General features: G+C 46.2%; 2 protein-coding genes across 2 annotated transcripts; one reads left to right on the top strand and one right to left on the bottom strand.

Moving 5' to 3' along the window:
- Positions 1 to 12,364: 12,364 nt before the first annotated feature.
- Positions 12,365 to 58,068, bottom strand: zmp:0000000662 (RING finger protein 145). Its single transcript, XM_046367753.1, has 13 exons — positions 57,912 to 58,068; positions 57,093 to 57,397; positions 55,177 to 55,285; positions 54,346 to 54,437; positions 53,349 to 53,590; positions 52,953 to 53,128; positions 45,289 to 45,429; positions 35,981 to 36,163; positions 26,919 to 27,066; positions 26,694 to 26,793; positions 23,390 to 23,646; positions 20,102 to 21,090; positions 12,365 to 12,368 (listed from the first exon to the last, which is right to left on the bottom strand). The coding sequence occupies exons 2-13, from the start codon at positions 57,259 to 57,261 to the stop codon at positions 12,365 to 12,367; spliced, it is 2,610 nt and encodes an 869-aa protein (XP_046223709.1). The 5' UTR covers positions 57,262 to 57,397; positions 57,912 to 58,068.
- A 293-nt stretch (positions 58,069 to 58,361) lies between these two features.
- Positions 58,362 to 115,068, top strand: cpxm1a (carboxypeptidase X (M14 family), member 1a). Its single transcript, XM_046364664.1, has 13 exons — positions 58,362 to 58,697; positions 74,107 to 74,216; positions 74,395 to 74,534; positions 76,369 to 76,453; positions 78,601 to 78,754; positions 86,535 to 86,629; positions 86,877 to 87,000; positions 91,234 to 91,430; positions 92,293 to 92,472; positions 107,127 to 107,421; positions 107,834 to 107,973; positions 108,395 to 108,497; positions 114,593 to 115,068. Exons 1-13 carry the CDS (start codon positions 58,400 to 58,402, stop codon positions 114,931 to 114,933), a joined length of 2,262 nt encoding a protein of 753 aa, XP_046220620.1. The 5' UTR covers positions 58,362 to 58,399; the 3' UTR covers positions 114,934 to 115,068.
- Positions 115,069 to 123,682: the final 8,614 nt, after the last annotated feature.

Here is a 123,682-nt window from a genome sequence, read left to right as displayed (position 1 = left end):
TAGTCTGAAATAGACTCATCTAGTCTGAAATAGACTAATCTAATCTGAAATAGAATAATCTAGTCTGAAATAGACTAATCTAATCTGAAATAGACTCATCTAGTCTGAAATAGACTCATCTAGTCTGAAATAGAATCATCTAATCTGAAATAGACTCATCTAGTCTGAAATAGACTCATCTAGTCTGAAATAGAATCATCTAATCTGAAATAGACTAATCTAATCTGAAATAGACTCATCTAGTCTGAAATAGACTAATCTAATCTGAAATACAAATCTAAAATGTATCTACATTTACTTTATTATTGCAAATTCCTTATTTACATTGAATCTCACAAACAACATTGTTCATCCACATACCTGAGTAGGAGTGTTAAACTTCCAAGATAAAGTATATCGCAGTATTATTTTAGTTTAGGAATTTCGGGGTGTACTGGGTACTGTAGGATATCAGTATACATCTCTCAAAGAGGTGATAGAGATGGTTTAGCTGTTGGGTATTGGGTAGAGGATCAGTAAGTATGTCCGAAATGGCACCCAATCCCTATATAGTGCACACCTTTTGACCAGGGCCCATGGGTCTCCAACCAAGACCAACCAAGACCCGTGGGGCTCCAACCAAGACCTGTGGGGCTCCAACCAAGACCCGTGGGGCTCCAACCAAGACCCGTGGGGCTCCAACCAAGACCAACCAAGACCCGTGGGGCTCCAACCAAGACCTGTGGGGCTCCAACCAAGACCAACCAAGACCCGTGGGGCTCCAACCAAGACCCGTGGGGCTCCAACCAAGACCAACCAAGACCCGTGGGGCTCCAACCAAGACCTGTGGGGCTCCAACCAAGACCAACCAAGACCCGTGGGGCTCCAACCAAGACCCGTGGGGCTCCAACCAAGACCAACCAAGACCCGTGGGGCTCCAACCAAGACCCGTGGGGCTCCAACCAAGACCAACCAAGACCCGTGGGGCTCCAACCAAGACCCGTGGGGCTCCAACCAAGACCAACCAAGACCCGTGGGGCTCCAACCAAGACCAACAGAAACCTGTGGGGCTCCAACCAAGACCAACCAAGACCTGTGGGGCTCTGGTCAAAAGCAGAACACTATACAGGGTATAGACCACAGGGCACAGACAGGGTACAGACAGGGTACAGGATAGGGTCTCTCAGTGTCAGTATACATCTCTGAGGGTAGTCATGGTTACATCTCTGAGGGTAGTAATGGTTACATCTCTGAGGGTAGTAATGGTTACATCTCTGAGGGTAGTCATGGTTACATCTCTGAGGGTAGTAATGGTTACATCTCTGAGGGTAGTCATGGTTACATCTCTGAGGGTAGTCATGGTTACATCTCTGAGGGTAGTCATGGTTACATCTCTGAGGGTAGTCATGGTTACATCTCTGAGGGTAGTAATGGTTACATCTCTGAGGGTAGTCATGGTTACATCTCTGAGGGTAGTCATGGTTACATCTCTGAGGGTAGTCATGGTTACATCTCTGAGGGTAGTCATGGTTACATCTCTGAGGGTAGTCATGGTTACATCTCTGAGGGTAGTCATGGTTACATCTCTGAGGGTAGTCATGGTTACATCTCTGAGGGTAGTCATGGTTACATCTCTGAGGGTAGTCATGGTTACATCTCTGAGGGTAGTCATGGTTACATCTCTGAGGGTAGTGATGGTTACATCTCTGAGGGTAGTCATGGTTACATCTCTGAGGGTAGTAATGGTTACATCTCTGAGGGTAGTGATGGTTACATCTCTGAGGGTAGTCATGGTTACATCTCTGAGGGTAGTGATGGTTAAATCTCTGAGGGTAGTCATGGTTACATCTCTGAGGGTAGTAATGGTTACATCTCTGAGGGTAGTGATGGTTACATCTCTGAGGGTAGTGATGGTTACATGTCTGAGGGTAGTAACGGTTACATCTCTGAGGGTAGTCATGGTTACATCTCTGAGGGTAGTAATGGTTACATCTCTGAGGGTAGTGATGGTTACATCTCTGAGGGTAGTAATGGTTACATCTCTGAGGGTAGTAATGGTTACATCTCTGAGGGTAGTAATGGTTACATCTCTGAGGGTAGTCATGGTTACATCTCTGAGGGTAGTCATGGTTACATCTCTGAGGGTAGTAATGGTTACATCTCTGAGGGTAGTGATGGTTACATCTCTGAGGGTAGTAATGGTTACATCTCTGAGGGTAGTCATGGTTACATCTCTGAGGGTAGTCATGGTTACATCTCTGAGGGTAGTCATGGTTACATCTCTGAGGGTAGTCATGGTTACATCTCTGAGGGTAGTCATGGTTACATCTCTGAGGGTAGTAACGGTTACATCTCTGAGGGTAGTGATGGTTAAGGCCTGGGCTAGGTGCTGGGTCCTTGTGAGACCCTAGGTGTCAAAGGTCAAATCAAATCAGTGTTCTGCTCCTGGTGACCATGAGGAATACGCTGGTGCTGAATCGTCCTGTGTCGTCGCCCACATCCAGCCACAGGAAGGAAGATACACCAGAGAAATGGAGGGTCACGGTGTGTCCTGCCACCTCGTTCTGCTGCACCTTTGGCCTGAGAGCAGAGGACATTACGTCAGTCATATGCCCTGTCCAGAAACAACCCCGATATATTAATGATGCCTCGGGTCCTTTCCACTCGACAGTCGAAGCGTTTGTAGTACACTTTGTCTCCAGTCGCAGACTTCTCATCTATGGGGCAAAGTTGTTTACGCAGAGCTCTGAGAATTCTCTCTGAACATTCTGCTTCAGTGAACGCTTTTCTCATTGCGTGTAGTGCTGAACGGCTCTGTCCCCCCCCCAACACTGCATCCGGGAGAACCATGTTGTACTCGCACATTCTTTTGTGCCATTGAAAACCGAAAATGTCTCTCATAACTCTGTCAGAGTTTGAATACGCCTCGTAAATACGGGGTCTTTCTCCTCTTTAGGAAACACCAAATCCAGTGCTCCGGTCCAGTGGCGAACCGTCATTCCACCTGTTTGGGTTTGTTTTGTCACGCCTTGGTCATTGTATTTTGTGTTTTTGTTATATGTTTGGGTAGGCCAGGGTGTGACATGGGTTTATATGTTGTATTTCGTATTGGGGTTTGTATTAATTGGGAGTGTGTATTAGTAGGGGTGTGTCTAGTTAGGCTTGGCTGCCTGAGGCGATTCCTAATTGGAGTCAGCTGATTCTAGTTGTCTCGGATTGGGAACCGTATTTAGGTAGCCTGAGTGCGCGTTGTATTTCGTGGGTGATTGTACCTGTCTCTGTGTTAGTCACCAGATAGGCTGTAATTAGTTTCACTCCTTTGTTGTTTTCTTCTTCAGTTATTTCATGTACGGCGATTTATTTCATTAAAGTCATGAGTAACCTACACGCTGCATTTCGGTCCGACTCTCTTCATACAACAGACGAACGACGTTACATGTTTTACACGTAATATAATAATAATAATATAATAATAATAATAATATATGCCATTTAGCAGACGCTTTTATCCAAAGCGACTTACAGTCATGTGTGCATACATTCTACGTATGGGTGGTCCCGGGGATCGAACCCACTACCCTGGCGTTACAAGCGACAATCATACTTTCAAAATCTTAGCTAGCTAGCTAGAAGTCATTGTGAATTAAGTCGACAATCTACTGGCAAATCCTATTCAAACCTTGTCATATGAAGATAAATAATGAAGAGAAATTATAGATAAAACACATCGGTGCTCTTAGGCCATTGGACATAAACATTACACACGTTGGAAATGAGTGGTTTGGAAGGAATCCGTCTCTAACTGCAAGCATTGCAAAGCAATCACTAGCCTGCTATTCAGTGGAGTGAGTGTGTGGTCCAAGTCTGGGTTTAAGGGTCTCTTTTCAGAGTTTAAAAAGATAAACATTTAACATTGGCCCTGCTTTCAATCCAACATAACTTCTTCCGCACTCGAAACAACTGGAAAATCTCAGACTTCAGTGAATTCAAGACATCTGGGAACTCGGGGGGGGGGGGGGGGGGGGGGGGGACGAGCTCCGACTGGGATTATACGTTTTGAACAGTCATCCATCTGGGAATTGCAAGTCGGGAACTCTGGCCTCTTTCTAGAGCTCCGACCTGAAGATCACTGACATCGGCATGATTCCAAGTCGGGAACTCTGGACTCTTTCTAGAGCTCCGAGCTGAAGATCACTGAGGTCGTCATGATTCAACGTTGTTGTTTTTTTCCAGAATTTGATGACAAAAAATTTCCCACAACAAGGACCGCCGTGCCACATTCCTGTTCAAGTGAGAACAGCACAACAACGTGAGTCCCAAAATGTATTGTATGCTGCTGCATAAATGATGTAATATGCCAGGGAGATGTGTATATTGTAGCTAAGAAGGTAACAAACACTATGTTGTGTAGTAAACTGTTAGTAGCCCATGTGCCTCACCCTAATAATTTGGTCTATTTACCCCTCATAATTTAGCTTACTGTTCTGACTTGGTGGTGCACATGCAGCCTATAGCCTGTTTTAGAGAAACATATTCAAATATTGTAAGCGCTTTCATTGTCTGCTTATATATGCCCCCTTTATTTATCCTATGGTTCTGACTTGTACAGGGAGAATACTGTACGTAACTCTTCGTGTGGCAAAGCCACTACACCACACTAAACAATACATTATTTGCACTAAAATGGTGTGGGCCCACAAACTGTTAGGGCCTACATACAGCTGTCCCAACACCTTACCACTGCTACACCTGGCTATCAGCAGAGACTTGTCTGGCAGCGAAACAGTTAATTCAGCCTCATTTACTGCCTTTAAAAGAAACAGAGCTGATATGGCTGACTTGCTTGAACAAATATGGGTTCTCCTGACAATTGATATGTACAAACTATGGCATAAGACAGGCCTGAGCAAAGGTCGGCCCGGGGGCCATATGCGACCCCTGACCTGATTCAATACGTCCTGCGGAATCATGCTCAGAACACATAAGGAATTTGCGCTAGTAATGTTGTGAAAAACGTATTTGTTATTCAAATTAAAAACCCAATGAATACTCTTCTTTGTGAAATAATTTTAACTCCCACCAATTGTGGGACATTGATTTTGAAAGCACCTATAAATAACAACTGTGTAATGAATACTCAGGGAGAAAAAGGTGGAGATTCACGCGTAGAGCGCGGCAAGTGTTTATTTAGCCTTGGCAGAAGGCAGGAATCGTGGTCACAGGCAGGCAATGGTCATACGCAGGTGGACAAACAGGCAGATGAGTCACAACTAGGACTGAAGGCTATTACTGGTTCTCACAAATGAGTTAGGAAAAGGCTTAGTAGAGTCAAAACGAACAATACCTCACAAAGGCACAAACAGAATGAACTGAACTAAATAAGGAGCTGATGAGACCAGGTGAGTAACTAACACAGGTGAAATCAATGAACAAACATGAAAGACAGGGCTACGTTCCAGAACACAAAGAAACAGGGCAACGTTCCAGAACACAAAGAAACAGGGCTACGTTCCAGAACACAAAGAAACAGGGCAACATTCCAGAACACAAAGAAACAGGGCAACATTCCAGAACACAAAGAAACAGGGCAACATTCCAGAACACAAAGAAACAGGGCAACGTTCCAGAACACAAAGAAACAGGGCAACGTTCCAGAACACAAAGAAACAGGGCAACATTCCAGAACACAAAGAAACAGGGCTACGTTCCAGAACACAAAGAAACAGGGCAACATTCCAGAACACAAAGAAACAGGGCAACGTTCCAGAACACAAAGAAACAGGGCAACGTTCCAGAACACAAAGAAACAGGACTTACATTCCAGAACACAAAGAATCAGGGCAACGTTCCAGAACACAAAGAAACAGGGCAACGTTCCAGAACACAAAGAAACAGGGCAAAGTTCCAGAACACAAAGAAACAGAACACACGGTTGACTAAGACAATAAATACAGAATCTTACAAACTGCACACGGACAGACAGTGACTGACAGGTTGACACACACACACCACAGTTACAAATAGTTGCTTGCTACAAATTCTGTAAAAAACTGTTTTTCAGACATTTAAAAGAAAAGGAAAGTAGACAACGAATGTGTCATGTTTGTCATTTATTATCATGTCTTGTCCCTGTGCTCCCCATTCTATTCGTTTCCCTCTGCTGGTCTTATTAGGTTCTTTCCCTCTTTCTATCCCTCTCTCTCCCCCTCCCTCTCTCACTCTCTCGCTCTCTCTTCTCTCTATCGTTCCGTTCCTGCTCCCAGCTGTTCCTATTCCCCTAATCATCATTTAGTCTTCCCACACCTGTTCCCGATCCTTTCCCCTGATTGGAGTCCCTATTTATTCCTTTGTGTTCCGTTCCTGTCCTGTCGGTTCCTTGTTTAGTATTCACCGTGCTGTGATTGTGTATCGCCCTGTCCTGTCGTGTTTTTGCCTTCATCAGATGCTGCGTGTGAGCAGGTGTCTCTGTCTGCTACGGCCTGCGCCTACCCGAAGCGACCTGCAGTCTGTGGCCGCTTCTCCTGTTATTCCCCTCTACAGACTAGAGGATTTCTGTTATTCCCTGTTTGGACTTGAATAAACTCTGTTTCTGTTAAGTCGCTTTTGGGTCCTCTTTCACCTGCATGACAGAATGTAGGGTGTTCCAGCAAGAGTGGACATAGAAATATTTATTTATTTAGGTATCAGGGAAAGCTGTGTGCTTAGTGTCCAAAGAGAGCATCGCTGTCTTGAAAGACTACAACTTGTCCCGACACTTCCAGACAAAGCATGCAGAGAAATACAGGAATATGTCTTCTGAGCAGAGAGCAAGTGCATCGAAAGAGTAGCTTCCTCAGTTGCAAAGACAGCAATGACTTTTCACAAATATTCTTGCGAGGTCATAACCCCAAGACTTTGAAATGACAGAGGAGCTTGCTTCATTGCAGTCAATGAAGAGCACAACCACAGGGGAAGATTTAATGGGGGAGGTTAAGAAGTGTGTGGCAAAGCTGGGACTGAAGTTTTGAAATGTTATCCAGTGGGACCTCTGATGGGTGCCCAAACTAGACAGGAAAAAACATTGGCCTTTTCGAGAAGGATATGAGATCAAGTAGCTGAGCTGAAAACCAGATCAGAAAATAATTTTCCTGCATTGCATTGTTCATCGGGAGTTGCTCTGTCAATGTGTTCTGAAAATGAGCCATGTTGTGGATACAAGCACTAACGTGGTCAACGTCATAAAGAGCAAAATCTTAAAACCACAGGCAGTTTGTCTCACTGTTGGAAGAGAGAGTCGGGTCATGCAGATCTCCCCTTAGCACACAAACGTGAGATGGCTGAGTTTGGGGAAGGTGTTTAAAAGGGTGTGAGACCTGAAGTCAGAGGTTGCTGAGTTTTTGCAAATGAAAGGAAAACAGGTGGATTTCCCTCAACTGCAAGATGAAGAATGGTTGGCTGATTTTTCCGACACCGTGGACATCATGGCCCTCATGAATGAACTGAACTCCAAGGGAAGGGCCTTTTTGCACATCAGATGTACAGCCTTGTCAAAGCCTTCAAGGGAAAAATACTCCTCCTGACCCGGCAAGTAGAAGCCAACAATCTGACCCACCTTCCAACACTACTAGTCTGTTCCCTATCAGATGACACTACTAGTCTGTTCCCTATCAGATGACACTACTAGTCTGTACCCTATCAGATGACCTTCTGACACTACTAGTCTGTTCCCTATCAGATGACACTACTAGTCTGTTCCCTATCAGATGACACTACTAGTCTGTACCCTATCAGATGACCTTCTGACACTACTAGTCTGTTCCCTATCAGACGACACTACTAGTCTGTTCCCTATCAGACGACCTTCTGACACTACTAGTCTGTTCCCTATCAGATAACACTACTAGTCTGTTCCCTATCAGACGACACTACTAGTCTGTTCCCTATCAGATGACACTACTAGTCTGTTCCCTATCAGACGACACTACTAGTCTGTTCCCTATCAGATGACCTTCTGACACTACTAGTCTGTTCCCTATCAGATGACACTACTAGTCTGTTCCCTATCAGACGACACTACTAGTCTGTTCCCTATCAGATGACACTACTAGTCTGTTCCCTATCAGATGACACTACTAGTCTGTTCCCTATCAGATGACACTACTAGTCTGTTCCCTATCAGACGACACTACTAGTCTGTTCCCTATCAGACGACACTACTAGTCTGTTCCCTATCAGATGACCTTCTGACACTACTAGTCTGTTCCCTATCAGATGACACTACTAGTCTGTTCCCTATCAGATGACACTACTAGTCTGTTCCCTATCAGATGACCTTCTGACACTACTAGTCTGTTCCCTATCAGATGACTACTAGTCTGTTCCCTATCAGATGACACTACTAGTCTGTTCCCTATCAGATGACACTACTAGTCTGTTCCCTATCAGACGACACTACTAGTCTGTTCCCTATCAGACGACACTACTAGTCTGTTCCCTATCAGATGACCTTCTGACACTACTAGTCTGTTCCCTATCAGATAACACTACTAGTCTGTTCCCTATCAGATGACCTTCTGACACTACTAGTCTGTTCCCTATCAGATGACCTTCTGACACTACTAGTCTGTTCCCTATCAGATGACACTACTAGTCTGTTCCCTATCAGATGACCTTCTGACACTACTAGTCTGTTCCCTATCAGATGACACTACTAGTCTGTTCCCTATCAGATGACCTTCTGACACTACTAGTCTGTTCCCTATCAGATAACACTACTAGTCTGTTCCCTATCAGATGACACTACTAGTCTGTTCCCTATCAGACGACCTTCTGACACTACTAGTCTGTTCCCTATCAGATGACACTACTAGTCTGTTCCCTATCAGACGACCTTCTGACACTACTAGTCTGTTCCCTATCAGATGACACTACTAGTCTGTTCCCTATCAGATAACACTACTAGTCTGTTCCCTATCAGACGACACTACTAGTCTGTTCCCTATCAGACGACACTACTAGTCTGTTCCCTATCAGATGACACTACTAGTCTGTTCCCTATCAGATGACACTACTAGTCTGTTCCCTATCAGAAGACCAGCGGGAGAAGTATACATCTCTGCTGTGTGCTTTGAACGGTGAGATTTCTCGTCGTTTTGAGGATTTCAAAGTGTTGGAGAATGACATGCTGTTGGTTTCCTCTGCTTTCACCTTCAATGTGGATAATGTTCCCACTGACCTGCAACTTGAGCTTATCCATCTTCAGTCTGATGCAGTGATGCAGTCTGATGCAGTGATTCAGTCTGATGCAGTGATTCAGTCTGATGCAGTGATGCAGTCTGATGCAGTGATTCAGTCTGATGCAGTGATTCAGTCTGATGCAGTGATTCAGTCTGATGCAGTGATTCAGTCTGATGCAGTGATGCAGTCTGATGCAGTGATTCAGTCTGATGCAGTGATTCAGTCTGATGCAGTGATTCAGTCTGATGCAGTGATTCAGTCTGATGCAGTGATTCAGTCTGATGCAGTGATTCAGTCTGATGCAGTGATGCAGTCTGATGCAGTGATTCAGTCTGATGCAGTGATTCAGTCTGATGCAGTGATGCAGTCTGATGCAGTGATTCAGTCTGATGCAGTGATTCAGTCTGATGCAGTGATGCAGTCTGATGCAGTGATTCAGTCTGATGCAGTGATTCAGTCTGATGCAGTGATTCAGTCTGATGCAGTGATTGGAGAACTATTAAAAACAAGGCCACTGACGAGGTTCTATGCATTTCTCAATGAACAAAACTTTCCAGCGATTAGGAGTCGAGCTCAGAAGAGGTTTGTACTGTTTGGGTCAACCTATGTATGTGAACAGACATTTTCAGTGATGAAATATAACAAGTTCGATAGATACGCGAGATGATTCTCCATCATGTTTACCCCTCTCCATAACCCCAATGATGAAAACAGACAATTGGACCCACCAATATTTAGTAAGCGTAAATAACTGGTAAATTATCCATGCCTATAATGCACGTTAAAACTAACATTAATGCTAACGTTACTTCACAACAATGTTACCGTTATCAGGCCCGTTTCAGCAGGTTGTATAATAATTGTTCTCCGAGGAACTTGTTTTGGTCTCTCCACAGTAGGTATGCTGCCCATTTGATCAATTAAAACACCTCAAGTGGCAGTTTAGAATGAATCTCCAATCTAAGTGTATATATATATATATATATATATATATATAAAAAGATTGTATTAATTGAGCAACAGGCTTACGATAAATCTAGGTTTAAAGTGAAAACTACATTTAGATAAGAGGAATGATTTAATTTAACTAGGGTTAATTTAAAACTAGGTTTAAAATTTGGTGCAACAAGATTAATAGATCAACCTTGATTTGACCCGGTTTAAGAGTCAATCAATGTTGGTGCAACCCACCCTGTCTGTGTCTACAGGGAGTAGTAACAACATTGACTTTAGATCATAACAACACATTCACCAAAATACACCTGAATGGATTTCTGAAAATATGTAAAACACCACAGGAGTCCTCTTACATTTGGGAACTTTACGGCCCTATTGATCAAAACAACCATGAAAAGGTCGGCTATATTTCCCCATATGCACGCACATCAACAAGATCAACAACTAATGCTAGCCAGAGCTAGATGAGCTCAAATCTAACGAAGGAAACATTAAATAAACCTTCTTTAAACCTGTTCGGCTAAGTCGACCGTTAAAAAATTGCGCTGATAAACGATGGGAAATAGTAATTAGCCTGCTCGTCCTTCTGCAGCTTGCCTGCCAATACATTCTTGTGACCGAGCTGGTCTTGTGGTCTGGTCTTCCTTCTGGTCTTACGTTCTTGTGACCGAGCTGGTCTTGTGGTCTGGTCTTCCTTCTGGTCTTACGTTCTTGTGACCGAGCTGGTCAGGTGGTCTGGTCTTCCTTCTGGTCTTACACGAACTCAGGGCACGCCCACTACACGAACTCAGGGCACGCCCACTACACGAACTCAGGGCACGCCCACTACACGAACTCAGGGCACGCCCACTACACGAACTCAGGGCACGCCCACTACACGAACTCAGGGCACGCCCACTACACGAACTCAGGGCACGCCCACTACACGAACTCAGGGCACGCCCACTACACGAACCTCAGGGCACGCCCACTACACGAACTCAGGGCACGCCCACTACACGAACTCAGGGCACGCCCACTACACGAACTCAGGGCACGCCCACTACACGAACCTCAGGGCACGCCCACTACACGAACTCAGGGCACGCCCACTACACGAACTCAGGGCACGCCCACTACACGAACTCAGGGCACGCCCACTACACGAACCTCAGGGCACGCCCACTACACGAACCTCAGGGCACGCCCACTACACGAACTCAGGGCACACCCACTACACGAACTCAGGGCACGCCCACTACACGAACTCAGGGCATGCCCACTCCAGTAGCGCTCACTACACGAACTCAGGGCACGCCCACTACACGAACTCAGGGCACGCCCACTACACGAACTCAGGGCACGCCCACTAAACGAACTCAGGGCACGCCCACTATACGAACTCAGGGCACGCCCACTAAACGAACTCAGGGCACGCCCACTAAACGAACTCAGGGCACGCCCACTACACGAACTCAGGGCACGCCCACTAAACGAACTCAGGGCACGCCCACTAAACGAACTCAGGGCACGCCCACTAAACGAACTCAGGGCACGCCCACTACACGAACTCAGGGCACGCCCACTAAACGAACTCAGGGCACGCCCACTAAACGAACTCAGGGCACGCCCACTCCAGCATGCATCTGTAGTCTACTTGAGTGCTGCTAATAGCCCTTTGCTTTAGCTACTGTCATTTACTATGCTAAATATTTTCATAAAGAAGCTGATAAAACACACAGGTGGAAAATCAAGATGACTTACAAAGATGAGGACGACCAAACAGAGGGAGTGTGGTGGCATCGTGTCTACAATCATTGTGGTGTTTTTTTAAATTTTACTAGGCAAGCCAGTTAAGAACAAATTCTTATTTTCAATGAACAGTGGGTTAACTGCCTGTTCAGGGGCAGAACGACAGATTTGTACCTTGTCAACTCGGGGATTTGAACTTGCAACCTTCCGGTTACTAGTCCAACGCTCTAACCACTAGGCTACCCTGCCGCCCCGTGTACATACTAACAGAAAGTAATGAGGTGGGTAGCTAGCTAAACCTATCATTGTAGCAAAGTATATACAAAATAAAAAAATAAAAATCATAATCGCTTAACGTTTCTTCATTTTCATTCTATTATCTATACCATAGAAGACCCATCATTGCTTTAGGCCCAATGGGCATATTCTTTCAATGAGCTTTCTGTTTTGATAGGATTCTTTTACAGAAAATCCTTTAGGTCTACCTACAGAACAAAGAAAAATAAAAGAAAGGACACATCCTGCCCAGCTTGGCAAGAGTGTCCCTAAGGGTGTTTAGCATCGCTAGTGGCAAACTGTATCGGCAGGATACAACAGTGGCCTCTGGTAAGACAAAGAGTAGCGGGCTATGTGTATGTAACAGTATAGACCGTCCCCTCGCCCCTACCCGGGGCGCGAACCAGGGACCCTCTGCACACGTCAACAACAGTCACCCCACAAAGCATCGTTACCCATTGCTCCACAAAAGCAGAGTAGAGCAAGGGGAACTACTACTTCAAGTGACGCTATTTAGCACGAACCACCGCTAACTAAGCTAGCCATTTCACATCCGTTATGTATATTTGTAAACAACAGCTGGTGCACCATATCTCTAGAAGTCTCAGGGTTTTGCTCGCCTGAGGTAGAGTATCTCATGATAAGCTGTAGACCACACTATCTACCTCGAGAGTTTTCACCTGTATTTTTTTCGTAGCTGTCTACATACCATCACAGACCGATGCTGGCACTACCAAATCTCTATCAGACCGATGCTGGCACTAAGACCGCACTACCAAATCTCTATCAGACCGATGCTGGCACTAAGACCGCACTACCAAATCTCTATCAGACCGATGCTGGCACTAAGACCGCACTACCAAATCTCTATCAGACCGATGCTGGCACTAAGACCGCACTACCAAATCTCTATCAGACCGATGCTGGCACTAAGACCGCACTACCAAATCTCTATCAGACCGATGCTGGCACTAAGACCGCACTACCAAATCTCTACCAGACCGATGCTGGCACTAAGACCGCACTACCAAATCTCTACCAGCATGTTAAATGTGCAACCAGAGGGGGAAAAAAAAAACTCTAGACCACCTTCACTCCCACACCCAGAGACGCATACAAAGCTCTCCCTCCATTTGGCAAATCTGACCATAATTCTATCCTCATGATTCCTGCTTACAAGGATTTATCGAACTCCGTTTGGGTCTTTGCGTGTCAAAAAAGATAAACGTCAAATAAAGACGTGTAAACGTTATAAGAGTTACAATAATGACACTCAGCATAGTCCCATACTCACGCACCCCACGGTAGCTGTTGCAACCTGCTTTAGCAGAAAGCACCAGTGACTTGATCAATAAGAAAGTGGTCAGATGAAGCAGATGCTAAACTACAGGATAGTTTTGCTAGCACAGACTGGAATATGTTCTGGGATTCCTCCGATGGCATTGAGGAGTACACCACATCAGTCACTGGCTTCATCAATAAGAGCATCGAGGACGTCGTCCCCGCAGTGACCGTACGTACATACTAGGGACGAACCGAAAGGACATTTTTGTCCGATACCGATATCCAATATTTGTTGCCCCCCCCCAAAAAACAACGATAATTTAAAATTTTAGCTAAAAAAAAAAGCTAAAAGCTTTTAAGCATTCTAGTACAGTTGAATAGTTAACACACATGCACACACAGGCGCAGCGGTCTAAGGCACTGCATCTCAGTGCAAGAGGCGTCACTACAGTCCCTGGTTCGAATCCAGGCTCTATCACATCCAGCCATGACTGGGAGTCCCATAGGGCGGTGCACAATTGGCCCAGCGTCGTCCAGGTTTCGGCCGGTGTAGGCCGTCAATTGTAAAGAAGAATTTGTTCTTAACTGACTTGCCTAGTTAAATAAAAGCTTACACACACACCACAATGACCAAAAAGTTATTTTGTTGGCATTTACGCGTGTTCCCATTACCAGTAAAACATAATCAAAACCTATTCAAGGCAAGTAACACTGAAACATGCAGGCTCAGTCCCCTCCTGTACTCCCTGTTCACTCATGACTGCATGGTCAGGCACGACTCCAACACCATCATTAAGTTAGCTGATGACACAACAGTGGTCACCGACAACGATGAGACAGCCAATAGGGAGGAGGTCAGAGACCTGGCCGTGTGGTGCCAGGACAACAACCTATCTCTCAACGTGATCAAGACAAAGGAGATGATTGTGGACTACAGGAAAAAGGAGGACCGAGCACGCACCCATTCACATCGACGGGGCTGTAGTGGAGCAGGTTGAGAGTTTCAAGTTTCTTGGTGTCCACATCACCAACAAACTATCATGGTCCAAACACACCCGTGAAGAGGGCACGACAAAACCTATTCCCCCTCAGGAACCTAAAAAGATTTGGCATGGGTCCTTAGATCCTCAAAAGGTTCTTCAGATGCACCATCGAGAGCATGACTGGTTGCATCACTGTTTGGTATGGCAACTGCTCAGTCTCCAACTGAAAGGCATCCTGCCATCCAGGAGATAGAAGCAGAGCTGCCATATCGGTCATGTCTTAGGAGATAGAAGCAGAGCTTCCATATCTGTCATGTCTTAGGAGATAGAAGCAGAGCTTCCATATCGGTCATGTCTTAGGAGATAGTAGTAGAGGTTCCATGTCTGTCGGGGCTTAGGAGATAGTAGCAGAGCTGCTATATCGGTCATGTCTTAGGAGATAGTAGTAGAGGTTCCATATCGGTCATGTCTTAGGAGATAGAAGCAGAGCTTCCATAACTGTCATGTCTTAGGAGATAGTAGCAGAGCTTCCATATCGGTCATGTCTTAGGAGATAGAAGCAGAGCTTCCATATCGGTCATGTCTTAGGAGATAGAAGCAGAGCTTCCATATCGGTCATGTCTTAGGAGATAGTAGCAGAGCTGTCATATCTGTCATGTCTTAGGAGATAGTAGCAGAGCTTCCATATCGGTCATGTCTTAGGAGATAGTAGCAGAGCTTCCATGTCTGTCATGTCTTAGGAGATAGAAGCAGAGATTCCATATCGGTCATGTCTTAGGAGATAGAAGCAGAGATTCCATATCGGTCATGTCTTAGGAGATAGTAGCCCAGTCAAAACTGTTCGCTGCTCTGGCCCCCCAATGGTGGAACAAACTCCTACACGACGCCAGGACAGCGGAGTCAATCACCACCTTCCGGAGACACCTGAAACCCCACCTCTTTAAGGAATACCTAGGATAGGATAAGTAATCCTTCTCACCCCCCCCCTTTAAGATTTAGATGCACTATTGTAAAGTGACTGTTCCACTGGATGTCATAAGGTGAATGCACCAATTTGTAAGTCGCTCTGGATAAGAGCGTCTGCTAAATGACTTAAATATGTAATGTAATGTAGTAGCAGAGCTTCCATATCGGTCATGTCTTAGGAGATCGAAGCAGAGCTCCATATCGGTCATGTCTTAGGAGATAGAAGCAGAGATTCCATATCGGTCATGTCTTAGGAGATAGTAGCAGAGATTCCATATCGGTCATGTCTTAGGAGATAGAAGCAGAGATTCCATATCGGTCATGTCTTAGGAGATAGTAGCAGAGCTTCCATAACTGTCATGTCTTAGGAGATAGTAGCAGAGCTTCCATATCTTTCGGGGCCTAGGAGATAGTAGCAGAGCTTCCATATCAGTCATGTCTTAGGAGATAGTAGTAGAGGTTCCATATCGGTCATGTCTTAGGAGATAGTAGCAGAGCTTCCATATCTGTCGGGGCCTAGGAGATAGTAGCAGAGCTTCCATATCTGTCGGGGCTTAGGAGATAGTAGTAGAGGTTCCATGTCTGTAGGGGCTTAGGAGATAGTAGTAGAGGTTCCATATCGGTCATGTCTTAGGAGATAGAAGCAGAGCTTCCATATCGGTCATGTCTTAGGAGATAGAAGCAGAGATTCCATATCGGTCATGTCTTAGGAGATAGAAGCAGAGATTCCATATCGGTCATGTCTTAGGAGATAGTAGCCCAGTCAAAACTGTTCGCTGCTCTGACCCCCAATGGTGGAACAAACTCCCTCACGACGCCAGGACAGCGGAGTCAATCACCACCTTCCGGAGACACCTGAAACCCCACCTCTTTAAGGAATACCTAGGATAGGATAAGTAATCCTTCTCACCCCCCCCCTTTAAGATTTAGATGCACTATTGTAAAGTGACTGTTCCACTGGATGTCATAAGGTGAATGCACCAATTTGTAAGTCGCTCTGGATAAGAGCGTCTGCTAAATGACTTAAATATGTAATGTAATGTAGTAGCAGAGCTTCCATATCGGTCATGTCTTAGGAGATCGAAGCAGAGCTTCCATATCTGTCGGGGCCTAGGAGATAGTAGCAGAGCTTCCATATCGGTCATGTCTTAGGAGATAGTAGCAGAGCTTCCATATCGGTCATGTCTTAGGAGATAGTAGCAGAGCTTCCATATCTGTCGGGGCCTAGGAGATAGTAGCAGAGCTTCAATATCGGTCATGTCTTAGGAGATAGTAGTAGAGGTTCCATATCGGTCATGTCTTAGGAGATAGTAGCAGAGCTTCCATATCTGTCGGGGCCTAGGAGATAGTAGCAGAGCTTCCATATCTGTCGGGGCCTAGGAGATAGTAGCAGAGCTTCCATATCGGTCATGTCTTAGGAGATAGTAGTAGAGGTTCCATATCGGTCATGTCTTAGGAGATAGTAGTAGAGGTTCCATATCGGTCATGTCTTAGGAGATAGTAGCAGAGCTTCCATATCTGTCGGGGCCTAGGAGATAGTAGCAGAGCTTCCATATCTGTCGGGGCTTAGGAGATAGTAGTAGAGGTTCCATGTCTGTCGGGGCTTAGGAGATAGTAGTAGAGGTTCCATATCTGTCGGGGCTTAGGAGATAGTAGCAGAGCTGCTATATCGGTCATGTCTTAGGAGATAGTAGTAGAGGTTCCATGTCTGTCGGGGCTTAGGAGATAGTAGTAGAGGTTCCATGTCTGTCGGGGCTTAGGAGATAGTAGTAGAGGTTCCATGTCTGTCGGGGCTTAGGAGATAGTAGTAGAGGTTCCATATCTGTCGGGGCTTAGGAGATAGTAGCAGAGTTGCTATATCGGTCATGTCTTAGGAGATAGTAGTAGAGGTTCCATATCTGTCGGGGCTTAGGAGATAGTAGCAGAGCTTCCATGTCTGTCGGGGCTTAGGAGATAGTAGTAGAGGTTCCATGTCTTTCGGGGCTTAGGAGATAGTAGCAGAGCTTCCATGTCTGTCATGTCTTAGGAGATAGTAGCAGAGCTTCCATGTCTGTCAGGAGATAGTAGCAGAGCTTCCATATCGGTCATGTCTTAGGAGATAGTAGCAGAGCTTCCATGTCTGTCATGTCTTAGGAGATAGTAGCAGAGCTTCCATATCGGTCATGTCTTAGGAGATAGTAGCAGAGGTTCCATATCTGTCGGGGCCTAGGAGATAGTAGCAGAGGTTCCATATCTGTCGGGGCCTAGGAGATAGTAGCAGAGCTTCCATATCTGTCGGGGCCTAGGAGATAGTAGCAGAGCTTCCATATCGGTCATGTCTTAGGAGATAGTAGCAGAGCTTCCATATCTGTCAGGGCTTAGGAGATAGTAGTAGAGGTTCCATATCTGTCGGGGCTTAGGAGATAGTAGTAGAGGTTCCATATCTGTCGGGGCTTAGGAGATAGTAGTAGAGGTTCCATATCTGTCGGGGCCTAGGAGATAGTAGCAGAGGTTCCATATCTGTCGGGGCTTAGGAGATAGTAGTAGAGGTTCCATATCTGTCGGGGCTTAGGAGATAGTAGCAGAGGTTCCATATCTGTCGGGGCTTAGGAGATAGTAGCAGAGGTTCCATATCTGTCGGGGCCATCTTATTCCATTTGTAATTGATATGATGCTTGAACGTCTTACTGGATTTCAATAACTTTACTATTTATGTATTAAAAATGATTCTTAACACTTAAAAATTCCTCACAATGTATAATTTATATCCTGATTTTAGAAGTTCATTGCCATGTTCATGATAAAATGTTTCGGCATGGCAATCATTTGAGTCACAGTTTTGGTAATTGATTAAGCATTAAAGGCATCATTGTTGTTGAGTAAAAAAACACTGTGTGTTTGAGTGAGAGGGAAAGAGACAGCGAGAGATAGTAATGACACCGTGAAATAAATCATTTGGCTCAACCAGTGTTTTTAATGTTAAAAAACAGCATTATTTTGTATCAGAAATGCAGACGCTCAGTCTATAAGAGAAAAATACATAAATTTGATATGGTTTTCATTTGTCTAGAGAAGTTGTCGTTGCCAATCATTCAACATGAGGGTTTTACTGTTTTACTTCTTTGATGTTGAATACTTGAGACCATGAAACATATACATGTTTTACTCTTCTTTGCTTTAAATAATGGTCAAAATATTTTAATATTTTAATTTTTATTCTCCCCAAATTATTATTCTTTTTTTTAGGAGGTAAGTTTTAACAGTCAAAATGTGATTTTTTTGGGGCGACAAACACTGAATTATGCATAGGGAACAGACAAAAGTGTTTCAAAATTAATATTTTTCCACTTAATTTTTTAAAAAACATTTGAAAATCTTATTCATCATTGACCCATACAGTATACCGCCCAGCCTTAATCTATAATTGTGCATTTCATAGATATCATTTCTTATCTTGGGTTTGACATGTTTGCCCCTAAATCCAATCCAGTACACACACCATTAATTAAATAACTAAATAAACACATGTATTATCAGACTGCCAGCTGAAAGGTAGGACATTCGTTTTCCAACGTTGTTTCACAAAAACAAAGCATTGTGGGGATTTTCAGTGGACTTCACCACTTCGCCAAGGTACTGTTGTGACGGAGTCCCTCCTCTGTTCTGTTGTGACGGAGTCCCTCCTCCTCCTCTGTTCTGTTGTGAAGGAGTCCCTCCTCCTCCTCTGTTCTGTTGTGACGGAGTCCCTCCTCCTCTGTTCTGTTGTGAAGGAGTCCCTCCTCCTCCTCTGTTCTGGTGTGACGGAGTCCCTCCTCCTCTGTTCTGTTGTGAAGGAGTCCCTCCTCCTCCTCTGTTCTGGTGTGACGGAGTCCCTCCTCCTCCTCTGTTCTGGTGTGACGGAGTCCCTCCTCCTCTGTTCTGGTGTGACGGAGTCCCTCCTCCTCCTCCGTTCTGGTGTGACGGAGTCCCTCCTCCTCCTCCGTTCTGTTGTGACGGAGTCCCTCCTCCTCCTCTGTTCTGTTGTGACGGAGTCCCTCCTCCTCCTCTGTTCTGTTGTGACGGAGTCCCTCCTCCTCCTCTGTTCTGTTGTGACGGAGTCCCTCCTCCTCCTCTGTTCTGGTGTGACGGAGTCCCTCCTCCTCCTCTGTTCTGGTGTGACGGAGTCCCTCCTCCTCCTCTGTTCTGTTGTGACGGAGTCCCTCCTCCTCCTCTGTTCTGACGGAGTCCCTCCTCCTCCTCTGTTCTGGTGTGACGGAGTCCCTCCTCCTCCTCTGTTCTGTTGTGACGGAGTCCCTCCTCCTCCTCTGTTCTGTTGTGACGGAGTCCCTCCTCCTCCTCTGTTCTGTTGTGACGGAGTCCCTCCTCCTCCTCTGTTCTGTGTGACGGAGTCCCTCCTCCTCCTCTGTTCTGTTGTGACGGAGTCCCTCCTCCTCCTCTGTTTTGTTGTGACGGAGTCCCTCCTCCTCCTCTGTTCTGTTGTGAAGGAGTCCCTCCTCCTCTGTTCTGTGTGACGGAGTCCCTCCTCCTCCTCTGTTCTGGTGTGACGGAGTCCCTCCTCCTCTGTTCTGGTGTGACGGAGTCCCTCCTCCTCCTCTGTTCTGGTGTGACGGAGTCCCTCCTCCTCTGTTCTGGTGTGACGGAGTCCCTCCTCCTCCTCTGTTCTGTTGTGACGGAGTCCCTCCTCCTCCTCTGTTTTGTTGTGACGGAGTCCCTCCTCCTCCTCTGTTCTGTTGTGAAGGAGTCCCTCCTCCTCTGTTCTGTTGTGACGGAGTCCCTCCTCCTCCTCTGTTCTGGTGTGACGGAGTCCCTCCTCCTCCTCTGTTCTGGTGTGACGGAGTCCCTCCTCCTCTGTTCTGGTGTTAGTAGAACTACTGCGTAGCCTAGATCTCTGTCGCCGGGTAGATTTAACATCCCAGGGCGTGTCCAGTTCTGATTGGCTTTCATCCTGCTGTGCATGTCCACCATCTAGAGTGTGTGACCGTGGTCGTCCCCTGTGTTCAGGGATCTGTTGCGTGACGTCTCCTATCCCGCTCACACTCTTAGACCTTGAGGTCTTTCTGGTCGTTGTCCCTGACATAGGTCCACATTGGTTTTCTCCTACAAGGTTGTTCTCAGTCCGGCAGTTCTCTCTAGCCCCATTCACTCTAGTCAATACTCTGCCATTCTGCTCTTTGGGAGCAGATTGCACCAACAGTCCTTTGATGGTGTAGTCAACCCCTTCACCGTTGTACCTGTTGGTAGGATGAGCTCCATCCCAAGGCTCCAGGTTCTGCTTCCCTGGACGAGGACTACCCCCAGAAGAGCGTGGCCTGACAAAGCCTACAAAGTCCCCAGTGGAGCTGAAGTGGAGATCCTGGACAGGTTTCCTAAGTGGGCGTCCCGTTCTGTCCTCTCTATCTGAACCACTGGTTCCCTCTCCCAGGCTCTCTGTCCCTTCCTGCTGATCTGGGGAGCCTGGGGACGGCAGGTTAGCTGGGGGCTGGTCCCTGCCTGGCGTCTGATCTCTGGAGAGTCTCCTCTCCTCTACCTGGCCTGGTCCAGTACCTCTAGAGGGCAGAGGAGCAGCCTGGAAGTCTCCTGCCGCGTGGGCTGGGGCTGGCGGGGTGGGGCGGACGGCCTGGTGGCACATGGGGCAAGTCTCCTGGACGTAGAGCCACTTACGCAGGCAGTTTCCATGGAAAAAATGTCCGCAGTACGTCAGCACGGCTGAGCTCATTTCCTGCAGAGGGAGAGATGTGTTTATTACTCTAATGAACGAACAAGAACTAACCAAGCTCAAAACCCTCTCCAAGCTCTAATAGAAACCTCTTTAACCAACTCTCTGAACCAGGGCTGTTCTGCTGCCCCTAACCAAGCTCAAAACCCTCTCCAAGCTCTAATAGAAACCTCTTTAACCAACTCTCTGAACCAGGGCTGTTCTGCTGCCCCTAACCAAGCTCAAAACCCTCTCCAAGCTCTAATAGAAACCTCTTTAACCAACTCTCTGAACCAGGGCTGTTCTGCTGCCCCTAACCAAGCTCAAAACCCTCTCCAAGCTCTAATAGAAACCTCTTTAACCAACTCTCTGAACCAGGGCTGTTCTGCTGCCCCTAACCAAGCTCAAAACCCTCGCCAAGCTCTAATAGAAACCTCTTTAACCAACTCTCTGAACCAGGGCTGTTCTGCTGCCCCTAACCAAGCTCAAAACCCTCTCCAAGCTCTAATAGAAACCTCTTTAACCAACTCTCTGAACCAGGGCTGTTCTGCTGCCCCTAACCAAGCTCAAGACCCTCTCCAAGCTCTAATAGAAACCTCTTTAACCAACTCTCTGAACCAGGGCTGTTCTGCTGCCCCTAACCAAGCTCAAAACCCTCTCCAAGCTCTAATAGAAACCTCTTTAACCAACTCTCTGAACCAGGGCTGTTCTGCTGCCCCTAACCAAGCTCAAAACCCTCTCCAAGCTCTAATAGAAACCTCTTTAACCAACTCTCTGAACCAGGGCTGTTCTGCTGCCCCTAACCAAGCTCAAAACCCTCTCCAAGCTCTAATAGAAACCTCTTTAACCAACTCTCTGAACCAGGGCTGTTCTGCTGCCCCTAACCAAGCTCAAAACCCTCTCCAAGCTCTAATAGAAACCTCTTTAACCAACTCTCTGAACCAGGGCTGTTCTGCTGCCCCTAACCAAGCTCAAAACCCTCTCCAAGCTCTAATAGAAACCTCTTTAACCAACTCTCTGAACCAGGGCTGTTCTGCTGCCCCTAACCAAGCTCAAAACCCTCTCCAAGCTCTAATAGAAACCTCTTTAACCAACTCTCTGAACCAGGGCTGTTCTGCTGCCCCTAACCAAGCTCAAAACCCTCGCCAAGCTCTAATAGAAACCTCTTTAACCAACTCTCTGAACCAGGGCTGTTCTGCTGCCCCAGATAAGACAAAAAAAAAAAAAAGACGTCTAAAATACGTATTTTCCGGACGTTGGGAATCAGGTTCATTTTTGGTTCTGAATGAAAGTTGAAACGACGTAATTTATAGAAGTCTATGTTTGAGGCAAATCAAGGCTGGTTCCCGACCAGACAAAATCGCAACCAAACATAGACATGGAATTCGACGTAGAAATCAAGTGTAGTCGGCCCGTGCTTTCTGAGGTACAGCCTACAGTGTTGACTGAAAATACATTTTAGGAATGTCTATCTATGTGTTAGGCCGACCTTTGGTAAAACACCAACAAAAATACGTCCAAAAGACATCGGCCGTGCTTACTGGGGTACACCCGTACATGTGGTAGGCCCGTACATGTGGTAGGCCCGTACATGTGGTAGGCCCGTACATGTGGTAGACCCGTACATGTGGTAGACCCGTACATGTGGTAGACCCGTACATGTGGTAGGCCCGTACATGTGGTAGACCCATCCATGTGGTAGACCCATCCATGTGGTAGACCCATACATGTGGTAGACCCATACATGTGGTAGACCCATACATGTGGTAGACCCATACATGTGGCAGACCCATACATGTGGCAGACCCATACATGTGGCAGACCCATACATGTGGCAGACCCATACATGTGGTAGACCCATACATGTGGTAGACCCATACATGTGGTAGACCCATACATGTGGTAGACCCATACATGTGGTAGACCCATACATGTGGTAGACCCGTACATGTGGTAGACCCGTACATGTGGTAGACCCATCCATGTGGTAGGCCCATACATGTGGTAGACCCATACATGTGGTAGACCCATACATGTGGTAGACCCATACATGTGGTAGACCCATACATGTGGTAGACCCGTACATGTGGTAGACCCGTACATGTGGTAGACCCGTACATGTGGTAGACCCATCCATGTGGTAGACCCATCCATGTGGTAGGCCCATACATGTGGTAGACCCATACATGTGGTAGACCCATACATGTGGTAGACCCATACATGTGGTAGACCCATACATGTGGCACTACTTTTGACCAGGGCCCATATAGAGAATAGGGTTGACATGTAGGACACATCATACAGCGTTTGATGACTGACTGACCTGGAAGCAAATGGCACAAACGTCGTTGTGTTGCTGCAGCTGATTGGCCGTGGCCCGGGGGAGGGAGTTGATCTTCTTGGCTGCTTCCTGTCTAAGCAGGAAGCTCCTCCAGCCGGTCTGGGCTCTGAGCCACACGTTGAAGTAGCAGTGTATAATGATAACTGAGGCACCCATCCAGCTCCACTCCCCAAACAGAGATTCCCAGGTCCCGTAGGCCACCACGCAGAGAGCCACAACGAACTCCAGCACGCGGCTGACTGGGAGTCACATTTGAGTCATTTTGCAGACTCTCTTACCCAGAGGGCCTTTACATACTGTAGCTCGGTACAACAACCACATCTCAGTCACAGTAAGTCAAACTTTCCACAATAAGGCAGCTATTAGCAAAGTCAGAGCTAGTATAACAAAGACAAGTGTTAGGACAGGTACAACATGACAGGACACTACAGGACAGGACACTATAGGACAGGTAAGTACAGGACAGGACACTATAGGACAGGTAAGTACAGGAAGGTACAGGACAGGACACTATAGGACAGGTAAGTACAGGAGGATACAGGACAGGACACTATAGGACAGGTAAGTACAGGAAGGTACAGGACAGGACACTATAGGACAGGTAAGTACAGGAGGATACAGGACAGGACACTATAGGACAGGTAAGTACAGGAGAGTACAGGACAGGACACTACAGGGCACTATAGGACAGGTAAGTACAGGAGAGTACAGGACCGGACACTACAGGACACTACAGGACACTATAGGACAGGTAAGTACAGGAGAGTACAGGACAGGACACTATAGGACAGGTAAGTACAGGTGGGTACAGGACAGGTAAGTACAGGACAGGTAAGTACAGGACAGGTAAGTACAGGACAGGTAAGTACAGGAGGGTACAGGACAGGAGAGTACAGGACAGGAGACTACAGGACAGGAGTGTACAGGACAGGAGGGTACAGGACAGGAGTGTACAGGACAGGTAAGTACAGGAGGGTACAGGGCAGGAGGGTACAGGACAGGTGAGTACAGGACAGGTAAGTACAGGACAGGTAAGTACAGGACAGGTAAGTACAGGAGGGTACAGGACAGGAGAGTACAGGACAGGAGAGTACAGGACAGGAGAGTACAGGACAGGAGAGTACAGGACAGGAGAGTACAGGACAGGTGAGTACAGGAGGGTACAGGACAGGTGTGTACAGGACAGGTAAGTACAGGACAGGTAAGTACAGGACAGGTAAGGACAGGAGAGTACAGGACAGGAGACTACAGGACAGGAGACTACAGGACAGGAGACTACAGGACAGGAGACTACAGGACAGGTAAGTACAGGACAGGTAAGTACAGGACAGGTAAGTACAGGACAGGTAAGTACAGGACAGGTAAGTACAGGAGGGTACAGGACAGGTGAGTACAGGACAGGTAAGTACAGGACAGGTAAGTACAGGAGGGTACAGGACAGGAGAGTACAGGACAGGAGACTACAGGACAGGAGTGTACAGGACAGGAGGGTACAGGACAGGAGGGTACAGGACAGGACAGTACAGGACAGGACAGTACAGGACAGGTAAGTACAGGACAGGTAAGTACAGGAGGGTACAGGACAGGAGAGTACAGGACAGGAGAGTACAGGACAGGAGAGTACAGGACAGGAGAGTACAGGACAGGAGAGTACAGGACAGGACAGGTGACTACAGGACAGGAGAGTACAGGACAGGACAGGTGTTTACAGGACAGGAGAGTACAGGACAGGTGACTACAGGACAGGAGAGTACAGGACAGGAGAGTACAGGACAGGAGAGTACAGGACAGGTGACTCCAGGACAGGTGACTACAGGAAAGGTGACTACATGACAGGTAAGTACAGGAGAGTACAGGACAGGTGACTACAGGACAGGTCACTACAGGACAGGAGTGTACAGGACAGGAGTTTACAGGACAGGAGATTACAGGACAGGAGTGTACAGGACAGGAGACTACAGGACAAGTGACTACAGGACAGGTGACTACAGGACAGGAGTGTACAGGACAGGAGGGTACAGGACAGGAGAGTACAGGACAGGTGACTACATGACAGGTAAGTACAGGAGGGTACAGGACAGGTGACTACAGGACAGGTGACTACAGGACAGGTGACTTACAGGACAGGAGGGTACAGGACAGGAGTTTACAGGACAGGAGTTTACAGGACAGGAGTGTACAGGACAGGAGTGTACAGGACAGGAGGGTACAGGACAGGAGGGTACAGGACAGGAGGGTACAGGACAGGAGGGTACAGGACAGGTAAGTACAGGACAGGTAAGTACAGGAGGGTACAGGACAGGAGAGTACAGGACAGGACAGTACAGGACAGGAGAGTACAGGACAGGTGACTACAGGACAGGAGAGTACAGGACAGGACAGGTGACTACAGGACAGGAGTTTACAGGACAGGAGAGTACAGGACAGGAGAGTACAGGACAGGAGAGTACAGGACAGGTGACTACAGGACAGGTGACTACATGACAGGTGAGTACAGGAGAGTACAGGACAGGTGACTACAGGACAGGAGTTTACAGGACAGGAGTTTACAGGACAGGAGTTTACAGGACAGGAGAGTACAGGACAGGTGACTACAGGACAGGAGTTTACAGGACAGGAGTGTACAGGACAGGAGGGTACAGGACAGGAGAGTACAGGACAGGTGACTACATGACAGGTAAGTACAGGAGGGTACAGGACAGGTGACTACAGGACAGGAGAGTACAGGACAGGTGACTACAGGACAGGACAGTACAGGACAGGAGAGTACAGGACAGGACAGGAGTGTACAGGACAGGAGGGTACAGGACAGGAGGGTACAGGACAGGTGACTACAGGACAGGTAAGTACAGGAGGGTACAGGACAGGAGAGTACAGGACAGGAGGGTACAGGACAGGAGGGTACAGGACAGGAGAGTACAGGACAGGTGACTACAGGACAGGAGAGCACAGGACAGGACAGGAGTGTACAGGACAGGAGGGTACAGGACAGGTGACTACAGGACAGGTAAGTACAGGAGGGTACAGGACAGGTGACTACAGGACAGGTAAGTACAGGAGTGTACAGGACAGGAGGGTACAGGACAGGTGACTACAGGACAGGAGAGTACAGGACAGGTGTCGACAGGACAGTACAGGACAGGAGAGCACAGGACAAGTAAGTACTGGAGGGTACAGGACAGGAGGGTACAGGACAGGTGGATACAGGACAGGACAGTACAGGACAGGGGACTACAGGACAGGAGTGTACAGGACAGGGGACTACAGGACAGGTATTTTGTGTTACCTGCATTGACCCAATAGATGATCTCATCCAGGCTGTCTATAGGGTCGCTACAGGACAGCTCAACCATGAAGAGGGAGTAGATCAGCAAGGTACCTGTCACCTGGGAGACCAGCCAACAACAACAACAACAAGTCTAGCATTCATTTCTAAACTGAGAAAAATGCGGTTTACTTCAGAGAAAAGGAGCCTGTTAAGAGATGACTCCTACAGTTATGTGAGTCTTACCTGCAGAGAGGTGAGCATGCAGCTGGAGACCAGGATGAGGAGCCAGAAGTCCATGTGGAAGAACTGGGAGATTTTATATGCCATGTATCCTGGAAACACCAGCAGGACCAGACACATACTGAGACCTCTGAAGTGTTTCCATAGACTCCTACAGGGAGAGAGAGAGGTAGAGAGAGAGAGAGAGAGAGAGAGGTAGAGAGAGAGAGGAGAGGTAGAGAGAGAGAGAGAGAGGAGAGGAGAGAGAGGAGAGGAGAGAGAGAGAGAGAGTAGAGGAAAGAGAGGGAGAGAGAGAGAGGTAGAGAGAAAGAGAGGAAGAGAGAGGTAGAGAGAGAGAAAGAGAGGGAGAGAGAGGGGAAGAGAGTGTAGAGAGAGGTAGTAGAGAGTAGAGGAGAGGGACTAGAGAGAGGTAGAGAGAGGAGAGGTGAGAGACAGGACAGGAGAGGTAGAGAGAGAGGTGTAGAGAAAGAGAGGGAGAGAGAGAGAGAGGAAGAGAGAGAAAGAGAGGGAGAGAGAGAGAGAGGAAGAGAGAGAAGAGGCAGAGAGAGAGAGAGACAGAGAGAGGAAGAGAGAGAAAGAGGACAGAGAGAGAAGATAAAGGCAGAGAGAGAGAACGGAGACGGAGAGAAAGAGGTCATCACCATAAACTCCTATAGACACAGAGCGAGAGAGAGGAAGGACATCACTGGTCTCTTACCATAACTACAGAGAGAGGAAGAGGAAGGACATCACTGGTCTCTTACCATAACTACAGAGAGAGGAAGAGGAAGGGCATCACTGGTCTCTTACCATAACTACAGAGAGAGGAAGAGGAAGGACATCACTGGTCTCTTACCATAACTACAGAGAGAGGAAGGGCATCACTGGTCTCTTACCATAACTACAGAGAGAGGAAGAGCATCACTGGTCTCTTACCATAACTACAGAGAGAGGAAGAGGAAGGACATCACTGGTCTCTTACCATAACTACAGAGAGAGGAAGAGGAAGGACATCACTGGTCTCTTACCATAACTACAGAGAGAGGAAGAGGAAGGGCATCACTGGTCTCTTACCATAACTACAGAGAGAGGAAGAGGAAGGACATCACTGGTCTCTTACCATAACTACAGAGAGAGGAAGAGGAAGGACATCACTGGTCTCTTACCATAACTACAGAGAGAGGAAGAGCATCACTGGTCTCTTACCATAACTACAGAGAGAGGAAGAGGAAGGGCATCACTGGTCTCTTACCATAACTACAGAGAGAGGAAGAGGAAGGACATCACTGGTCTCTTACCATAACTACAGAGAGAGGAAGAGGAAGGACATCACTGGTCTCTTACCATAACTACAGAGAGAGGAAGGACATCACTGGTCTCTTACCATAACTACAGAGAGAGGAAGAGGAAGGACATCACTGGTCTCTTACCATAACTACAGAGAGAGGAAGAGGAAGGGCATCACTGGTCTCTTACCATAACTACAGAGAGAGGAAGAGGACAGGACATCACTGGTCTCTTACCATAACTACAGAGAGAGGAAGAGGAAGGACATCACTGGTCTCTTACCATAACTACAGAGAGGAAGAGGAAGGCATCACTGGTCTCTTACCATAACTACAGAGAGAGGAAGAGGAAGGACATCACTGGTCTCTTACCATAACTACAGAGAGAGGAAGGACATCACTGGGTCTCTTATCATAACTACAGAGAGAGGAAGGGCATCACTGGTCTTACCATAACTACAGAGAGAGGAAGAGGGGCATCACTGGTCTCTTACCATAACTACAGAGAGAGGAAGAGGAAGGACATCACTGGTCTCTTACCATAACTACAGAGAGAGGAAGGACATCACTGGTCTCTTATCATAACTACAGAGAGAGGAAGAGGAAGGACATCACTGGTCTCTTACCATAACTACAGAGAGAGGAAGAGGAAGGACATCACTGGTCTCTTACCATAACTACAGAGAGAGGAAGAGGAAGGACATCACTGGTCTCTTACCATAACTACAGAGAGAGGAAGAGGAAGGACATCACTGGTCTCTTACCATAACTACAGAGAGAGGAAGAGGAAGGCATCACTGGTCTCAGGACCATAACTACAGGATTTTCACTGGTCTTACATAACTACAGAGAGAGGAAGAGGAAGGACATCACTGGTCTCTTACCATAACTACAGAGAGGAAGAGGAAGGACATCACTGGTCTCTTACCATAACTACAGAGAGAGGAAGAGGAAGGACATCACTGGTCTCTTACCATAACTACAGAGAGAGGAAGAGGAAGGACATCACTGGTCTCTTACCATAACTACAGACAAGAGGAAGGACATCACTGGTCTCTTACCATAACTACAGAGAGAGGAAGAGGAAGGACATCACTGGTCTCTTACCATAACTACAGAGAGAGGAAGAGGAAGGGCATCACTGGTCTCTTACCATAACTACAGAGAGAGGAAGGACATCACTGGTCTCTTATCATAACTACAGAGAGAGGAAGAGCATCACTGGTCTCTTACCATAACTACAGAGAGAGGAAGAGGAAGGACATCACTGGTCTCTTACCATAACTACAGAGAGAGGAAGAGGAAGGACATCACTGGTCTCTTACCATAACTACAGAGAGAGGAAGTCTCTTAGGAAGGACATCACTGGTCTCTTACCATAACTACAGAGAGAGGAAGAGGAAGGGCATCACTGGTCTCTTACCATAACTACAGAGAGAGGAAGAGGAAGGACATCACTGGTCTCTTATCATAACTACAGAGAGAGGAAGAGGAAGGACATCACTGGTCTCTTACCATAACTACAGAGAGAGGAAGAGGAAGGGCATCACTGGTCTCTTACCATAACTACAGAGAGAGAGAGGAGAGGAAGACATCACTGGTCTCTTACCATAACTACAGAGAGAGGAAGAGGAAGGACATCACTGGTCTCTTACCATAACTACAGAGAGAGGAAGAGGAAGGGCATCACTGGTCTCTTACCATAACTACAGAGAGAGGAAGAGGAAGGACATCACTGGTCTCTTATCATAACTACAGAGAGAGGAAGGACATCACTGGTCTCTTACCATAACTACAGAGAGAGGAAGAGGAAGGGCATCACTGGTCTCTTACCATAACTACAGAGAGAGGAAGAGCATCACTGGTCTCTTACCATAACTACAGAGAGAGGAAGAGGAAGGACATCACTGGTCTCTTATCATAACTACAGAGAGAGGAAGGACATCACTGGTCTCTTACCATAACTACAGAGAGAGGAAGGGCATCACTGGTCTCTTATCATAACTACAGAGAGAGGAAGAGGAAGGACATCACTGGTCTCTTACCATAACTACAGAGAGAGGAAGAGGAAGGGCATCACTGGTCTCTTACCATAACTACAGAGAGAGGAAGAGGAAGGGCATCACTGGTCTCTTACCATAACTACAGAGAGAGGAAGAGGAAGGACATCACTGGTCTCTTACCATAACTACAGAGAGAGGAAGAGGAAGGACATCACTGGTCTCTTACCATAACTACAGAGAGAGGAAGAGGAAGGACATCACTGGTCTCTTACCATAACTACAGAGAGAGGAAGAGGAAGGACATCACTGGTCTCTTACCATAACTACAGAGAGAGGAAGAGGAAGGGCATCACTGGTCTCTTACCATAACTACAGAGAGAGGAAGAGGAAGGCATCACTGGTCTCTTACCATAACTACAGAGAGAGGAAGAGGAAGGACATCACTGGTCTCTTACCATAACTACAGAGAGAGGAAGGACATCACTGGTCTCTTACCATAACTACAGAGAGAGGAAGAGGAAGGACATCACTGGTCTCTTACCATAACTACAGAGAGAGGAAGAGGAAGGACATCACTGGTCTCTTACCATAACTACAGAGAGAGGAAGAGGAAGGACATCACTGGTCTCTTACCATAACTACAGAGAGAGGAAGAGGAAGGGCATCACTGGTCTCTTACCATAACTACAGAGAGAGGAAGAGGAAGGACATCACTGGTCTCTTACCATAACTACAGAGAGAGGAAGAGGAAGGACATCACTGGTCTCTTACCATAACTACAGAGAGAGGAAGAGGAAGGGCATCACTGGTCTCTTACCATAACTACAGAGAGAGGAAGGAGCATCACTGGTCTCTTACCATAACTACAGAGAGAGGAAGAGGAAGGACATCACTGGTCTCTTACCATAACTACAGAGAGAGGAAGAGGAAGGACATCACTGGTCTCTTACCATAACTACAGAGAGAGGAAGAGGAAGGACATCACTGGTCTCTTACCATAACTACAGAGAGAGGAAGAGGAAGGACATCACTGGTCTCTTACCATAACTACAGAGAGAGGAAGAGGAAGGACATCACTGGTCTCTTACCATAACTACAGAGAGAGGAAGAGGAAGGGCATCACTGGTCTCTTACCATAACTACAGAGAGAGGAAGAGGAAGGACATCACTGGTCTCTTACCATAACTACAGAGAGAGGAAGGACATCACTGGTCTCTTATCATAACTACAGAGAGAGGAAGGACATCACTGGTCTCTTATCATAACTACAGAGAGAGGAAGAGGAAGGGCATCACTGGTCTCTTACCATAACTACAGAGAGAGGAAGAGGAAGGGCATCACTGGTCTCTTACCATAACTACAGAGAGAGGAAGGACATCACTGGTCTCTTACCATAACTACAGAGAGAGGAAGAGGAAGGACATCACTGGTCTCTTACCATAACTACAGAGAGAGGAAGAGGAAGGGCATCACTGGTCTCTTACCATAACTACAGAGAGAGGAAGAGCATCACTGGTCTCTTACCATAACTACAGAGAGAGGAAGAGGAAGGACATCACTGGTCTCTTACCATAACTACAGAGAGAGGAAGAGGAAGGACATCACTGGTCTCTTACCATAACTACAGAGAGAGGAAGAGGAAGGGCATCACTGGTCTCTTACCATAACTACAGAGAGAGGAAGAGCATCACTGGTCTCTTATCATAACTACAGAGAGAGGAAGAGGAAGGACATCACTGGTCTCTTACCATAACTACAGAGAGAGGAAGAGGAAGGACATCACTGGTCTCTTACCATAACTACAGAGAGAGGAAGAGCATCACTGGTCTCTTACCATAACTACAGAGAGAGGAAGAGGAAGGACATCACTGGTCTCTTATCATAACTACAGAGAGAGGAAGGACATCACTGGTCTCTTACCATAACTACAGAGAGAGGAAGAGCATCACTGGTCTCTTACCATAACTACAGAGAGAGGAAGAGGAAGGACATCACTGGTCTCTTACCATAACTACAGAGAGAGGAAGGACATCACTGGTCTCTTACCATAACTACAGAGAGAGGAAGAGGAAAGACATCACTGGTCTCTTATCATAACTACAGAGAGAGGAAGAGGAAGGGCATCACTGGTCTCTTACCATAACTACAGAGAGAGGAAGGACATCACTGGTCTCTTACCATAACTACAGAGAGAGGAAGAGGAAGGACATCACTGGTCTCTTATCATAACTACAGAGAGAGGAAGAGGAAGGGCTTCACTGGTCTCTTACCATAACTACAGAGAGAGGAAGAGGAAGGGCATCACTGGTCTCTTACCATAACTACAGAGAGAGGAAGAGGAAGGGCTTCACTGGTCTCTTACCATAACTACAGAGAGAGGAAGAGGAAGGGCATCACTGGTCTCTTACCATAACTACAGAGAGAGGAAGAGGAAGGACATCACTGGTCTCTTATCATAACTACAGAGAGAGGAAGAGGAAGGGCTTCACTGGTCTCTTACCATAACTACAAGGACAGCAACCCTGAGTTGGTATAGCATGGCACTTGCAGGGTTGTGGGTTCGATTCCCACGGGGGATCAGTATGAAAGATGTATCCCTCACTACTGCTAAATGACAAAAAAAATGTGTGGATATTGACAGAAGTCACCGTTGACAGACAGGAGTCGTGATCCACTGAAAACGGTATAAAATGAAACTTCCATTGAACCTGTTGGCCGTGACTCGTTGTTCTCAAACAAACCTAATCTACATGAGTCACGTGCTGAATACAACAGGTGTAGTAGACCTTACAGTGAAATGCTGAATACAACAGGTGTAGTAGACCTTACAGTGAAATGCTGAATACAACAGGTGTAGTAGACCTTACAGTGAAATGCTGAATTACAACAGGTGTAGTAGACCTCACAGTGAAATGCTGAATACAACAGGTGTAGTAGACCTCACAGTGAAATGCTGAATACAACAGGTGTAGTAGACCTCACAGTGAAATGCTGAATACAACAGGTGTAGTAGAACAGTGAAATGCTGAATACAACAGGTGTAGTAGACCTTACAGTGAAATGCTGAATACAACAGGTGTAGTAGACCTCACAGTGAAATGCTGAATACAACAGGTGTAGTAGACCTTACAGTGAAATGCTGAATACAACAGGTGTAGTAGACCTCACAGTGAAATGCTGAATACAACAGGTGTAGTAGACCTTACAGTGAAATGCTGAATACAACAGGTGTAGTAGACCTTACAGTGAAATGCTGAATACAACAGGTGTAGTAGACCTTACAGTGAAATGCTGAATACAACAGGTGTAGTAGACCTTACAGTGAAATGCTGAATACAACAGGTGTAGTAGACCTCACAGTGAAATGCTAAATACAACAGGTGTAGTAGACCTTACAGTGAAATGCTGAATACAACAGGTGTAGTAGACCTCACAGTGAAATGCTGAATACAACAGGTGTAGTAGACCTTACAGTGAAATGCTGAATACAACAGGTGTAGTAGACCTCACAGTGAAATGCTGAATACAACAGGTGTAGTAGACCTCACAGTGAAATGCTGAATACAACAGGTGTAGTAGACCTTACAGTGAAATGAATACAACAGGTGTGTAGACCTTACAGTGAAATGCTGAATACAACAGGTGTAGTAGACCTTACAGTGAAATGCTGAATTACAACAGGTGTAGTAGACCTTACAGTGAAATGCTGAATACAACAGGTGTAGTAGACCTCACAGTGAAATGCTGAATACAACAGGTGTAGTAGACCTTACAGTGAAATGCTGAATACAACAGGTGTAGTAGACCTCACAGTGAAATGCTGAATACAACAGGTGTAGTAGACCTTACAGTGAAATGCTGAATACAACAGGTGTAGTAGACCTTACAGTGAAATGCTGAATACAACAGGTGTAGTAGACCTCACAGTGAAATGCTGAATACAACAGGTGTAGTAGACCTTACAGTGAAATGCTGAATACAACAGGTGTAGTAGACCTCACAGTGAAATGCTGAATACAACAGGTGTAGTAGACCTCACAGTGAAATGTTTACTTACAGGCCCTTTATTAACCAACAGTGCACTTCAAGAAATACAGTTCAGAAAACATTTACCAACTACAGTAAAACATTATATAAAGTCACAGAATAAAATAACGAAGCGATATACAGTGTACAGGGTTATAGGTTAGTTGAGGTAATTTACACATGTAAGTAGCGGTGAAGTAACTATGCATAGATAATAAATAGCAGCAGTGTACAATGTAAATTGTCAGGTGACCATTTGATTCATTGTTCAGCAGCCTTATGGCTTGGAGGGGGGGGTAGAGAATCAGTGTACAACGATACATACGATTTTGTGCCAGAACATGAGACACTGCTCTTAAGCTTGGCTATTGACTGTACCTGTTTCTAGACCCCCACCCCCCCAGGTCCAGGATGATGGGGTTAGACTGTACCTGTTTCTAGACCCCCACCCCCCCAGGGCCAGGATGATGGGGTTAGACTGTACCTGTTTCTAGACCCCCACCCCCCCAGGGCCAGGATGATGGGGTTAGACTGTACCTGTTTCTAGACCCCCACCCCCCCAGGGCCAGGATGATGGGGTTAGACTGTATCTGTTTCTAGACACCCCCAGGGCCAGGATGATGGGGTTAGACTGTATCTGTTTCTAGACACCCCCAGGGCCAGGATGATGGGGTTAGACTGTACCTGTTTCTAGACACCCCCAGGGCCAGGATGATGGGGTTAGACTGTACCTGTTTCTAGACGCCCCCCAGGGCCAGGGGTTAGACTGTACCTGTTTCTAGACGCCCCCCAGGGCCAGGGGTTAGACTGTACCTGTTTCTAGACACCCCCAGGGCCAGGGGTTAGACTGTACCTGTTTCTAGACACCCCCAGGGCCAGGATGATGGGGTTGGACTGTACCTGTTTCTAGACACCCCCAGGGCCAGAATGATGGGGTTAGACTATACCTGTTTCTAGACGCCCCCCAGGGCCAGGGGTTAGACTGTACCTGTTTCTAGACACCCCCCAGGTCCAGGATGATGGGGTTAGACTGTACCTGTTTCTAGACGCCCCCCAGGTCCAGGATGATGGGGTTAGACTGTACCTGTTTCTAGACACCCCCAGGGCCAGGATGATGGGGTTAGACTATACCTGTTTCTAGACGCCCCCCAGGTCCAGGATGATGGGGTTAGACTGTACCTGTTTCTAGACACCCCCCCAGGGCCAGGATGATGGGGTTAGACTGTACCTGTTTCTAGACACCCCCCCAGGGCCAGGATGATGGGGTTAGACTATACCTGTTTCTAGACGCCCCCCAGGGCCAGGGGTTAGACTGTACCTGTTTCTAGACGCCCCCCAGGGCCAGGGGTTAGACTGTACCTGTTTCTAGACACCCCCCAGGTCCAGGATGATGGGGTTAGACTGTACCTGTTTCTAGACGCCCCCCAGGTCCAGGATGATGGGGTTAGACTGTACCTGTTTCTAGACACCCCCAGGGCCAGGATGATGGGGTTAGACTATACCTGTTTCTAGACGCCCCCCAGGTCCAGGATGATGGGGTTAGACTGTACCTGTTTCTAGACACCCCCCCAGGGCCAGGATGATGGGGTTAGACTGTACCTGTTTCTAGACACCCCCCCAGGGCCAGGATGATGGGGTTAGACTATACCTGTTTCTAGACGCCCCCCAGGGCCAGGGGTTAGACTGTACCTGTTTCTAAACGCCCCCCAGGGCCAGGGGTTAGACTGTACCTCTTTCTAGACACCCCCAGGGCCAGGGGGTAAGACTGTACCTGTTTCTAGATGCCCCCAGGGCCAGGATGATGGGGTCTGTGATCTCTATCATGGACTGCAGAGTGGATGTGACGACGATGAAGAGGATGATACTGAGGAGGAAGGTGCGTTGCAGAGCCTGCATGTCTAAAAGACCCGTCTGAAGAGCCAGCAGCAGCAACGTTACCCCCTCAGTCACACCTCTGGTGGGGGAGACACACACACACGCGCACAGACACAGACACAGACACAGACACACACACACACACACACACACACACACACACACACACACACACACACACACACACACACACACACACACACACACACACACACACACACACACACACACACACACACACACACACTTGTAATGGTGCTCCTGAGAGGAATTCAACACATAATGAAACAGAGTCAATAAGTATTGCTGATTCTGTATTCCCTCTATAGTGCACTGCAGAAGAGAATAGGGTCCTGGTCAACAGTAGTGTTCTATATAGGGTCCTGGTCAACAGTAGTGTTCTATATAGGGTCCTGGTCTACAGTAGTGTTCTATATAGGGTCCTGGTCTACAGTAGTGTTCTATATAGGGTCCTGGTCTACAGTAGTGTTCTATATAGGGTCCTGGTCTACAGTAGTGTTCTATATAGGGTCCTGGTCTACAGTAGTGTTCTATATAGGGTCCTGGTCAACAGTAGTGTTCTATATAGGGTCCTGGTCTACAGTAGTGTTCTATATAGGGAATAGGGTCCTGGTCTACAGTAGTGTTCTATATAGGGTCCTGGTCTACAGTAGTGTTCTATATAGGGAATAGGGTCCTGGTCTACAGTAGTGTTCTATATAGGGAATAGGGTCCTGGTCAACAGTAGTGTTCTATATAGGGTCCTGGTCAACAGTAGTGTTCTATATAGGGAATAGGGTCCTGGTCTACAGTAGTGTTCTATATAGGGAATAGGGTCCTGGTCAACAGTAGTGTTCTATATAGGGTCCTGGTCTACAGTAGTGTTCTATATAGGGTCCTGGTCTACAGTAGTGTTCTATATAGGGTCCTGGTCTACAGTAGTGTTCTATATAGGGTCCTGGTCTACAGTAGTGTTCTATATAGGGTCCTGGTCAACAGTAGTGTTCTATATAGGGAATAGGGTCCTGGTCTACAGTAGTGTTCTATATAGGGAATAGGGTCCTGGTCAACAGGAGTGTTCTATATAGGGTCCTGGTCTACAGTAGTGTTCTATATAGGGTCCTGGTCTACAGTAGTGTTCTATATAGGGTCCTGGTCTACAGTAGTGTTCTATATAGTGTCCTGGTCAACAGTAGTGTTCTATATAGGGTCCTGGTCTACAGTAGTGTTCTATATAGGGTCCTGGTCAACAGTAGTGTTCTATATAGGGTCCTGGTCTACAGTAGTGTTCTATATAGGGAATAGGGTCCTGGTCTACAGTAGTGTTCTATATAGGGTCCTGGTCTACAGTAGTGTTCTATATAGGGAATAGGGTCCTGGTCTACAGTAGTGTTCTATATAGGGTCCTGGTCTACAGTAGTGTTCTATATAGGGTCCTGGTCTACAGTAGTGTTCTATATAGTGTCCTGGTCAACAGTAGTGTTCTATATAGGGTCCTGGTCTACAGTAGTGTTCTATATAGGGTCCTGGTCAACAGTAGTGTTCTATAGGGAATAGGGTCCTGGTCTACAGTAGTGTTCTATAGGGAATAGGGCCCTGGTCTACAGTAGTGTTCTATATAGGGTCCTGGTCTACAGTAGTGTTCTATATAGGGTCCTGGTCTACAGTAGTGTTCTATATAGGGTCCTGGTCAACAGTAGTGTTCTATATAGGGTCCTGGTCTACAGTAGTGTTCTATATAGGGAATAGGGTCCTGGTCTACAGTAATGTTCTATATAGGGTCCTGGTCTACAGTAGTGTTCTATATAGGGTCCTGGTCAACAGTAGTGTACTATATAGGGTCCTGGTCTACAGTAGTGTTCTATATAGGGTCCTGGTCTACAGTAGTGTTCTATATAGGGTCCTGGTCAACAGTAGTGTTCTATATAGGGAATAGGGTCCTGGTCTACAGTAGTGTTCTATATAGGGAATAGGGTCCTGGTCAACAGGAGTGTTCTATATAGGGTCCTGGTCTACAGTAGTGTTCTATATAGGGTCCTGGTCTACAGTAGTGTTCTATATAGGGTCCTGGTCTACAGTAGTGTTCTATATAGTGTCCTGGTCAACAGTAGTGTTCTATATAGGGTCCTGGTCTACAGTAGTGTTCTATATAGGGTCCTGGTCAACAGTAGTGTTCTATATAGGGTCCTGGTCTACAGTAGTGTTCTATATAGGGAATAGGGTCCTGGTCTACAGTAGTGTTCTATATAGGGTCCTGGTCTACAGTAGTGTTCTATATAGGGAATAGGGTCCTGGTCTACAGTAGTGTTCTATATAGGGTCCTGGTCTACAGTAGTGTTCTATATAGGGTCCTGGTCTACAGTAGTGTTCTATATAGTGTCCTGGTCAACAGTAGTGTTCTATATAGGGTCCTGGTCTACAGTAGTGTTCTATATAGGGTCCTGGTCAACAGTAGTGTTCTATATAGGGTCCTGGTCTACAGTAGTGTTCTATATAGGGAATAGGGTCCTGGTCAACAGTAGTGTTCTATATAGGGCCCTGGTCTACAGTAGTGTTCTATATAGGGTCCTGGTCTACAGTAGTGTTCTATATAGGGTCCTGGTCTACAGTAGTGTTCTATATAGGGTCCTGGTCAACAGTAGTGTTCTATATAGGGTCCTGGTCTACAGTAGTGTTCTATATAGGGAATAGGGTCCTGGTCTACAGTAATGTTCTATATAGGGTCCTGGTCTACAGTAGTGTTCTATATAGGGTCCTGGTCAACAGTAGTGTACTATATAGGGTCCTGGTCTACAGTAGTGTTCTATATAGGGTCCTGGTCTACAGTAGTGTTCTATATAGGGTCCTGGTCAACAGTAGTGTACTATATAGGGTCCTGGTCAACAGTAGTGTACTATATAGGGTCCTGGTCAACAGTAGTGTTCTATATAGGGTCCTGGTCAACAGTAGTGTTCTATATAGGGTCCTGGTCTACAGTAGTGTTACATTTACATTTAAGTCATTTAGCAGACGCTCTTATCCAGAGCGACTTACAAATTGGTGCATTCACCTTATGACATCCAGTGGAACAGCCACTTTACAATAGTGCATCTAAATATTTTAAGGGGGGGGAGGGGGGGTGAGAAGGATTACTTTATCCTATCCTAAGTATTCCTTAAAGAGGTGGGGTTTCAGGTGTCTCCGGAAGGTGGTGATTGACTCCGCTGTCCTGGCGTCGTGAGGGAGTTTGTTCCACCATTGGGGAGCCAGAGCAGCGAACAGTTTTGACTGGGCTGAGCGGGAACTGTACTTCCTCAGTGGTAGGGAGACGAGCAGGCCAGAGGTGGATGAACGCAGTGCCCTTATTTGGGTGTAGGGCCTGATCAGAGCCTGGAGGTACTGAGGTGCCGTTCCCCTCACAGCTCCGTAGGCAAGCACCATGGTCTTGTAGCGGATGCGAGCTTCAACTGGAAGCCAGTGGAGAGAGCGGAGGAGCGGGGTGACGTGAGAGAACTTGGGAAGGTTGAACACTAGACGGGCTGCGGCGTTCTGGATGAGTTGTAGGGGTTTAATGGCACAGGCAGGGAGCCCAGCCAACAGCGAGTTGCAGTAATCCAGACGGGAGATGACAAGTGCCTGGATTAGGACCTGCGCCGCTTCCTGTGTGAGGCAGGGTCGTACTCTGCGGATGTTGTAGAGCATGAACCTACAGGAACGTGCCACCGTCTTGATGTTAGTTGAGAACGACAGGGTGTTGTCCAGGATCACACCAAGGTTCTTAGCGCTCTGGGAGGAGGACACAATGGAGTTGTCAACCGTGATGGCGAGATCATGGAACGGGCAGTCCTTCCCGGGAGGAAGAGCAGCTCCGTCTTGCCGAAGTTCAGCTTGAGGTGGTGATCCGTCATCCACACTGATATGTCTGCCAGACATGCAGAGATGCGGTCGCCACCTGGTCATCAGAAGGGGGAAAGGAGAAGATTAATTGTGTGTCGTCTGCATAGCAATGATAGGAGAGACCATGTGAGGTTATGACAGAGCCAAGTGACTTGGTGTATAGCGAGAATAGGAGAGGGCCTAGAACAGAGCCCTGGGGGACACCAGTGGTGAGAGCGCGTGGTGAGGAGACAGATTCTCGCCACGCCACCTGGTAGGAGCGACCTGTCAGGTAGGACGCAATCCAAGCGTGGGCCGCGCCAGAGATGCCCAACTCGGAGAGGGTGGAGAGGAGGATCTGATGGTTCACAGTATCGAAGGCAGCCGATAGGTCTAGAAGGATGAGAGCAGAGGAGAGAGAGTTAGCTTTAGCGGTGCGGAGCGCCTCCGTGATACAGAGAAGAGCAGTCTCAGTTGAATGACTAGTCTTGAAACCTGACTGATTTGGATCAAGCAGGTCATTCTGAGAGAGATAGCGGGAGAGCTGACCAAGGACGGCACGTTCAAGAGTTTTGGAGAGAAAAGAAAGAAGGGATACTGGTCTGTAGTTGTTAACATCGGAGGGATCGAGTGTAGGTTTTTTCAGAAGGGGTGCAACTCTCGCTCTCTTGAAGACGGAAGGGACGTAGCCAGCGGTCAGGGATAAGTTGATGAGCGAGGTGAGGTAAGGGAGAAGGTCTCCGGAAATGGTCTGGAGAAGAGAGGAGGGGATAGGGTCGAGCGGGCAGGTTGTTGGGCGGCCGGCCGTCACAAGATGCGAGATTTCATCTGGAGAGAGAGGGGAGAAAGAGGTCAGAGCACAGGGTAGGGCAGTGTGAGCAGAACCAGCAGTGTCGTTTGACTTAGCAAACGAGGATCGGATGTCGTCGACCTTCTTTTCAAAATGGTTGACGAAGTCATCTGCAGAGAGGGAGGAGGAGGGGGAGGGGGAGGAGGATTCAGGAGGGAGGAGAAGGTGGCAAAGAGCTTCCTAGGGTTAGAGGCAGATGCTTGAAATTTAGAGTGGTAGAAAGTGGTTTTAGCAGCAGAGACAGAGGAGGAAAATGTAGAGAGGAGGGAGCGAAAGGATGCCAGGTCCAGTTTTCCTCCATTTCCGCTCGGCTGCCCGGAGCCCTGTTCTGTGAGCTCGCAATGAGTCGTCAAGCCACGGAGCGGGAGGGAGGACCGAGCCGGCCTGGAAGATAGGGGACATAGAGAGTCAAAGGATGCAGAAAGGGAGGAGAGGAGCGTTGAGGAGGCAGAATCAGGAGATAGGTTGGAGAAGGTTTGAGCAGAGGGAAGAGATGATAGGATGGAAGAGGAGAGAGTAGCGGGGGAGAGAGAGCGAAGGTTGGATACCATCCGAGTAGGGGCAGTGTGGGAAGTGTTGGATGAGAGCGAGAGGGAAAAGGATACAAGGTAGTGGTCGGAGACTTGGAGGGAGTTGCAATGAGGTTAGTGGAAGAACAGCATCTAGTAAAGATGAGGTCGAGCGTATTGCCTGCCTTGTGAGTAGGGGGGAAGGTGAGAGGGTGAGGTCAAAAGAGGAGAGGAGTGGAAAGAAGGAGGCAGAGAGGAATGAGTCAAAGGTAGACGTGGGGAGGTTAAAGTCGCCCAGAACTGTGAGAGGTGAGCCGTCTCAGGAAAGGAGCTTATCAATGCATCAAGCTCATTGATGAACTCTCCGAGGGGACCTGGAGGGCGATAAATGATAAGGATGTTAAGCTTGAAAGGGCTGGTAACTGTGACAGCATGAAATTCAAAGGAGGCGATAGACAGATGGGTAAGGGGAGAAAGAGAGAATGACCACTTGGGAGAGATAAGGATCCCGATGCCACCACCCCGCTGACCAGAAGCTCTCGGGGTGTGCGAGAACACGTGGGCGGACGAAGAGAGAGCAGTAGGAGTAGCAGTGTTATCTGTGGTGATCCATGTTTCTGTCAGTGCCAAGAAGTCGAGGGACTGGAGGGAGGCATAGGCTGAGATGAACTCTGCCTTGTTGGCCGCAGATCGGCAGTTCCAGAGGCTACCGGAGACCTGGAACTCCACGTGGGTCGTGCGCGCTGGGACCACCAGATTAGGGTGGCAGCGGCCACGCGGTGTGGAGCGTTTGTATGGTATGTGCAGAGAGGAGAGAACAGGGATAGACAGACACATAGTTGACAGGCTACAGAAGAGGCTACGCTAATGCAAGGAGATTGGAATGACAAGTGGACTACACGTCTCGAATGTTCAGAAAGTTAAGCTTACGTAGCAAGAATCTTATTGACTAAAATGATTAAAATGATACAATACTGCTGAAGTAGGCTAGCTGGCAGTGGCTGCGTTGTTGACATATAGGGTCCTGGTCAACAGTAGTGTTCTATATAGGGTCCTGGTCTACAGTAGTGTTCTATATAGGGAATAGGGTCCTGGTCAACAGTAGTGTTCTATATAGGGCCCTGGTCTTCAGTAGTGTTCTATATAGGGTCCTGGTCTACAGTAGTGTTCTATATAGGGTCCTGGTCTACAGTAGTGTTCTATATAGGGTCCTGGTCAACAGTAGTGTTCTATATAGGGTCCTGGTCTACAGTAGTGTTCTATATAGGGAATAGGGTCCTGGTCTACAGTAATGTTCCATATAGGGTCCTGGTCTACAGTAGTGTTCTATATAGGGTCCTGGTCAACAGTAGTGTACTATATAGGGTCCTGGTCTACAGTAGTGTTCTATATAGGGTCCTGGTCTACAGTAGTGTTCTATATAGGGTCCTGGTCAACAGTAGTGTTCTATAGGGAATAGGGTCCTGGTCTACAGTAGTGTTCTATAGGGAATAGGGTCCTGGTCAACAGTAGTGTTCTATATAGGGAATAGGGTCCTGGTCTACAGTAGTGTTCTATATAGGGTCCTGGTCTACAGTAGTGTTCTATATAGGGTCCTGGTCTACAGTAGTGTTCTATATAGGGTCCTGGTCAACAGTAGTGTTCTATATAGGGTCCTGGTCAACAGTAGTGTTCTATAGGGTCCTGGTAGGGAATAGGGTCCTGGTCTACAGTAGTGTTCTATATAGGGAATAGGGTCCTGGTCTACAGTAGTGTTCTATATAGGGTCCTGGTCTACAGTAGTGTTCTATATAGGGAATAGGGTCCTGGTCTACAGTAGTGTTCTATATAGGGTCCTGGTCTACAGTAGTGTTCTATATAGGGTCCTGGTCTACAGTAGTGTTCTATATAGTGTCCTGGTCAACAGTAGTGTTCTATATAGGGTCCTGGTCTACAGTAGTGTTCTATATAGGGTCCTGGTCAACAGTAGTGTTCTATATAGGGTCCTGGTCTACAGTAGTGTTCTATATAGGGAATAGGGTCCTGGTCAACAGTAGTGTTCTATATAGGGTCCTGGTCTACAGTAGTGTTCTATATAGGGTCCTGGTCAACAGTAGTGTTCTATATAGGGGGTCCTGGTCTACAGTAGTGTTCTATATAGGGTCCTGGTCAACAGTAGTGTTCTATATAGGGTCCTGGTCTACAGTAGTGTTCTATAGCTAGGAATAGGGTCCTGGTCTGTAATGTTCTCAGGGTCCTGGTAGACAGTAGTGTTCTAGGGTAGTAGGGTCCTGGTCAACAGTAGTGTACTATACAGGGTCCTGGTCTACAGTAAAAGTGTTCTAAAGGGTCCTGGTATTAGTAGTGTTCTATATAGGGTCCTGGTCAACAGTAGTGTACTATATAGGGTCCTGGTCAACAGTAGTGTCTATATAGGGTCCTGGTCAACAGTAGTGTTCTATATAGGGAATAGGGTCCTGGTCAACAGTAGTGTTCTATATAGGGAATAGGGTCCTGGTCAACAGTAGTGTACTATATAGGGTCCTGGTATACAGTAGTGTTCTATATAGGGAATAGGGTCCTGGTCAACAGTAGTGTACTATATAGGGTCCTGGTCTACAGTAGTGTTCTATATAGGGTCCTGGTCTACAGTAGTGTTCTATATAGGGTCCTGGTCAACAGTAGTGTACTATATAGGGTCCTGGTCAACAGTAGTGTTCTATATAGGGAATAGGGTCCTGGTCTACAGTAGTGTTCTATATAGGGAATAGGGTCCTGGTCTACAGTAGTGTTCTATATAGGGTCCTGGTCAACAGTAGTGTTCTATATAGGGTCCTGGTCTACAGTAGTGTTCTATATAGGGTCCTGGTCAACAGTAGTGTTCTATATAGGGTCCTGGTCTACAGTAGTGTTCTATATAGGGTCCTGGTCTACAGTAGTGTTCTATATAGGGTCCTGGTCAACAGTAGTGTACTATATAGGGTCCTGGTCTACAGTAGTGTTCTATATAGGGTCCTGGTCTACAGTAGTGTTCTATATAGGGTCCTGGTCAACAGTAGTGTACTATATAGGGTCCTAGTCAACAGTAGTGTACTATATAGGGTCCTGGTCAACAGTAGTGTACTATATAGGGTCCTGGTCAACAGTAGTGTTCTATATAGGGAATAGGGTCCTGGTCAACAGTAGTGTACTATATAGGTTCCTGGTCTACAGTAGTGTTCTATATAGGGAATAGGGTCCTGGTCAACAGTAGTGTACTATATAGGGTCCTGGTCAACAGTAGTGTTCTATATAGGGCCCTGGTCTACAGTAGTGTTCTATATAGGGCCCTGGTCAACAGTAGTGTTCTATATAGGGAATAGGGTCCTGGTCAACAGTAGTGTTCTATATAGGGTCCTGGTCTACAGTAGTGTTCTATATAGGGTCCTGGTCTACAGTAGTGTTCTATATAGGGTCCTGGTCAACAGTAGTGTACTATATAGGGTCCTGGTCTACAGTAGTGTTCTATATAGGGTCCTGGTCTACAGTAGTGTTCTATATAGGGCCCTGGTCAACAGTAGTGTTCTATATAGGGAATAGGGCCCTGGTCAACAGTAGTGTTCTATATAGGGAATAGGGTCCTGGTCTACAGTAGTGTACTATATAGGGTCCTGGTCAACAGTAGTGTTCTATATAGGGTCCTGGTCAACAGTAGTGTACTATATAGGGTCCTGGTCTACAGTAGTGTTCTATATAGGGTCCTGGTCTACAGTAGTGTTCTATATAGGGAATAGGGCCCTGGTCTACAGTAGTGTTCTATATAGGGCCCTGGTCAACAGTAGTGTTCTATATAGGGAATAGGGCCCTGGTCCACAGTAGTGTTCTATATAGGGAATAGGGCCCTGGTCAACAGTAGTGTACTATATAGGGAATAGGGCCCTGGTCAACAGTAGTGTACTATATAGGGAATAGGGTGCCATTTGGGATGCAGTCCTAGACACCTGCCTTGTGTAAGTCAACCCCCCAGCCCACCTGTGCATGACGTTGTCATTCTGTACTGCAGTGTAGCCCCCCAGGTAGAACTTGGTGAGGTTGAGCAGCCCCAGGCCCAGGTAAGACACCACCGACGTCAGGCCCAGCAGGGAGTAGGGGGTGACACAGCACTCAGAGACACTGAGGAGAGAACACAGACAGACACAGCACTCAGAGACACTGAGGAGAGAACACAGACAGACACAGCACTCAGAGACACTGAGGAGAGAACACAGACAGACAGCACTCAGAGACACTGAGGAGAGAACACAGACAGACAGCACTCAGAGACACTGAGGAGAGAACACAGACAGACAGCACTCAGAGACACTGAGGAGAGAACACAGACAGACAGCACTCAGAGACACTGAGGAGAGAACACAGACAGACAGACAGACAGACAGACAGACAGACAGACAGACAGACAGACAGACAGACAGACAGACAGACAGACAGACAGACAGACAGACAGACAGACAGACAGACAGACAGACAGACAGACAGACAGACAGACAGACAGACAGACAGACAGACAGACAGACAGACAGACAGACAGACAGACAGACAGACAGACAGACAGACAGACAGACAGACAGACAGACAGACAGACAGACAGACAGACAGACAGACAGACAGACAGACAGACAGACAGACAGACAGACAGACAGACAGACAGACAGACAGACAGACAGACAGACAGACAGACAGACAGACAGACAGACAGACAGACAGACAGACAGACAGACAGACAGACAGACAGACAGACAGACAGACAGACAGAGACAGACAGACAGACAGACAGACAGAGACAGACAGACAGACAGACAGACAGACAGACAGACAGACAGACAGACAGACGTTGATCTTCAGAGCCTTCAGAAAGTATTCACACCCTTTTACACATTTGGTTGTGTTACATAGTGGGATTAAAATGGATTCAATACATAGTGGGATTAAAATGGATTCAATACATAATGGGATTAAAATGGATTCAATACATAATGGGATTAAAATGGATTCAATACATAGTGGGATTAAAATGGACTCAATACATAATGGGATTAAAATGGATTCAATACATAGTGGGATTAAAATGGATTCAATACATAGTGGGATTAAAATGGATTCAATACATAATGGGATTAAAATGGATTCAATACATAATGGGATTAAAATGGATTCAATACATAGTGGGATTAAAATGGATTCAATACATAGTGGGATTAAAATGGATTCAATACATAATGGGATTAAAATGGATTCAATACATAATGGGATTAAAATGGATTCAATACATAATGGGATTAAAATGGATTCAACACATAGTGGGATTAAAATGGATTCAATACATAATGGGATTAAAATGGATTCAACACATAGTGGGATTAAAATGGATTCAATACATAATGGGATTAAAATGGATTCAATACATAATGGGATTAAAATGGATTCAATACATAATGGGATTAAAATGGATTCAATACATAATGGGATTAAAATGGATTCAATACATAATGGGATTAAAATGGATTCAATACATAGTGGGATTAAAATGGATTCAATACATAGTGGGATTAAAATGGATTCAATACATAATGGGATTAAATGGATTCAATACATAATGGGATTAAAATGGATTCAATACATAGTGGGATTAAAATGGATTCAATACATAGTGGGATTAAAATGGATTCAATACATAATGGGATTAAAATGGATTCAATACATAATGGGATTAAAATGGATTCAATACATAGTGGGATTAAAATGGATTCAATACATAATGGGATTAAAATGGATTCAATACATAGTGGGATTAAAATGGATTCAATACATAGTGGGATTAAAATGGATTCAATACATAATGGGATTAAAATGGATTCAATACATAATGGGATTAAAATGGATTCAATACATAGTGGGATTAAAATGGATTCAATACATAGTGGGATTAAAATGGATTCAATACATAATGGGATTAAAATGGATTCAATACATAGTGGGATTAAAATGGATTCAATACATAGTGGGATTAAAATGGATTCAATACATAATGGGATTAAAATGGATTCAATACATAGTGGGATTAAAATGGATTCAATACATAGTGGGATTAAAATGGATTCAAGACATAATGGGATTAAAATGGATTCAATACATAGTGGGATTAAAATGGATTCAAGACATAATGGGATTAAAATGGATTCAAGACATAATGGGATTAAAATGGATTCAATACATAGTGGGATTAAAATGGATTCAAGACATAATGGGATTAAAATGGATTCAATACATAGTGGGATTAAAATGGATCTCATTGTCATTTTGTGTCAACGATCTACACAAAATACTCCAATGTCAAAGTGTAAGAAAAATGATAAACTTTCTAAAAGATGAAAAATAAAACACTTTCTTGATGACATAAATGTTCAACCCTGAGTCAATAGATGTTAGAAGCACCTTTGGCAGCGATTACAGCTGCGTCTCTAAGAGTCTCTAAGAGCTGTGAGTCTTTCTGGGTAAGTCTCTAAGAGCTGTGAGTCTTTCTGGGTAAGTCTCTAAGAGCTGTGCGTCTTTCTGGGTAAGTCTCTAAGATCTGTGAGTCTTTCTGGGTAAGTCTCTAAGAGCTGTGAGTCTTTCTGGGTAAGTCTCTAAGAGCTGTGAGTCTTTCTGGGTAAGTCTCTAAGAGCTGTGAGTCTTTCTGGGTAAGTCTCTAAGAGCTGTGAGTCTTTCTAGGTAAGTCTCTAAGAGCTGTGAGTCTTTCTGGGTAAGTCTGTAAGAGCTGTGAGTCTTTCTGGGTAAGTCTGTAAGAGCTGTGGGTCTTTCTGGGTAAGTCTCTAAGAGCTGTGAGTCTTTCTGGGTAAGTCTCTAAGAGCTGTGAGTCTTTCTGGGTAAGTCTCTAAGAGCTGTGAGTGCACATAGAAATGTATGCCATAGATCAGTCATTCTCATTGAAAGCCAGTCTAAGAAGCTGTAGATCTGTTCTATGTACGTTATTTCTATGCTTCCCGTTCTTAAATTTAGTTTTCATGTCTTTTACTTTCGGTTTTGTACGCCAGCTTCAAAGAGCTGAAAACAAAATATATTTTGGGGGGGTTTTATGGAAAATATATTTCACAGCGGTTTAGATGCTACACTGATTCTCTACAACATATTGTTTATATTTGTCACATAAACTGAAATTAAGGACAAACTATTTTTGGAGCAATTTAGTGCATAGTGCATCTCTAAGTCCAAACTGTAACTAGGCCACTAGGGAACATTCAATGTCGTCTTGGTAAGCGACTCCCGTGTAGATTTGGCCTTGTGTTTTTAGGTTATTGTCCTGCTGAAAGGTGAATTTCTTCTCCCAATGTCTGGTGGAAAACTGAACCAGGTTTTCCTCCAGAGTTTTTCCCCCCTCAGCTTAACTCCAGTATGTTTATCCTTAAACTCCCTAGTCAACAAACATTAATGACATCACACTTGCTCAGACCCACATGTTCCCACAATATCAACACCAAATGTTGTTTCTAATAACTTGTAAGACTCTGCCCCATATCACTTCAGATTGTGTTACGTTGTTTCTGTCGCTAGCCAGATTTTTTTAATTTAAAAAAAATCTGTTATGTTATTAATGTTTGTTGAAATGTATGCATGTAAATGTTACATTGTCTATTGTTTTTGTCGATGTATGTTTGTGTTTATTGTAAAAATATAAGCAAAAAAACTCCCTAGTCCTTGCCGATGACAAGCATACCCATAACATGATGCAGCCACCACCATGCTTGAAAATATGAAGAGTGGTACTCAGTGATGTTGTGATGGATTTGTCCCAAAAATACAGTACACACTTTGTATTCATAAAGCCATATGTTTTTCAGTAATACTTTAGTGCCGTGTTGCAAACAGGAAGCATGTTTTGGAATATTGTTATTCTGTACAAGATTCATTCTTTTCACTCTGTCATTCAGGTTATCATTGTTGATTAACTATCGTAGCCATTAAACTCTGTAACTGTTTTAAAGTCTGTTTTAAACATTTGTCTCATGATGAAATCCCTGAGCGGTTTCCTTCCTCTCCAGCAACTGAGTTGGGAAGGACGCCTGTATCTTTGTAGAGACTGGGTGTATTGATACATCATCCAGAGTGTAATTAATAACTTCACCAGGCTCAAAGGGATATTCACCCATCTACCAATAGGTGCCCTTCTTTGCAAGGCATTGGAAAACCTCCCCGGTCGTTGTGGTTGAATCTGTGTTTGAAATCCACTGCTCAACTGAGGTACCTTACAGTCATTCAAATATCACGTTAAACACTATTATTGCACACAGAGTGAGTCCATGAAACTTATTGTGACTTGTTGAGCACATTTGTGATTTGTTTCAGGAAACTAGGCATATGTCGTGGGTCACTACCTCACAGGAGAGACATTTGAAAGTCAACTTTTTTTTTAAATCAAAATTATTTTTGTTGTTGTCAGAAATGCCTTCTGGAACATTTGAACTTTCATGTGCCTTAATAACAAACTTGTTTACCATCTATCTCAGAGCCATTTGCATAGCTAGTTACAGCCTAATGTTAGCTAGTTAGCTAACATTGAACCTGTTTTGGTTAGCTACCTACAGATTCATGCAGGGTAGTAACGTTATGAGTTGGGATTATGGTTCATTGTTTAGCTAGCTAGCTACATGTCTAAACAAAACACTCCACTACGCAAGTAACCATTTCAATTGAATGTTCATGATGTCCTTTCGACAAGTGTTGATAGACGTAGCTGGTAAATTCACTCTCGTCTGAGTGCCACTAACTGAAACATTTATGAATGCTCAACACCCGCTGAATACGGCCGGCGTGCGTAAACGTTGGCAATTTTTTTTTATTTTTATTAAATTGTTGCCAGCAGCACAGTTATAAGTCACCAACGCTTTGGATAACATGAAAACAGCCTAACCAGCTCTGCTAGGGAAAGTAAAATGGTCAGAGTGAGGTGTTGTGTCTGGAAGTAGCTAGCAAGTTTGCCAACGTTAGCCAGTTAGCTTGGGTGCTTGACTGCTGTTGTTAGGGACAGAACTCTCGGATCATCCCTACTACTAGGCCAGAGCGTCCAGTGTGAGCTCTGAACGCTCCGAGAGCCAAACGCTCTGAATTTACAAACGGACAATCTGACACCGCTCTGGGTTTATGAATGCCCAGAGTGCACTCTGGCACTCCAGATTGAATTTAATGAACACACCCGTAGTATAAACCACCCTTTAGTCTTGGTTGTTTAGTACATGGCATCCGATGTGAATCCTTAACGAGATGGGCGGGGCTAAAGCTTCAGAGGGTGTGAACGATGCTGAATGGGTGGGGCTAAAAGCTTCAAAGGGTGTGAACGATGCTGAATGGGTGGGGCTAAAGCTTAAGAGGGTGTGAACGATGCTGAATGGGTGGGGCTAAAGCTTAGAGGGTGTGAACGATGCTGAAGGTAAAGCTTAAGAGGGTGTGAACGATGCTGAATGGGTGGGGCTAAAGCTAAAGAGGGTGTGAACTATGCTGAATGGGTGGGGCTAAAGCTTAAGAGTGTGTGAACAATGCTGAATGGGTGGGGCTAAAAGCTTAAGAGGGTGTGAACGATGCTGAATGGGTGGGGCTAAAGCTTAAGAGGGTGTGAACAATGCTGAATGGGTGGGGGGCTGAATGGGTGGGGCTAAAGCTTAAGAGGGTGTGAAAGCTGAATGGGTGGGGCTAAGAGGGTGTGAACAATGCTGAATGGGTGGGGCTAAAAGCTTAAGAGGGTGTGAACAATGCTGAATGGGTGGGGCTAAAGCTTAAGAGTGTGTGAACAATGCTGAATGGGTGGGGCTAAAAGCTTAAGAGGGTGTGAACGATGCTGAATGGGTGTAGACAAAGAAGAGCTCTCCAGGAGGTGTACCAAAAATAAAGGCCATTTTCTCAAAAATGCAGAATTACTTTCCCATTGTTCCTCAACTGTAGTGTATAATATACCATTTTATAGCTCTGAGTTTCTACTTTTATCCAATGTAAAAAAGACAATTTCAAATGTTACTACATAAGACCGAATCATGCCAGTCAGTCACATTGTTACTCCTGAATTTATTTAGGCTTTGCCATAACAAAGGAGTAAAATACTTATTGACTCCAAGACATTTCAGCTTTTCATTCATTTGTAAAAATGTCTAAAAACACAATTCCACTTTGACATTATGGGGTATTGTGGGTAGGCCAGGGACACAACATTTCAATTTAAAATCCATTTTAAAATTCTGTCTGTAAGATAACAAAATGTAGAAACACTTAAGGGGTATGAATACTTTCTGAAAGCACTGTAGATACACATACTGGTATCATGGATCTACAGGAGACTCAATACACATTTCTACCCAGAGTATGAGTGGTTGAGTTAGTGTACCAGAGAATTACATGTATCTCTAATGACTGTCTACAGAGACCCAGTCTACAGAGACCATGGCCCAGAGAGTCTTAGGAGCCAGAATTACCAGTCAGGGGAAGTCTACAGAGTGAAGTCTTAGCCAGAATTACCAGGGGAAGTCTACAGAGACCATGGCCCAGAGAGTCTTAGGAGCCAGGCGGTGAATTACCAGTCAGGGGAAGTCTACAGAGACCATGGCCCAGAGAGTCTTAGGAGCCAGGCGGTGAATTACCAGGGGAAGTCTACAGAGACCATGGCCCAGAGAGTCTTAGGAGCCAGGCGGTGAATTACCAGTCAGGGGAAGTCTACAGAGACCATGGCCCAGAGAGTCTTAGGAGCCAGGCGGTGAATTACAGAGACCAGTCAGTCTTAGGAGCCAGGCGGTGAATTACCAGTCAGGGGAAGTCTACAGAGACCATGGCCCAGAGAGTCTTAGGAGCCAGGCGGTGAATTACCAGTCAGGGGAAGTCTACAGAGACCATGGCCCAGAGAGTCTTAGGAGCCAGAGTCTACAGAGACCATGGCCCAGAGAGTCTTAGGAGCCAGGCGGTGAATTACCAGTCAGGGGAAGTCTACAGAGACCATGGCCCAGAGGCGGAGTCTTACAGAGACCAGCCAGAGTCTTAGGAGCCGGTGAATTACCAGTCAGGGAAGTCTACAGAGACCATGGCCCAGTCAGGCGGTGAATTACCAGGGAAGTCTACAGAGACCATGGCCCAGAGAGTCTTAGGAGCCAGGCGGTGAATTACCAGTCAGGGGAAGTCTACAGAGACCATGGCCCAGAGAGTCTTAGGAGCCAGGCGGTGAATTACCAGTCAGGGGAAGTCTACAGAGACCATGGCCCAGAGAGTCTTAGGAGCCAGGCGAATTACCAGTGAATTACCAGTCTTCAGGCGGTGAATTACCAGAAGTCTACAGAGACCATGGCCCAGATTACCAGTCTTAGGAGACCATGGCCCAGAGAGTCTTGAGCCAGGTGGTGAATTACCAGTCAGGGGAAGTCTACAGAGACCATGGCCCAGAGAGTCTTAGGAGCCAGGCGGTGAATTACCAGTCAGGGGAAGTCTACAGAGACCATGGCCCAGAGAGTCTTAGGAGCCAGGCGGTGAATTACCAGTCAGGGGAAGTCTACAGAGACCATGGCCCAGAGAGTCTTAGGAGCCAGGCGGTGAATTACATGTATCTCTAATGGTGGACGTTGAAACGCAGGTTTAGGTGTAGCGCCTTCATGTATCTCTACGGAGTGTACCTTGTGAGGAGGAAGAACAGCACCCCCTCGTGGTTGCCTGTTGTATTGTTGGTCATGGAGTAAGAACACAGCTGGACCACAAACAGCACAGACCAGAACACACTGAACAACACTGGCACTGCAAACTGATTCCAGAGAGAGATAGTCACCGCGAGGAGTCTATACAGCTCTATCACCTGCGAGAGAGACAGAGAGAGAGAGGAATAACGTGAGTGGGTTTGTCATGTGTGATCAGAGACGGGTAGATGGTAGACTGGGTTGGTAGATGGTATACTGGGTTGGTGATCAGAGACGGGTAGATGGTAGACTGGGTTAGTAATGTGTGAACAGAGGGGGTTAGAGAGGATAGCCCTGTGGTGAGGGGGTTAGAGGGGAGGGGGTTAGAGGGGATATCACCTCCAGTTGAAGCAGTTCAGAGCAGGCTGCCCTGGCCAGCCGGTACGGCACGAACAGATTGGACAGGAGGAACATGGCCACACCTATTCCAGTCAGGGCCGTGGAGAAGGAGTTGACCAAAAGCAGGGTGTTATGGGGCATGGCACAGAGACGGGCCAATAGGGGCAGAAGGTGGGCAGAGAACAGCCACACCTTCCTGGTCTTCATGAGGAAGGCACACAACGTACTCAATATGACCTGACCTACACACACAGGGGCACATAAACACAAACCAACGAGAGAGAGAGAGAGAGAGAGAGAGGTAGAGAGAGAGAGGTAGAGAGAGAGAGAGGTAGAGAGAGAGAGAGAGAGACAGAGAGAGAGAGAGGTAGAGAGAGGAGAGAGAGAGAGAGAGGTAGAGAGAGAGAGAGAGACAGAGAGAGACAGAGAGAGAGAGAGAGAGAGAGAGAGAGAGAGAGAGAGAGAGAGGTAGAGAGAGAGGAGAGAGAGAGAGAGAGAGACAGAGAGAGAGAGAGAGAGAGAGAGAGAGAGAGAGAGAGAGAGAGAGAGAGAGACAGAGAGAGACAGAGAGAGAGAGAGAGAGAGAGAGAGAGAGAGAGAGAGAGAGAGAGAGAGAGACAGAGAGAGAGAGAGACAGAGAGAGAGACAGAGAGAGAGACAGAGAGAGAGAGAGAGAGAGACACAGAGAGAGACACACAGAGAGAGAGAGAGAGACAGTGAGAGAGAGAGAGACAGAGAGAGACAGAGAGAGAGAGAGAGAGAGAGACACAGAGAGAGACACACAGAGAGAGACACAGAGAGAGAGAGAGAAGAGAGAGAGACAGAGAGAGAGACAGAGAGAGAGACAGAGAGAAAGACAGAGAGACAGAGAGAGAGACAGAAAAAGAGAGTTAAAAAAAGAAGCTATATTATGGTTTGTACAGTGAGTTGTCATGGAAAGTAGCCAGTGATAGCTATGGGAAAACAAAGGGATATAGTGCAAGTGTGTGTGACTTACTAGTCAGGGAAGAGACAAACCGGTTGAAGGCCTGAGAGTCGAGGTACAGGGCTCCGTCATACCCATACTGCACCTCTCCATGGACATAGTCCCTGTGGGGAAAAACACATCAACGGTCACTCACCATGTCAACAACAGCAAGGGGAAACCCTCTTTCAAATCTGGTTTTATAAAGATGGACCAAAGAGGGAAAACAGTAAATAAGCTTTTATGACCAATTAAGCTCTACTAGCATACTGGGAAGTGTAGTTGTTCGCATAAGATTGGCCCAAGTCGTACAGACTATCATAGAAGATGTCACACTCCGTATAGCTATAGAACATCTATTTGCATTCTGGGAAGTGTAGTTGTTCGCATAAGATTGACCCAAGTCGTACAGACTATCATAGAAGATGTCACACTCCGTATAGCTATAGAACATCTATTTGCATTCTGGGAAGTGTAGTTGTTCGCATAAGATTGACCCAAGTCGTACAGACTATCATAGAAGATGTCACACTCCGTATAGCTATAGAACATCTATTTGCATTCTGGGAAGTGTAGTTGTTCGCATAAGATTGACCCAAGTCGTACAGACTATCATAGAAGATGTCACACTCCGTATAGCTATAGAACATCTATTTGCATTCTGGGAAGTGTAGTTGTTCTCATAAGAACTGTGAAGTTATAACAAGAGCGTTAGCTGTTTTAGTACTCACTACACGGTAGCCATTTTTGGGTTTTGTGACTAACCAGTCTCTCATAATAACAGCCTTTATCTGATTTGATTCTGTGTTGCTGAAATCAATCTGTATGTTTTTTATGGCAATGTCTGAAAGTGTAGACACTCACTTGGAGATCTGGTGTCCCACGTAAAAGAGCAGAGTGGTGAGGATGTAGAGGTAGACCTTGATGATGTGTCTCAATGGTAAAAGTAACATTACCACGTTGATCACGTGACCTGGGGGAGGACAGAGACAACAGCACTGACAGTGCTCACAGAGCAGAACAACTGGGGTGTATTCGCACACACACACACACACACACACACACACACACACACACACACACACACACACACACACACACACACACACACACACACACACACACGTGGGTATAATTTGTGGAACGTTCCAAAAAAAACGTTGTAAAATAACAAGGTTGCCAACTAACAACGCATACAAAGCGTTGTTAGTTGTTAGTTAAAGCGTTACAAAGCGTTGTTAGCGTTAGTTAATTAATTTACCTAGCTAACTAGCTGCCGAATAAGACGTCAACTCACCACGTAGCTTATTCTTAACGTTTGTCCTATGCTAGGCTATCAAGAGTGAGAAGACATTTTTCGGGAATAAACGGTGATGAGTGGGAAAACTTAATGAAATGGCCCACTCTCTACCCCGGTATCTTATTCGGCCGCTATACAACTTTTCCACAGGGTCTTCAACCGTGTTGTTCGTTGGCTACCTTGCTATTTACAACGGGTTTTTTGGAACAGACCCAAGACACACGCAACAAAAAATGTTTGCAACGTAGCTACCAACAGAAAACGTTTCTCAACAAAACTTGAGTTTCTATTGGGCAAATTCAGGTAAGTCCCTCCCTGTTTTGCTCCACTTGCTTCTGTTTGGTTCCTAGTGAATACAGCCCTGGTTTTCCTCTACAGTGAAATGGTGGTTCAGGAAAGACAACACAAATGGTTAAAGTCACATTGGAGAAATATGTAATGATATGGTGATGGTTCTGTCTCAAATGGCACCTATATAGAACACTACTGTAGACCAGAGGGCCCTATATAGAACACTACTGTAGACCAGGACCCTAGAACACTACTGTAGACCAGGACCCTATATAGAACACTACTGAACACTACTGTAGACCAGGACCCTAGAACACTACTGTTAGAACACTAGAACACTACTGTAGACCAGGACCCTATATAGAACACTACTAGACCAGGTTAGACCAGGACCCTATATAGAACACTATTATATAGAACACTACTGTAGACCAGGGGACCTGTAGACCAGGGCCCTATATAGAACACTACTGTAGACCAGGACCCTATATAGACCCTATATAGAACACTACTGTAGACCAGGGCCCTATATAGAACACTACTGTTGACCAGGACACTACTGTAGACCAGGGCCCTATATAGAACACTACTGTAGACCAGGACCCTATATAGAACACTACTGTTGACCAGGACCCTATATAGAACACTACTGTAGACCAGGACCCTAGAATATAGAACACTACTGACCCTTATAGACCAGGACCCTATTCCCTATATAGAACACTACTGACCCTATATAGACCAGGGACCCTATATAGAACACTACTGTTGACCAGGACCCTATATAGAACACTACTGTTGACCAGGACCCTATATAGAACACTACTGTAGACCAGGACCCTATATAGAACACTACTGTAGACCAGGACCCTATATAGAACACTACTGTAGACCAGGACCCAGGATATAGAACACTACTGTAGACCAGGACCAGAACACTACTAGACCAGGATTAGAACACCTGTAGACCAGGACCCTATTCCCTATATAGACACACTACTGTTGACCAGAGCCCTATTCCTTATATAGTACACTACTGTTGACCAGGACCCTATTCCCTATATAGTACACTACTGTTGACCAGGACCCTATTCCCTATATAGTACACTACTGTTGACCAGAGCCCTATTCCCTATATAGTACACTACTGTTGACCATTTGGGACGTAGCTGATGTGTATGAATGTTACCTAGGTAATAGAGGTTCCAGATAACATATTTGTATTTGAAGAGCATGTCTTCGTTCTTCGCCCTGAGGTGCTCTGTGAAGCTATCAATGTCACATTTATAGAGCAAGTCCAGTACCAGGATGCTTGGCACCCTCAGAACAATGTTGGCGACGTCTTCCAACCGAGGCATCTTGAGATAATTCGTCCCCTTTTGGCGTGGTAGAAAAATGTTTGGTGAGCAGAATTATTTTGTCACAAGGTCAGAGAAGAGAGGCAGATAGATGTCTGTCCATCTGACTGGTCCCTCTTCATGGTCGGTTATTAACCTGCCACACACACACACACACACACACACACACACACACACACACACACACACACACACACACACACACACACACACACACACACACACACTGACATGATCAACATCAAAGTTGACAACAACAACAAACTATCAATCTGTCTACCAATGACCGTCGTCCTACTGGTGAAATCTATTAGTTGGCTTTGAAAGCGACGGCCTTGTTTTCTGCCACAAGTATCTATCCACATGACATAATGGGACTATTGACATTGAAGGTGCACAACCCGAAGTGACCCCTTGACCCCTAGTTAACTGCTTTACGTCTTACGTTCCTTAGTAATGACACGTGTGTCAACAAACTACATCTCGGTCTATTTATGTCGGAGGACAACAGCTATACCACAGCATTTAATTGTAGCTAGCTAGAACCAGATGTTATTACAACATGCTAAGACGTTAGCATTGTAGCTAGCTACTTTTGATTCTGATATGACGCTTCTGTCATAGTGGCAACATTTCAAAATAAGTTGTACCGGTTGTAAAACCACGAACGATATCCAACGAAACGCATATGATACTGTAAATGAAGCTAATATCCTTCTTCTGACAGCATGTTGTAAAATGAAAATGGACAATTATCTAGCTAGAGTTGTTATGGTTCTCCAAACAGTCCAGTCGCTTGCGTGGCCATTTCCGGGATAGACGTCATATGCCGATGACGCGTCATACGTCGGTTTTTACATTTTTTTAAAAACCAAATTAGATGTGTCTCTTTCAAAATTAAAAGTCAATCGTTGAAATAAAGCTATAATCAAATAAGACAGCCTCCGAAATCGGAATACAAATAAAATGCAACAATGCTCTATTTCTCGCGTGTGCTCTCTTTTAAAAAAACGTTATATATACCCGTACTGTAGGTTTTACGGTAATATGTGCAGCTTATTGATATATTACGGTTTTATAAATACGGAGCGCTTGTGGGTTTAAGTGGACAGCTCTATGTTTCAAGCACAGAAAGAGAATGGCCAAGATATTGTGCATTTTGTCTGCAATAGTTTTTGTCGTGAAAACTGACGATGTCAGCGAATTTAATGCAACTGTCCCAGCCGTTAACATGACATTGAACTCTACTGTTAACAGAACGATAGCTTTTAAGACGCCTGTGTTCTCATTATTCTCCACCACCACCACAGCCAATAAACCAGTTTTGGGAAAGAAAAATATGCGAAAGAAAAATGCAGATGACAAGCGCATCGATCAAGACGAGGATGGAAAACATGAAAACAAAAATGGCACAGCAGACGCAAAGAAAGAACCTGGTAAATGTATTACCTAGTCCTTTGCAAATGAATTTATTCTGAAATGTACATACGTCAGCATTTAACTGATTGGCATTGTGCATGCCATGGGGGGATTTTCTCAACTTTTCTTTTTGTGCACGGATAGATGTTCTCTACTTTAATAATGGTTTATTTAGTTCATACGGTTTTTTTGTGTGCGTTTCACAGTTGCACGGTAGGCTATTAGCATTCTGTAGCAGGTTTTCAGCAGGATGACTGTCTTAGTAATTGGTTCTGTATGTGCAGGAGTAACCTAGTAGCCTGTAATTAATGCATTTAATAAAGGGCAGACAAGGCTACAGTCATGTAACAGTCGGTCGAATACTGTCATTCTGCCAGATACAGTCACTACTTCCTTTCCTTCTGTATATATATATATTTATATTACACATTCTTGTTCTTGATATAAACTTTGAAGAAAATAAAGACTTGCCGGTATAACTTAGGCTTATTAAGCTGTTATTGATGTAAAGCATGAAGTCCTTATAACTTAATAATAATTAATTTGATAATATCATTATAATACTTGTGTAATATAATTATTTAAAGTAACTGCCCAGTGTTTCCAGATTTCAATGAAATAGGACCTATAATTACATACATGTTATGTTTGAATGGTGTGTGCGGAAACCAGTCAAAAAATAAAAAGTTAAATAGATTGCTGATTGTCTCGCGCATCCTCCTCAAAACCGCTGATTGGTCAGTTTATCCTCCCGAGGAGTATTTCCATATGAGGAAATAGCAAGCATTTTTCAAACGTCTGTTTGAGATACAAGTTTGAGGTGGGGTTTTTGAAGTGTTTTTTTTCTTCTTCTCCAATTTATGCTTTGGCCACAAATACGACTAAGGACGAGTCAACAACTTTATTTGGATATGAGTCAACAGAATATTAACTTTTAAACGTGAGATTTTCACAGTGCAGTTACTTTAATAATGTAATAGTAATAATAATAATATAATTACAAAAAAACACATAATAATTGCTTGAATACGGCCCCTTTGGCACTCCTCCTTACAGGCTGACTAGACCGCTCGCTAGACCCCACCGCTCACGTGCACTGCAAAATACATCTAGAAATCCATGTTATTCAATTATTGCACCCACACTACTCGCGCGCGTCAACGAGCCTCTGCGTTGCCAAGGACTAAAATACAAGTCCTTTCTATTTCTGACGCAGATCGCGGCTGCAAGTCCTGCCTCTCCCATCTTCTCATTGGTTTATAGAAGTGGGTACCCAGGTGCCATCTCCTCATTATGTAAATCACAAATAATCATAAATAAGTATTCAAACCCTTTACTCATTACTTTGCACCTTTGGCAGTGATTACAGACTCGAGTCTTCTTGGGTATGACACTACAAGCTTGGCACACCTGTATTAGGGGAGTTTCTCCCATTCTTCTCTGCAGATCCTCTCAAGCTCTGTCAGGTTGGATGGGGAGTGTCACTGCACAGCTATTTTCAGGTCTCTCAAGAGACGTTCGATCGGGTTCCAGTCCGGGCTCTGGCTTGGCCACTCAAGGACATTCAGAGACTTGTTCCTAAGCCACTTCTGCATTGTCTGAGGTCCTGAGCACTCTGGAGCAGGTTTTCATCAAGGATCTCTCTGTACTTTGCTCCGTTCGTTTTCCCGTCGATCATGTTTAGTCTCCCAGTTCCTACCGATGAAAAAAGATAGTTCAATCTTGGTTTCATCAGACCAGAGAATCTTGTTTCTAATTTGTCTGAGAGTCCTTTAGGTGTCTTTTGGTAAACTCCCAGCGGGCTGTCATGTGCCTTTTACTGAGGAGTGGCTTCCGTCTGGCCACTACCATAAAGGCCTGATTGGTGGGGTACTGTAGAGATGGTTGTTCTTCTGGAAGTTTCTCCCATCTCCACAGAGGAACTCTGGAGCTCTGTCAGAGTGACCATTGGGTTCTTGGTCACCTCTCCTTCTCCCCTGATTGCACAGTTTGTCTGGGCGGCCAGCTCTGGGAAGAGTCTTGGTAGTTCCAAACTTCTTCCATTTAAGAATGATGGAGGCCACTGTGTTCTTGGGGACCTTCAATGCTGCAAACATGTTTTGGTACCCTTCCCCAGATCTGTGCCTGTCTCGGAGCTCTACGGACAATTCCTTCCACCTCATAGCTTGTTTTTTTCTCTGACATGTACTGTCAACTGTAGGACCTTATATAGACAGGTGTGTGCTTTTCCAAATCATGTCCAATCAATTTAATTTACCACAGGTAAATCAAGTTGTAGAAACTTCTCAAGGATGATCAATGGAAATAGGATGCACCTGAGCTCAATTTAGAGTCTCATAGCAGGGTGTCACGTTCTGACCTTAGTTCTTTTGTTATGTCTTTGTTTTAGTATGGTCAGGGCGTGAGTTGGGAGGGTTGTCTATGTTCGTTTTTCTATGTTGTGTTTTGTGTTTGGCCTGGTATGGGTTCTCAATCAGAGGCAGGTGTCGTTAGTTGTCTCTGATTGAGAATCATACTTAGGCAGCCATTTCCCACCAGTGTTTGGTGGGTGATTGTTTCCTGTTTTGTTGTTTGTGTCACCATTTCGGTTTTTCGTTTCCATTCAATTTGTTATTTTCTTATTGAGTCGTGTTCAGTGATTATTAAAGTATCATGGACACTTACCACGCTGCGTATTGGTCCGATCTTTGCTACTGAGACGAAGAGGTTGAAATCCGTTGCAGAATCACCCACCACCAAAGGACCAAGCAGCGTGGTATCGGGCAGCAGCAGAAATCTATGGACTCATGGACATGGGAGGAGATTCTGGACGGAGAAGGACCCTGGGCACAGGCTGGGGAATATCGCCGCCCCAAAGCAGAGCTGGAGGCAGCGAAAGCTGAGCGGCGGCGATATGAGGAGGCAGCGCGACAGGTACGAGAGGCAGCCCACAAAATTTCTTGGGGGTGAACACGGGGAGTGTGGCTAAGTCAGGTAAGAGACCTGAGCCAACTCCCCGTGCTTCCCGTGGAGAGAGGTGGACCGGGCAGGCACCGTGTTATTACGTGAGGCGCACGGTGTCCCTGGTGCGCAGGCATAGCCCGGTGCGTTACATCGCAGCGTCTCGTATCGGCCCGGGCTAGAGTGGGCATCGAGCCAGGTGCCATGAAGCCGGCCCGAGCCCCGTCATCTCTTCACGCAAATGACCGGGATTTGGGCCTGTTCCCGGGAAAGCAGTATGTCCTTCACGTAGATCTCGTCACACTCGTAAAAAAAAACATGTAAAAGCTTGCGCCAGTTTGTGTTGAGTCATCTCCGTTCTGATGTCCAGAAGTTATTTTGGTCATAGGAGACGGTAGCAGTAACATTATGTACAAAAGAAGTTAAAAAAATAAGAGAAAGAAAAGAAGTTACAAACAACGGGGGAAAAACGAAGAAAAAACAACCAGGCTTGGTAAGGAGCACGTAAAACGTCAGCCATCTTCTCCGGCGCCGTGATACACACTAAGTCTTAGTTGACTCCCTTTTCTGCGTCTCTCTGGCACCCTGTTCCCTTTATAGTGCACTTCTGTCCTATAGGCTCTGGTCAAAAGTAGTGCACTATATAGGGAATAGGGTGCCATTTGAGATGCACACCTGACTAACCCTGTCTGTCTCATATTACATGCCAGCTCTGCCCTGACTATAACCCTGTCTAACTGAGTCTAGTATTACATCCCAGCTCTACCCTGACTATAACCCTGTCTAACTGAGTCTCATATTACATCCCAGCTCTACCCTGACTATAACCCTGTCTAACTGAGTCTAGTATTACATCCCAGCTCTGCCCTGACTATAACCCTGTCTAACTGAGTCTCATATTACATCCCAGCTCTACCCTGACTATAACCCTGTCTAACTGAGTCTAGTATTACGTAACAGCTCTGCCCTGACTATAACCCTGTCTAACTGAGTCTAGTATTACGTAACAGCTCTGCCCTGACTATAACCCTGTCTAACTGAGTCTAGTATTACATCCCAGCTCTACCCTGACTATAACCCTGGCTAACTGAGTCTAGTATTACATCTCAGCTCTGCCCTGACTATAACCCTGTCTAACTGAGTCTAGTATTACGTAACAGCTCTGCCCTGACTATAACCCTGTCTAACTGAGTCTAGTATTACATCCCAGCTCTACCCTGACTATAACCCTGTCTAACTGAGTCTAGTATTACATCCCAGCTCTGCCCTGACTATAACCCTGTCTAACTGAGTCTAGTATTACGTAACAGCTCTGCCCTGACTATAACCCTGTCTAACTGAGTCTAGTATTACGTAACAGCTCTGCCCTGACTATAACCCTGGCTAACTGAGTCTAGTATTACATCCCAGCTCTACCCTGACTATAACCCTGGCTAACTGAGTCTAGTATTACATCTCAGCTCTGCCCTGACTATAACCCTGTCTAACTGAGTCTAGTATTACGTAACAGCTCTGCCCTGACTATAACCCTGTCTAACTGAGTCTAGTATTACATCCCAGCTCTGCCCTGACTATAACCCTGTCTGAGTCTAGTATTACATCCCAGCTCTGCCCTGACTATAACCCTGTCTAACTGAGTCTAGTATTACGTAACAGCTCTGCCCTGACTATAACCCTGTCTAACTGAGTCTAGTATTACGTAACAGCTCTGCCCTGACTATAACCCTGTCTAACTGAGTCTAGTATTACGTAACAGCTCTGCCCTGACTATAACCCTGTCTAACTGAGTCTAGTATTACGTAACAGCTCTGCCCTGACTATAACCCTGTCTAACTGAGTCTAGTATTACGTAACAGCTCTGCCCTGACTATAACCCTGTCTAACTGAGTCTAGTATTACGTAACAGCTCTGCCCTGACTATAACCCTGTCTAACTGAGTCTAGTATTACGTAACAGCTCTGCCCTGACTATAACCCTGTCTAACTGAGTCTAGTATTACACGTAACAGCTCTGCCCTGACTATAACCCTGTCTAACTGAGTCTAGTATTACGTAACAGCTCTGCCCTGACTATAACCCTGTCTAACTGAGTCTAGTATTACGTAACAGCTCTGCCCTGACTATAACCCTGTCTAACTGAGTCTAGTATTACGTAACAGCTCTGCCCTGACTATAACCCTGTCTAACTGAGTCTAGTATTACGTAACAGCTCTGCCCTGACTATAACCCTGTCTAACTGAGTCTAGTATTACGTAACAGCTCTGCCCTGACTATAACCCTGTCTAACTGAGTCTAGTATTACGTAACAGCTCTGCCCTGACTATAACCCTGTCTAACTGAGTCTAGTATTACGTAACAGCTCTGCCCTGACTATAACCCTGTCTAACTGAGTCTAGTATTACGTAACAGCTCTGCCCTGACTATAACCCTGTCTAACTGAGTCTAGTATTACGTAACAGCTCTGCCCTGACTATAACCCTGTCTAACTGAGTCTAGTATTACGTAACAGCTCTGCCCTGACTATAACCCTGTCTAACTGAGTCTAGTATTACGTAACAGCTCTGCCCTGACTATAACCCTGTCTAACTGAGTCTAGTATTACGTAACAGCTCTGCCCTGACTATAACCCTGTCTAACTGAGTCTAGTATTACGTAACAGCTCTGCCCTGACTATAACCCTGTCTAACTGAGTCTAGTATTACGTAACAGCTCTGCCCTGACTATAACCCTGTCTAACTGAGTCTAGTATTACTGTCTAACTGAACAGCTCTGCCCTGACTATAACCCTGTCTAACTGAGTCTAGTATTACGTAACAGCTCTGCCCTGACTATAACCCTGTCTAACTGAGTCTAGTATTACGTAACAGCTCTGCCCTGACTATAACCCTGTCTAACTGAGTCTAGTATTACGTAACAGCTCTGCCCTGACTATAACCCTGTCTAACTGAGTCTAGCTCTGCCCTGACTATAACCCTGTCTAACTGAGTCAGCTCTGCTCCCTGACTATAACCCTGTCTAACTGAGTCTAGTATTACGTAACAGCTCTGCCCTGACTATAACCCTGTCTAACTGAGTCTAGTATTACGTAACAGCTCTGCCCTGACTATAACCCTGTCTAACTGAGTCTAGTATTACGTAACAGCTCTGCCCTGACTATAACCCTGTCTAACTGAGTCTAGTATTACGTAACAGCTCTGCCCTGACTATAACCCTGTCTAACTGAGTCTAGTATTACGTAACAGCTCTGCCCTGACTATAACCCTGTCTAACTGAGTCTAGTATTACGTAACAGCTCTGCCCTGACTATAACCCTGTCTAACTGAGTCTAGTATTACGTAACAGCTCTGCCCTGACTATAACCCTGTCTAACTGAGTCTAGTATTACGTAACAGCTCTGCCCTGACTATAACCCTGTCTAACTGAGTCTAGTATTACGTAACAGCTCTGCCCTGACTATAACCCTGTCTAACTGAGTCTAGTATTAACAGCTCTGCCCTGACTATAACCCTGTCTAACTGAGTCTAGTATTACATAACAGCTCTGCCCTGACTATAACCCTGTCTAACTGAGTCTAGTATTACATAACAGCTCTGCCCTGACTATAACCCTGTCTAACTGAGTCTAGTATTACGTAACAGCTCTGCCCTGACTATAACCCTGTCTAACTGAGTCTAGTATTACGTAACAGCTCTGCCCTGACTATAACCCTGTCTAACTGAGTCTAGTATTACATAACAGCTCTGCCCTGACTATAACCCTGTCTAACTGAGTCTAGTATTACATAACAGCTCTGCCCTGACTATAACCCTGTCTAAGTAACAGCTCTGCCCTGACTATAACCCTGTCTAACTGAGTCTAGTATTACATCCCAGCTCTGCCCTGACTATAACCCTGTCTAACTGAGTCTAGTATTACGTAACAGCTCTGCCCTGACTATAACCCTGTCTAACTGAGTCTAGTATTAGTAACAGCTCTGCCCTGACTATAACCCTGTCTAACTGAGTCTAGTATTACGTAACAGCTCTGCCCTGACTATAACCCTGTCTAACTGAGTCTAGTATTACGTAACAGCTCTGCCCTGACTATAACCCTGTCTAACTGAGTCTAGTATTACGTAACAGCTCTGCCCTGACTATAACCCTGTCTAACTGAGTCTAGTATTACGTAACAGCTCTGCCCTGACTATAACCCTGTCTAACTGAGTCTAGTATTACGTAACAGCTCTGCCCTGACTATAACCCTGTCTAACTGAGTCTAGTATTACGTAACAGCTCTGCCCTGACTATAACCCTGTCTAACTGAGTCTAGTATTACGTAACAGCTCTGCCCTGACTATAACCCTGTCTAACTGAGTCTAACAGCTCTGCCCTGACTATAACCCTGTCTAACTGAGTCTAGTATTACGTAACAGCTCTGCCCTGACTATAACCCTGTCTAACTGAGTCTAGTATTACGTAACAGCTCTGCCCTGACTATAACCCTGTCTAACTGAGTCTAGTATTACGTAACAGCTCTGCCCTGACTATAACCCTGTCTAACTGAGTCTAGTATTACGTAACAGCTCTGCCCTGACTATAACCCTGTCTAACTGAGTCTAGTATTACATAACAGCTCTGCCCTGACTATAACCCTGTCTAACTGAGTCTAGTATTACGTAACAGCTCTGCCCTGACTATAACCCTGTCTACAGCTCTGCCCTGACTATAACCCTGTCTGAGTCTAGTATTACGTAACAGCTCTGCCCTGACTATAACCCTGTCTAACTGAGTCTAGTATTACGTAACAGCTCTGCCCTGACTATAACCCTGTCTAACTGAGTCTAGTATTACGTAACAGCTCTGCCCTGACTATAACCCTGTCTAACTGAGTCTAGTATTACGTAACAGCTCTGCCCTGACTATAACCCTGTCTAACTGAGTCTAGTATTACGTAACAGCTCTGCCCTGACTATAACCCTGTCTAACTGAGTCTAGTATTACGTAACAGCTCTGCCCTGACTATAACCCTGTCTAACTGAGTCTAGTATTACGTAACAGCTCTGCCCTGACTATAACCCTGTCTAACTGAGTCTAGTATTACGTAACAGCTCTGCCCTGACTATAACCCTGTCTAACTGAGTCTAGTATTACATAACAGCTCTGCCCTGACTATAACCCTGTCTAACTGAGTCTAGTATTACGTAACAGCTCTGCCCTGACTATAACCCTGTCTAACTGAGTCTAGTATTACGTAACAGCTCTGCCCTGACTATAACCCTGTCTAACTGAGTCTAGTATTACGTAACAGCTCTGCCCTGACTATAACCCTGTCTAACTGAGTCTAGTATTACGTAACAGCTCTGCCCTGACTATAACCCTGTCTAACTGAGTCTAGTATTACGTAACAGCTCTGCCCTGACTATAACCCTGTCTAACTGAGTCTAGTATTACGTAACAGCTCTGCCCTGACTATAACCCTGTCTAACTGAGTCTAGTATTACGTAACAGCTCTGCCCTGACTATAACCCTGTCTAACTGAGTCTAGCTCTGCCCTGACTATAACCCGTAACAGCTCTGCCCTGACTATAACCCTGTCTAACTGAGTCTAGTATTACGTAACAGCTCTGCCCTGACTATAACCCTGTCTAACTGAGTCTAGTATTACGTAACAGCTCTGCCCTGACTATAACCCTGTCTAACTGAGTCTAGTATTACGTAACAGCTCTGCCCTGACTATAACCCTGTCTAACTGAGTCTAGTATTACGTAACAGCTCTGCCCTGACTATAACCCTGTCTAACTGAGTCTAGTATTACGTAACAGCTCTGCCCTGACTATAACCCTGTCTAACTGAGTCTAGTATTACGTAACAGCTCTGCCCTGACTATAACCCTGTCTAACTGAGTCTAGTATTACGTAACAGCTCTGCCCTGACTATAACCCTGTCTAACTGAGTCTAGTATTACGTAACAGCTCTGCCCTGACTATAACCCTGTCTAACTGAGTCTAGTATTACGTAACAGCTCTGCCCTGACTATAACCCTGTCTAACTGAGTCTAGTATTACGTAACAGCTCTGCCCTGACTATAACCCTGTCTAACTGAGTCTAGTATTACGTAACAGCTCTGCCCTGACTATAACCCTGTCTAACTGAGTCTAGTATTACGTAACAGCTCTGCCCTGACTATAACCCTGTCTAACTGAGTCTAGTATTACGTAACAGCTCTGCCCTGACTATAACCCTGTCTAACTGAGTCTAGTATTACGTAACAGCTCTGCCCTGACTATAACCCTGTCTAACTGAGTCTAGTATTACGTAACAGCTCTCTATTATAAAGCTCTGCCCTGACTATAACCCTGTCTAACTGAGTCTAGTATTACGTAACAGCTCTGCCCTGACTATAACCCTGTCTAACTGAGTCTAGTATTACGTAACAGCTCTGCCCTGACTATAACCCTGTCTAACTGAGTCTAGTATTACGTAACAGCTCTGCCCTGACTATAACCCTGTCTAACTGAGTCTAGTATTACGTAACAGCTCTGCCCTGACTATAACCCTGTCTAACTGAGTCTAGTATTACGTAACAGCTCTGCCCTGACTATAACCCTGTCTAACTGAGTCTAGTATTACGTAACAGCTCTAACCCCTGACTATAACCCTGTCTAACTGAGTCTAGTATTACGTAACAGCTCTGCCCTGACTATAACCCTGTCTAACTGAGTCTAGTATTACGTAACAGCTCTGCCCTGACTATAACCCTGTCTAACTGAGTCTAGTATTACATCCCAGCTCTGCCCTGACTATAACCCTGTCTAACTGAGTCTAGTATTACATCCCAGCTCTGCCCTGACTATAACCCTGTCTAACTGAGTCTAGTATTACATCCCAGCTCTGCCCTGACTATAACCCTGTCTAACTGAGTCTAGTATTACGTAACAGCTCTGCCCTGACTATAACCCTGTCTAACTGAGTCTAGTATTACATCCCAGCTCTACCCTGACTATAACCCTGTCTAACTGAGTCTAGTATTACATCCCAGCTCTGCCCTGACTATAACCCTGTCTAACTGAGTCTAGTATTACGTAACAGCTCTGCCCTGACTATAACCCTGTCTAACTGAGTCTAGTATTACATCCCAGCTCTGCCCTGACTATAACCCTGTCTAACTGAGTCTAGTATTACATCCCAGCTCTGCCCTGACTATAACCCTGTCTAACTGAGTCTAGTATTACGTAACAGCTCTGCCCTGACTATAACCCTGTCTAACTGAGTCTAGTATTACGTAACAGCTCTGCCCTGACTATAACCCTGTCTAACTGAGTCTAGTATTACGTAACAGCTCTGCCCTGACTATAACCCTGTCTAACTGAGTCTAGTATTACATCCCAGCTCTGCCCTGACTATAACCCTGTCTAACTGAGTCTAGTATTACATAACAGCTCTGCCCTGACTATAACCCTGTCTAACTGAGTCTAGTATTACGTAACAGCTCTGCCCTGACTATAACCCTGTCTAACTGAGTCTAGTATTACGTAACAGCTCTGCCCTGACTATAACCCTGTCTAACTGAGTCTAGTATTACGTAACAGCTCTGCCCTGACTATAACCCTGTCTAACTGAGTCTAGTATTACATCCCAGCTCTGCCCTGACTATAACCCTGTCTAACTGAGTCTAGTATTACGTAACAGCTCTGCCCTGACTATAACCCTGTCTAACTGAGTCTAGTATTACGTAACAGCTCTGCCCTGACTATAACCCTGTCTAACTGAGTCTAGTATTACGTAACAGCTCTGCCCTGACTATAACCCTGTCTAACTGAGTCTAGTATTACGTAACAGCTCTGCCCTGACTATAACCCTGTCTAACTGAGTCTAGTATTACGTAACAGCTCTGCCCTGACTATAACCCTGTCTAACTGAGTCTAGTATTACGTAACAGCTCTGCCCTGACTATAACCCTGTCTAACTGAGTCTAGTATTACGTAACAGCTCTGCCCTGACTATAACCCTGTCTAACTGAGTCTAGTATTACGTAACAGCTCTGCCCTGACTATAACCCTGTCTAACTGAGTCTAGTATTACGTAACAGCTCTGCCCTGACTATAACCCTGTCTAACTGAGTCTAGTATTACGTAACAGCTCTGCCCTGACTATAACCCTGTCTAACTGAGTCTAGTATTACGTAACAGCTCTGCCCTGACTATAACCCTGTCTAACTGAGTCTAGTATTACGTAACAGCTCTGCCCTGACTATAACCCTGTCTAACTGAGTCTAGTATTACGTAACAGCTCTGCCCTGACTATAACCCTGTCTAACTGAGTCTAGTATTACGTAACAGCTCTGCCCTGACTATAACCCTGTCTAACTGAGTCTAGTATTACGTAACAGCTCTGCCCTGACTATAACCCTGTCTAACTGAGTCTAGTATTACGTAACAGCTCTGCCCTGACTATAACCCTGTCTAACTGAGTCTAGTATTACGTAACAGCTCTGCCCTGACTATAACCCTGTCTAACTGAGTCTAGTATTACGTAACAGCTCTGCCCTGACTATAACCCTGTCTAACTGAGTCTAGTATTACGTAACAGCTCTGCCCTGACTATAACCCTGTCTAACTGAGTCTAGTATTACGTAACAGCTCTGCCCTGACTATAACCCTGTCTAACTGAGTCTAGTATTACGTAACAGCTCTGCCCTGACTATAACCCTGTCTAACTGAGTCTAGTATTACGTAACAGCTCTGCCCTGACTATAACCCTGTCTAACTGAGTCTAGTATTACGTAACAGCTCTGCCCTGACTATAACCCTGTCTAACTGAGTCTAGTATTACGTAACAGCTCTGCCCTGACTATAACCCTGTCTAACTGAGTCTAGTATTACGTAACAGCTCTGCCCTGACTATAACCCTGTCTAACTGAGTCTAGTATTACGTAACAGCTCTGCCCTGACTATAACCCTGTCTAACTGAGTCTAGTATTACGTAACAGCTCTGCCCTGACTATAACCCTGTCTAACTGAGTCTAGTATTACGTAACAGCTCTGCCCTGACTATAACCCTGTCTAACTGAGTCTAGTATTACGTAACAGCTCTGCCCTGAGCTCTGCCCTGACTATAACCCTGTCTAACTGAGTCTAGTATTACGTAACAGCTCTGCCCTGACTATAACCCTGTCTAACTGAGTCTAGTATTACGTAACAGCTCTGCCCTGACTATAACCCTGTCTAACTGAGTCTAGTATTACGTAACAGCTCTGCCCTGACTATAACCCTGTCTAACTGAGTCTAGTATTACGTAACAGCTCTGCCCTGACTATAACCCTGTCTAACTGAGTCTAGTATTACGTAACAGCTCTGCCCTGACTATAACCCTGTCTAACTGAGTCTAGTATTACGTAACAGCTCTGCCCTGACTATAACCCTGTCTAACTGAGTCTAGTATTACCCTGTAACAGCTCTGCCCTGACTATAACCCTGTCTAACTGAGTCTAGTATTACGTAACAGCTCTGCCCTGACTATAACCCTGTCTAACTGAGTCTAGTATTACGTAACAGCTCTGCCCTGACTATAACCCTGTCTAACTGAGTCTAGTATTACGTAACAGCTCTGCCCTGACTATAACCCTGTCTAACTGAGTCTAGTATTACGTAACAGCTCTGCCCTGACTATAACCCTGTCTAACTGAGTCTAGTATTACGTAACAGCTCTGCCCTGACTATAACCCTGTCTAACTGAGTCTAGTATTACGTAACAGCTCTGCCCTGACTATAACCCTGTCTAACTGAGTCTAGTATTACGTAACAGCTCTGCCCTGACTATAACCCTGTCTAACTGAGTCTAGTATTACGTAACAGCTCTGCCCTGACTATAACCCTGTCTAACTGAGTCTAGTATTACGTAACAGCTCTGCCCTGACTATAACCCTGTCTAACTGAGTCTAGTATTACGTAACAGCTCTGCCCTGACTATAACCCTGTCTAACTGAGTCTAGTATTACGTAACAGCTCTGCCCTGACTATAACCCTGTCTAACTGAGTCTAGTATTACGTAACAGCTCTGCCCTGACTATAACCCTGTCTAACTGAGTCTAGTATTACGTAACAGCTCTGCAAGAGGCTCTGTTCCTTCCTGGTTCACTGATCTCCAGCCCAATGCTCTGCACTCCCACTACACTGACTCCCCCGAACGAGGAGTGGGGTGTGTATGTGAGGGAGGGAGGGAGGGAGGGAGGGAGGGAGGGAGGAACAGGCTCTCCTCAACTTCCAGGGAAGTGTTTTTGTCACACACACACACACACACACACACACACACACACACACACACACACACACACACACACACACACACACACACACACACACACACACACACACACACACACACACACACACACACACACACACACACACACACACACACTACAAGGGGAAGGGGGCTGTGAGTTCCTGTACACTTCCAGAGAACTGACTAAGAGGAGAATTAGACATATTTCAGATCCCAAGGGGAACGTAAGGAACTCATGCACTCAACCTCTTCTGCAACTTCACATTTCTACATTATCTCTGAGAGCCAGTTTGTCTCTCAAAACATACATGACTTTCTCTCCTGCTGCCATTGAACATAACTGCCTTCTCCCGAACCCTGTAGACACACCGAGGCAAAGACACACCGAGGCACAGGCACACCGAGACACAGGCACACCGAGGCACAGGCACACCGAGGCACAGACACACCGAGGCACAGGCACACCGAGGCACAGACACACACCGAGGCACAGACACACACCGAGGCACAGGCACACCGAGGCACAGGCACACACCGAGGCACAGGCACACACACCGAGGCACAGGCACACACACCGAGGCACAGGCACACCGAGGCACAGGCACACACCGAGGCACAGGCACACCGAGGCACAGGCACACCGAGGCACAGACACACAACGAGGCACAGGCACACACCGAGGCACAGGCACACCGAGGCACACACACACACCGAGGCACAGGCACACCGAGGCACACACACACACCGAGGCACACGCACACACCGAGGCACAGGCACACACCGAGGCACAAACACACCGAGGCACAGACACACCAAGGCTCAGACATCCTGCTTTGAGATAGTGGGTGCATTCCAGGTATTCTGTGCAGGTCTGTGCAGGTAATAGGATTGTTTGGTTCCTGAGATGTTAAACACTTCTCCAGTTAAGATCTGATCATCTACACAGATCAGAGACGTCTGTGTGTCTGGAACACAGCCCTGATCTAGCCTGGTCCCAGATCTAGTTGTGCTATCATTTCAACTCCATGTTATGCAGCAGGGTAGCCTAGTGGTTAGAGCGTTGGACCAGTAACCAGCAGGTAGCCTAGTGGTTAGAGCGTTGGGCCAGTAACCAGCAGGTAGCCTAGTGGTTAGAGCGTTGGACCAGTAACCAGCAGGTAGCCTAGTGGTTAGAGCGTTGGGCCAGTAACCAGCAGGTAGCCTAGTGGTTAGAGCGTTGGACCGGTAACCAGCAGGTAGCCTAGTGGTTAGAGCGTTGGACTAGTAACCGGCAGGGTAGCCTAGTGGTTAGAGCGTTGGACCAGTAATCGGCAGGGTAGCCTAGTGGTTAGAGCGTTGGACCAGTAATCGGCAGGGTAGCCTAGTGGTTAGAGCGTTGGACTAGTAACCAGCAGGTAGCCTAGTGGTTAGAGCGTTGGACTAGTAACCAGCAGGTAGCCTAGTGGTTAGAGCGTTGGACCAGTAATCGGCAGGGTAGCCTAGTGGTTAGAGCGTTGGACCAGTAATCGGCAGGGTAGCCTAGTGGTTAGAGCGTTGGACCAGTAATCGGCAGGGTAGCCTAGTGGTTAGAGCGTTGGACCAGTAATCGGCAGGGTAGCCTAGTGGTTAGAGCGTTGGACCAGTAACCGGACAGTTGCTAGATTGAATCCCCGAGCTGACAAGGTAGAAATCTGTCGTTCTGAACAAGGCAGTAAACCAACTGTTCCTAGGCTGTCATTGTAAATAATAATTGGTTCTTAACTGAATTACCTAGTTAAATAAAGGTTAAATATATGCTTTTTTTTTTTTTAATGCCATACATGACAAGATGTGGCAAGGAGTGGCATGATGGCTATCCCTGATCCACCATGTGTTGTAATCTCTCCAGACTGTCCCCTGCCAGCACCCCTTCTTCTCCTGGTCCCCCTGCCAGCACCCCTTCTTCTCCTGGTCCCCCTGCCAGCATGATGGCTATTCCTGATCCACCATGTGTTGTAACCTCTCCAGACTGTCCCCTGCCAGCACCCCTTCTTCTCCTGGTCCCCCTGCGAGCACCCCTTCTTCTCCTGGTCCCCCTGCCAGCATGATGGCTATTCCTGATCCACCATGTGTTGTAACCTCTCCAGACTGTCCCCCTGCCAGCACCCCTTCTTCTCCTGGTCCCCCTGCCAGCACCCCTTCTTCTCCTGGTCCCCCTGCCAGCATGATGGCTATCCCTGATCCACCATGTGTTGTAATCTCTCCAGACTGTCCCCCGCTGGGTCTGAAGTCACTGAGGGTTGATGACAGCCAGTTCCAGGCTTCATCCTACCTGCGCATGGGACTTGGCCCTCACAGGGCAAGACTCAATATACAGGTGTGTCTATAGTCTAGATATTAATATATTATAGCCACCAAGTACTTAGTTGTTATTCTCCTTGTGATCTGCTTCCTAAATACAATGGTAAGTTTACCGGTCATTTTATTGCAGAATGCTTCCTGAAAAACACTTTGAGCTATTTTGTGTGTGTTGTGTGTTGTGTGTGTGAGTCCAGTCAGGTATCGAGGACGGAGACATGTATGATGGCGCGTGGTGTGCTAAGTATGAGGACCAGCACCAGTGGCTGCAGGTGGATGCTCTGCGCCCCACGCTGTTCACAGGAGTCATCCTGCAGGGACGCAACTCCATCTGGAGGTAGGTCAGACAGGCCGGGTGCTGGGTGGGGGACCAGGGGAAGAAGGGGTGCTGGCAGGGGGACCAGGGGAAGAAGGGGTGCTGGCAGGGTGACCAGGAGAAGAAGGGGTACTGGCAGGGGGACCAGGAGAAGAAGGGGTACTGGCAGGGGGACCAGGAGAAGAAGGGCTACTGGCAGGGGGACCAGAAGTAGAAGGGGTGCTGGCAGGGGGACCAGGAGAAGGGGTACTGGCAGGGGGACCAGGAGAAGAAGGGGTACTGGCAGGGGGACCAGAAGTAGAAGGGGTGCTGGCAGGGGGACCAGGGGAAGAAGGGGTGCTGGCAGGGGGACCAGGGGAAGAAGGGGTGCTGGCAGGGGGACCAGGGGAAGAAGGGGTACTGGCAGGGGGACCAGGAGAAGAAGGGGTGCTGGCAGGGGGACCAGGAGAAGAAGGGGTATTGGCAGGGGGACCAGGGGAAGAAGGGGTGCTGGCAGGGGGACCAGGGGAAGAAGGGGTACTGGCAGGGGGACCAGGAGAAGAAGGGGTACTGGCAGGGGGACCAGGAGAAGAAGGGGTACTGGCAGGGGGACCAGGAGAAGAAGGGGTGCTGGCAGGGGAAACAGGAGTAGTATGGGGCATAGCCTACACATAGAGACACATAGTCGTGACTGGGATCTATGAATTTAGAGACAACCTAGTTAAAAAGGTCAGAATATTTATTAGGGTTGGGCTGTATCCAGAGATATACTGTATATATATACTGTACATATACTATATGTTAAACTATACATTTACTATACCTTTACTATATGTTTGCTGTATGTGTACTATACTTTTACTATACGTATACTATACGTTTACTTTACCTTTACTATACATTTACTATACATGTAATATACATATACTATACCTTTACTATACGTATACTATACGTTTAATATACATTTACTATACATGTAATATACATGTACTATACCTTTACTATACCTTTACTATATGGTTACTATACATTAACTATACCTTTACTATACGTATACTATACATTAACTATACCTTTACTATACGTATACTATACATTAACTATACCTTTACTATACGTATACTATACATTAACTATACCTTTACTATACGTATACTATACATTAACTATACCTTTACTATACGTATACTATACATTACCTATACCTTTACTATACGTATACTATACATTAACTATACCTTTACTATACCTTTACTATATGGTTACTATACCTTTACTATACGTATACTATACATTAACTATACCTTTACTATGTTTACTATACATTACCTATACCTTTACTATACGTATACTATACATTAACTATACCTTTACTATACGTATACTATACATTACCTATACCTTTACTATACGTATACTATACATTAACTATACCTTTACTATACGTATACTATACATTAACTATACCTTTACTATACGTATACTATACATTAACTATACCTTTACTATACGTATACTATACATTAACTATACCTTTACTATACGTATACTATACATTAACTATACCTTTACTATACATATACTATACATTAACTATACCTTTACTATACGTATACTATACATTAACTATACCTTTACTATACGTATACTATACATTTACTATACATTAACTATACCTTTACTATACCTTTACTATGTTTACTATACATTACCTATACCTTTACTATACCTTTACTATGTTTACTATACCTTTACTATAACTTTACTATTGTTTACTATACCTTTACTATACGGTTACTTTACATGTATTACATAGTAATAATATTTTCCAAAGCATTACTGTGTTGTGTAATCCTTGTTAATGTCTTTGTAGCTGGGACTGGGTTGAAACCTACAAAGTGCAGCTGAGTAACGACACCGAGACCTGGAAGACCTGCATGAACGGAACAGAGGAGGCGGTGAGCCGCTCTGAAGGGTTGTGGCGTGTTGACGTTAAAGAGACTGGAGAGTCAAGGAAGCTGCTTAGTTAGTCCATTTGAGGAAGATAAAATGTGTTCACTTTCCAAAAGTGATTGTAGGTTAAAAGAGTGACGAATGGAATGATATGGATTCTAGCATGGCGTGTTGGCGTAGATCAGGGGAATTCAAATCCAAGCCTGAAGGGCCAGATTTACCACTGGTTTTCTCTCTGTTCACCCACCTGGTGTCCCAGGTCTAAATCAGTCCCTGATTAAAGGGGATTCACCCACCTGGTGTACCAGGTCTAAATCAGTCCCTGATTAGAGGGGAATCACCCACCTGGTGTCCCAGGTCTAAATCAGTCCCTGATTAAAGGGGAATCACCCACCTGGTGTCCCAGGTCTAAATCAGTCCCTGATTAGAGGGGAATCACCCACCTGGCGTCCCAGGTCTAAATCAGTCCCTGATTAGAGGGGAATCACCCACCTGGTGTCCCAGGTCTAAATCAGTCCCTGATTAAAGGGGAATCACCCACCTGGTGTCCCAGGTCTAAATCAGTCCCTGATTAAAGGGGAATCACCCACCTGGTGTCCCAGGTCTAAATCAGTCCCTGATTAAAGGGGAATCACCCACCTGGTGTCCCAGGTCTAAATCAGTCCCTGATTAGAGGGGAATCACCCACCTGGTGTCCCAGGTCTAAATCAGTCCCTGATTAGAGGGGAATCACCCACCTGGTGTCCCAGGTCTAAATCAGTCCCTGATTAGAGGGGAATCACCCACCTGGTGTCCCAGGTCTAAATCAGTCCCTGATTAGAGGGGAATCACCCACCTGGTGTCCCAGGTCTAAATCAGTCCCTGATTAGAGAGGAATCACCCACCTGGTGTCCCAGGTCTAAATCAGTCCCTGATTAGAGGGGAATCACCCACATGGTGTCCCAGGTCTAAATATATATAGATTTTAAAAAATGCCAAAGCACACTTATGCCTTTAATTATTGGGCATCTCCATGTTAAAACAAGGAAAACAAGTTCAAAGCTGAAACGTCTGTTGTTTCTGGAGATTAAAGCTGAAACGTGTGTGTTGTTTCTGTAGATTAAAGCTGAAACGTGTGTTGTGTCTGTAGATTAAAGCTGAAACGTGTGTCGTTTCTGTAGATTAAAGCTGAAACGTGTGTTTCTGTAGATTAAAGCTGAAACGTGTGTTGTTTCTGTAGATTAAAGCTGAAACGTGTGTCTGTAGATTAAAGCTGAAACGTGTGTAGTTTCTGTAGATTAAAGCTGAAACGTGTGTAGTTTCTGTAGATTAAAGCTGAAACGTGTGTAGTTTCTGTAGATTAAAGCTGAAACGTGTGTAGTTTCTGTAGATTAAAGATGAAACGTGTGTAGTTTCTGTAGATTAAAGCTGAAACGTGTGTAGTTTCTGTAGATTAAAGATTAAACGTGTGTAGTTTCTGTAGATTAAAGCTGAAACGTGTGTTGTTTCTGTAGATTAAAGCTGAAACGTGTGTAGTTTCTGTAGATTAAAGCTGAAACGTGTGTAGTTTCTGTAGATTAAAGCTGAAACGTGTGTAGTTTCTAGATTAAAGATTAAAGCTGATTAAACGTGTGTTGTTTCTGTAGATTAAAGCTGAAACGTGTGTAGTTTCTGTAGATTAAAGCTGAAACGTGTGTAGTTTCTGTAGATTAAAGCTGAAACGTGTGTAGTTTCTGTAGATTAAAGCTGAAACGTGTGTAGTTTCTGTAGATTAAAGATGAAACGTGTGTAGTTTCTGTAGATTAAAGATGAAACGTGTGTAGTTTCTGTAGATTAAAGCTGAAACGTGTGTAGTTTCTGTAGATTAAAGCTGAAACGTGTGTAGTTTCCGTAGATTAAAGATGAAACGTGTGTAGTTTCTGTAGATTAAAGATGAAACGTGTGTTGTTTCTGTAGATTAAAGCTGAAACGTGTGTAGTTTCTGTAGATTAAAGCTGAAACGTGTGTAGTTTCTGTAGATTAAAGCTGAAACGTGTGTTGTTTCTGTAGATTAAATCTGAAACGTGTGTTGTTTCTGTAGATTAAAGCTGAAACGTGTGTAGTTTCTGTAGATTAAAGCTGAAACGTGTGTAGTTTCTGTAGATTAAAGCTGAAACGTGTGTTGTTTCTGTAGGTATTTGTTGGATCCCGAAATGAACCTGAGACACCCTATCTGGCCCTCTTCCCTCAGCCCGCGGTGGCTCGTTGGATCCGCATCAACCCCCAGACCTGGTACTGGAACGGGACAATCTGTCTCAGAGCAGAGGTACTAGGATGCCCCCTCCCAGGTGTGTTGTAATGGAACGATTGATCTGGCGCATGCGGAGACGGATATTTAGTTTGGCCTGACTTCAGTGTCATGTAAACCTCAATGTCCCGACACTCTGAATATATGGCTATGGGAGCTGTATATGTCCTGTATATGTTCTGTATATGTTCTGTATATGTTCTGTATATGTTCTGTATATGTTCTGTATATGTTCTGTATATGTTCTGTATATGTCCTGTATATGTTCTGTATATGTCCTGTATATGTCCTGTATATGTTCTGTATATGTCCTGTATATGTTCTGTATATGTCCTGTATATGTATATGTCCTGTATATGTATATGTCCTGTATATGTTCTGTATATGTTCTGTATATGTCCTGTATATGTTCTGTATATGTATATGTCCTGTATATGTCCTGTATATGTTCTGTATATGTTCTGTATATGTTCTGTATATGTTCTGTATATGTTCTGTATATGTTCTGTATATGTTCTGTATATGTTCTGTATATGTCCTGTATATGTCCTGTATATGTTCTGTATATGTCCTGTATATGTTCTGTATATGTCCTGTATATGTATATGTCCTGTATATGTATATGTCCTGTATATGTCCTGTATATGTTCTGTATATGTTCTGTATATGTTCTGTATATGTTCTGTATATGTTCTGTATATGTTCTGTATATGTTCTGTATATGTCCTGTATATGTATATGTCCTGTATATGTCCTGTATATGTCCTGTATATGTTCTGTATATGTTCTGTATATGTATATGTCCTGTATATGTTCTGTATATGTCCTGTATATGTTCTGTATATGTCCTGTATATGTCCTGTATATGTCCTGTATATGTCCTGTATATGTTCTGTATATGTTCTGTATATGTTCTGTATATGTTCTGTATATGTTCTGTATATGTTCTGTATATGTCCTGTATATGTCCTGTATATGTTCTGTATATGTTCTGTATATGTTCTGTATATGTTCTGTATATGTTCTGTATATGTCCTGTATATGTATATGTCCTGTATATGTCCTGTATATGTCCTGTATATGTCCTGTATATGTTCTGTATATGTTCTGTATATGTTCTGTATATGTTCTGTATATGTTCTGTATATGTTCTGTATATGTATATGTCCTGTATATGTCCTGTATATGTTCTGTATATGTTCTGTATATGTTCTGTATATGTTCTGTATATGTTCTGTATATGTTCTGTATATGTCCTGTATATGTCCTGTATATGTTCTGTATATGTTCTGTATATGTTCTGTATATGTTCTGTATATGTTCTGTATATGTTCTGTATATGTCCTGTATATGTCCTGTATATGTCCTGTATATGTTCTGTATATGTTCTGTATATGTCCTGTATATGTCCTGTATATGTCCTGTATATGTTCTGTATATGTCCTGTATATGTCCTGTATATGTCCTGTATATGTTCTGTATATGTCCTGTATATGTCCTGTATATGTCCTGTATATGTTCTGTATATGTCCTGTATATGTCCTGTATATGTATATGTTCTGTATATGTCCTGTATATGTATATGTCCTGTATATATGTCCTGTATATGTCCTGTATATGTCCTGTATATGTATATGTCCTGTATATGTCCTGTATATGTATATGTCCTGTATATGTCCTGTATATGTTCTGTATATGTTCTGTATATGTCCTGTATATGTATATGTCCTGTATATGTATATGTCCTGTATATGTCCTGTATATGTCCTGTATATGTCCTGTATATGTCCTGTATATGTTCTGTATATGTCCTGTATATGTCCTGTATATGTCCTGTATATGTTCTGTATATGTTCTGTATATGTTCTGTATATGTCCTGTATATGTTCTGTATATGTCCTGTATATGTATATGTCCTGTATATGTTCTGTATATGTTCTGTATATGTTCTGTATATGTTCTGTATATGTATATGTCCTGTATATGTTCTGTATATGTTCTGTATATGTTCTGTATATGTCCTGTATATGTATATGTCCTGTATATGTATATGTCCTGTATATGTCCTGTATATGTCCTGTATATGTATATGTTCTGTATATGTTCTGTATATGTCCTGTATATGTTCTGTATATGTATATGTCCTGTATATGTTCTGTATATGTTCTGTATATGTTCTGTATATGTTCTGTATATGTTCTGTATATGTTCTGTATATGTTCTGTATATGTCCTGTATATGTTCTGTATATGTTCTGTATATGTTCTGTATATGTTCTGTATATGTTCTGTATATGTCCTGTATATGTTCTGTATATATATTCTGTATATGTTCTGTATATGTTCTGTATATGTTCTGTATATGTTCTGTATATGTCCTGTATATGTCCTGTATATGTTCTGTATATGTCCTGTATATGTTCTGTATATGTCCTGTATATGTTCTGTATATGTCCTGTATATGTATATGTCCTGTATATGTTCTGTATATGTCCTGTATATGTCCTGTATATGTCCTGTATATGTCCTGTATATGTCCTGTATATGTCCTGTATATGTTCTGTATATGTCCTGTATATGTTCTGTATATGTTCTGTATATGTTCTGTATATGTTCTGTATATGTTCTGTATATGTTCTGTATATGTTCTGTATATGTCCTGTATATGTCCTGTATATGTTCTGTATATGTCCTGTATATGTTCTGTATATGTTCTGTATATGTGTATATGTTCTGTATATGTTCTGTATATGTCCTGTATATGTTCTGTATATGTTCTGTATATGTTCTGTATATGTTCCTGTATATGTTCTGTATATGTTCTGTATATGTTCCTGTATATGTCTGTATATGTCCTGTATATGTTCTGTATATGTCCTGTATATGTTCTGTATATGTTCTGTATATGTCCTGTATATGTTCTGTATATGTCCTGTATATGTCCTGTATATGTCCTGTATATGTTCTGTATATGTCCTGTATATGTTCTGTATATGTTCTGTATATGTCCTGTATATGTTCTGTATATGTTCTGTATATGTCCTGTATATGTCCTGTATATGTTCTGTATATGTATATGTTCTGTATATGTCCTGTATATGTCCTGTATATGTCCTGTATATGTCCTGTATATGTTCTGTATATGTTCTGTATATGTTCTGTATATGTCCTGTATATGTCCTGTATATGTTCTGTATATGTTCTGTATATGTTCTGTATATGTCCTGTATATGTCCTGTATATGTTCTGTATATGTCCTGTATATGTTCTGTATATGTTCTGTATATGTCCTGTATATGTCCTGTATATGTCCTGTATATGTATATGTTCTGTATATGTTCTGTATATGTCCTGTATATGTTCTGTATATGTCCTGTATATGTCCTGTATATGTCCTGTATATGTCCTGTATATGTATATGTTCTGTATATGTCCTGTATATGTCCTGTATATGTATATGTTCTGTATATGTTCTGTATATGTATATGTCCTGTATATGTCCTGTATATGTCCTGTATATGTCCTGTATATGTATATGTCCTGTATATGTCCTGTATATGTATATGTCCTGTATATGTCCTGTATATGTATATGTCCTGTATATGTCCTGTATATGTCCTGTATATGTCCTGTATATGTTCTGTATATGTCCTGTATATGTATATGTCCTGTATATGTCCTGTATATGTCCTGTATATGTTCTGTATATGTCCTGTATATGTATATGTCCTGTATATGTTCTGTATATGTCCTGTATATGTCCTGTATATGTCCTGTATATGTCCTGTATATGTCCTGTATATGTCCTGTATATGTCCTGTATATGTTCTGTATATGTCCTGTATATGTTCTGTATATGTTCTGTATATGTTCTGTATATGTCCTGTATATGTTCTGTATATGTCCTGTATATGTTCTGTATATGTCCTGTATATGTTCTGTATATGTCCTGTATATGTTCTGTATATGTTCTGTATATGTTCTGTATATGTTCTGTATATGTCCTGTATATGTTCTGTATATGTTCTGTATATGTCCTGTATATGTTCTGTATATGTCCTGTATATGTATATGTCCTGTATATGTTCTGTATATGTCCTGTATATGTTCTGTATATGTTCTGTATATGTTCTGTATATGTTCTGTATATGTCCTGTATATGTTCTGTATATGTTCTGTATATGTTCTGTATATGTCCTGTATATGTTCTGTATATGTTCTGTATATGTTCTGTATATGTCCTGTATATGTCCTGTATATGTTCTGTATATGTCCTGTATATGTTCTGTATATGTCCTGTATATGTTCTGTATATGTTCTGTATATGTTCTGTATATGTCCTGTATATGTATATGTCCTGTATATGTTCTGTATATGTCCTGTATATGTCCTGTATATGTTCTGTATATGTTCTGTATATGTCCTGTATATGTTCTGTATATGTTCTGTATATATATGTTCTGTATATGTCCTGTATATGTCCTGTATATGTTCTGTATATGTCCTGTATATGTCCTGTATATGTTCTGTATATGTTCTGTATATGTCCTGTATATGTTCTGTATATGTTCTGTATATGTCCTGTATATGTTCTGTATATGTTCTGTATATGTTCTGTATATGTCCTGTATATGTTCTGTATATGTTCTGTATATGTTCTGTATATGTATATGTTCTGTATATGTCCTGTATATGTTCTGTATATGTTCTGTATATGTTCTGTATATGTTCTGTATATGTTCTGTATATGTATATGTTCTGTATATGTTCTGTATTTGTTCTGTATATGTTCTGTATATGTTCTGTATATGTTCTATGCAGTAACACAAGAGCAACGACACGACACTTGGAAGACGGGTTTACTACAAAGCAGGATCGATGATTTAGCCAGCTAACTTTTATAAACATCCGGAAATAATTATTGATTTTCTGGTTAATAAGAAAGATAAACGTAGATCTGTGTTTTTTGGTCATGCTCATTGTGTTTTTAGGCTATGCTCATTGTGTTTTTAGGTCATGCTCATTGTGCTTTTAGGCCATGCTCATTGTGTTTTTAGGTCATGCTCATTGTAGGCCATGCTCATTGTGTTATTAGGTCATGCTCATTGTGTTTTTAGGTCATGCTCATTGTAGGCCATGCTCATTGTGTTTTTAGGTCATGCTCATTGTGTTATTAGGTCATGCTCATTGTGTTTTTAGGCCATGCTCATTGTGTTATTAGGCCATGCTCATTGTGTTTTTAGGCCATGCTCATTGTGTTTTTAGGTCTTGCTCATTGTAGGCCATGCTCATTGTGTTTTTAGGCCATGCTCATTGTGTTTTTAGGTCATGCTCATTGTGTTTTTAGGACATGCTCATTGTGTTTTTAGGGCATGCTCATTGTGTTTTTAGGCCATGCTCATTGTGTTTTTAGGCCATGCTCATTGTGTGTTTAGGCCATGCTCATTGTGTTTTTAGGCCATGCTCATTGTGTTTTTAGGCCATGCTCATTGTGTTTTTAGGTCATGCTCATTGTGTTTTTAGGTCATGCTCATTGTGTTTTTAGGTCATGCTCATTGTGTTTTTAGGTCATGCTCATTGTGTTTTTAGGCCATGCTCATTGTGTTTTTAGGTCATGCTCATTGTGTTTTTAGGCCATGCTCATTGTGTTTTTAGGTCATGCTCATTGTGTCTTTAGGCCATGCTCATTGTGTTTTTAGGTCATGCTCATTGTGTCTTTAGGCCATGCTCATTGTGTTTTTAGGTCATGCTCATTGTGTCTTTAGGCCATGCTCATTGTGTTATTAGGTCATGCTCATTGTGTTATTAGGTCATGCTCATTGTGTTTTTAGGTCATGCTCATTGTAGGCCATGCTCATTGTGTTATTAGGTCATGCTCATTGTGTTATTAGGTCATGCCCATTGTGTTTTTAGGTCATGCTCATTGTGTTTTTAGGCCATGCTCATTGTGTTTTTAGGCCATGCTCATTGTGTTTTTAGGTCATGCTCATTGTGTCTTTAGGCCATGCTCATTGTGTTATTAGGTCATGCTCATTGTGTTATTAGGTCATGCTCATTGTGTTTTTAGGTCATGCTCATTGTAGGCCATGCTCATTGTGTTATTAGGTCATGCTCGTTGTGTTATTAGGTCATGCTCATTGTGTCTTTAGGTCATGCTCATTGTGTTTTTAGGTCATGCTCATTGTAGGCCATGCTCATTGTGTTATTAGGTCATGCCCATTGTGTTTTTAGGTCATGCTCATTGTGTTTTTAGGTCATGCTCATTGTAGGCCATGCTCATTGTGTTATTAGGTCATGCCCATTGTGTTTTTAGGTCATGCCCATTGTGTTATTAGGTCATGCCCATTGTGTTTTTAGGTCATGCTCATTGTGTTTTTAGGTCATGCCCATTGTGTTATTAGGTCATGCCCATTGTGTTATTAGGTCATGCCCATTGTGTTTTTAGGTCATGCTCATTGTGTTTTTAGGTCATGCTCATTGTGTTTTTAGGTCATGCCCATTGTGTTTTAGTTGTTCGAGTCAATTAGACCATGCCCATTTCAAGATTATCCCCTGGTACAACAACTACTGGTAGGCTGACAGTAGCTGGTAGGCTTATCCCCTGGTACAACAACTACTGGTAGGCTGACAGTAGCTGGCAGGCTTATCCCCTGGTACAACAACTACTGGTAGGCTGACAGTAGCTGGCAGGCTTATCCCCTGGTACAACAACTACTGGTAGGCTGACAGTAGCTGGTAGGCTTATCCCCTGGTACAACAACTACTGTCATGGTATCAACAGCCTGGTAGGCTTATCCCCTGGTACAACAACTACTGTCATGGTATCAACAGCCTGGTAGGCTTATCCCCTGGTACAACAACTACTGTCATGGTATCAACAGCCTGGCAGGCTTATCCCCTGGTACAACAACTACTGGTAGGCTGACAGTAGCTGGTAGGCTTATCCCCTGGTACAACAACTACTGTCATGGTATGAACAGCCTGGTAGGCTTATCCCCTGGTACAACAACTATTGGTAGGCTGACAGTAGCTGGTAGGCTTATCCCCTGGTACAACAACTACTGGTAGGCTGACCGTAGCTGGTAGGTTTATCCCCTGGTACAACAACTACTGTCATGGTATCAACAGCCTGGTAGGCTTATCCCCTGGTACAACAACTACTGTCATGGTATCAACAGCCTGGCAGGCTTATCCCCTGGTACAACAACTACTGTCATGGTATCAACAGCCTGGTAGGCTTATCCCTGGTACAACAACTACTGGTAGGCTGACAGTAGCTGGTAGGTTTATCCCCTGGTACAACAACTACTGTCATGGTATCAACAGCCTGGCAGGCTTATCCCCTGGTACAACAACTACTGTCATGGTATGAACAGCCTATTTAAACCAGGTAGTGCATTCTGGTAGGCTTACCCCCTGGTACAACAACTACTGTCATAAATAATAAATAATATGCCATTTAGCAGACGCTTTTATCCAAAGCGACTTACAGTCATGTGTGCATACATTCTACGTATGGGTGGTCCCGGGAATCGAACCCACTACCCTGGCGTTACAAGCGCCATGCTCTACCAACTGAGCTACAAGTCATGGTATGAACAGCCTATTTAAACCAGTGTGTTGTCATTTAACTCTACACACTGGGCTTGTAAAGTAGCATGTTACAGGGTTTGGTTCAATTCCATTTCAAATCCAGTCACTTCAAGTTGGAAGGTCAGTGTATGTCCTGAATTGACTGGTACCCCACACCCTGGCATGTCATCTTGACCCTGGTCAAGGACACACACAGAGATCTTATCAACCCGGCCTTCATTCTCTTAGATCCGGACAACGTTTGGCAACACTTCTCTGAAAAACTGTCTGGCTCTAAAGATAACCTGGACTTCAGACACCACAACTACAAGGAGATGAGGAAGGTGAGATCTCACACACACACACACTCACTCACTCACTCACTCACTCACTCACTCACTCACTCACTCACTCACTCACTCACTCACTCACTCACACACCTGTCCCACCTGTAACTGTCCTCTGTATATGTAAGTGCTTATCCAATATCTCTTTATTTAAAAACACCTATTTAGTGCTTATCCAATAAAAACACATAATTTTACTGTCCAATGAGGTCCCAGCACTGATGTGTGTCTGTCTTCTCTGCAGCTGATGAAGGCTGTGAATGAAGAATGCCCTCGTATCACTCGTATCTATACCATTGGGAAGAGCTACACCGGACTGAAGCTGTACGTCATGGAGATCTCTGATAACCCCGGAAAACATGAACTAGGTCAGAAAGATGTCTTCAATGGCACCCTATTCCCTATGTAGTGCACTACTTCTTCTTTTTTGTTGCCAGGGCCCATAGGGACCACACTGGGACTAAACAGCTGTAACGTTCATGAAGCTCTGAGAAAAGGGCTTCTTAAACAGCTCTGGGAACAGGGCTTCATGAACAGCTCTGAGAACAGGGCTTCATGAACAGCTCTGAGGACAGGGCTTCATGAACAGCTCTGAGAACAGGGCTTCATGAACAGCTCTGAGAACAGGGCTTCTTAAACAGCTCTGGGAACAGGGATTCATGAACAGCTCTGAGAACAGGGCTTCATGAACAGCTCTGAGAACAGGGCTTCATGAACAGCTCTGAGGACAGGGCTTCATGAACAGCTCTGAGAACAGGGCTTCATGAACAGCTCTGAGAACAGGGCTTCTTAAACAGCTCTGGGAACAGGGATTCATGAACAGCTCTGAGAACAGGGCTTCATGAACAGCTCTGAGAACAGGGCTTCTTAAACAGCTCTGAGAACAGGGCTTCTTAAACAGCTCTGAGAACAGGGCTTCATGAACAGCTCTGAGAACAGGGCTTCTTAAACAGCTCTGAGAACAGGGCTTCATGAACAGCTCTGAGAACAGGGCTTCATGAACAGTTCTGAGAACAGGACTTCATGAACAGCTCTGAGAACAGGGCTCTTCTTAAACAGCTCTGAGAACAGGGCTTCTTAAAACAGCTCTGAGAACAGGGCTTCATGAACAGCTCTGAGAACAGGGCTTCATGAACAGCTCTGAGAACAGGGCTTCTTAAACAGCTCTGAGAACAGGGCTTCTTAAAACAGCTCTGAGAACAGGGCTTCATGAACAGTTCTGAGAACAGGGCTTCTTAAACAGCTCTGAGAACAGGGCTTCTTAAAACAGCTCTGAGAACAGGGCTTCATAAAGGGTAGAAGTCAACCCCTCTCTGTGTGTGTGTGTGTGTGTGTGTGTGTGTGTGTGTGTGTGTGTGTGTGTGTGTGTGTGTGTGTGTGTGTGTGTGTGTGTGTGTGTGTGTGTGTGTGTGTGTGTGTCTGGCATGCCTGACAAAGCTGTTTATCCTCAGACAGTCTGCCAAGTATTTTCTGCAGGGTTCTGTGGGTTACTGGAGCCGTTTCAGAGAGAAAACACACACACACACACACACACACACACACACACACACACACACACACACACACACACACACACACACACACACACACACACACACACACACACACACACTGCTGTTTTCAGAGAGAAAACACACACACACACACACTGCTGTTTTCAGAGAGAAAAACACACACACACACACACACACACACACACACACACACACACACACACACACACACACACACACACACACACACACACACACACACACACACACACACACACACACACACACACACACACACACACTGCTGTTTTCAGAGAGAAAACACACACACACACACACTGCTGTTTTCAGAGAGAAAAACACACACACACAAACACACACACACAAACACACACACACACTGCTGTTTTCAGAGAGGAGGCCTCTCTTATATCAACAAATGGATAATGATTTCAAGTGAATACCAAGCAGCACAAGACAGATTCCTCGGTCACCATCGTTTGTATCGGTAGAAATGTCCCTCCCTAGTCAGTTTTAGTTATATTCACAGTCTCTTTTTTACTTCTGCAAAAATATACAAGTGAAAAACGACTTTTTAGCTATTCTTGAAAGACGAGTTATATAAACAGATTGTTTTAAAAGGAAAGGAAAAAGCTGCTCTCTCTAGTTGCTCCGATGCTTTCGTTTATTCAGCAACGTTACAGCGAGCTGTCTGCAACAGGGTTTCATGTCAACAGATTGGGAAATATCTACACTCTTAGATAAAAAAAAGGATTCTAAGCAGAAGCATACAGGGTTCTTCAGTTTGTCTCCATAGGGATCCTACATGGTGCTGGGTAGAACCCCTATTCCTAGAACCCTGTATAAATGGTTTTTACCACAAACCATTTATTCATCTAAAGGTTGAGTTCCACCAGCCTTTAATACCCTTTAAAATTGTAACTCTTTATTTAAAAGAAAGATAGAGAAAAAAAATACTATAAAATGTTTATTCGGATTCAGAAGAGTTGTATGTAGAACCTTATCTTTCCTAAGAGTCATCAAAGAACCATTTCTTTAAAAAACATTTTTTAAAAAAATCTTACGATAAAAAAGGTTCTAGGTGGAACCCTTTACGCTACAAAGACACCTCATTTTCCAGAAAGGGTTCGTCCAATGAAAATAGTTATTGGTAGAACCCTATCCATCTGCGAAGAACCATTTTGGAAGAGCTGATATTGTTTTTTTTTTTTTTCTTGTTTTCCCGGTTTGAGTTTGAAAGGTCATTTGAGTTGTTTTGAATCAGGGCAGAGAAGAGATCCTCATGTGTTTTTCATTAGAATCAGGAAGGACAAGAAAATGACAGGGAGCTTTAACATTAAGTACCTTATGATGGAAGGTAGAATACGATGGCTGATGATACTTAATGAGGAGTGTTGATCTAGGATCAAATCACTTCCTGTCAATGTAATAATGTAATAATTATTATCATTATTAATTCATTGTTCTGAAAGCCTGAACGGATCCTTAAATGTCTTTCTAGTCTGAGACACTTGATACATACAGCCCCCTTGGTTTAGTTTCTTTAGGTCTCTCTTCTCCCATCTGTACAGGATGTGTGTTGTTCGGCCACAGTGGTCCATTTTGTACACTTTGGCAGCCATAGTTGTAGCAGGACTGGTCACTAGGAAACACACAGTGATTTCGGGACGTTTGAAAAGATCCCCAGAACGTCAATATATGCCTTCCTCAGCACGATTAAAACTATTCCCTCAGCACTGGGTGCCAACTCGTGATGCTCGCAGACGGAGAGCGCTGCTCAGACCACCGCGCCAGCCGCAGTTCACAGAATACTTCATGGTAATAGCGCCAAACTATAGCTCTAATCTGAACCACTCAGAATGAATACCGAAACTTAACCCTTTGAGTTGTTTCTGTTTTAAACCTGCAACCAAGCAGAATTAACCCTGTAACCATGGAGAATTAACCCTGTAACCAAGCAGAATTAACCCTGTAACCATGGAGAATTAACCCTGTAACCATGGAGAATTAACCCTGTAACCATGGAGAATTAACCCTGCAACCAAGCAGAATTAACCCTGTAACCAAGCAGAATTAACCCTGTAACCATGGAGAATTAACCCTGTAACCATGGAGAATTAACCCTGTAACCAAGCAGAATTAACCCTGTAACCATGGAGAATTAACCCTGTAACCAAGCAGAATGAACCCTGTAACCGTGGAGAATTAACCCTGTAACCATGGAGAATTAACCCTGTAACCATGGTGAATTAACCCTGTAACCAAGCAGAATTAACCCTGTAACCATGCTAAATTAACCCTGTAACCATGGAGAATGAACCCTGTAACCATGGTGAATTAACCCTGTAACCAAGCAGAATTAAGCATGTAACCAAGCAGAATTAACCCTGTAACCATGGAGAATGAACCCTGTAACCATGGTGAATTAACCCTGTAACCATGGTGAATTAACCCTGTAACCAAGCAGAATTAACCCTGTAACCATGGAGAATGAACCCTGTAACCATGGTGAATTAACCCTGTAACCAAGCAGAATTAACCCCGTAACCATGGAGAATGAACCCTGTAACCATGGTGAATTAACCCTGTAACCAAGCAGAATTAACCCTGTAACCATGCTAAATTAACCCTGTAACCATGGAGAATGAACCCTGTAACCATGGTGAATTAACCCTGTAACCAAGCAGAATTATCCCTGTAACCATGGTGAATTAACCCTGTAACCAAGCAGAATTAACCCTGTAACCATGCTAAATTAACCCTGTAACCATGGAGAATGAACCCTGTAACCATGGTGAATTAACCCTGTAACCAAGCAGAATTAACGCGTCAAAAATAGACATTCATCCATAATGCGTTGAATTTCGAAGGGGAAACTATGAGATCTTGTTGAGCTGGAGTCACTGCCCAACACAATAATGAAAGCTTGGAAGCTTTATCGAGTAGAAAGAATGCATTGCTGATGTTGACGTCATGACAACAAAACCCTGCCTGGAGCGGAAGACCAATTTCCGTTGTTCACTGTAACATGGACAATAAAGTTTGAATCGTATTCACATTGTAGAAACATCCCCTGTTCCCCTGCAGGTGAGCCAGAGTTCCGCTATGTGACAGGTATGCATGGCAACGAGGTGGTTGGCAGAGAGCTGGTGCTGAACCTCATGCAGTACATCTGTCGAGAGTTTAGACGGGGCAACCCACGCATCGTCCGTCTGGTGACCACCACACGTATCCACCTACTGCCGTCTATGAACCCCGATGGATACGAAACAGCCTTTGAAAAGGTAGGATGAGGGGTGGAGCAGGGGATAAGATATGTATTGATTGATTGAATTATTGACTGGCTAATTGACTGGCTGACTGTGTGGTAATGGGAGATGTCGAAAAACTGCCTATTCCTCACTGGTTGAAATCTGCCTCAAAGGACCATGGAAAGAGCACCACCTTGTGGTCAGAGAACTCTAGAGAGAGGACTCAGAACCTCCTCGTGATGACTTCATATTAGAACTCTAGAGAGAGAGGACTCAGAACCTCCTCGTAATGACTTCATATTAGAACTCTAGAGAGAGAGGACTCAGAACCTCCTCGTGATGACTTCATATTAGAACTCTAGAGAGAGGACTCAGAACCTCCTCGTGAGGACTTCATATTAGAACTCTAGAGAGAGAGGACTCAGAACCTCCTCGTGATGACTTCATATTAGAACTCTAGAGAGAGGACACAGAACCTCCTCGTGATGACTTCATATTAGAACTCTAGAGAGAGAGGACTCAGAACCTCCTCGTAATGACTTCATATTAGAACTCTAGAGAGAGAGGACTCAGAACCTCCTCGTAATGACTTCATATTAGAACTCTAGAGAGAGAGGACTCAGAACCTCCTCGTGATGACTTCATATTACAACTCTAGAGAGAGAGGACTCAGAACCTCCTCGTAATGACTTCATATTAGAACTCTAGAGAGAGGACTCAGAACCTCCTCGTGAGGACTTCATATTAGAACTCTAGAGAGAGGACACAGAACCTCCTCGTGATGACTTCATATTAGAAAAAGGAAGGGATGTAGGACATATTGATTGATCGATCGATCGATTGTGTGATATTGAAAATAGCTTTAAACATGCATCTCAACTTAACTTCTCTCCAGGGGTCAGAGCTGGCAGGTTGGGCTCTGGGGCGCTACAGCTACGAGTGGGTCGATATGAACCACAACTTCCCCGACCTGAACAATATCATGTGGGACGCCAAGGAGAATGACACAGACATGGTTAAAACAGCCAACCACTACATCCCCATACCAGAGTACTACACTAAAGAGGATGCCTTCGTAAGTACTATACACTACACATCAACTCCACCACAGAGTATGACTCAACATTATGTTTTCAGTTGGATTTTTCCTGGTTTTACATTTGTTTTGTTTTTCCACTCTTAAACTTCCACTTGTTCATAGAGAAACAATGAAATTGGACGTGCTGAGTCAATGATTAAATCACACCTGAAAGGGAAAAAAAATAGTTCTGGCAGAAAACTGTGTAATTCCCCTATTTAAGGATCGGAACCCTTTTTTTTCCAAATTCATCCTAAAATGACATACCTGAATGGAACTGCCTGTAACCCAGGACCTTGAAGCAAGGATATGCATATTCTTGATACCATTTGAAATGAAACACTTTGAAATGTGAAATTAATGTCGGAGAATATAACACATTAGATCAGGTAAAAGATCATACAAACAAAAAAAAAACATGTGTTTTCACATTTTCTTTTTCTCCATCAGCTTTTGAAATGCCATACATTAAGATAGGATCCTAGGTGTAATTTAAATGTTGTCCACAAGATGGCAGCAGTGTGTGTACAAAGTGTCAGACTGATCCAGTGAAGAATTACATTACTACTCAATATTTTGCATGAAGTCTGTCAGGAGTTTGCCCAAATGTGCCGAATTGGTCAATATATTCATTTTCATCTACATAACTATAGAGAACATACATAAATGCTATGGTAATAAAAAAAAATAAGTTTACGAATTAATTAATTATTAATTTATGAATGTCCTACATGATGGATCATTAGTTTTTACACTAACTATCACACATGTAGATGGCCGGATGGGATGGGTTTGGAGCCAGAGACAACAGTGGGGTCAATCTGTAGAATATAAAACTGGATTTTATTAAACAAAACTATTCTACATTTTATCTCTGAGAGCCTCAGGATGACCAATCAGAGGCAGATCACTGAATGTAAGTACATTATTTACCTTCAGAGGTGAATGTATCAAACCAGTTGCCGTGACAAGTGTTTTGTTCCTCAAAGAGGTGAATAGCAGGTGAATAGCAGGTGAATAGCGGGTGAATAGCGGGTGAATAGCAGGTGAATAGCAGGTGAATAGCAGGTGAATAGCAGGTGAAGAAAAGTTCATAAAAATTGAATTAATTACAAGCCCTTAACTCTGTTTGGAATTGGCCCCTTGCTGAACACATTGCAAACAGAACATTCAGAGTATGAAGGACAGCTGATCTGTATGGAGGTATGTACTTCCTCTCAGTGGGCCTCCGTCTCTCGACAGCCTAGTGGGCCTCCGTCTCTCTACAGCCTAGTGGGCTGTGGGCCTCCGTCTCTCTTCAGCCTAGTGGGCCTCCGTCTCTCTACAGCCTAGTGGGCCTCCGTCTCTCTACAGCCTAGTGGGCCTCCGTCTCTCTACAGCCTAGTGGGCCTCCGTCTCTCTACAGCCTAGTGGGCCTCCGTCTCTCTACAGCCTAGTGGGCCTCCGTCTCTCTACAGCCTAGTGGGCCTCCGTCTCTCTACAGCCTAGTGGGCTGTGGGCCTCCGTCTCTCTACAGCCTAGTGGGCTTTGGGCCTCCGTCTCTCTACAGCCTAGTGGGCCTCCATCTCTCTACAGCCTAGTGGGCCTCCGTCTCTCTACAGCCTAGTGGGCCTCCGTCTCTCTACAGCCTAGTGGGCTGTGGGCCTCCGTCTCTCTTCAGCCTAGTGGGCCTCCGTCTCTCTACAGCCTAGTGGGCCTCCGTCTCTCTACAGCCTAGTGGGCTTTGGGCCTCCGTCTCTCTACAGCCTAGTGGGCCTCCATCTCTCTTCAGCCTAGTGGGCCTCCGTCTCTCTACAGCCTAGTGGGCCTCCGTCTCTCTACAGCCTAGTGGGCCTCCGTCTCTCGTCAGCCTAGTGGGCTTTGGGCCTCCGTCTCTCTACAGCCTAGTGGGCTTTGGGCCTCCGTCTCTCTACAGCCTAGTGGGCCTCCGTCTCTCTACAGCCTAGTGGGCCTCCGTCTCTCTTCAGCCTAGTGGGCCTCCGTCTCTCTTCAGCCTAGTGGGCCTCCGTCTCTCTACAGCCTAGTGGGCCTCCGTCTCTCGTCAGCCTAGTGGGCCTCCGTCTCTCTTCAGCCTAGTGGGCCTCCGTCTCTCGTCAGCCTAGTGGGCCTCCGTCTCTCTTCAGCCTAGTGGGCCTCCGTCTCTACAGCCTAGTGGGCCTCCGTCTCTCGTCTCTCTACAGCCTAGTGGGCCTCCGTCTCTCTACAGCCTAGTGGGCCTCCGTCTCTCTACAGCCTAGTGGGCTTTGGGCCTCCGTCTCTACAGCCTAGTGGGCCTCCGTCTCTCGTCTCTCTACAGCCTAGTGGGCCTCCGTCTCTACAGCCTAGTGGGCCTCCGTCTCTCGTCTCTCTACAGCCTAGTGGGCCTCCGTCTCTCTACAGCCTAGTGGGCCTCCGTCTCTCTACAGCCTAGTGGGCTTTGGGCCTCCGTCTCTCTACAGCCTAGTGGGCCTCCATCTCTCTTCAGCCTAGTGGGCCTCCGTCTCTCTACAGCCTAGTGGGCCTCCGTCTCTCTACAGCCTAGTGGGCCTCCGTCTCTCTACAGCCTAGTGGGCCTCCGTCTCTCTACAGCCTAGTGGGCCTCCGTCTCTCGTCAGCCTAGTGGGCTTTGGGCCTCCGTCTCTCTACAGCCTAGTGGGCCTCCGTCTCTCTTCAGCCTAGTGGGCCTCCGTCTCTCTACAGCCTAGTGGGCCTCCGTCTCTCTACAGCCTAGTGGGCCTCCGTCTCTCTACAGCCTAGTGGACTGTGGGCCTCCGTCTCTCTACAGCCTAGTGGGCCTCCGTCTCTCTACAGCCTAGTGGACTGTGGGCCTCCGTCTCTCTACAGCCTAGTGGACTGTGGGCCTCCGTCTCTCTACAGCCTAGTGGGCCTCCGTCTCTCTACAGCCTAGTGGGCTGTGGGCCTCCGTCTCTCTACAGCCTAGTGGGCTGTGGGCCTCCGTCTCTCTACAGCCTAGTGGGCCTCCGTCTCTCTACAGCCTAGTGGGCCTCCATCTCTCTTCAGCCTAGTGGACTGTGGGCCTCCGTCTCTCTACAGCCTAGTGGGCCTCCGTCTCTCTACAGCCTAGTGGACTGTGGGCCTCCGTCTCTCTACAGCCTAGTGGACTGTGGGCCTCCGTCTCTCTACAGCCTAGTGGACTGTGGGCCTCCGTCTCTCTACAGCCTAGTGGACTGTGGGCCTCCGTCTCTCTACAGCCTAGTGGGCTGTGGGCCTCCGTCTCTCTACAGCCTAGTGGGCTGTGGGCCTCCGTCTCTCTTCAGCCTAGGGGGCTGTGGGCCTCCGTCTCTCTACAGCCTAGTGGACTGTGGGCCTCCATCTCTCTACAGCCTAGTGGGCCTCCGTCTCTCTACTCTACAGCCTAGTGGGCCTCCGTCTCTCTACAGCCTAGTGGGCCTCCATCTCTCTACAGCCTAGTGGGCCTCCGTCTCTCTACAGCCTAGTGGGCTGTGGGCCTCCGTCTCTCTACAGCCTAGTGGGCCTCCGTCTCTCTACAGCCTAGTGGGCTGTGGGCCTCCGTCTCTCTACAGCCTAGTGGGCTGTGGGCCTCCGTCTCTCTACAGCCTAGTGGGCCTCCGTCTCTCTACAGCCTAGTGGGCCTCCGTCTCTCTACAGCCTAGTGGGCTGTGGGCCTCCGTCTCTCTACAGCCTAGTGGGCTGTGGGCCTCCGTCTCTCTACAGCCTAGTGGGCCTCCGTCTCTCTACAGCCTAGTGGGCCTCCGTCTCTCTACAGCCTAGTGGGCTGTGGGCCTCCGTCTCTCTACAGCCTAGTGGGCTTTGGGCCTCCGTCTCTCTACAGCCTAGTGGGCCTCCATCTCTACAGCCTAGTGGGCTGTGGGCCTCCGTCTCTCTACAGCCTAGTGGGCTTTGGGCCTCCGTCTCTCTACAGCCTAGTGGGCCTCCATCTCTCTACAGCCTAGTGGGCTGTGGGCCTCCGTCTCTCTACAGCCTAGTGGGCTGTGGGCCTCCGTCTCTCTACAGCCTAGTGGGCTGTGGGCCTCCGTCTCTCTACAGCCTAGTGGGCTGTGGGCCTCCGTCTCTCTTCAGCCTAGGGGGCTGTGGGCCTCCGTCTCTCTACAGCCTAGTGGACTGTGGGCCTCCATCTCTCTACAGCCTAGTGGGCCTCCGTCTCTCTACAGCCTAGTGGGCTGTGGGCCTCCGTCTCTCTACAGCCTAGTGGGCCTCCGTCTCTACAGCCTAGTGGGCCTCCATCTCTCTACAGCCTAGTGGGCCTCCGTCTCTCTACAGCCTAGTGGGCTGTGGGCCTCCGTCTCTCTACAGCCTAGTGGGCTGTGGGCCTCCGTCTCTCTACAGCCTAGTGGACTGTGGGCCTCCGTCTCTCTACAGCCTAGTGGGCTGTGGGCCTCCGTCTCTCTACAGCCTAGTGGGCTGTGGGCCTCCGTCTCTCTACAGCCTAGTGGGCTGTGGGCCTCCGTCTCTCTACAGCCTAGTGGGCTGTGGGCCTCCGTCTCTCTACAGCCTAGTGGGCCTCCGTCTCTCTACAGCCTAGTGGGCCTCCGTCTCTCTACAGCCTAGTGGGCCTCCGTCTCTCTACAGCCTAGTGGGCCTCCGTCTCTCTACAGCCTAGTGGGCCTCCGTCTCTCTACAGCCTAGTGGGCCTCCGTCTCTCTACAGCCTAGTGGGCCTCCGTCTCTCTACAGCCTAGTGGGCCTCCGTCTCTCTACAGCCTAGTGGGCCTCCGTCTCTCTACAGCCTAGTGGGCCTCCGTCTCTCTACAGCCTAGTGGGCCTCCGTCTCTCTACAGCCTAGTGGACTGTGGGCCTCCGTCTCTCTACAGCCTAGTGGGCCTCCGTCTCTCTACAGCCTAGTGGACTGTGGGCCTCCGTCTCTCTACAGCCTAGTGGACTGTGGGCCTCCGTCTCCGTCTCTACAGCCTAGTGGGCTGTGGGCCTCCGTCTCTCTACAGCCTAGTGGGCTGTGGGCCTCCGTCTCTCTACAGCCTAGTGGGCTGTGGGCCTCCGTCTCTACAGCCTAGTGGGCCTCCATCGTCTCTCTACAGCCTAGTGGGCTGTGGGCCTCCGTCTCTCTACAGCCTAGTGGGCTGTGGGCCTCCGTCTCTCTACAGCCTAGTGGACTGTGGGCCTCCGTCTCTCTACAGCCTAGTGGACTGTGGGCCTCCGTCTCTACAGCCTAGTGGACTGTGGGCCTCCGTCTCTCTACAGCCTACTGTGGGCCTCCGTCTCTCTACAGCCTAGTGGACTGTGGGCCTCCGTCTCTCTACAGCCTAGTGGGCTGTGGGCCTCCGTCTCTCTACAGCCTAGTGGGCTGTGGGCCTCCGTCTCTCAGCCTAGGGGCTGTGGGCCTCCGTCTCTCTACAGCCTAGTGGACTGTGGGCCTCCATCTCTCTACAGCCTAGTGGGCCTCCGTCTCTCTACTCTACAGCCTAGTGGGCCTCCGTCTCTCTACAGCCTAGTGGGCCTCCATCTCTCTACAGCCTAGTGGGCCTCCGTCTCTCTACAGCCTAGTGGGCTGTGGGCCTCCGTCTCTCTACAGCCTAGTGGGCTGTGGGCCTCCGTCTCTACAGCCTAGTGGGCTGTGGGCCTCCGTCTCTCTACAGCCTAGTGGGCTGTGGGCCTCCGTCTCTCTACAGCCTAGTGGGCCTCCGTCTCTCTACAGCCTAGTGGGCCTCCGTCTCTCTACAGCCTAGTGGGCTGTGGGCCTCCGTCTCTCTACAGCCTAGTGGGCTGTGGGCCTCCGTCTCTCTACAGCCTAGTGGGCCTCCGTCTCTCTACAGCCTAGTGGGCCTCCGTCTCTCTACAGCCTAGTGGGCCTCCGTCTCTCTACAGCCTAGTGGGCTGTGGGCCTCCGTCTCTCTACAGCCTAGTGGGGCTACAGCCTAGTGGGCTGTGGGCCTCCGTCTCTCTACAGCCTAGTGGGCTTTGGGCCTCCGTCTCTCTACAGCCTAGTGGGCCTCCATCTCTCTACAGCCTAGTGGGCTGTGGGCCGTCTCTCTACAGCCTAGTGGGCTGTGGGCCTCCGTCTCTCTACAGCCTAGTGGGCTGTGGGCCTCCGTCTCTCTACAGCCTAGTGGGCTGTGGGCCTCCGTCTCTCTTCAGCCTAGGGGGCTGTGGGCCTCCGTCTCTCTACAGCCTAGTGGACTGTGGGCCTCCATCTCTCTACAGCCTAGTGGGCCTCCGTCTCTCTACAGCCTAGTGGGCTGTGGGCCTCCGTCTCTCTACAGCCTAGTGGGCCTCCGTCTCTACAGCCTAGTGGGCCTCCATCTCTCTACAGCCTAGTGGGCCTCCGTCTCTCTACAGCCTAGTGGGCTGTGGGCCTCCGTCTCTCTACAGCCTAGTGGGCTGTGGGCCTCCGTCTCTCTACAGCCTAGTGGACTGTGGGCCTCCGTCTCTCTACAGCCTAGTGGGCTGTGGGCCTCCGTCTCTCTACAGCCTAGTGGGCTGTGGGCCTCCGTCTCTCTACAGCCTAGTGGGCTGTGGGCCTCCGTCTCTCTACAGCCTAGTGGGCTGTGGGCCTCCGTCTCTCTACAGCCTAGTGGGCCTCCGTCTCTACAGCCTAGTGGGCCTCCGTCTCTCTACAGCCTAGTGGGCCTCCGTCTCTCTACAGCCTAGTGGGCCTCCGTCTCTACAGCCTAGTGGGCCTCCGTCTCTCTACAGCCTAGTGGGCCTCCGTCTCTCTACAGCCTAGTGGGCCTCCGTACAGCCTAGTGGGCCTCCGTCTCTCTACAGCCTAGTGGGCTGTGGGCCTCCGTCTCTCTACAGCCTAGTGGGCTGTGGGCCTCCGTCTCTCTACAGCCTAGTGGGCTGTGGGCCTCCGTCTCTCTACAGCCTAGTGGGCCTCCGTCTCTCTACAGCCTAGTGGGCCTCCGTCGTCTCTACAGCCTAGTGGGCCTCCGTCTCTACAGCCTAGTGGGCTGTGGGCCTCCGTCTCTCTACAGCCTAGTGGGCTGTGGGCCTCCGTCTCTCTACAGCCTAGTGGGCTGTGGGCCTCCGTCTCTCTACAGCCTAGTGGGCTGTGGGCCTCCGTCTCTCTACAGCCTAGTGGGCTGTGGGCCTCCGTCTCTCTACAGCCTAGTGGGCTGTGGGCCTCCGTCTCTCTACAGCCTAGTGGGCCTCCGTCTCTCTACAGCCTAGTGGGCTGGGGCCTCCGTCTCTCTACAGCCTAGTGGGCTGTGGGCCTCCGTCTCTCTACAGCCTAGTGGGCTGTGGGCCTCCGTCTCTCTACAGCCTAGTGGGCTGTGGGCCTCCGTCTCTCTACAGCCTAGTGGGCTGTGGGCCTCCGTCTCTCTACAGCCTAGTGGGCCTCCGTCTCTCTACAGCCTAGTGGGCCTCCGTCTCTCTACAGCCTAGTGGGCTGTGGGCCTCCGTCTCTCTACAGCCTAGTGGGCTGTGGGCCTCCGTCTCTCTACAGCCTAGTGGGCTGTGGGCCTCCGTCTCTCTACAGCCTAGTGGGCTGTGGGGTCTCTCTACAGCCTAGTGGGCTGTGGGCCTCCGTCTCTCTACAGCCTAGTGGACTGTGGGCCTCTGTCTCTCTACAGCCTAGTGGGCCTCCGTCTCTCTACAGCCTAGTGGGCTGTGGGCCTCCGTCTCTACAGCCTAGTGGGCTGTGGGCCTCCGTCTCTCTACAGCCTAGTGGGCCTGTGGGCCTCCGTCTCTCTACAGCCTAGTGGGCTGTGGGCCTCCGTCTCTCTACAGCCTAGTGGGCTGTGGGCCTCCGTCTCTCTACAGCCTAGTGGGCTGTGGGCCTCCGTCTCTCTACAGCCTAGTGGGCTGTGGGCCTCCGTCTCTCTACAGCCTAGTGGGCTGTGGGCCTCCGTCTCTCTACAGCCTAGTGGGCTGTGGGCCTCCGTCTCTCTACAGCCTAGTGGGCTGTGGGCCTCCGTCTCTCTACAGCCTAGTGGGCCTCCGTCTCTCTACAGCCTAGTGGGCCTCCGTCTCTCTACAGCCTAGTGGGCCTCCGTCTCTCTACAGCCTAGTGGGCCTCCGTCTCTCTACAGCCTAGTGGGCCTCCGTCTCTACAGCCTAGTGGGCCTGGGCCTCCGTCTCTCTATTCAGCCTAGTGGGCCTCCGTCTCTCTACAGCCTAGTGGGCTGTGGGCCTCCGTCTCTCTACAGCCTAGTGGGCTGTGGGCCTCCGTCTCTCTACAGCCTAGTGGGCCTCCGTCTCTCTACAGCCTAGTGGGCCTCCGTCTCTCTACAGGGCCTCCGTCTCTCTACAGCCTAGTGGGGGCTGTGGGCCTCCGTCTCTCTACAGCCTAGTGGGCTGTGGGCCTCCGTCTCTACAGCCTAGTGGGCTGTGGGCCTCCGTCTCTCTACAGCCTAGTGGGCTGTGGGCCTCCGTCTCTCTACAGCCTAGTGGGCCTCCGTCTCTCTACAGCCTAGTGGGCCTCCGTCTCTCTACAGCCTGGAGTGGGCCTCCGTCTCTCTACAGCCTAGTGGGCTGTGGGCCTCCGTCTCTCTACAGCCTAGTGGGCTGTGGGCCTCCGTCTCTCTGTGGGCCAGCCTAGTGGGCTGTGGGCCTCCGTCTCTCTACAGCCTAGTGGGCTGTGGGCCTCCGTCTCTCTACAGCCTAGTGGGGGCTGTGGGCCTCCATCTCTCTACAGCCTAGTGGGCTGTGGGCCTCCGTCTCTCTACAGCCTAGTGGGCTGTGGGCCTCCGTCTCTCTACAGCCTAGTGGGCCTCCGTCTCTCTACAGCCTAGTGGGCTGTGGGCCTCCGTCTCTCTACAGCCTAGTGGGCTGTGGGCCTCCGTCTCTCTACAGCCTAGTGGGCCTCCGTCTCTCTACAGCCTAGTGGGCCTCCGTCTCTCTACAGCCTAGTGGGGCTGTGGGCCTCCGTCTCTCTACAGCCTAGTGGGCTGTGGGCCTCCGTCTCTCTACAGCCTAGTGGGCCTCCGTCTCTCTACAGCCTGGGCCTCCGTCTCTCTACAGCCTAGTGGGCCTAGTGGGCCTCCGTCTCTCTACAGCCTAGTGGGCTGTGGGCCTCCGTCTCTCTACAGCCTAGTGGGCTGTGGGCCTCCGTCTCTCTACAGCCTAGTGGGCCTCCGTCTCTCTACAGCCTAGTGGGCCTCCGTCTCTCTACAGCCTAGTGGGCCTCCGTCTCTCTACAGCCTAGTGGGCCTCCGTCTCTCTACAGCCTAGTGGGCTGTGGGCCTCCGTCTCTCTACAGCCTAGTGGGCTGTGGGCCTCCATCTCTCTACAGCCTAGTGGGCTGTGGGCCTCCGTCTCTCTACAGCCTAGTGGGCTGTGGGCCTCCGTCTCTCTACAGCCTAGTGGACTGTGGGCCTCCGTCTCTCTACAGCCTAGTGGGCCTCCGCTGTGGGCCTCCGTCTCTCTACAGCCTAGTGGACTGTGGGCCTCCGTCTCTCTACAGCCTAGTGGGCTGTGGGCCTCCGTCTCTCTACAGCCTAGTGGGCTGTGGGCCTCCGTCTCTCTACAGCCTAGTGGGCTGTGGGCCTCCGTCTCTCTACAGCCTAGTGGGCTGTCCGTCTCTCTACAGCCTAGTGGGCCTCCGTCTCTCTACAGCCTAGTGGGCCTCCGTCTCTCTACAGCCTAGTGGGCCTCCGTCTCTCTACAGCCTAGTGGGCTGTGGGCCTCCGTCTCTCTACAGCCTAGTGGGCTGTGGGCCTCCGTCTCTCTACAGCCTAGTGGGCTGTGGGCCTCCGTCTCTCTACAGCCTAGTGGGCTGTGGGCCTCCGTCTCTCTACAGCCTAGTGGACTGTGGGCCTCTGTCTCTCTACAGCCTAGTGGGCCTCCGTCTCTCTACAGCCTAGTGGACTGTGGGCCTCCGTCTCTCTACAGCCTAGTGGGCTGTGGGCCTCCGTCTCTCTACAGCCTAGTGGGCTGTGGGCCTCCGTCTCTCTACAGCCTAGTGGGCTGTGGGCCTCCGTCTCTCTACAGCCTAGTGGGCTGTGGGCCTCCGTCTCTCTACAGCCTAGTGGGCTGTGGGCCTCCGTCTCTCTACAGCCTAGTGGGCTGTGGGCCTCCGTCTCTCTACAGCCTAGTGGGCTGTGGGCCTCCGTCTCTCTACAGCCTAGTGGGCTGTGGGCCTCCGTCTCTCTACAGCCTAGTGGGCTGTGGGCCTCCGTCTCTCTACAGCCTAGTGGGCCTCCGTCTCTCTACAGCCTAGTGGGCTGTGGGCCTCCGTCTCTCTCTACAGCCTAGTGGGCTAGTGGGCCTCCGTCTCTCTACAGCCTAGTGGGCCTCCGTCTCTACAGCCTAGTGGGCCTCCGTCTCTCTACAGCCTAGTCTCTACAGCCTAGTGGGCCTCCGTCTCTCTATTCAGCCTAGTGGGCCTCCGTCTCTCTACAGCCTAGTGGGCTGTGGGCCTCCGTCTCTCTACAGCCTAGTGGGCTGTGGGCCTCCGTCTCTCTACAGCCTAGTGGGCCTCCGTCTCTCTACAGCCTAGTGGGCCTCCGTCTCTCTACAGCCTAGTGGGCCTCCGTCTCTCTACAGCCTAGTGGGCCTCCGTCTCTCTACAGCCTAGTGGGCTGTGGGCCTCCGTCTCTCTACAGCCTAGTGGGCTGTGGGCCTCCGTCTCTCTACAGCCTAGTGGGCTGTGGGCCTCCGTCTCTCTACAGCCTAGTGGGCTGTGGGCCTCCGTCTCTCTACAGCCTAGTGGGCCTCCGTCTCTCTACAGCCTAGTGGGCCTCCGTCTCTCTACAGCCTAGTGGACTGTGGGCCTCCGTCTCTCTACAGCCTAGTGGGCTCTGGGCCTCCGGCTCTCTACAGCCTAGTGGGCTGTGGGCCTCCGTCTCTCTACAGCCTAGTGGGCTGTGGGCCTCCGTCTCTCTACAGCCTAGTGGGCTGTGGGCCTCCGTCTCTCTACAGCCTAGTGGGCTGTGGGCCTCCGTCTCTCTACAGCCTAGTGGGCTGTGGGCCTCCGTCTCTCTACAGCCTAGTGGGCCTCCATCTCTCTACAGCCTAGTGGGCTGTGGGCCTCCGTCTCTCTACAGCCTAGTGGGCTGTGGGCCTCCGTCTCTCTACAGCCTAGTGGGCCTCCGTCTCTCTACAGCCTAGTGGACTGTGGGCCTCCGTCTCTCTACAGCCTAGTGGGCTGTGGGCCTCCGTCTCTCTACAGCCTAGTGGGCTGTGGGCCTCCGTCTCTCTACAGCCTAGTGGGCCTCCGTCTCTCTACAGCCTAGTGGACTGTGGGCCTCCGTCTCTCTACAGCCTAGTGGGCTGTGGGCCTCCGTCTCTCTACAGCCTAGTGGGCTGTGGGCCTCCGTCTCTCTACAGCCTAGTGGGCTGTGGGCCTCCGTCTCTCTACAGCCTAGTGGACTGTGGGCCTCCGTCTCTCTACAGCCTAGTGGGCTGTGGGCCTCCGTTCTCTACAGCCTAGTGGGCTGTGGGCCTCCGTCTCTCTACAGCCTAGTGGGCTGTGGGCCTCCGTCTCTCTATAGCCTAGTGGGCTGTGGGCCTCCATCTCTCTACAGCCTAGTGGGCCTCCGTCTCTCTACAGCCTAGTGGGCCTCCGTCTCTCTACAGCCTAGTGGGCCTCCGTCTCTCTACAGCCTAGTGGGCCTCCGTCTCTCTACAGCCTAGTGGGCCTCCGTCTCTCTACAGCCTAGTGGGCCTCCGTCTCTCTACAGCCTAGTGGGCCTCCGTCTCTCTACAGCCTAGTGGGCCTCCGTCTCTCTACAGCCTAGTGGGCTGTGGGCCTCCCTCTCTCTACAGCCTAGTGGACTGTGGGCCTCCGTCTCTCTACAGCCTAGTGGGCTGTGGGCCTCCGTCTCTCTACAGCCTAGTGGGCTGTGGGCCTCCATCTCTCTACAGCCTAGTGGGCCTCCGTCTCTCTACAGCCTAGTGGGCCTCCGTCTCTCTACAGCCTAGTGGGCCTCTCCGTCTCTCTACAGCCTAGTGGGCTGGGCCTCCGTCTCTCTACAGCCTAGTGGGCCTCCGTCTCTCTACAGCCCTAGTGGGCCTCCGTCTCTCTACAGCCTAGTGGGCCTCCGTCTCTCTACAGCCTAGTGGGCCTCCGTCTCTCTACAGCCTAGTGGACTGTGGGCCTCCGTCTCTCTACAGCCTAGTGGGCTGTGGGCCTCCGTCTCTCTACAGTGGCCTAGTGGGCCTCCGTCTCTCTACAGCCTAGTGGGCCTCCGTCTCTCTACAGCCTAGTGGGCCTCCGTCTCTCTACAGCCTAGTGGACTGTGGGCCTCCGTCTCTCTACAGCCTAGTGGGCCTGGGCCCGTCTCTCTACAGCCTAGTGGGCTGTGGGCCTCCGTCTCTCTACAGCCTAGTGGGCTGTGGGCCTCCGTCTCTCTACAGCCTAGTGGGCTGTGGGCCTCCGTCTCTCTACAGCCTAGTGGGCTGTGGGCCTCCGTCTCTCTACAGCCTAGTGGGCCTCCGTCTCTCTACAGCCTAGTGGACTGTGGGCCTCCGTCTCTCTACAGCCTAGTGGGCTGTGGGCCTCCGTCTCTCTACAGCCTAGTGGGCCTCCGTCTCTCTACAGCCTAGTGGGCCTCCATCTCTCTACAGCCTAGTGGGCCTCCGTCTCTCTACAGCCTAGTGGGCCTCCGTCTCTCTACAGCCTAGTGGGCCTCCGTCTCTCTACAGCCTAGTGGGCTGTGGGCCTCCGTCTCTCTACAGCCTAGTGGGCCTCCGTCTCTCTACAGCCTAGTGGGCCTCCGTCTCTCTACAGCCTAGTGGGCCTCCGTCTCTCTACAGCCTAGTGGGCTGTGGGCCTCCGTCTCTCTACAGCCTAGTGGGCCTCCGTCTCTCTACAGCCTAGTGGGCCTTCGTCTCTCTACAGCCTAGTGGGCCTCCGTCTCTCTACAGCCTAGTGGGCCTCCGTCTCTCTACAGCCTAGTGGGCCTCCGTCTCTCTACAGCCTAGTGGGCCTCCGTCTCTCTACAGCCTAGTGGGCCTCCGTCTCTCTACAGCCTAGTGGGCTGTGGGCCTCCGTCTCTCTACAGCCTAGTGGGCTGTGGGCCTCCGTCTCTCTACAGCCTAGTGGGCCTCCGTCTCTCTACAGCCTAGTGGGCTGTGGGCCTCCGTCTCTCTACAGCCTAGTGGGCCTCCGTCTCTCTACAGCCTAGTGGGCTGTCCTCCTCTCTACAGCCTAGTGGGCCTCCGTCTCTCTACAGCCTAGTGGGCTTCCGTCTCTCTACAGCCTAGTGGGCCTCCGTCTCTCTACAGCCTAGTGGGCTGTGGGCCTCCGTCTCTCTACAGCCTAGTGGTCCTCCGTCTCTCTACAGCCTAGTGGGCTGTGGGCCTCCGTCTCTCTACAGCCTAGTGGGCTGTGGGCCTCCGTCTCTCTACAGCCTAGTGGGCCTCCGTCTCTCTACAGCCTAGTGGGCCTCCGTCTCTCTACAGCCTAGTGGGCTGTGGGCCTCCGTCTCTCTACAGCCTAGTGGGCTGTGGGCCTCCGTCTCTCTACAGCCTAGTGGGCCTCCGTCTCTCTACAGCCTAGTGGGCTGTGGGCCTCCGTGTCTCTACAGCCTAGTGGGCCTCCGTCTCTCTACAGCCTAGTGGGCCTCCGTCTCTCTACAGCGTAGTGGGCCTCCGTCTCTCTACAGCCTAGTGGGCCTCCGTCTCTCTACAGCCTAGTGAATAGTAGTAATGCCTCCCTGGTCAAAGTAGTATACAACGTAGGTAATAGTAGTGCCAATTTACACAACCTGACAGAGCTGAGGAAACTGACTCAACAACAGTGGTTTAACTGAGACAGTTCCTTCTGTTATGCCATGGTCGGTTCATATTTAATACTGTTGGGGGCGGCAGGTAGCCTAGTGATTAGAGCGTTGGGTCACTAACCATAAGGTTGCCAGATCGAATCCCAGAGCTGACAAGATAAAAATCTGTCGTTCAGACCCTGAACGAGGCAGTTAACCAAACTGTTCCCCGGTAGGCCGTCAATGTAAATAAGAATTTGTTCTTAACTCAAATCAAATTTATTTATATAGCCCTTCGTACATCAGCTGATATCTCAAAGTGCTGTACAGAAACCCAGCCTAAAACCCCAAACAGCAAGCAATGCAGGTGTAGAAGCACGGTGGCTAGGAAAAACTTTCTAGAAAGGCCAGAACCTAGGAAGACGTTCGAGGTGATGAGGTTTGATAATGTTAGGAGATTTTTAGTATCAGGAAATAAAAAATAACAAAAAACTAGTAAGATCGTAAAAATAAAACGCTTCTCTGTGTCTGTACTGTCCCAGGCTGTCAGTACTGTCCCAGGCTGTCAGTACTGTCCCAGGCTGTCAGTACTGTCCCAGGCTGTCTGTACTGTCCCAGGCTGTCTGTACTGTCCCAGGCTGTCAGTACTGTCCCAGGCTGTCTGTACTGTCCCAGGCTGTCAGTACTGTCCCAGGCTGTCTGTACTGTCCCAGGCTGTCTGTACTGTCCCAGGCTGTCAGTACTGTCCCAGGCTGTCAGTACTGTCCCAGGCTGTCTGTACTGTCCCAGGCTGTCAGTACTGTCCCAGGCTGTCTGTACTGTCCCAGGCTGTCTGTACTGTCCCAGGCTGTCAGTACTGTCCCAGGCTGTCTGTACTGTCCCAGGCTGTCTGTACTGTCCCAGGCTGTCTGTACTGTCCCAGGCTGTCTGTACTGTCCCAGGCTGTCTGTACTGTCCCAGGCTGTCTGTACTGTCCCAGGCTGTCAGTACTGTCCCAGGCTGTCTGTACTGTCCCAGGCTGTCTGTACTGTCCCAGGCTGTCTGACATGTTCGTCTGTCCCTTTCCCAGGTGACCCCAGAGACACGTGCGGTCATCAGCTGGATGCAGGACATCCCCTTTGTCCTGAGTGCCAACCTCCACGGGGGAGAACTGGTGGTTACCTACCCCTTTGACTGCACCCGGGACTGGGCCCCTCAGGAAAACACCCCTACAGCTGACGATAGTTTCTTCCGCTGGCTGGCCACGGTCTACGCCTCCACCAACCTGGTCATGGCCAACCCTGATAGGAGGATCTGCCACTCTGAAGATTTCCAACAGCACAACAACATCATTAACGGAGGAGCCTGGCACACCGTCCCTGGGAGTCAGTGGTTCTCCTATATATATATATATATATACAGTGGGGAGAACAAGTATTTGATTCACTGCCGATTTTGCAGGTTTTCCTACTTACAAAGCATGTAGAGGTCTGTAGTTCTGCTTTTCTGATGTATCAAATACTTATGTCATGCAATAAAATGCTAATTAATCACTTAAAAATCATATAATGAGATTTTTGTTTTAGATTCCGTCTCTCACAGTTGAAGTGTACCTATGATTAAAATGACAGACCTCTACATGCTTTGTAAGTAGGAAAACCTGCAAAATTGGCAGTGTATCAAATATATAATAACCAACACCGTACCTGGGAGTCAGTAGTTATATATATATAATCAGGCCCTTATCAAAGACTATTTGTTTTTCATGTGTTTTGTTGCCATATTTTTGTCCCTCAGGTATGAATGACTTCAGCTACATGCACACTAACTGCTTTGAGGTGACGGTGGAGCTGTCGTGTGACAAGTTTCCTCACGCCAGCGAGCTTCCTACAGAGTGGGAGAACAACAAGGAGTCTCTGCTTGTCTACATGGAGCAGGTCTACTGTCCTTTACATGGATTATTTAACAAAGTTATACTGTATCGGAGTTATTCAAACTACTGGAAAGACTTCACTTGTAGAATACTGTCCTACTGCATATCCCAGCTCTCTCTTACCAGCTCTCCAATTTGTAGATATTTCCCTGATCATCTCTGTTCTGATGTTCCCTGATCATCTCTGTTTCTGATGTTCCCTGATTATCTCTGTCTCTGATGTTCCCTGATCATCTCTGTTTCTGATGTTCCCTGATTATCTCTGTTTCTGATGTTCCCTGATCATCTCTGTTTCTGATGTTCCCTGATCATCTCTGTCTCTGATGTTCCCTGATCATCTCTGTCTCTGATGGTCCCTGATCATCTCTGTTTCTGATGTTCCCTCATTATCTCTGTTTCTGATGTTCTGTCCTTGCCTCTACCAGGTTCACAGAGGCATCAAGGGAGTGGTGAGAGACAAGATGACGAAGAAAGGCATTGCAGACGCCATTGTGAAAGTGGAAGACCTGGACCACGACATACGATCAGGTAGACGTGAGATTCTACAACGATTTACACGATGCACTACACTACACAGAAGAAACAGAAGAAGAAGAATCGGCCATTTTTTCTGTTTACCTCGAACCCTGCTTGTGTGTCAAATTCCTGCCAGCGCCAATTTCTAACTGCTTGTAGTAGCAGACACAATGCTCCGTGCTCGGGATTTACGGTGTTACCGGCATAGCACACAAGGGGGTGCTGAAAACACAAGAAAAGCCCATTGGGCCTCTTACCAGAATGCTAACAAAATGTGCACAATCTAATAGCGAAATCTCAGACGCTGAGATGCTAAACAAGCGAAAACGGAACATAAACAAAACAATTCCAGCTCATAAAGTTATACAAGCATAGTTAGTAGCTACAGAATGTAAAGTTATACAGGCATAGTTAGTAGCTACAGAATGTAAAGTTATACAGGCATAGTTAGTAGCTACAGAATGTAAAGTTATACAGGCATAGTTAGTAGCTACAGAATGTCATTTTTTTAGGTGTGTGTTCAATTACAAGGGAAAGTAAATGAGAGAAATTGTGCAAATTAACAAAGTTGTGATGCTTTTCTGAAGCAGCTTGTGTCCACGGAGCAGAGAAGAATGGAGGGAAAACACGCTAACAGGAAGCACAGGGAAAACACTAACAGGAAGCTCAGGGAAAACACTAACAGGAAGCACAGGGAAAAACACTAACAGGAAGCTCAGGGAAAACACTAACAGGAAGCACAGGGAAAAACACTAACAGGAAGCACAGGGAAAAACACTAACAGGAAGCACAGGGAAAAACACTAACAGGAAGCACAGGGAAAACACTAACAGGAAGCACAGGGAAAAACACTAACAGGAAGCACAGGGAAAAACACTAACAGGAAGCACAGGGGAAAACACTAACAGGAAGCACAGGGAAAAACACTAACAGGAAGCACAGGGAAAAACACTAACAGGAAGCACAGGGAAAAACACTAACAGGAAGCACAGGGACAAAATGACAACTGTACAGAACTACTGGCAGTTCTGGGGAACTACAGTAAACTTCATGTTAAATAATGAGACTGGCTCAACAGTTCTGGGGAACTACAGTAAACTTCATGTTAAATAATGAGACTGGCTCAACAGTTCTGGGGAACTACAGTAAACTTCATGTTAAATAATGAGACTGGCTCAACAGTTCTGGGGAACTACAGTAAACTTCATGTTAAATAATGAGACTGGCTCAACAGTTCTGGGGAACTACAGTAAACTTCATGTTAAATAATGAGACTGGCTCAACAGTTCTGGGGAACTACAGTAAACTTCATGTTAAATAATGAGACTGGCTCAACAGTTCTGGGGAACTACAGTAAACTTCATGTTAAATAATGAGACTGGCTCAACAGTTCTGGGGAACTACAGTAAACTTCATGTTAAATAATGAGACTGGCTCAACAGTTCTGGGGAACTACAGTAAACTTCATGTTAAATAATGAGACTGGCTCAACAGTTCTGGGGAACTACAGTAAACTTCATGTTAAATAATGAGACTGGCTCAACAGTTCTGGGGAACTACAGTACACTTCATGTTAAATAATGAGACTGGCTCAACAGTTCTGGGGAACTACAGTAAACTTCATGTTAAATAATGAGACTGGCTCAACAGTTCTGGGGAACTACAGTAAACTTCATGTTAAATAATGAGACTGGCTCAACAGTTCTGGGGAACTACAGTAAACTTCATGTTAAATAATGAGACTGGCTCAACAGTTCTGGGGAACTACAGTAAACTTCATGTTAAATAATGAGACTGGCTCAACAGTTCTGGGAACTACAGTAAACTTCATGTTAAATAATGAGACTGGCTCAACAGTTCTGGGGAACTACAGTAAACTTCATGTAAAATAATGAGACTGGCTCAACAGTTCTGGGGAACTACAGTAAACTTCATGTTAAATAATGAGACTGGCTCAACAGTTCTGGGGAACTACAGTAAACTTCATGTTAAATAATGAGACTGGCTCAACAGTTCTGGGGAACTACAGTAAACTTCATGTTAAATAATGAGACTGGCTCAACAGTTCTGGGGAACTACAGTAAACTTCATGTTAAATAATGAGACTGGCTCAACAGTTCTGGGGAACTACAGTAAACTTCATGTTAAATAATGAGACTGGCTCAACAGTTCTGGGGAACTACAGTAAACTTCATGTTAAATAATGAGACTGGCTCAACAGTTCTGGGGAACTACAGTAAACTTCATGTTAAATAATGAGACTGGCTCAACAGTTCTGGGGGACTACAGTAAACTTCATGTTAAATAATGAGACTGGCTCAACAGTTCTGGGGAACTACAGTAAACTTCATGTTAAATAATGAGACTGGCTCAACAGTTCTGGGGAACTACAGTAAACTTCATGTTAAATAATGAGACTGGCTCAACAGTTCTGGGGAACTACAGTAAACTTCATGTTAAATAATGAGACTGGCTCAACAGTTCTGGGGAACTACAGTAAACTTCATGTTAAATAATGAGACTGGCTCAACAGTTCTGGGGAACTACAGTAAACTTCATGTTAAATAATGAGACTGGCTCAACAGTTCTGGGGAACTACAGTAAACTTCATGTTAAATAATGAGACTGGCTCAACAGTTCTGGGGAACTACAGTAAACTTCATGTTAAATAATGAGACTGGCTCAACAGTTCTGGGGAACTACAGTAAACTTCATGTTAAATAATGAGACTGGCTCAACAGTTCTGGGGGACTACAGTAAACTTCATGTTAAATAATGAGACTGGCTCAACAGTTCTGGGGAACTACAGTAAACTTCATGTTAAATAATGAGACTGGCTCAACAGTTCTGGGGAACTACAGTAAACTTCATGTTAAATAATGAGACTGGCTCAACAGTTCTGGGGAACTACAGTAAACTTCATGTTAAATAATGAGACTGGCTCAACAGTTCTGGGGAACTACAGTAAACTTCATGTTAAATAATGAGACTGGCTCAACAGTTCTGGGGAACTACAGTAAACTTCATGTTAAATAATGAGACTGGCTCAACAGTTCTGGGGAACTACAGTAAACTTCATGTTAAATAATGAGACTGGCTCAACAGTTCTGGGGAACTACAGTAAACTTCATGTTAAATAATGAGACTGGCTCAACAGTTCTGGGGAACTACAGTAAACTTCATGTTAAATAATGAGACTGGCTCAACAGTTCTGGGGAACTACAGTAAACTTCATGTTAAATAATGAGACTGGCTCAACAGTTCTGGGGAACTACAGTAAACTTCATGTTAAATAATGAGACTGGCTCAACAGTTCTGGGGAACTACAGTAAACTTCATGTTAAATAATGAGACTGGCTCAACAGTTCTGGGGGACTACAGTAAACTTCATGTTAAATAATGAGACTGGCTCAACAGTTCTGGGGAACTACAGTAAACTTCATGTTAAATAATGAGACTGGCTCAACAGTTCTGGGGAACTACAGTAAACTTCATGTTAAATAATGAGACTGGCTCAACAGTTCTGGGGAACTACAGTAAACTTCATGTTAAATAATGAGACTGGCTCAACAGTTCTGGGGAACTACAGTAAACTTCATGTTAAATAATGAGACTGGCTCAACAGTTCTGGGGAACTACAGTAAACTTCATGTTAAATAATGAGACTGGCTCAACAGTTCTGGGGAACTACAGTAAACTTCATGTTAAATAATGAGACTGGCTCAACAGTTCTGGGGAACTACAGTAAACTTCATGTTAAATAATGAGACTGGCTCAACAGTTCTGGGGAACTACAGTAAACTTCATGTTAAATAATGAGACTGGCTCAACAGTTCTGGGGAACTACAGTAAACTTCATGTTAAATAATGAGACTGGCTCAACAGTTCTGGGGAACTACAGTAAACTTCATGTTAAATAATGAGACTGGCTCAACAGTTCTGGGGAACTACAGTACACTTCATGTTAAATAATGAGACTGGCTCAACAGTTCTGGGGAACTACAGTAAACTTCATGTTAAATAATGGGACATGAAAAAACAATCTTCTTTACCTCCTAACGTATTGCACAAGTTGACTGCAGGTACTTAAAAATTAGCTACAAATATTGGAAAAACATCTAATAAATATTTGACGGTATTGAAAAACCATCCTGTGGCCTTTTCCAAATCAAATGATATCAAATTCTATTTGTCACATGCGCCGAATACAACAGTGAAATGCTTCCTTATGTGTTCAAGTATTTACTAAATAAACTAAATGTTAAGGGCTTGTAAGTAAGCATTTCCTAGTAAGGTCTACACCTGTTGAATTTGTACGTACCGTCACTGTGGGGACGACGTCATCGATGCTCTTATTGATGAAGCTGATGTGGGGGTGTTACTCCTTAATGCCCTCGGAGGAATCCCGGAACATATTCCTGTCTGTGCTAGGGAAACAGTCCTGTAGCGTAGCATCTGAGTCATCTGACCAGTTCTTTTTTGAATGAGTCACTGGTACTTCCTGCTTTACTTTTTACTTGTAAGCAGGAATCATATCTGACCATAGAATTATGGTCAGATTTGCCAAATGGAGGGTGAAGGAGAGCTTTGCATGTGTCTCTGTGTGTGGAGTAAAGGTAGACTAGAGTTTTTTTCCCTCTAGTTGCACATTTAACATGCTGGTAGAAATGAGGTAAAACTGATTTCATTTTCCCTGCATTAAAGTCCCCGGCCACTAGGAGCGCCGCTTCTGGGTGAGCATTTTCCTGTTTGCTTATGGCCTTATACAGCTCATTGAGTGTAGTCTTAGTGCCTGCATCAGTTTGTGTTGGTAAATAAAAAGCTACGAAAAATATAGATGAAAACTTTCTTGGTAGATAGTGTGGTCTACAGCTTATCATGAGATACTCTACCTCAGGCGAGGAAAACCTTGAGACTTCATTAATATTAGATTTCGTGCACCAGCTGTTATTGACGAATAGACACAGACCTCCACCATTTGTCTTACTGGAGGGAGCTGTTATTGACCAATAGACACAGACCTCCACCCTTTGTCTTACTGGAGGCAGCTGTTATTGACCAATAGACACAGACCTCCACCCTTTGTCTTACTGGAGGCAGCTGTTTTATCTGGCTGATGGAACTAAAACCCAGCCAGCTGTTATTGACCAATAGACACAGACCTCCACCCTTTGTCTTACCGGAGGCAGCTGTTATTGACCAATAGACACAGACCTCCACCCTTTGTCTTACCGGAGGCAGCTGTTATTGACCAATAGACACAGACCTCCACCCTTTGTCTTACCGGAGGCAGCTGTTCTATCTTGCTGATGGAACTAAAACCAGCTGTATATTATCCATGTCGTTGTTCAGCCAAGACTAGATGAAACATAAGATATTACAGTTTTTAAATGTCCCGTTGGTAGGATAGTCTTGATCGGCGCTCGTCCATGTTGTTATCCAATGATAACGTTAGCACGTTGGCTAATAGGACTGATGGTAGAGGGGTGTTATCCAGTAGCCGTCGGAATCTTACAAGGCACCCCGAGACCCACGACCCCTATATATCCGTCTCTTCTTCATGCGAATGACGGGGATTTGAGCCTTGTCGGGTGTCTGAAGTAAATCCTTCGTGTCCGACTCGTTTTAACAGAAAAATTATTCTTCCAGTACGAGGCGAGGAATCGCTGTTCTGACATCCAGAAGCTCTTTTCGGTCAAAAGAGACTGTTATGTACAAAATAAGTTACCAACAAAGTGAAGAAACACGATTGGTCAGGAGCCCGGTAAAAACGGCAGCCATCTTCTCCGGAGCCGTTATTACATCAAATACGGTACATATACAATATACCGCCAAAACCCAGTCCGTCTCTCTCTCTCCCAAGATGCAACAGTATCTTTAAAAACTGATACTTTACGGTCTTTTTTTACACCATTACGTGTATCTCTTTAGTTTCTAGCTTTGCACCATGTATTTTATTCTACTTCTAAACATTAGTGTCTTTGTCATTGCATCAGTTTGTAACAGCTAGGTCCCCATCCCCCTTTAATTGTGTTATTATCCACAAAATATTTTTTATACATTTTCTGAATGAATGATCATGAGACTCTCCTGTTTATCTCCTTTAGCGGCTGATGGGGACTACTGGCGTCTGTTGAATCCCGGGGAATACAAAGTCACGGTGTGGGCGGAGGGATACTTTCCCTCCGTGAGGCGGTGCAACGTCGGGACCGAAGCACGCCCCACCATCTGTGACTTCATCTTGACCAAGACTCCACGGCAGAGGATGAACGAGATCCTAGCTAAAGGAGGGAGGTTACCCCAGGATCTCCAACTGAAGCTGAGAGCACTGAGGCTCCGGAAACTAAGAGCCTCCACCAAGGCCATCAATCAGCGGAGGAAGAACAGCCGCAAGGCCAGGGGAACACGGTTCGCTAGGGCACCACGCCCTCTCACACCCCTGGCCTGAGAGACCGCGTCTCTAATGACACCCTATTCCCCACATGGCTCTGGTCTAAAGTAGTGCACTATATAGGGAATAGGGTGCCATAGGGCTCTGGTCAAAAGAAGTGCACTATATAAAGGGAATAGGGTGCCATAGGGCTCTGGTCAAAAGAAGTGCACTATATAAAGGGAATAGGGCTCTGGTCAAAAGAAGTGCACTATATAAAGGGAATAGGGCTCTGGTCAAAAGAAGTGCACTATATAAAGGGAATAGGGCTCTGGTCAAAAGAAGTGCACTATATAAAGGGAATAGGGCTCTGGTCAAAAGAAGTGCACTATATAAAGGGAATAGGGTGCCATAGGGCTCTGGTCAAAGAAGTGCACTATATAGAATAGGGTGCCATAGGGCTCTGGTCTAAAGTAGTGCACTATATAGAATAGGGTGCCATAGGGCTCTGGTCTAAAGTAGTGCACTATATAGAGAATAGGGTGCCATGGGGCTCTGGTCTAAAGTAGTGCACTATATAGAGAATAGGGTGCCATAGGGCTCTGGTCTAAAGTAGTGCACTATATAGGGAACAGGGTGCCATTTGGGACTCAACTTGAGGCTTTGAAACGACCGGGGTGTTTGAGATGGACTACATTGTCGTCAGCGACTACAGACAGACTGAAATATAAAACGTCAATGAGAAGTCATTTTTAGAAAGGCGATTTGTAAATCCGACTGCTATGTAGTCGATCTGAAACAAGACACAGCGGCTTCAACACAAGTCTGTATTCCCAGTGAATGTTATGATGTCAGATTTGAATAGCAGAGTAGTACAGGGAGATTTAATGTGCTCTAACTAACATGTCAGTTGTTTGTTAAAAAGGTAGAGAGATAATGAAGTTGATGAGGCTGTATCTTTACATTGGTAGGAATATTTCAAACCTTCTAACTAGTTGTTTGGCTTGTTGGGAAAGTGGTCAACAGTAGCTAGGTTTCCATCCAATTGGCGACAGATTTTCATGCAAATATATACTTTTTTAAATCTGCATAAAGAAAACCTGCATATTTTCCCACCAGTGGATTTGTTGCGGATAAAACGTCAGTCCGTGATGACGTAGTGTCGCACAAATATTACTTTTTCACTTAAAAGGTTTTCACGTTACCGAATTAAAAATCAAAAGTTCATTGTTTTTTCCATCGCATTTTCAACTCGTATCGATAGTTTGTTGCGCTGAATAGCACACTCACGTGCGCACTCTAGCCAACAGCTCGGGTAGATGAGATTATTATGGATCAGAGAAAAGATATGTTTGTTGTAGTCGACCCGGAAGTCAAGCATCGATCATCATGTCACCAGACCGTGGATATGTATTGTGAAGGAGCGTCCAGCTCACAGCATCCATTCAGCACCCTGTGTTGTTCATCATAACTCCGTTCATCTGTAGCCTAATAAACTACATGGTTTCCCCGAGTCGTAGTGAGAGGACCACACGCCAATATCATCTCGTGACTCTCAACTTTACTTTGATACGGTTCGATAGCAATTATATCAATATTTGCGCATAAAAGACGCCCTTTCTCGCATAATTTAAAATTTCCCGACAACAAAAAAAAGATGTGTGAACGAAACAAATTGTCTGTCGACATTTATAAAATTGTACTGAAACGACCTGTTTCCATCACAGCTTCAATTTGTCCATTTTTTGTTTATATACGGTATGACTTTACTGAAATAGACACTGTGAATGGAAACGTGGTTAATGACAATAGGAGTCTGCAAGACGGCACAAATAGATCTGGGACCAGGTGTGTGAATATTCAGTTTAGTTTATCCTCGCCACTGGTCTTTAGTACAGCTGTTTTTACACGAACTATCGACAATATAGAAGAAGACCTTTTATGATGACGAGGGGAGGCCACGGCAGTATCAGCTGGCCTGATACGTTGTATATCATTGTGTGTTTTGACTATTTCATTAAAGGACAATTTGGTTAGAAAGAGTCGGGTCAAGTACGTACTTGTTCAGAACCACGGAGACCTGTGATGAAAACGATGTGTCGTTTCCTCTTTTGCTGCGTAGGACCTGCTGTCAGTCTGAGGTTAAGGTTAGTATATTTATACACACACAGACGTGAAAAATGTATACAAAACAGATTGTTCAATTAATGTCAAGCTTCTGATACCCCTGAAGGAGAAGGTACCACACACACAGGCTCATTCCTCTAATCAAATCCTCTAACTGATGTGATCACACACATACACAGGCTCATTCCTCTAATCAAATCCTCTAACTGATATGATCACACACATACACACACACACACAGGCTCATTCCTCTAATCAAATCCTCTAACTGATGTGATCACACACATACACAGGCTCATTCCTCTAATCAAATCCTCTAACTGATATGATCACACACATACACACACACACACAGGCTCATTCCTCTAATCAAATCCTCTAACTGATATGATCACACACACACACAGGCTCATTCCTCTAATCAAATCCTCTAACTGATATGATCACACACATACACACACACACACAGGCTCATTCCTCTAATCAAATCCTCTAACTGATATGATCACACACACACACAGGCTCATTCCTCAAATCAAATCCTCTAACTAATATGATCACACACATACACACACACACACACAGGCTCATTCCTCTAATCAAATCCTCTAACTGATATGATCACACACACACACAGGCTCATTCCTCAAATCAAATCCTCTAACTGATATGATCACACACATACACACACACACACACACACACACACACAGGCTCATTCCTCTAATCAAATCCTCTAACTGATATGATCACACACACACACAGGCTCATTCCTCTAATCAAATCCTCTAACTGATGTGATCACACACACACATACACACAGGCTCATTCCTCAAATCAAATCCTCTAACTGATGTGATCACACACACACACAGGCTCATTCCTCTAATCAAATCCTCTAACTGATATGATCACACACACACACAGGCTCATTCCTCTAATCAAATCCTCTAACTGATGTGATCACACACACACATACACACAGGCTCATTCCTCAAATCAAATCCTCTAACTAATATGATCATGTGGAGTGAATGTGATTGAACTCAAATGCTGATATAGTGGGGAATTATTTGATTTAAAATACATTAGAATCAAAACTGAAAGAGCTTTGTCTTCCAGCACCACCTAGACACCTAGACCCTGTGGGTATTACATCTTGTACCAGCACCACCTAGACACCTAGACCCTGTGGGTATTACATCTTGTACCAGCACCACCTAGACACCTAGACCCTGTGGGTATTACATCTTGTACCAGCACCACCTAGACACCTAGACCCTGTGGGTATTACATCTTGTACCAGCACCACCTAGAGACACCCTGTGGGTATTACATCTTGTACCAGCACCACCTAGACACCTAGACCCTGTGGGTATTACATCTTGTACCAGCACCACCTAGACACCTAGACCCTGTGGGTATTACATCTTGTACCAGCACCACCTAGACCCTGTGGGTATTACATCTTGTACCAGCACCACCTAGACACCTAGACCCTGTGGGTATTACATCTTGTACCAGCACCACCTAGACACCTAGACCCTGTGGGTATTACATCTTGTACCAGCACCACCTAGACCCTGTGGGTATTACATCTTGTACCAGCACCACCTAGACACCTAGACCCTGTGGGTATTACATCTTGTACCAGCACCACCTAGACACCTAGACCCTGTGGGTATTACATCTTGTACCAGCACCACCTAGACCCTGTGGGTATTACATCTTGTACCAGCACCACCTAGACACCTAGACCCTGTGGGTATTACATCTTGTACCAGCACCACCTAGACCCTGTGGGTATTACATCTTGTACCAGCACCACCTAGACCCTGTGGGTATTACATCTTGTACCAGCACCACCTAGACCCTGTGGGTATTACATCTTGTACCAGCACCACCTAGACCCTGTGGGTATTACATCTTGTACCAGCACCACCTAGACACCTAGACCCTGTGGGTATTACATCTTGTACCAGCACCACCTAGAGACACCCTGTGGGTATTACATCTTGTACCAGCACCACCTAGAGACACCCTGTGGGTATTACATCTTGTACCAGCACCACCTAGAGACACCCTGTGGGTATTACATCTTGTACCAGCACCACCTAGAGACACCCTGTGGGTATTACATCTTGTACCAGCACCACCTAGACAGGACGGTATCTCTCCAGGAACAGGTTTGGAGATAAAACCTACAGGAGGGTAATTCTCCAGGAACAGGGTTGGAGTTCAAACCTACAGGAGGGTAGCTCTCCAGTAACAGCACTCTGGAGCAGGTTTTCATCAAGGATCTCTCTGTACTTTGCTTCATGCATCTTTCCCTCATCCTGACTAGTCTCCCAGTCCCTGCCTCTGAAAAACATCCACACATCATGATCAAATCAAAGTTTATTTGTCACGTGAGCCGAATACAACAGGTGTAGACCTTACAGTGAAATGCTTACAGATGCTGCCACCATCATGCTTCACCGTAGGGATGGTGCCAGGTTTCCTCCAGACGTGAAGCTTGACATGCAGGCCAAAGAGTTAAATCTTGGTTTCCTCATACCAGAGGATCTTGTTTCTCATGGTCTGAGAGTCCTTTAGGTACCTTTTGGCAAACTCCAAGCGGGCTGTAATGTGCCTTTTACTGAGGAGTGGCTACCGTCTGGCCACTCTACCATAAAGGCCTGATTGGTGGAGTGCTGCAGAGATGGTTGTCCTTCTGGAAGGTTCTCCCATCTCCACAGAGGAACTCTGGAGCTCTGTCAGAGTGACCATCGGGTTCTTGGTCACCTCCCTGACCAAGACCCTTCTTCCCTGATTGCTCAGTTCTAGGAAGAGTTTTGGTGGTTCTAAATATCTTCCATTTAAGAATGATGGAGGCCACTTTGTTTTTGGGGACCTTCAATGCTGCAGAAATGTTTTGGTATCCTTCCCCAGATCTGTGCCTCGACACAATCCGGTCTCAGACCTCTACGACATTACCTTCGACCTCATGAAAATCCACTGTCAACTTGTGGGACCTTATATAGACAGGTATGTGCCTTTCCAAATCATTCTCCCATCAATTGAATTTACCACAGAGGGACTCTAATCAAGTTGTAGAAACATCTCAAGGATGATCAATGGAAACAGGATGCACCTGAGCTCAATTTCATGTCTCACAGCAAAGGGTCTGAATAATTATCTAAACAAGGAATTATTTTTTTCTTTCTTTTTTGCAAAAATATATAAAAACCTATTTTTGCTTTGTCATTCAAATCAAATGTATTTGTCACATACACATGGTTAGCAGATGTTAATGCGAGTGTAGCGAAATGCTTGTGCTTCTAGTTCCGACAATGCAGTGATAACCAACAAGTAATCTAACTAACAATTCCAAAACTACTGTCTTATACACAGTGTAAGGGGATAAAGAATATGTACATAAGGATATATGAATGAGTGATGGTACAGGGCAGCATACAGTAGATGGTATCGAGTACAGTATATACATATGAGATGAGTATGTAGACAAAGTAAACAAAGTGGCATAGTTAAAGTGGCTAGTGATACATGTATTACATAAGGATGCAGTCGATGATGTAGAGTACAGTATATACATAGTATATACATATGCATATGAGATTAATAATGTAGGGTAAGTAACATTATATAAGGTAGCATTGTTTAAAGTGGCTAGTGATATATTTACATCATTTCCCATCAATTCCCATTATTAAAGTGGCTGGAGTTGGGTCAGTGTCAATGACAGTGTGTTGGCAGCAGCCACTCAATGTTAGTGGTGGCTGTTTAACAGTCTGATGGCCTTGAGATAGAAGCTGTTTTTCAGTCTCTCAGTCCCAGCTTTGATGCACCTGTACTGACCTCGCCTTCTGGATGATAGCGGGGTGAACAGGCAGTGGCTCGGGTGGTTGATGTCCTTGATGATCTTTATGGCCTTCCTGTAACATCGGGTGGTGTAGGTGTCCTGGAGGGCAGGTAGTTTGCCCCCGGTGATGCGTTGTGCAGACCTCACTACTCTGGAGAGCCTTACGGTTGAGGGCGGAGCAGTTGCCGTACCAGGCGGTGATACAGCCCGCCAGGATGCTCTCGATTGTGCATCTGTAGAAGTTTGTGAGTGCTTTTGGTGACAAGCCAAATTTCTTCAGCCTCCTGAGGTTGAAGAGGCGCTGCTGCGCCTTCTTCACAACGCTGTCAGTGTGAGTGGACCAATTCAGTTTGTCTGTGATGTGTATGCCGAGGAACTTAAAACTTGCTACCCTCTCCACTACTTTTCCATCGATGTGGATAGGGGGGTGTTCCCTCTGCTGTTTCCTGAAGTCCACAATCATCTCCTTAGTTTTGTTGACGTTGAGTGTGAGGTTATTTTCCTGACACCACACTCCGAGGGCCCTCACCTCCTCCCTGTAGGCTGTCTCTTCGTTGTTGGTAATCAAGCCTACCACTGTTGTGTCGTCCGCAAACTTGATGATTGAGTTGGAGGCGTGCGTGGCCACGCAGTCGTGGGTGAACAGGGAGTACAGGAGAGGGCTCAGAACGCACCCTTGTGGGGCCCCCGTGTTGAGGATCAGCGGGGAGGAGATGTTGTTGCCTACCCTCACCACCTGGGGGCGGCCCGTCAGGAAGTCCAGTACCCAGTTGCACAGGGCGGGGTCGAGACCCAGGGTCTCGAGCTTGATGACGAGCTTGGAGGGTACTATGGTGTTGAATGCCGAGCTGTAGTCGATGAACAGCATTCTCACATAGGTATTCCTCTTGTCCAGGTGGCTTAGGGCAGTGTGCAATGTGGTTGAGATTGCATCGTCTGTGGACCTATTTGGGCGGTAAGCAAATTGGAGTGGGGCTAGGGTGTCAGGTAGGGTGGAGGTGATATGGTCCTTGACTAGTCTCTCAAAGCACTTCATGATGACGGAAGTGAGTGCTAAGGGGCGGTAGTCGTTTAGCTCAGTTACCATAGCTTTCTTGGGAACAGGAACAATGGTGGCCCTCTTGAAGCATGTGGGAACAGCAGACTGGTATAGGGATTGATTGAATATGTCCGTAAACACACCGGCCAGCTGGTCTGCGCATGCTCGGAGGGCGCGGCTGGGGATGCCGTCTGGGCCTGCAGCCTTGCGAGGGTTAACACGTTTAAATGTCTTACTCACCTCGGCTGCAGTGAAGGAGAGACCGCATGTTTTCGTTGCAGGCCGTGTCAGTGGCACTGTATTGTCCTCAAAGCGGGCAAAAAAGTTATTTATCTATATCTATGGGATATTGTGATGTCATTATGGGGTATTGTGATGTCTTTATGGGATATTGTGATGTCGTTGTGGGATATTGTGTGTAGATTGATGAGGACATTTTTATTTATTTAATCCATTTTACAATATGGCTGTAACATAACGAAATGTGTGGGAAAAGTCAAGGGGTCTGAATACTTTCCGAATTCACTGTATGTTGTGGTTGGTTAGGTAATTGGCATGCCCCGTGTGTTACGGTACCAAGAGGTGCACTCAATTTACTCCGTTTGGGGCCCGTTCCGTCCTGACACACACACACACGAGGCGTCATGCCCCCTCAGATTTGTCCTGTTAAAATGTAATAATAATAATATGCTGTTGTTTCTCTGTCATACTATTAGCTACCCAGCACTTTGATGAAGAAGTCTTTAGCTAGCCCAGATAGGTTCCCAACCTCCCATCCTCATAACTAGCTACCCAGCACTTTGATGAAGAAGTCTTTAGCTAGCCCAGATAGGTTCCCAACCTCCCATCCTCATAACTAGCTACCCAGCACTTTGATGAAGAAGTCTTTAGCTAGCCCAGATAGGTTCCCAACCTCCCATCCTCATAACTAGCTACCCAGCGCTTTGATGAAGAAGTCTTTAGCTAGCCCAGATAGGTTCCCAACCTCCCATCCTCATAACTAGCTACCCAGCGCTTTGATGATGGACTCTTTAGCTAGCCCAGATAGGTTCCCAACCTCCCATCCTCATAACTAGCTACCCAGCACTTTGATGAAGAAGTATTTAGCTAGCCCAGATAGGTTCCCAACCTCCCATCCTCATAACTAGCTACCCAGCACTTTGATGAAGAAGTCTTTAGCTAGCCCAGATAGGTACCCAACCTCCCATCCTCATAACTAGCTACCCAGAAGCCATTTCAGGCTAAAGTCAAGTTAGAGTAGCTAGCTTGTCTAACTTTCTTAGTTGGCCTCCCCTGCTGGCAACCAATAACTAAATGTACTAAATAGTTGTGCTTCCCCCCTCCTAATATTGAGTTGTCCCCCCCCCCCCATTTTGCCCTCAGAACAGTCTCAATTTGTCAAGGCATGGACTCTACGAGGGATGCTGGCTCATGTCGACTCCAAAGCTTTCCACCGTTGTATCAAGTTGGCTGGATGTAATTTGGGCGGTAGACAATTATTGACACACGTGGTGAACTGTTGAGTGTTAAAAAACACAACACAGCAGCGTTATCAGCTCAACCCGGTGCGTCTGACACCTACTACCATACCCTGTTCAAAGGCACCTACTACCAGACCCTGTTCAAAGACACCTACTACCCTGTTCAAAGGCACCTACTACCAGACCCTGTACAAAGGCACCTACTACCAGACCCTGTTCAAAGGCACCTACTACCATACCCTGTTCAAAGGCACCTACTACCATACCCTGTTCAAAGACACCTACTACCAGACCCTGTTCAAAGGCACCTACTACCAT

Source organism: Oncorhynchus gorbuscha, linkage group LG10 (genome assembly GCF_021184085.1).
Source record: "Oncorhynchus gorbuscha isolate QuinsamMale2020 ecotype Even-year linkage group LG10, OgorEven_v1.0, whole genome shotgun sequence".
Lineage (NCBI taxonomy): Eukaryota > Metazoa > Chordata > Actinopteri > Salmoniformes > Salmonidae > Oncorhynchus > Oncorhynchus gorbuscha.
The sequence above is the reverse complement of the archived record's forward strand: the minus strand, read 5'-3'. Positions and strand labels throughout refer to the sequence as shown.

What these genes read in the sequence shown, in the direction of transcription:
- cpxm1a (XM_046364664.1), top strand. Translation starts at nt 58,400, where the DNA reads ATGGCCAAGATATTGTGCATTTTGTCTGCAATAGTTTTTGTCGTGAAA. An exon ending in GGACGCAACTCCATCTGGAG is followed by an intron (nt 74,535 to 76,368) that starts GTAGGTCAGACA and finishes ATGTCTTTGTAG; the next exon opens with CTGGGACTGGGTTGAAACCT. An exon ending in TGCTTGTCTACATGGAGCAG is followed by an intron (nt 107,974 to 108,394) that starts GTCTACTGTCCT and finishes TGCCTCTACCAG; the next exon opens with GTTCACAGAGGCATCAAGGG.
- zmp:0000000662 (XM_046367753.1), bottom strand. Translation starts at nt 57,261, where the DNA reads ATGCCTCGGTTGGAAGACGTCGCCAACATTGTTCTGAGGGTGCCAAGC. An exon ending in CTGGAACCTCTATTACCTAG is followed by an intron (nt 55,286 to 57,092) that starts GTAACATTCATA and finishes GTCCTCCCCCAG; the next exon opens with GTCACGTGATCAACGTGGTA. An exon ending in GTTTGTCTCTTCCCTGACTA is followed by an intron (nt 53,591 to 54,345) that starts GTAAGTCACACA and finishes CTGTGTGTGTAG; the next exon opens with GTCAGGTCATATTGAGTACG.